This window comes from Enhydra lutris, unplaced genomic scaffold (genome assembly GCF_002288905.1).
Source record: "Enhydra lutris kenyoni isolate GAN:26980312 unplaced genomic scaffold, ASM228890v2 scaffoldscaffold28, whole genome shotgun sequence".
Taxonomy (NCBI): Eukaryota; Metazoa; Chordata; class Mammalia; order Carnivora; family Mustelidae; genus Enhydra; species Enhydra lutris.
This window is the reverse complement of record NW_019154112.1, coordinates 22,472,251-22,616,429: the sequence shown is the minus strand read 5'-3', so window position 1 is coordinate 22,616,429 and position 144,179 is coordinate 22,472,251. Positions and strand designations below refer to the sequence as shown.

Here is a 144,179-nt window from a genome sequence, read left to right as displayed (position 1 = left end):
GTCCTCCATGCTATTGCCTATGTTCCTTTCTAAATCATCTTCTTCTAATTAGATTGTTTGTCTTCTTGTTATTCAGTTGTAAAACTTCCTTATATAATCAAGAAATCAGTCTTTTGTGAAATTTGTATTTAGGGTATCTTTTTCCTATATGTGCCTTGCTTTTTTAATTTTCTTAATGGTAATTTTTATTGAACATAGTTTTTTTTTTAAAAGATTTATTTATTTATTTGAAAGAGAGGAGTAGGGGCAGAGGGAGAGAGAGAATCTCAAGCAGACTCCCCGCTGAGAACAGAGCCCAGTGTGGGGCTTACTCCCAGAACACTGAGATCATGACTTGAGCCAAAATCAAGAGTCCAATGCTTGACTGACTGAGCCACCCAGCACCTCATGAGCAGCAGTTTTTATTTTTTGATCAAGTCTAATTTAACATTATTTTTCACTGATTATAGTTCATTTTGTATTCTCTCTAAAAATATCATAAAGTTATTCTACTCTTTCTTTTGGAATAATAACTTCCACTTTTATCTTTGGGTCTACACTTTATACTGAATTAACTTTGTGGATGGTGTAAGTTAAGGAAATCTACTTGATCCTGTACCATTCATTAAAAGGATTCATTAGCCCTCTGATTTTGGGCCAGTGTTTTGGTTGAAAATCAATTAATTATCTTTTTTTCTCTTTCATGAATCCATATATCCATTTTGCATTTTTCCAACACTACAATGTCTTGATTACTCTAGTTGTATAGTAAGCCTGGAAATTGGGAAATGTGATTCTTCCAACTCTAACCTTCCTTTATTAGAATTGTTTTAGTTTTTTTTAAAATAGATTTCTTTTCTCTGCTGATTGCTCATCCCTTCATTTATTATTTTCTTCTTTTTATGTACCAAAAAATATTTACAATAGCCTTTTTTAAAAGATTTTATTTATTTATTTGACAGAGAGAATGAGAGCGAGTGAGAGCATGAGAGAGGAGAGGGTCAGAGGGAGAAGCAGACTCCCCGAAGAGCAGGGAGCCGGATGCAGTACTCAATCCTGGGACTCCAGGATCATGACCTGAGCTGAAGGCAGTCGCTTAACCAACTGAGCCATCCAGGCACCCTATAATAGCTTTTTGAAAATGCTTGTCTGCTACTTCTTTTTCTTTACTTGTCTGTGACTTCTAACATCTATGTCATCTCTTTTCATGGACACTTAATTTCTCTAATTATGGGTCACCTTTTCCTATTTCTTTGAATATCTAGTAATTTTTATTGCAGACTAAACATTGCAGCTGATTAATCCAAGAGAGTCAGCATTATGTTGTCTTCAGTTTTAAAGTTTGCTCTTACAGGCATTTTAAACACTAAAAGAATGCTTTTGATTCTGTTTTGATTATGCTCTTTGTTAGGGTAAATCTGTTTCAATTCTTCTTAGTTTAGAGTGTAGCCCCTTCTTCAGGGTGTGATTCTTTAAGGCATGATTTTTTTCAGGTTTTTAAGCTAGATGCGCAAGTTGGTCCGTGAGATCTCTTAACTCTAACTGGGTTCAGACTCTGATGTCTTTTCGTTCTATAAGTCTTCTGGTATCCAGGTCAGCTCTCAAATCAACTGCAATCACCCTGTGCTAGGCATGGTAGAATCTTGCTCCGAATATATGCATCTGGCTCTCAGAATTCACAGGGGACTCACATCCACATTTCTAGAGCATTCTCTATGAGGATTGCTCATGTTTGGTTTATATCCCACATAGTATAGCCACTCCCCTAGCCCTGAATGCTAAACTGTGCTTCCTCTTCCAAAGGAAGGACTCTATCTACTGCTTGAGACTGACTCTCTTTGTGCAGTTTGGGAAACTGCCCCCATGGTAGAAAGCTCGGAGGAATGTGGGGTTTATTTCTTTTCTTTCCATTTTCTCAGAAACTAAACTGCCCACATTCAGCGCCTGAAAACTAGTGCTTCATATACTTTGTCCAGCTTTTTGCTTTTTAACACTGTAAGAATAAGTCCTTAATAAGTTACTTCATTCTGGTGAGACATAGACGTTGATAAACATTTTTAGCATTTTAAGTGAATTAGTGCTCTATTTGCAAATGGAGATTCCAGAGGAAAGGACTAGGTTTCCAGGAGCATCCATTACAAGGACATTTATAAAACAGCTTCTTGTCTGTTGGACTTGTCTTACTCATCCCAGCCATAGTTCTTTGGCATCTACTGTTTATCTAGAAACTAAAATTATAAATTAAATTCATCTTATGAATAAAATTCATAATTTATTTTTTTATTTAAAAAAGATTTTATTTATTTATTTGACAGACAGAGATCACAAGTAGGTAGAGATGCAGAGAGAGAGAGAGAGGGAGGAGGAAGCAGGCTCCCGCTGAGCAGAGAGCCCAATGCGGGGCTTGATCCCAGGACCCTGAGATCATGACCTGAGCTGAAGGCAGAGGCTTTAATCCACTGAGCCACCCAGGCGCCCCTAAAATTCATAATTTAAATTCAAGACTTAAAACTGAAAGTTCATCTTCTTCACAAATCTTCTCAATAATGATCACTTTCTTATGTTGTGTTATTTTCATTTTTCCCTTCCCTATAAGCCAAAGAACTGCTTTTATCTCTTTGTTTCATACATGGGTGGTTGCAAAGTTAAACTGTTTATAAAGCCATAAAATAAATTTACTTTGCTTTTTATAGTCTATACTTATCTATCAAGAGGGGCCACCATATAGAGTATTTGTCAAGAGGGTAGTTCTAATTCTCTCATTCCTTTGACCAATGCAATAATTTTGGATGCTTCCTTTGGCTAGAAGCAAGTAGAAGTAATTCCCTGTTTTTAACTAGTGCTGATAATTAGAAAATTCACAAGCGTTTCTCTCTAGATTGTACCTTTCTCTAGAGCTGCAGATGGAGATTTCTAAATATGCTGAATGTTCTACTGGCACATTTAACTTAAAAGTCCAAGACCAAAATTTGCTTCAAAATTGTCTTTCCTCCTGTGATTTCTATTACCTCTCCGTCAAAACTCAAATTAGAAATCATAGAATCTCTTTTTTTAATTTCCTCCCCTCTTGCAGTATGATTTATTCATTGTATTTTGAATTATTTTTTCATCCATTCTCTCTCCATTCTTACTGACATAATCATATTTGAAGCCTTATCACTACTCCCAGCAGGATCATAGCAATAATTTCCTAAATAAATTTGTACCTCCATCTTCCACATGCTGCCAGTTATGCTTCTAAAACAGATTTATAATATCTCTTCACACAAAAATCGTTCCTAGCTCTGTGTTATGGAAAAAAAGGCCAGGTTTCTGAGCGTGTGCATCATGTCCTTTATCATCTTGCATATACCCCATTTTCAGGCTCATCTACCACACAGTGTTCCATTTCCTGTTAGGGATGGAACTTTCTTGGCATACCTGTCATCAGTTTTAGTTTTCACTGCCCAGAGCAGGGGTTATGCATCACAGCACACTTTTCTGTATTCTAGGAATCCACTGTCAATGAGTTAATTTGTCACTACTCCTTTTGTTACAAACCACACCCAGGCACTTCTACCTATCCCTTTGCTCTGGTTAAAGCATTCACTTGAGGGTGCAAATGTTCTGGAAATTTTGCCAATGCATTTCTACTTCTGCTGTCATCTTATTCCAGAAGTGTTATTTCTTCCATGTATTACTCATCTAAAAAACTCCATAGATTTTTACATGTTTATGGCTTGTTTATGGCTTTCTCTATTTTTTTTTTAAACAATAATCACTACATCTATTGAACTGTGTGTGTAGGTAATATACAAAATGTTTCACAAAATTTTATTATTCATTACATTCTCAAAAGAATTGGGACACCTGGGTAGCTCAGTCCGTTAAGCATCTGATTCTTGATTGTAGCTCAGGTCATGATTTCAGGGTCCTGGGACTAAGCCCAACATCAGGCTCGTGCTCAGCAGGGAGTTTGCTTGAGATTCTATTTCCCTCTTCCTCTGCCTTTTTCTCTTCCTTCTTCATTTTTCTCTTCCTTCTCCCCTCCATTCACTCTATCTAAAATAATAAATAAATCTTTAAAAAAAAGAATGCAAGTTACTCTTAATACTTTTTACATCATATTTTTATTAGTTAAGTAAATTTCTTTAATTACTGATTCCTCAAAAACAGGATTAAGGTCAAATTCATTTTTTCCCCTCCTCACCATTGTACCTTGCAACACCCTAAACTGAATTTAATTTTTCTCCCTCTTTTTCTTTGTTTCTTTTTACTTTCTCTCTCTCCCTGCATAATTTTTCCTCTACCCACAATATATTTACCATTTGTAGATGTTGTTAATTTCAATTAAAGTTTCCTGTGGTTTCACAGGATGCTACCTATAGATGCAAACTGAAAATTTTTTTTCAGTTTTATTGAGAAATAATTGGCATGCATCACTGTGTAAGTTAAGGGTCTACAGAACAATCGTCTGGTTTACATATATTGTGAAATTACTTCCCCAAAGGTTCAGACAACATCTGTCTTCTCATAAAGATACAATAAAAAGAAAAGAAAGAAGAAAAACGGAAAAACAAATTCTCCTTGTGATAAAGTCTTAGATTTACTCTCTGAGCAAATTTTCTCTATATCATAGACATTATATTCTTAGTACTTATTTATCTTGTAACTGGAAGTTTGTACCTTTTGACCACCTTCCTCCAGTTTTCCCCTCCCTTAACCCTCCTCTGGTAACCAGAAGTCTGATTGATTTTTCTATGAGGTTTTATTTTTGTTTCTCTTTTTAAGATTCCACATGTAAGTGAGAACATGCAAAATGTGTCTTTCTCTGTCTGACTTATTTTATTTAACATAATTCCCTCAGGGCCCACTCATGTTGTTGCAAATGATAGGATTTCCTCATTTTTGTGGTTGAATAATATTTCATTGTGTATATATGCACAACTTCTCTGTCCACTCATCCATCACTGGACACTTAGGTTGTTTTCATGACTTGGCTGTTGTAAATAATACCATTGTGAACATAACTACAGATACCTTTTCAGATTAATGTTTTTGTTTCTTTTTAATATTGTCTCAGAAGTTGAATTACTGGATCATTTGGTAGTTATATGTTTAATTTTTTGAGAATCTTCCATGCTGTTTTCCATAATGGCTGCACCAATTTCCACTCCCACCAATAGTGCACAAGGGTTCCTTTTTTCTTTTTTTTGCCATATCTAGTCCAGAATTTGTTATCTCTTGTCTTTTTAATAATGGCCATTCTGACAAGCATAAGTTGATATCTCATTAAGGTTTTAATTTGCATTTTTCTAGTAACTCATGATTTTAAACCTCTTGTAACTCTTGGCCTTTTTTGTATCTTCTTTGGAGAGTTGTTTGTTATGGTCCTTTGTCCATTTTTTTAATTGGGTTATTTGTGTTTTTGCTATTGAGTTGTATGAGTTCATTATGTATTTTGGATATTAACCTCTTATAGATGGCTTGCAAATATTTTCCCCATTCCATACAACCTGAGAAATATTAATAAATCATTTTTCACTGGCTCTTACCATGATCTGATTAACATCATTAATTTCTGGGAGTATCAGCAAAGACTCATGTGTTTTTTAATAGTCCTCTCATGTTCTCCTCTATTATTCTCTGTGAAGCTTTTTAGAGACACCTTTCTACTATAAATGTTTCCAGAAAATTTCATTTCCTGACTCTACTCAAGCCACAAATCTTTGTTTTGTCAATATAAGGCTGTATTTCTTAATCCCTCAATGCGGTGAAGCTAAATGAATTCTGATAAGATGAATGGAGAATATGTTCTACTCTACCTGTTAGAACTGACCTTGACACTTGGCACTAAAATAGCACTGTTTTTGCTTCTAAAAAAGTGGCCTATTATGGGACACCTAAGTGGCTCAGTTGGTTAAGTGTCAGATTCTTGATTTTAGCTCAGGTCATGATCTCAGGGTCTTGAGAAACAGTCCCGTGTAAGGCTCTGCACTTTGTGCAGTTGGCTTCATATTCTCTTTCTCCCTCTCCCTCTCCCTCTGCCCCTCCCTCTGCTCACACACACACTCTCTCACTAAAATAAATAAAATCTTAAAAAAATTTAAAAAAACCTGCCCTAAAGTAGAGCAGCTACTCTACTTTCTGCTTATTTTATCTTCTCTTAGACATTTATTACTTGTTTTCCTAGCCTCCTTTCTACCATTTCCTGACTGTAACCCCAGTTTTTAGATGAGGCTTCATGCCTCTGCTCCATGGTTGAGCACCACACTTAAGCCTATGTCAATCTAAACCATGACATTGTCTTAGTCCTGCTATTTATTTCATATATTGAAAAGTTACGGAAGTCCATCTAATCAGAATGAAAATTTAGATTTACATGGTGACTACTAGAAAAGAAACACACTATGTCCAATGTATTTCAGGTAAAAGGATGGAGCTCATGAAGTCTTTTTAGCACCTGGATGGAAGTTTTTATTTATTTGTTTATTTGTTTGTTATGTTATACTAGTCACCATACAGTACATCATTAGTTTTTGATGTAGTGTTCCATGATTCATTATTTGTGTATAATACCCAGTGCTCATTGCAATATATGCCCTCCAAGATTTTCAGATGAAGGAAGCTCCCCCTGCTACCAGAAAAAGGAGTCAAACAAAGAGGTAAAGAGAAAATAAGAACTGATGATAAGATGTTCAACTCTTTGTATAGATGAGCCTAAAGCTTGACAGTTGTTGGATGTCTCACTTGTGTCAGGCAATACAAACCTTTTTTTTTTTGTTTTTGGCCTGAGTCAATTTGGGTTTGGAATTCTCTTACTTGCAAGAAAGGGAGCTAACCGAAATGGGTTTAGGCATGAATACGTGGGGCGATTTCTAATACCAAAGGTATTTTAAATAAGAAGTGCAAATCGAAAAATGCCATATATTTTTTCTAACCTCACATAGTTAGATATTTTTTTTCCTGTGATGAGAAATTCTACAATTTACTCTCTTGGAAACTTTCAAATATACAATATGGTATTATTAACTATAGTCACCATGCCATACATGAGATCCCAGGACTTATTTATTTATAGCTAGAGGTTTGTAACTTCTGACCCTTTTTACCTATTTTGCTCACCCCTTACTTCCCGCTTCTGTTTTCTGTATCTTTGAATTCATTTTTCAAATTCCAGTTATAAGGGACACTGTATGATATTTGTCTTTCTTTTTCTGACTTATTTCATTTACCTTGATGCCCTCCTGGTTCACCCGTATTGTTGCAAAAGGCAGGATTTCCTTCTTTATTTTTTATGGCCAAATAATGATTAATAATCCATTATATAAATTTTTTTCTTTTTCCGTTCATTCATCCTCAGACTTGTTTCCATGTCTTGGTTATTGTAAATAATGCTGCAATGAACATGGGTGTGCATATATCTTTCCAAGTTAGTGTTTTAATTTTCTTTGGACAAATACCCCATAATGGAATTACTGGTTCATATGATAATTTTACTTTTAATTTTTTGAGGAACATCATACTGTTTTTTATAGTGGCTGTACCAATTTTCATTCCTACCATCAGGGCACAAGGATTCCCCTTTCTCCACATCCTCATCAATAGTCATTTATTATCTTTTTGATAACAGTCATTCTAACAGGTATAAGATAATAACTTATTAGAATTTTGATTTGCATTTTCCTGAAGATTAGTGATGTTGAGCACTTTTTCATGTACCTGTCAGCCATCTATATGTCTTCTTTGGAAAAATATCTATTCAAGTCTTTTGCCCATTTTTCAATCAACTTTTTTTTTCTATTGAGTTCTAGTTCTTTACATATTTTGGATATTAACCCTTATCAGATGATGATTTTCACATATTTTCTCCCATCTCATAGGTTGTCTTTTCATTTGGTGGATGGTTTCTCTTGCTGTAAAGAGTCTTTGGTTTCATGTAGTCCAACTTGTTTATTTTGCTTATGTTGTTTCTGCTCTCAGTTTCAAATAAGACAAAAACAAAAACAAAAACAAAAAACATTGCCAAGATTTATGTCAAGGAGCTTACTACCTTTTTTCCTTCTAGGAGTTTTAGGTTTTTACATTCAAGTCTTTAGGCCATTTTGTATTGATTTTTGTGTATGATGATAACAGTGGTCTAATTTCATTCTTTTACATGTGATTGTCTAGTTTTCCCAATATAATTTGTTGAAGAGACTGTCCTTTCCCTATTGTATGCTCTTGACTTCTTTGTTGTAATTAATTGACTGTATGTGTGTGGGTTTATTTCTGGCTGTCGATTTTGTTCTATTGATCTGTGTGTCTGCCTTTATGCCAGCACCATACTGTTCTGATTAGTATAGTTTTGTAATAAAGTTTGAAATTAGGAAGCATGATATTTCCAATTTTGTTCTTCTTTCTCAAGATTATTTTGCTATTTGGGTTCTTTTGTGGTTCCATACAAATTTGGGGGTTATTTATTTCTGTGAAAAATGCATTGAAATTTTTATAGGGATTGCAGAAATACCTTATTCTTGTAAATATCTTCCCCTATTCTTCCACCTTTCACTCCCAGGTACAGACTTTTGTACATGAGTTCAGTGTTTGACAATGAAACGAAACAATGATAAACCCTTTCCAGAATTTTTAAATTAGGGAACTAGAAAATGAAGCAACAGTCTCCTCTGTTCAGTGTTTTCAGCCATATGGCACAAGCCAATCTAATTGAGTAATACCTAGACGTCCACAAGAAACAGCTCTAGAAGCATGTGAAGTTTTCAATAAATTTCTCCTTTTTTCCTAACAGTTTAAGTACAGATTACGATAACAAGGAAGTGATGTTAAATCCAGGTCTGTTGGACACCAGAGCACAATCATATTTCTACTCTTATACGTTAGGATACTTTTTCCTATGTTCACGTAGTGTCTGGTATTGTGCTTTGTACAGTGAATACAATTTTGTCAGTTAGACTCATATGATAAATTCACATTTGGTAAATACTTTTCAATGAGATTTATTTAAAATTGAAGAGGAATTCCTTGATCCAATGCCACTTTATTTGTTGTTTCCTATAACCCACTTCATTCAAGAAGCTGCTTAGCTATAAAAGGGTAACATTTGAGTCTATGCTGAAAGAATGTCCTGTTTGGCCCTTTTGGTTCCCCTGCACTGTAAGCTGTATCCTGTTTTCTGATAAAATTTCATCTATTGAACTGGACCAAGTATAATTATGTTGAGATGCAAATGAATAATAATGAGAAAAAAAGTCCAGAAAGAGAGAGATCCCCATGCTTTTTGCTGTAAGATCATAACTTTTTTTTTTTAAAGATTTTATTTATTTATTTGACAGACAGAGATCACAAGTAGGCAGAGAAGCAGACAGATAGAGAGAGGTGGAAGCAGGCTCCCTGCAGAACACAGAGCCCGATGTGGGGCTCGATCCCAGGACACTAGGACCATGACCTGAGCCGAAGGCAGAGGCTTTAACCCACTGAGCCACCCAGGTGCTCCAAGATCATAACTTTTAATAGAGCACTATTTCCTCACAAATCTTTTGCTCTTCTATAAGTAATTTTAAAAGGTACCTTCAGTCTGGACTTCCACCAGTGGCGGATTCTGAATGAATGTGCATCATTTTTACACCCATGTTTTTGAATTCAGTTATAAGGTACAGCATAATTTCTGGAGGTCGGTTTTCTTTTCTTTTTCTTTTTTCCTTTTTTTTTGCTCTTTTACTCTGTGATGATTTGGTGAAGAGAATTAAAAAAATCCATTTACTCTAAACTTTTAACCTACATACCCTATTGATGCTTTCGGAGAAAGAAAGAAAATCCATAAAAATGACAGTGATTAATGCTTCCGAGAAAGGCATATTGAGAGGTCAGTTCACCAACAGGCATTTTTATAGGGAAGGTCTGCAATACATTTTTAGAACTTCCTGTCTTAATTTTAACAGTCACACAGTGGGTTAAGTAATATATTCAGTGCAAGAGGTGTAGAGCTGGTCTCTCTTCATTTGCTGTGGTAACTTGTAAAGGACTTTGAAGATGAGCAGAACTAAATATAAGTTCTATATTCCCTGCCCTTTCGATCAATAATCCTCATCCATTCCTCCTTAAGAGGAAGGCTGTCTCTAAAGAAAGTCTTTTTCTCTCTAAGAAGATTAGCAATAGGAGTGTATTGTCTGGGCCTAGCAGGTTAAAGTGTGAAAGCTGACAGGGATCCTCAGGATGGGATCTCACTCTTGGTGAGCTTATCAATAGTCAATGTGTTGGGTTGATAATTTGGAGATAGTGTTTGATGGAGGAAAATTTATGAAGAAGGAATATCATCTAATGAGTTTCAAAAGATAAGACTCATATTTTCTAACATATTTTTTTTTCGCCAAATTAACTTTGAGCTGCCATGATGTAAGAGATAGCATAAATAAAAAGAACTACTGACTTTATTTAATAGAAACCAGGATATATGTGTAGTTTAAAAGGAATGTTCCCATTTCTCTTTGCTGACTAATCTATATTAGCTACTACTTATTTAATATCCTCTTTCATTAAGTCTTGAAATATCCCTATTAGTATAACTGAAATGAAATTATAAGGAAGGAAATATTAGAGGAGGCTTTGAATGTGCTACAGAAGCTATTTTCATTGTCAGAGTTTCAAAAGGGAACTGAGAAATAAAGATGAGAAGAGCATTTTTTCCTTGCTGAATTCTTAACATCTGCATTTTAAAGCAATTAATTTTTACCTAATGGCAGTTAATTCTGGTCTAATAAAGATCAGGGGCACCTGGGTGGCTCAGTCATTAAGCATCTGCCTTTGGCTCAGGTCAGGATCCCAGGGTCCTGGGATCGAGTCCTCTGTTGGGCTCTCTGCTTGGCAGGAAGCCTGCTTCTCCATCTCCAGCTCTCTGTGTTTGTGTTCCCTCTTTCACTGTGTCCTTCTCTGTCAAATAAATAAATGAAAACTTAAAAGAAAAGATAATAAAAATAATTACTGGTAACCTTTAAGTTTTCATAGGGCTCCCTTAAAACAATCTATGATGCAGTATACTTCTTCGGTCCTAATTTCTGGTATTATAATTTAAAATTTAAAAAATGCAGACTTGGCAAGAAAGTTAAGATGACATCCCAAAACAGGTATTGAACTTCTCTTTCACAACCCCCACTTCCAACAGCCCCAGTCCACTGACAGGATTAAAGCTGTGTTTCTCTCTGGAGATGGATCATTAATAAGAAGATCTGAAGGCACATACTCAATTCCTTCTGTGTCACAACCCTCTCTAAGAACACTCAGCTGCACTTAATCTCAACATTGCAACACACAAAGGAACTAAGGGCTTCCCAGGAGCCAGAGCAGGGGAGGAGGAAGCACATCTGCCTCCTCACTGTTTACTTCCTCACAGCTTACCTTGACGGGGGTGGGGGGGGTATGATGAACCTCTATTGCCACTAGAAAGTGGGGACATGCGGATCTCACCTCCCCACCTGCTGACAGTCTCTTCCAGAAACCCAGTCTCTTCTAGACATTTTAGGGATTTACAAAGACCTAAAGATGTGCTAAAGGAACTCATCTGTGTTAATGGTAATAATTCATATATATTTGGTCTAGCTAACACTTATATAGCTATTACTATGGGTCAGGCAGTGTTCTAGCACAAAAAAAAAAAAAAGAGATTTTTAAAAAAAGTATCTGGAGTGTAACTACTCTTACAGCATGACTATCATTGATATGGTCAGCATTTGTCCCACTCCTTTTTAGTGCTTTTCTGTATTGCAGAGCCCAGAAAGCTAAGAACTACATTTCCTGTACACCTTACAGCCAAAGTTTTAGATGAGAACTAACTTCACCAACTAGATGCATTCCTATGAGATTGGCAAGATATAAAGGAGGCTGAAGCCCTAGTTCTGTTACTGCTTCTAAAAGCAAACCAGTTGTTCGGATATGGGTATTGATGGCAGTTGTTTCTTTGATATCTGGACTGTTGTTACAATGATATGCCATGGAATTCAGCAATTTCAACGGTACCCTCCTGATCCCTACTCCTCCAGTCTTGTAAATACAAACATTTTATTCTCTGTATTAAATCCCTTTCTTCTAAAAGATTTCATGTGGCTTCTGCTTCTTGAGCTGGAATTTGACTAATACCATATTTGAAACCATGAATGCCTACATACAACAGACCTGCAAGAACAGAAATCTCTGTTATCTTACCTAGTAGGATCTGAAGAAAGCAAAAATCTGTTTATGGTTAAAAAATGAATTATAAGCACACCTCAGAGATATTGCCTGTTTAAGTTTCAGATCACCACAATAAAAAGAATATTGCAATAAAGTGAATCAAATGAAATTTTGGTTTCCTAGTATATATAAAAATTATATTTATACTCTATTATATTAAGTGTGCAGAAGCATTATGTCTAACAACATTAATACAGTATTGACAGTCCACAGATGGCAAAGTCAAAAAGACTTACTTAAATTATCATTACATGGTGATTGCCTCCAACAACATGTCCATGGAAGGCAGGACTTGGTGGTTTGAGTGATGGCAAAAATAGGACACAGTATGAATGAGGATTTACAGACACTGTGGAATGGGCAGATTAATTCTGACAACACTGGGTACATTATAAAGTACTTAAAAGTAAACTCCTTCAAGAGAATAAGAAAACAAACGACAAATTGAAAGAAAATATTTCCAAAAGATATATCTGAATAAAGGAGAGTTATCCAAAATATATAATAAATTTTTACAATAAGAAAATGAACAACCTAATTTAAAAATGATCAAAATTTTGAACAGGTACTCACTAAAGAAGATATACTGATGGCAAGAAAACAGGCATATGAAAACATTCTCAACATTCTTGATCAGTAGGGAATTGCAAATTAAAATAATGAGATACCACTACACATCTATTGAAATGGCCAAAATTCAAAATACTGACAATACCAAATGCTGGTAGATAGGCTCATTTATTGCTGATGAGAATGCAAAATGGTACAGACATCTTGAAAGATAAAGGGTAAAGCTGTGCAGACCATAATAAAATCAGTAGAAGGGAGAGAGGGATGAATAGGTAAAGCCCAGAGCTTTTTTGGGGCTGTGAAACTATGTGATACTATAATAGTGGATTCACATCACTATAGATTTGTAAAAACCCATAAATACCCAACAGTAAGCGTGAACCCTAATGTAAAGTATGGCCTTTGAGTGATATTAATATATCAGTGTAGGTTGATTGGGACAAATGTACCATTCTGTTTCAGGCTGTTCATAATGGGGGATGTTGTGCATGCCTGGGAGTAGGGGGGATATGGGAGTTCTCTTTACTTCCTACTCAATTTGCTGTGAATCTAAAACTGCTGTAAAAATTATGTTAAAAATAAAACAATAAATAAATTCTTATCTACAAGGATAATCAGAGGACTAGGGAGTTTCTGTCACTCGCCTAACAGAGTTTCAGAGCTAATGGTTCTTCAAATGAGATACAGAGTCTGATCTCATGGGTTAATAAAATGTCATTTGAATTAATAATTTCAATAGATCTTTTATTAAAAGTCGTTATATCAATTGGGAAGGATAAAAATGCTGAGTAATGGAATTTGAATGTTTTCATAAATTTAAATAGATTTGAGTACTATGAACTCAAAAACTATATTGAGTCATCCTTGCTAATAAGAGCAAGGGGTTTTTTGTTGTTGTTTGTTTGTTTTCCCTTTATTTTAACATGCTAGTCCTATGTTGCTTGAAGACTCATCCATAACATTAAGGGCTGTGTTTATTTAATGAGACATGAATTTTCCTCATGTCCATTTCTTCTGTTGTGAAGGAAGAATTACCTCTGCCCTTCAAGATCCTTCTAGCTGGACGAAGAATTAAATTGACATGAGACAGATAAACAGGAAAATGTTAAATTAATTTCACACATATGGAAATCCACACAGACATGGAAGTCCCAAAAACAGACTAAATGAAATGTGTGTGTGTGTATATATATATATATATATATATATATATATATATATATAATTAAGGAGAAAGGGGATAAAGGTCTGGGACTTCAAAGGGAAGGAATGTAATTCACAGGAAGTTGAAAAAGAGTAAATGTTTGGTAGGCAAATATTTGCTGGGCCCCTCAGAAACAATAAGGCATAGAGGACTTTGATCAAGTGGGCCTTGCTATGTTTGTCCCTGTCTACCATACTTAGTTCATATCATAAGGTTGTTATCTATGGTGAGCACTCTCTTCCTGGAGCAGGTCCTCTAACTAAATTCTTTTAGGCAGTGGAGGGAGAAAGAACTTTTCCTGAACCTTTAGGTTTTGATTGCTTTTTAACTCAAAATAATCTTCATGCTAAAGTGTCCCATCTTGGGGTGGCCTACTCTTGGCCTGTACACTTACATCTCATAGCTTCAAACAAGCCCCCTACCCACCCCACCCGCAAAGGTCAAATACAAAGTTTGACCCAAAGTTTGACCCATTTTAAGAGTTTGCTAATTTGTATCACTAGAAACTTGGCAACTGTGAGTGAGCATAGATTCTAAGGGTGCTAGACCTAGAAGAAAGGAATGTAATCTTAAATTAAGTTGAGTTGGTTGGTTTTGGAGCATTAGCCAGATTTATCTGGAGTAATTGTGCTATCCCAGGTTGCTGAGAGTGTCTCTGGGTGCTGCTTGGTGATTGAAGCCTGCACTAAGTGATGGTCTACATGTTACAGAGCTCAACTGTGGCAAGTCCCATTAGGAGAATGGAAGGCAGGCCCAAGGATTATGGAAAAAAGCCTTGAGTTCTTTGTAGATAATTATGCTTCTTTTGAGAACTAGCTCATGGCTTGATACTAAACTCCAATAGAAGCCAGTTGCCTGAGCCTGGGACATTAAGTGGCTGTGTGACTGAACAGGCCTGCTGTCTGACCCACAAAATTCATAGAGTTAACTGTCAGCAGTATTCCATCCTCAAGTGGAAATTCAATTAAAAAATGCCCAAATGCAAGATTGAAAAACTACAAAACAATATCAACAGTAACAAATTAGGAGATAGAAAAAAACGTCTATTGCAAAAGCAAACTGTTAAAAAAAAAAAAAAAAACAAATACAAACAAAAAACAACAGTTGATTGCCTAGGAAGGAAGATAATGAGAAATGTGCTCGGATGAAACTTTAAAATTCAAGTTTTCTGAAAAAGCATAAAAGAAGACAGTTGTGGACAGATAAAAATTAAAAAGTGAGGAGACAAAGCATTGTATATGAGATCAAATTTCCTAAAATTAAGCTATAATTTTAATATAACGCCAACGTCAATACAGTAAAAAAAGAGAGTAAGAGAGAACAAAGTCGTAGAAAGATGAAATTAATAATGGGAGTTTTAAGATTGTAAACATGTGGACTCTTTCCAAAATGTAAACCTCTGCAGCGGAGGGAGAGGGAGAAGCAGGCTCCCTTACCGAGCCACCCAGGTGCCCCTAAAATTATATTATTCTGAAAACATTTTGAATAAAGTTGAAAAACCGATGACAGATTGAAGAAAACTTTTGTTCTGAGGATGATAAAGTGTGACTCTCAAAATGTAAAGAGTCTCTGCAAATTTGAAAAAGAATGACAAACAGTCCCAAAGCAAAATATACAAAGAATTTTACCTTTGGCAAGTTTGTCTTTTTTTTTTTCTTTTTTTACAAATGGGTAAAAATAACAAAATTAAATATAAATAGCAAGTAATCATGTGAAGTTCTAATTAGAAAAGTTTAAAAACAATTAAATCTTATTTTAGTCTATAAAATTGGCAAAAATAGACAATATTTTTAAGCCTATGTAATGGTAAATGAGCACTTATACACGGTGGGGTGTAAATTGGCTAAAAAAATTTTAGAGGACAATTTTGCTGAGTATATAAAATTTAAAATGTGACTAATCAATTACAGATCTAGGAATTTCTCTTACAGGAATACTCCCCAAATAAGTCCAGAATGTTCAGGATTATTCATTGTGGTACTGATTATGACAGTAAAAAAACTGAAATACCTATCAAATGAGAATTAAATAATTTTTAATATATCCTTAAGATGGATTAACCTGCAGCAGTGAAAAAAAATAAGGTTCTTGTGTGCCATATGTACATAATTGTGGAGATGTGCACAACAAATAGGGCAAAAAGCGAGGTGCCGAACAGTATATGTGATTACATGTATTTGTAAATCTATATACATATGTCTCATGAACATATTTACGTGTGTAAAACTCTAGAACTATACCTGTTAAATTGGAAATAATATCTATTGGGATTTGAGGGTATGCATTACATATTTATTTTTATAAAAATATGTTTTAAATTTTTAATAGCAAACTAGGAACAATTAAAAATTCCTATTATTGGGGCACGAATCTCATTTCTGACTCATTAATGAAAAACTGTTGAGAATGTTAGTTAATATATACTGATATCTAATTGCCAAATATTCATTGCAAGTGTTTTTTTCCATTCTTTATGATTTTATTTATTTTTATTTTTTTATTTTTTATCTTTCCTAGTTACTATTATTTTTTATTATGTTATCTTAGTCACCATACAGTATGTCATTAGTTTTTGATGTAGTGTTCCAAGATTCATTGTTCATGTATAACACCGAGTGCTCCATGTAATACGTGCCCTCCTTAATACCTATCACTGGGTCAGCCCATCCTCCACCTCCTACCCTCTAAAACCTTTGGTTTGTTCCTTGGAGTCCACAGTCTCTTATGGTTCATCTCGTCCTCCAATTTCCCCCCTTCATTTTTCCCTTCCTTCTCCTAATGTCCTCCATGCTATTCCTTATGTTCCACAAGTAAGTGAAACTATATGATAATTGACTTTCTCTGCTTGACTTATTTCACTCAGCATAATCTCCTCCAGTCCCATCCACGTTGATGCAAAAGTAGGGTGTTCATAATATCTGATGGCTAAGTAGTATTCCATTGTATATGCGGACCACACCTTTACCCATTCATCTGTTGAAGAGCATCACAGTTCTTTCCAGTTTGGCTATTGTGGACACTACTATTGTGAACATTGGGATCACATGGCCCTCTGTTCACTACATCTGTATATTTGGGGTAAATACCCAGTAATGCAATTGCAGGGTCATAGGATAGCTCTATCTTTTAATTTTTTGAGGAACCTCCACACTATTTCACAAAGTGGCTGTACCAGCTTGCATTCCCACCAACAGTGTAAGAGGGTTTCCCTTTCTCCAACTTCTATCCAACATTTGTTGTTTCTTGCCATGTTAATTTTTGCCATTCTAACTGGTGTAAGGTGGTATCTCAATGTGAGTTCAATTTGAATTTCCCTGATGGCAATGATGATGAACATTTTTTCATGTGTCTGTTAGCCATTTGTATGTCTTCATTGGAGAAATGTCTATTAATGTCTTTTGACCATTTTTTGACTTGATTATTTGTTTTTTTTTGGGGTGTTGAGTTTGAGAAATTCTTTATGGATTTAGACATCATTCCTTTGTCTGTAGTGTCATTTGCAAATATCTTGTCTCTTTCCGTGGTGTTTTGCAACCTAATCTCATTCACTCCTCATAGTGATACTGTGAGTAAATTCCCCAGAGTTCAGAAGAGGAAGCTGAGTCAAACAAAAGTTTAAAGCTTGCTTAGCCAGACATCGCTAAAGTTAAGGGAGTCAGGATTCAAAACTAGGTAGTTTGACCCAAAAGTTCTTACTCTTAACATCTCAGAATGATATTAAGAATACTTTGTACTAAGAGTGACTAGAAAAGAAAACCATATTTTTTTATATGAAAAGAAGAAGCATCCTGTCCCCACCCCAGAAAAGAATCTTTTATTTAGATGATTGCAAAGTCTTTGTTGAAAAATTTGCAGGGAACTAGAGCCTACCTACTTAGTCACATGGTAAGACTGATAGCTTTTATTGTCCATAGTGTTAAGCTAGATCCTCCTCCTTCTAATTCCCACCTATTCATCTAAATTCTGGAGTCTGGAACAACAATGAATAGAAAATAAATATACTCCCTCTTTTATATGATAATATTTCAAGCTCTTGATGAGTTTTTAAATGGTCTCTTCTTTCTCTTAACTGCAATTTAAATAAACACAGGCTCTTTAACAATTTCTCCTATAACATAATTTCAGCATATTTTAACATCCTGGTGTCCCTCCTGGATATACCAGTTTGTTAAGTCAGTAATTTGGAGGAGGAGACAATCAGTTTCCTTTCATCAGTCCTTAGGCTGAACAAAGGAAGTGGGATGGTGAGCAGATAGAAAAAAGAAAGAAACACTCTCAGAGTCATATGAAAATGCAGTTGACAGCACCCATAACTTGAAAAATACACAGATGCAAAATTTCCCTCACTCATAATCTTAAATGTAACATATAACAGCCATTGATATATGTCAGGATTTGCAATGGGTGTTTTCTGGAGTCAAGAAAGACAAAGTATTGAAGGAATTCATTCATCTAAAGACAAATAAGAACATGTTTTTTATGTAGTTCAGTGACAATGGAATATGCAAGAAAATCAGAAACAATACAGAGTATAGCTCGCATAACTGTGATACAAATAAGTATTATTTTTAAAATATTTATTTATTTGTGTGTGAGAGAGAGGGAATCTCAAGCAGATTCCCCACTGAGTATGGAGCCTGATGAGGGGCTCTATCCCAGGACCCTGAGATCACAACCTGAGCCAAAATTGAGTTAGATTCTTAACTCACTGAGCCACCCAGACACCCCATAAATATTCTTATTAGAAATAATTCATGTATTCACTAAGCATCCACTGGTTGTCTTTATGTTCCATACAACACACTGATCTTACAAAGGGCTGGTATTTTATTGGGGCAGATAGAGGTCTACAACTAAACCAAAGGGCAAGGAAAGTTTGGAGCCCTAAGCAGGTGACATGTGTATTTTCCTAAGAGGTTGAGTTTTGTTGATAGTGGAATGAGAACCCATAATCAAAGATTGTGATTAGATTGACAAAGAGTTGAAAGGTTGTGAGAAAAGTGATGAAAGTAAAATTGCAACTGGGAAGAGGGCAGCAAACGTTCACTAGAAATTGAACTAGAACTGCGTAAATGGAGAAAAATTTTAGAGTCAAGGATCAGATTTAGAAAAACCTAGATGAAGTATATTTAAACTCATTTAAATAATGTAGAAGTGAAATCTAAACATTTATGCAGATAATCAAAGTACTGACTGTATTAGTAGTCTATTGTTGTTGTAATAAATTACCATAAATTACTACATATCTGGTAGTTTCAAACAACACAATTTTATTGTCTTATAAAATAGATTTGTAGATGAAAAATCTAACATGGATCTTAGTGGGCTAAGGACAAGGTGCCAACAAGCTTGTATTCCTTTCTGGAGGCTCTAGGGGAGAATCCATTTCCTTGCCTTTTTCAACTACTTTCCTGGCTCATGGCTCTTTTTCTCCATCAACAGGAACTGAGTCCTCATACTGTCATCTTTTGATTCTCCCTCTTCTAACTCTTCCACTCTTAAGCCCCTCATAGGTAACTCAGGGTAATCTTGATATCTTAACATCAGCTAATTAACAACTTTAATTTTATCTATAACATTAATTTCTTTTTTTGCCAGCTAACCAACATATTCACAAGAAGACCAAGAATTAGGATATGGATATCATTGGGGACAATTATTTTGCCTTTCATACCAACAAATGAACAGATTTTGATCATTCTGTCCTAGGCTAAATATACAAATGTGGACATTCAAGAAAAAATCTTGGCTTTGTCTTGATAGAACTGAAATAAAGTGATATTTAAAATAATAGACCAACTAATAACTACGAAAGATTAGTGAAAGAATACTTTTGAAAAAATACTTATGCAGAATGTGTTATGTATAAATGAAATCACACAAGGGTTTTAGATTTATGCAAGATATTTAAAGCCCTATCTTTATTAACCACACTAATTTTATTCCAAAATTCTAAGAGTTCCACATTGAAGATTATTTACAAAAAATACAGACATAAAAGTTGGTGGGTCTTGAAAGAAGGGATTTTATAATGTTGAATCTATTTCTCTACCAACACTGACAAATCTCAGTTATTAGTATATTGAATGTGAAGATTAAAGAAAACAAATTTCAACATGGGCATCCAGTAATTGCCAGGATTTGTTTAATGTGTCTTTTGGGTAATTCATCCTGTAAAAATGTCATATATAATTATATTTACATAAAAAGGCAATCAGATGAGTTGAGTTCATATAATGCATAGTGGAGTTATTTCACCAAGCCTCTTATCAAATGGTATTATAATATCAAAACTTTGTATTAGTATATATTGGTAAATAAAAAATAATTATGTAGCTTTTATAATTTGAAGTTCTATCCAAAAGAGCTCAAAGGGTCAAATGGAATGGGGTTGAAGGAATATTTAAGGAATTTAAGTTTCCAGAGATTTTATTCTAAGGTAAAGTAAGCCATATGATCTGATTAGCATAAAAGCATGAATTTAGGATTCTTGAGGGATGTTGGGAAACCTAGAATGGAAAACTGTAGGTAGGATTAATATGTAATAATTTATGGATTTAAAAGAATGTAAGCTAGAATCAGATATGATAATTAGCATTTGAAAACTGTGGTTTAGGGGAAAAAAGAAATACAGTGTGTCTAGGAGAGGGAAGAATTTAGTTCAGAGAATTGCTAAGTACAGAAGCTAGTCTGAGTTTTAATATATAGAGGGGAATAGTTTGAGACCAAGAGATGAACCCAAATCTCAATATAAAAGAGCTAACAGAGACAGTTCTCCCTATAAGAACAAGAGTTAGAAAATGACACATTCTCTCTCTCTCTTTCTCTCTCTCTCTCTCCATATGAACAATACTTTCAACCTATGCTCAGTAAACTGAGCAATAGGTGACTGTTTTTGTAAATTATCTAATCTGTATTCTATAAATTATTTTGCAATCTAGTAATAATAGAATAAGTATGCCCTCTGCTCTGCTGTGGAGAAGTGGGAGGAGAGGTAATCTCAAGAAACCATACATTATGAACAATTATTATTTGTAACATTACCTATGTTTGCATAGATTTTCATAGCTTTAAAGTGCTTTTGCAGTCAGGCTCTTGGGAAAGCAAAGCAGCCCTAACACTCCAAAACTGTGTTAGTATAAAGTTCCCTAGAGAACACATGATGGGAAATTTGCTGGAAAATCCAGAAGGAGACTTTTAGGGACCCATGCAGTGAAGTGACACTGGAGATCAGTCTCTCAAAGGAACCCCTTGTTTGTTCAACAGTGACTTCAGTGATGTGCTGTAATCCAACATTTGGAAGTTGTAGCCTCCTTTTCCCCTATTTCCATCCTCCCCCTGCCTTCCATCCCTGATTATTCATTTTCCCCTTCCTTTTCTTTTACACATAAAGGTCATGGTATGTGTTAATGTAGGTTCAAGATAAACATACTTAGTGGAAGTATAACCTAATACATTTTTCCTGAAGAACAATTTGTCTGTAGGTGTTAAAAATGTTTAAATTGTTCTTACGCATCGATCCAGAAATTACTGTTCTGGAAACTTATCACCAAAATAATCAGGACTTTAGGCAAAGTTTAGCTACCATAATGTTTATCACCAAACTATTCACAAAGCCAAAAATTTGGAGCAAACTAAATATCTAATAGAGGCCAAATTAGAAAGTAAAGAAGACACTGGTATATCTGTACAATTGATACCATTATGTTGTGATAGGATATTCAGTAGAATTATGTTGTGATAGGATATTCAGTAGAATGAAAAGATTTTGAATATGTTATAGTGAAAAAATAAGCTTACTGTTAGGTCCCCCAATAATGGGTCCATGATTAAAGGAGCAAGACTGATATAACTCGAAGGTCAAGCAAAGCTTTATTCCACGCCAAACATCAAGAATCAGACCAAACGTTCGGGGCCACACCTCTTACAAAAGAGGGGGACCTTTCTCTGTTTCACAGACTAGCTTTTAAGGGCAAAGGCCATGCGGTTGGGCCTGGCCACGCACAGGTGGCCAATGAGATTTGTAACACACAGAGGAAACTCCACAGTCATGTTAGGTCACACATAAGTGACCAATTGAATTACAGTTTACCCTATAGTAGACATTTGACCTAGCCTATCACCTTGATTAGAATTGGCGCCCAAAAGGCTCCCAAAGGACCGGGCCCATACTTCTTGGTAGCTAGGGAGACAGTATGCAACCCCCGCACTGATCAGATGTCTCCACCTGGCCTGACCCACCCTTATCTGGGCTTTGTTACCTGGGGCTGGTTTCCGGGACTTCTTTTTAAGTAAGTCCCCTGGGGGGAGGGAAGCAGGGACAGTTTAAGGGTTAAACAACAAGGTTTTTGTTTAACGGATGGATGGAAGCACTCTGGCTAAATAGGTCCTTACACTTACCAATATAATATGGGTATACTATTAAAAAAAAAAAAGCCTACATATATGTAGTCCACAGACATAGAAATAAATGTACTTGAAGGAAGTATGACAAAATGAATACAGAGTTCTCTCGTTCTCTCAAGGTCATTTTTTTTCTTTTGACATGTTCTATTTTTTGATAATCAGCATTTTCTAAATTTCTTATGAATAACAAAACTATTTTCTAAGAGAGCATATAAAAAGTAAATATTGAAAAAATGATGAAAAACCAATTTAGAAAAGAAAGCTTATTGATATCAACTAATGTGTCAATTAACAAGTTCCTTGAGACCTATCTGTTTTAGGTTTATAGAAAATGTTTCCCCAAGGAAGGATTGTGGCAGTTATTCGTCAGTTCACTGGAGCAGGGTGCCAGTATTCTTCCAGATAGAATCAAGGTAGCAAAGCCATTACCAGGTATCAATGCTGACTCTCCATCACCAGAGGTGATGGTGGAGACATTGAGTGGGCCTGGTGTGGATTAAATAGAAAATGGCATTTTTTTAGTAAACAATGCACGGAATTTCAATAACAGCTACCTGTAATTAATAAAGTAAAAATGTGTCAGTACCACATTCATTTTAACTGACCTAAAATTCAGTTAAATAAAAAGTGATTTTTGATTATTATTTCCATTAGAAGGAACTGCAACACAAATCCTAGGGTACATGAAGGCCAAATTAGCATTGTATCCATCAGGAAAAAGTGACCATTCTCTTTACCAAGCATCTCAACTTTGATTCATATGTATTCAAATGAAATGAAAAATGAGTTTGATTATATTGCTATTTTCCAGTCTTTATTGAAAACATAGTTGACATTTGAAGTTGTTAGTAATGAGAACGGCCTTAGTTAAGGAGATTTATCCTCCAGGATATCCCTAAGATAATATTGTTAAAGTAAATATTGACAGATCTTATGAGGTAGAACTACTAAAAGGTTGAAATAAAATAGAAATATAAGCATAGAAATAATGTAGTATTAGGAGGCAGCTTGATAAAAAATGACTTTCTAAACATTAAAACCCTCAATTAAATTTTCTAAGTGTTAAGAAATTATTGTGGTCATGAAAATACGATTACACCACTCTCTCTTACTTCATTGTGTAACTTAAGTGAACCTTGGTAACCAAGATACTGTATGTATGATGTATTACTGCAAACCAGTCTGTGAGCTCAGAATAATCAGGAATAAATAATTCATTAGTGATGCTGCAGATGTCAAGGACATCCTCTACTGTACCCATCCTCTAACAAAAACAAACTCAAAAACTGCTTGACTTGCTTCCAGTTCCTCTTCCAAAGAAGAGACCAGCTAAGAACTATGATTGATTTTATTATTTTATTTTATTTTATTTTATTTTATTTTATTTTATTTTTAGAGCTAATTGTGAAGACAGACCAATGCCAGGAAGAATAAAAACTGATCTAAACTTGAAGAGTGCAGAAAGTTGTTAGTTCTGAAATTAATAGACCTTACAACTGTTACTAACACCCATAGGCATTTTTCTTACTAATGTGATATTAATGTATAAAGCCAACTTAGTAATAGTAACGGAAATACTTTCTTTGCCAGCCGAAGCTGAATGTTAAGTTTCTACATACTGTCTTCTGAAGTTCTGATAGTATCTTTATTCCAACTGGTTTGTTCTCTTCTGTAGCTGCTGGTGATTTACTTTTGGGCTCAATATTAAATAGATTTTTGGCTTGCCTTTTATGTCAGGCAGGGCCGCATGCAACACTAGCATAGGATACTTATGGATTAGCCCATTATGGAGACTTTTAGATTTAGAAGGCTTAAGTCATACATCAGCCCAAGTTCACAATGCTGTTAAATGATGGATTAATATTTACCTGACTTTAAAGCCTTTTTTTAATATAATTCTTTTTATTTTATTTGTGGAATAAATGGTTTAAGTTTACTTAGTGTTTGCTGTGTGTGTATGTGTGTCTGTTTTGTGGGTCTTAACTTGCCCTACATGTCAGCCAATAGGATGGGTGTTGGTTGACTTAGTTGGGAACAGCAAAACTTTGATAATTACATAGCTGGCCAGCTTCTCCCAGATTCCAGTATTTATCATGATGCCAGTATTTCTCTAGCATTTTCTCAGCCCTGCATCTAGATGGAGCTCCATGTCTACCTCATGCCCACTTAATCTAAGTAGAAGAAATACTGGAACTGCAGGCCAAGAGGATTAAAAAAGAATGTTTGCTTTCTCCACACTTGTTTTTGGACCATTTTTTTCTGGCTTGTCACAGGTATAGTGAACTTATAACCTGCGTGGAAAGCATAGCAGAGTCACCAAAGTCAAGGAAAGCTGGTCCTGAAAAACTATTTGGAGGGGAGCTAGGCCCAAGTTGGGTTTTCCATTAGTAAGAATTCTGTCCTTTTAAGCCATTATAGATCCCGGTATTGATTTGTTATGGCAGCTGTCACCATAGTAGCTGTCACTACTTTGGTGAGTGGTCATCGCTGAGCTCATTCTGTCCCCTCATTTTTCACAGTATTGACATAGGACCCTTTGCTGCACCTATTACTTACTTAAAAGTGATAGCTATGTGGAGTAGTTTTGGGGTCTTCTTTTTTACCTAGCTAAATAGAGACAGTTTCTTTTAATTCAAATGAACAGTTTGGGCTTTGTGATGAGGTTGACAGGAGCTCCACCTGATAGTGGACAAAAGAAGACTTGATCCCTCTGTTCTTCATGCATGCTTTGCTCCACAAATAGCAATCTAGTACCTGTCGTATGACAAATATTGTGCTATATTCTAGACTCAAAAAGTAAATATGACAATTTCCTCCCTCCAAGAGCCTATGACCTAATATTTGAAGTGAAAAATTATAATGGAGCATTCTGGGGAGCCTGCACTGTGAGCTCTTTTTTGAGAATGACTAAGGTTTAATTTTGGCTTTTTGACATATTCAGAGTGATCTGAGAAAAGTTATGTAGCTTCTTTGTGCCTTTGTTTCCTAATATGTGAAGGGAAAATAATAATAATAATAACAGGAATATTAGTAGGCAAGGGACACCTGAATGGTGAGGTCAGCAGAGCATGTGTCTCTTGGTCTCGGGTTGTGAGTTCAAGCCCTATGTTGGGTGAAAGAGTACTTAAAAAATAAAATCTTTTAGGGCCGTCTCAGTGACTTAGTTTGTTAAGTGTCCAACTCCTGGTTTTGATTCTAGTCATGATCTCAGAGTCGTGAGATTCAGCCCCACATCGGGTTCTGTCAACATGAAGCTTGCTTGGGAGTCTCTCTCCCTCTTCTTCTGCCCCTCCCACCATCTCCTCTGCTCATGCTTTCTCTCTCTTAAAAAAAAAAAAGTTATAAGGCTATTGTGAGTATTAAGATTTTTGTAGAGTTCTTGGTGTAATTTTTAGTAACTTGCTGGAGATCAATAAATGCTAGATCATTATTAAATGTTGAGACCAAGGTATACACAGGACCAAAGCATGCAGCATGTACCCCAAACATTAGGGTTTATATAAATCACTCTGGGACTCATTAAAATTCAGAGTTTGATTCAGAGATCTGCAGTGGGACCTGAGATCTTGTACTTCCACCAAGCCCAGATAATACTGGAGGTTTTCAGTCTAAGGGCCACATTTGCAGAGCCAAGTCCAAAAAAGTGCTGTCCAAAAGAACTTTCCATAATAATGAAATGTTTTATCTATATCTGCTATTTCTAATATGGTAGCTACTAAGCATATGTGGCCATTGAATTGTGAACTGAGGAACTGACTTTTAAATTTTTATTTGTTGTTAGAAAATGCAAATTCAATTAGACATATAAATCTAGAGTCTACTGTGTCCAACAACAGAGGTCTAGACAAACTATTCTTAAAATGGGCCACATGCTCAGACAAGGATCAGTAGCTAAGAATAAATGTGGAAGATCAGGTTATCTGATCATTAGCGTAATGAAAATATCTCCAAAAGTTTGAAATTAGCTTGAAGACTGCTAGGATAACTGTTACTCTTTAGAGATTCCATTTACACTGTTTTACTCAAATAGTAGACCAGTTTAGGTCTAATTTTTTTGTCAAACTATCAATTAGGAAAGCCTTCAGCTGTGAGCAATTGAAAACCCAATGACTGTGACTTAAACAAATATGTTTCCTTCCACTCCTCAAATAACAAGCAGGTCAGAGGCAGGCAGAGCTGATGTTTGGTCCCTGATTAACAACGACCTCAGATGCACAGATGTTAGGTTTCTTCTCCAACACTCTTAACCTGTTAGCTTTTGTCTGCAAGCTTATAGCATCATGGTCCACAATCTTTAAATCAGCATCCAGGGTCCACATTCAAGAGAAGGATGGGAGTGCCAGTCAATCTGCATATATACCCTTTTATCATAGTGCTTATATATTATTGGTTGGATGAATTCATATTTAGCTCAGTGTAATGCTGCTCAAAAAAACCCCTGAAATTTTGGGAGCAAGTAAGAAGGGGGAATTGATAATGGTTAGGCAACCAACAGTATCTGTCACACACACCAAATTATTATTCATACGTGGACATGAATAAATACATTTTTCCAAATAAGCAAGACCTCAGTAAGATATACCAATCATCCATATGCAATATGAATTAAAAAGAGAAACTCATGAATGATAAAACTATGGCGTGAAAGGATTGGTGGTAAACATTGAATCTATTTGAATAATAAATATAAATAAATGAAATGACTATAGTTACTACATTGAATAAAAATGTTAAAACTTTTTATAAAAGGCCTCATAGTGTCAAATAATAATCACGTTTAATAGAATGGGGAATCAGTTACAGACCCAACCAACAAATATGAGTAGATGAGTAAAATGGTAGGGAGGAAAAATGTAACTCATCATTCTGTTCAAGTGAAAAACACGTTTAATGATTATTTTAAGAGAAGATAAGTAAAAGCAAATATGATTTAAAAATAGGCTATGTACCTTCTAAATTACTGCAGGGTTTGAGGAGTTTCTATCAGGGTTCAGAAATGGATCAAATTTTTGAAAAATAGAAAAAAAAAACAAAACAAGGAAGACATAAGCCAAAAGCTTGACCTTAAATTACAATACAAAAAGCCCAACTGCTATAACAACAAATGTAATAGGAAAGTAGCCCATAAAATTACTCAGCTTGACTCAAGAAAAAAAAGAAAACTTATGTTATATGTAATAACCAAACTACAGAGATTTAAATATGTAGATGCAAAAGAATAACCAAAATATATATATAATATGTAATGATATTTAATGTATGCTATATAAAATAAAATGTCAACTAGGATAAAGCATTTTTTCAGAATAAATTATTTTAGAATGATTCTGAGATAACTTTGCAGAAATTATTATTATCCTGATGTTTTGAGTACTGCCTGACATAACATGGAAATGAAGATTACAAACTACTAAAAATACAAGAAGAATTTAGTAAAAACAATATTAATGGAAAATTTTTTTATCATTCTCTTCTTAATTTTTAATGAACCAAGTAGATAAAAGATCATAAGTAGAAGGGAGTTTTGAATATTTTAATTGATGACCTCATTGATATGTATCCTGGCAAAAAAGACACATGATGGGATACATACAGTGTGAATTTATGTTAGTCATACTTAAAAATGTATAAAACAATATCTCAAGCTAGAAGAAAATTATTTTCACCACAACTTTGTTAAGTCAAAATAACAAAAGTTAAGAGAAAAATCTCCAAACCACTGGAAATTTAAATTATATTCTTGAGAAAACTAGACTGAGAGACAGAAATAAAATTGCAATGTGGAAGATATAGAAAAACTAAATATTAAGAGCATATATATTAAGTTTATGAGATAAAATGCAGAATTACTGAGAGAAAAAATGAGTAGTCATATTTTTATTACATATTAACAAAAAAAAGTGCATTTAGGACTTGACTAGGAAGGTAGAAAATAGGTAAGGAAATATATTTTTAATTGATAAGATAAAAAAAATAGCGTGGAAAAAAGCTAATAAATTAGAACACAAAAATTATAAATTCGATATGCCATGAAGACCCCAAATGACAAAACGATTTCCTTCTTTCCTGTTATGGCAGAAGATATATCAAAGTACTCAGTTTGATGAAATTTTACTCCTTGTTTGTAAAGGTTGGAGAGGTTTTATAGAATTGTGAACTTATGTAAGATTTTATAAAGACATTCTCTATTACCCTATGTTTCAAAACAAAGCAATGTACTCATTTCAAACTTAAGGAAATACCAAACCATTCTTTCAGGGAAGATTTATTACTGCTTCTCACTTTACCTATCATTGTGCCTTGGGATGCACAGCAGAGAAATCTGCAACCCAGCCCCCTGCAGACCATAATTGTTTCATGTACTCCCACATGGGACATTGACAATAAGAAATAATTCTGTTCTGAACAACACCTGCTATCTTCTGACAATAAGCATGCCGAAGTGAGATTTTCCTTCACCAATCTGGCTTTATACATTTCCATTTTTAACTTGATAAAGAGCCCTCTTCACTGATTTTGAACAAAATGTTTTTATTTATTCAATACCTTGGAATCTCTTGATATCGTGCAAATGAATCACAGCAAACAACACGAATGTCTAATTGGTAATGTTGAGAAAGTACTTTATGTGATCAAGGTGATTTATGTGAATGAAATAGGAATCTTGCATGCTTTTGTTTTTGTTAAACCTATGCCAGATTAGATATCTGATATATGTCAACTAAAGTGATTAGAAACTCTCAGCAAAGTAAAGACACAAGGTACATCAAGCCATTATGTTTTTGACAGTGTGTGCCATGGAACTTCTAAATGTACAACACTCTATAAACCACTTGCCATTTGAAACACTGTATAGCCTCCTTATGCTCTGTATCCAGAGGAAAACACATGATAAAGAAAAGAAACCTGGTCTCCAATCCCAAGCTTCCATTTGTAGCCTGGCAAGGTGTCTTTACTTAGAAGACACAGCTTAACTTCTTCCCAAACTATGGCTCTATCATGGGCTCTGTTGATTTAATATTTTGGGGAAGGAACGCCACATTCCCCATCTGTGTGATAATGTCTCTGTTAGTAATTGGGGTTAATAATTAATGACTGCATGTACATTGATAAGATAATTCACTCTTGCTATGTGTTGGCAAGTTCAGCTTTTTGGGACAAGCATGCTGCAAAAACTGTTTTATGGACAATCACTTTGAGTAATACACATATTTGCAGTAGTCTGACATGAGGAATTAAGACTCTACATTATATTTATGTTCTTAAACTTGAATTTTGTAAATGATATGGGGTTTATCATTTACAATATCATTAGGAGAAAAAATAGTAAGTCTACGGTCAGAAGTCTAAAGTCAGCCTCAATTTTACCAGTTAGTTCTGTGAATGTCTATGAACTAGTAAGTTCTTTATATACCGTATTGAGGTAACACTATCAACCTTCCCATTTTTTTTATATTAGATTTTCCAAACTCTAATAAGCTGCTTGATATTTTAGGTATTATTATTACCATTTCTGCTTTCATTAGTAATACTGGTAGGAATGGTTGACAGTAGAACAATGGTACTAAATATTTTGTCATTAAAACAAACAAACAAAAAAACCCAGCGTGGACAAAATTTGGAGGTTAATTTGATTTTAATACCACTGCCTTAAGGTTTCTTTAGTTCATAGATAGAGAATGAAAGAGTCTAACCAGCATGAAATGTTTTCTTTTCTTTTTTTTTTTTAAGATTTTATTTATTTATTTGACAGAGAGAGAGAGACAATGATAAAGGGAATACAAGCAGGGGAAGTGGGAGAGGGAGAAGTAGGGAGCCTGATGTGAGGCTCCATCCCAGGACGCAGGGATCATGACCTGAACTGAAGGCAGATGTTTAACAACTGAGCAACCCAGGTGCCCTGAAATAATGTTTTCCAGCCCAAGAGACATAATTACTACTAAAGCCAAGGTCTTTTATCAGGGTCATTTCACTCCCTTATTTGCTGGGTCTTTTCTCACCTGGGCTGGGGGTGTGCTGGCAGTGGTGTGGAGTAGGTAGGGGAAGTCAAATGACAGAGTAGAGTTAGTGTCCTTGGCAATGCTCTGAGAAGAATGTTCATTGAAGACGTACAAAATGCCAGGTTGCTGGTTCTCTGGAGAGCAAACTCTGAGTTGGAGCTTAACTGAAAATGTTTATTGAGTTGTCACTAGGACCACTATTTCTGGAAAGGGAGAGAAAGACAGCAGCAATGGGCAGTGGGAGAAGAGGAACTGGAAATCAGACTTCAGATAGATTCAGAGACCCCTAGAGAAGCTCTGAAGCTATTTGACCTTTCAGAGATATTAGGATTTTCATGGACACAGGCAGACCTCTTTATCCAAGGACTGGCCCATCAGTGTTTGTGGATCATCCTGGGAATGCTTGACTTTACTGAAATCAGCTAGCACTAGCTGAGGTAGTCCCTATAGAGGCCAGGTGCTGTAGGCTCCCTGCCAACAGTCCCCCTAGCAGCTGGGACAAAAAGTCCCTGCTTGAGAAGGAATCTGGGCACATCACAGGGTCCACAAGTCCCCACTAGTGACAGAAAGGTAAAGGAGTGGGGGGAAAAGACAATTAATGATTATTGAATATTTATATTCCCGGCACTGGATTAGACATTCTCTCAATTATCTCTTTTAACTATTATAACTCTATATGTTTAAGTGGTTACATTATTCTACACATGAGAAAACTAAAGTTCAGAGGAGCTGAGTAGTTTGTCCTAAATCACACAGCCAGCAGGTGGCGAAGAAGGGTTGCTTGAGTGCAAGGTTCACATCGTTAACGAGTACCCCCAAAAGGAGAGAGTGAAACAAAGAAGTCAGAGTCCAAAACTAAATAGGATAAGCTCACAAACATCCCTTCCCATTTATTACAAAGTAACTAAACACCCTGATATTTTAAATTTGAAGGTCATCATTAAATAGTGAACAAATGTTTAATGGCCATTCAGCTGAACACACATTCCAGAGTAGCTTTAACATGGCTTTTATAGTACAGAGAGTTTCTAAAATTGCTAAAATTGTAATAAAAAAAATGTTACACAGTGTTACAAATCAGGATAAATACCTTGGTTTTTTGGAGTAGTTCAAGCAAAGTTTAATGGAAAAATAATGAGGAAGAAGCTGATTCAAATACTCATAGTCCAAAAGCCAATTAACATTGCTGTCCTGGTTTTTGCTGTTTAATACAGCAAAGCAGTTTTGTATTTCTGAGGGAAGTTATGTTTTATGAAATGAAAAAGATTCTTATCAGTTAAATCAAATGAGTTCCAAATTGCAAGCTTCCAATATATTATGGCTTTCAGAATATGTCTTCAATATCACAAGGAAATGGAAGAGGAAATCTTTCCATGTGAAAATTACAGTAAACTTCAGCAACTCAAAATAATTATCTCTCTCAAGAGCTGGTTCAATGCCAGATAATAAATTATTTCAAAACTACTCTTATTTCTTTCCATGTATTTTATTTAAATGAATCATTTGTCATGCTAATAAAGCATTTCCTCTGTGTCTATTCTTTGAAATACCCAAATAAGAATTATTAGCATAAAGCTTCCAAATGATACATTTAGAGGCATATCTTTAAAACAAACAAAAATACGTAAAAATAGAAATACCTCTTCAAGGTGTTAATAAGGTAAAAGAAAATTGTTCTTACCTTCCTAATACTTCTCTTCCTATAGCAGTTCTACAAACTCAAGAATAGGGATGATACCTGTACATTAGCTATCCTCATGTTAATAAAATGCAGCATCTTTTCTATTCTTTGTAGTAGTGACACATTATAAAGTAGTGACTTTGAAGTAGTGACACAACTTGCCATATAAAACACTTGTGTTTCAGGGTAAATCAACTCTGATCAATGGAAACCCGAAGACATCAGTTTTAGACCTGGCTATGCCGCTTACTAGTTGTATGATGTAACCTGACATGGCATCTGCTTGAGCTTCAGTTTTGTTTTTAAAATGGATGCATAAAATAACGAACCCTCACAAATATTGGGAAGATAAGTTTAGTTAGTTAATATGTGTGAAATAAATTTGTAAACACTAAATCCTAATGCCTATGATAATGTAAATTGTGTTCCAATGGGAAAATACCAATTAATAGGGCCTGTAACAGTATATGAGATGCTCTTGCCAATATGCATATAACCAGAATTTATCTATTTGCCTCTCTGAAGAAAAATGACTTATTTGGCTTTAATTTACATTTCATCAGTTTTGAGTGAGGCCAAGCAACTTTACACAGGTTTAAAAATGTCTTCTTGCTATGAACTTCTCGACCTTTGTTGGATTCTTGTCTTTTACACATTGCTTTACAAGAGCTCTTTAAAGATTAAGGACTTCAACATATTTGCCAAAGCAAATATTTTTGGGCAATTTGTTTTTCTCTCTTCACTTTGTGTATATTATTTGTGTCATGTAGATATTTTAAGTTTTATAAAGTCAAGTTATCTTTTCTTTATGTCATCAAATTTTCATATCACTTAGAAATGGTTTCTCCTGTTCTTACAAAATATATTCTGCTACGTTTTCCTCTCACACTTTTGTGGTTTCCTTCTTTAAACTTGCATCATTTACCAGCAACTTATGTTGACAGCCAAAATGAAGTGATCTCACTACAGTTTATTTCCCACACTGATTGTTACTAAAATCTATGGAGAAGACAAAAAAGCATAGCACTGGTATACAGACAAATACATAAACCAAAGAAAATGAATAGAGAGCACAGAAACAAATCCATGCATATACAGTCAACTGATCTTTGGCAAAAGTGCCAACACCACATAACAGGGGAATGATAGTCTCTTCAGCAAATGGATGAGAAATCTGGATGTCCATATATTAAAAAAATGAAATTGGATCATGTCTTCATATGTAACTCAAATGGATTGAAGATTTAAATGTTAAGACCTGAGACTATAAACTTTTAGAAAAAAACATAAGGGAAAAACTTCATGACATTGGTCTTTACGATGATTTCCTGCATATAACACTAAAGGCACAGGCAAACCAGAGCAAAACAGAACAAGTAGCACTACATCAAACCGAAAAGCTTCTGTACAGCAAAGGAAATCATCAACAGAATGAGAAGGCAAACTATGGAATGAGAGAAAATAGATGCAAACTGTAAATCTGGGATTAATCTTCAAAGTAGGTAAGGAACTCCTTACAACTCAATAACGAAAAATGTAATAACCTGATTTAAAAATAGGTAAAGGGTTTGAACAGAGATTTCTCCAGAGATTTCTCCGAAGACATACATATGCCCGGTAGGTATATGAAAAACTGCTTGACATTACTAATTATCAGGAAATTAAAATCAAAACCATAGTGAGATATCATCTCACAGCTGTCATGGTGACTACTATCAAAAAAAAAAAAAACAAAAGAATGGAGAAATTGCAACCTTTATGCACTCATGGTGGGAATTATAATGGTGCAACTGCTATAGAAAACATTAGGAAGGTTTCTCAAAGAATTAAAACTAAAACTACCTTATGATCTAGCAATCCCACTTCTGAGTATTTATTAAAAAAAAAAAAAAGTTGAAATCAGGATCTCAAAGAGGTAAGAGCACTCCCCTGTTCATTTCAGCCTTATAATAGTCAAGATCTGGAAGCAACTTAAGTTTCTATCCACAGATAAATGGATAAAGAAAATGTGTATACAAAGAGTGGAATACTATTTAGCCTTTAAAAAGAATATTATGTTATATGTGGCAACATGGATGAACTTTCACATCATTTTAAATGTAATAAGCTGGTCACAAAAAGACAAATACTACATGATTCCACTTATATGAGGTATCTAAAATCGTCAAATTGATCAAATCAGAGTAGACTAATGTTGCTAAGAGCTAAGGAGAAGAGGAACTGGGGAGTCACTAATCAAGAGGCATGAAGTTTCAATTAAGCAAGATGAATAAGCAAGAAACTAGAAATAGGAAAGAGCTTACTGACCCTAGAGTTGCTGACCTAGAGATGGCAGCAGGCTTAACCAACATATTTAAGCATGATCCATATCATGGTGATGTCTGGAATCCCAACAAACAATAAAATGGGAAACTCATGTGATTCTATCTTAAATATTGGGAACTAGCTGTGGAACTGAAAAAAAATATAAGAGAGTAGAAAAAGCTGTATTAGAAAAGTAAGAGTAGAGCAAAATAAAATTTTCAAGTTTTTATTTAAAATTCCAGTTAGTCAACATACCATGTTAACTTTAGTGTAATATTAGTTTTAGGTGTAAAATTTAGTGATTTGTCACAAATATAACACCTAGTACTCATCACAAGTGGACTCCTTAATCCCCCTCACCTATTTCACCCATCACCCTGCCCACCTCCCCTCTGATAACCATCAGTTTGTTCCCTATAGTTAAGAGTTCGTTTTGGGGCGCCTGGGTGGCTCAGTGGGTTAAAGCCTCTGCCTTCGGCTCAGGTCATGATCTCAGGGTCCTGGGATCGAGCCCCACATCGGGCTCTCTGCTCAGCCAGGAGCCTGCTTCCCTCTCTCTCTCTGCCTTCCTCTCTGCCTACTTGTGATCTCTCTCTCTCTCTCTCTCTGTCAAATAAATAAAATCTTAAAAAAAAAAAAAAGAGTTCGTTTTATGGTTTGCCTCTCTCCTCCCCTATGTTCATCTGTTTTGCTTCTTAAATTCCACATATAAGTGAAATTGTATGAAACTCTTTTTATTGACAGAAAAGAAAGCCTGCAAACAACACAATGTTCTTCAGTTCTGGAAGTGATAAGCAGACTAAGCTATAATCATACAGTGGAATAGTACTGAGCCATAAAAAGAGTGAATTGTTTGTAAATGCAATGACTCTACTTAGAATCCATCCTCACAAGACAACATAATATATGACTCTATTTATATGGCATTCTGGAAAAAGTACAATGATGAACAGAATACTGGTTTCTCTGGGTTAGAAGCTGGTCACGTGACTACAAAGGGCAACTCAAGGGCATCTTTGAAGGGGACAGGATTCTTGATTGTGGTGGTGGATTTATCTGGGATTACATGACTGCATTTATTGAGTTCCACTAAAGTGTTTCCTACAAAGTAATGTTTCCTTTATGTAAGTTAGAGGAAAGAAGGTCACAGAAAGACACAAATACACAGGGAGAGTGTGATGTATGGAGGGAGGAGACAGAGATCGGAGTACTGCACTTACAAACCTAGAATTGCCAAAGATTGCCAGGAACACCAGAAGCTAAGAGAAAGGCATAGAACATATTTTCCCGTAGAGACATCAGAGCAGAGCCCTACCAATACCTTGATTTCGAATTTCTAGTCTCCAGAACTGTGAGAGAATAAATTTCTAATGTTCTGTGCTACTTAAGTTGTGCTACTTTGTTATGCTCTAGGAAAATAATACATGTGCTAAGATAAATACACACATATATAATATAATTTTAGTACATATACTTGTGTACTATCTATAAATTATAGTTTTATATACATAAATATAAATACATTTACATATATAGTAAAATTTTTCTCTTATAATTTGTACATTTATAAATTTATAACCTATATACAAATATACATGTTATATCTTTGTTATCTTTTGCGACAATATGTTTGCACATTTTACAGACACTGTACTACCTGCTTTCATGTTTACTGGCTTACTTTATTTTGGTCACTCTATCCTATTTGAAGTGTTTCCTTTTTTTTTTTTTTTTAAATAAAGAATTTATCAAAGAGAGAGAGTGCATGGGCACAAGCAGGGGGAGCAGCAGGCAGAGGGAGTAACAGGCTCCCTGCTGAGCAAGGAACCAGATGCTGGACTAAATCCCAGGATCCTGGGATCATGACCTGAGCTCAGGGCAAACACTTAACTGAATGAGCCACCCAGGTGTTCCACTGAAGGTTTCCTATTGAAATGTTCATATTTTATTCATTGGGGAATATAAGTTTTATTTTAACTGATGATTATGAAGTCTTTGTCACACATTCACTATGATTTTGTTCTGATGGACTTTGTAGTCTTTTGTCATGTAATACATAAGACTATGTCACACAAGCTCATTTTAACTTTTAGTGGCTGAATCTACTCAAGTATCTTTTAGTCATGGAGTCAATGTAATTTCTAAGTTCCATTTTAATTAAAACCCATCTGATTCTTTATATTGGATTTATAATCAGTGATCATTTGTCAATTGGCTTTATGATACCTGAGCACTCCAATACTTATTTCTAATCAATAATTACTCCCAAATGACTACTGGCCATTTTTTAAATGCTGCTCTACTTTCTAAATTTGCATAATTATATTATTATAAATGATGTAGGTCTGGCTGCCCAGCCAGTTAGAAATGTTTATCAGGTGTGAGAAAAGGCAGGCATCCGAGCTCAATATAATAAGCCCAACAAGTGGAATGCAGCCAAGTCAAGTTATACTAAGAACTGTAGATGGCAGTACTTGGAATTAGAAAGGATCTTGGTTAGGTGTGCCTGGGTGGCTTAGTCTGCTAAGTGTTCCACTCTTGATTTCGGCTCAGGTCTTGATCTCAGGGTGGTGAGATCAAGCCCCTTGTAGAAACCCCACAACACGCTCTCCACTGGGCATGGAACCTACTTAAGATTCTCTCTCCCCCTATGCCTCCACCTGCCCCCACCAACTCCCTGCCCTGCCAGCTTACAGACGCATGAGCTCTCTGTCTTTAAACACACACACAGACACACACAGACACACACACAAAGACACAACAAGAATCTTGCCTAGAAAGGCTTGGTAGGACATGGGAAAATTTAAAAAGAAATTCTAACTTAAGTGTAGGGCATTATTACTTCTCAGTCATGTGAGGCTATCCAAACAGAGAGAAGTGGCTCATTTCAATGTTTTAAATACTCCCTGGCATATTACCACATTATAAAAATATGAAAATTGATGTCCTGTTTGGTAACAATTTGCTCTTATCATCCTAAGTGGATATTTTAAATTTTCTGATTTATAAAACAACCTTAAAACTGATTTTTAAACAAACGTTTGCAGGAAAATAAAGCCCAGTCTTGCATTGTTGGAGAAAAGTCCTGAGAGTCATTGTTGGAGAAAAGTCCTGAGAGTCATTGAAAGTCATTACTTAACATATTGTTCCATTTGGCTCAAACAGGCTCTCAGAAAGGTACATTTTTTGTTCAGGATGAAAACAAAATGTCACATCATTTATATGAGTCCTCTTCTTGTTTAAAAAGCATGTTGGGGGACGCCTGGGTGGCTCAGTGGGTTAAACAGCATGTTGACATGTATTCATTCTTTGGGTGGGGTTTAATATTTAGAATTCCAAGATCTAATGATAATCATGTCATATTATATGTAGATAGCATGACTAAATTTATAAAATGCAAAGCTAACGATTAGTTTTTCAACACTAAATCCCATATAAAATATTTTCCGTGCTGAACCCTCAAGGAATGAATTGTTGGATAATAAAATTGTCAGTTCCTTTCTTTCTATCCAGACTTTTTCTCCCCGCTTAATTTGTTATTTCTAATTTGCTCTGAACTGGGAAATTAGGAACTGAAGCTTGATGAAATTTTTGGTAAAATAAGAGTATGTAGGTTCTGATGCTGATTTTAGGAACTACCCTATGATGGGGATATGAAGTATATAGGAAATGAATATCCTAGGAACTATGAAATGCACATGTGTTGAAGACATCTATTGTCTGCTCAGAAGAATTTCAGAGCTATTATCAGTTTTCCCATACAGGTTTTTCTGCTGTTCCACTCTGCTAGAGGACAGACTCAATTTGCACTTGGAATATTTGATTGGACCTGTTTGTCGTGTTTTCTTTCTCTTAAAGCCATTTTTTTTTAAAGGGATATAAGAAAACCAGCATGGAGATTTTAGCTGTACTTCATTTTCTTCCTTGTTCTATCCTGTTAGGCTACAATTTAAAAAGGAACTTCTATCCATAATCCTGTTCTAATACTTTCAGTGATTCCACAAAATGAGAATATTTTCATCCTTTTGTAAATAAGAAAACTGAGCTTCCATGATATGAAGTCATTTTCCCAGCAGGATACAACTAGGAAGTGGCAACATTGGGATTCTGTCCAAACCAAAGCTCACATTGTCCTCTGCATTCAGCCTCACCCTGCCGAACCAGCTTCTTTCGATTTAGAGGGTATGCTATAGACAGTGATAAGTCTCTACTAACAGGACAATATCTCTAGGGAAATCTTTAGACAGACATTTAGAAAGATGAATCTCTAAATTTTTCCTTTGAGGAGAAAAAAAAAAAAATGTCTCAGATGTTGGCCAAGTGCTGCATTCTGTAGTGCCAGCCCCGACGTGTACACTTCTACTGGGAACAACCCCAGAAACTTGGAATAAGAGATGCAGACAAGTTGGCTGCATAACAAGGATCAAATACTGGAGATGCAAAGTACAAATAAAAAGTGATGGGACAAAAAGCAGGAATCCCTTTGGTGACTCCAGGTTAAGAAGGTGAAACCAATAAACAGGTTGGATGAGGGTAGAGCTGGTCAAAAATGAATAGGAGTAGGTTCCATGGCTCTTAATCAGAAAAGTCATGTGCATCTGCTCTTGAAGGAAGATCCTTGAGAAGAAGCTCACATCTCATTGTTTCATTACTTCTACAGCAACCAGAACTGCCTCTTGGGTGTTAATTGCTGTACTGAAGGGCTGCCATGGGATTGCTCTGGACGGCAAGCAAGCAGTCAGAGCCTGTTGGGTATAGAGCATCCGTGCCAGAGTGGAGCAGACAGACAGCATGCTAGATGAGAACAGGGATGTCTGGGCAGGTGTGGGTTGGGGTGAGAGCAGGCTGCTTCTAACTTCTTTTTTATTCTGTCATGTTCAGACATGGCAGGGTGACATTGATACATATCAACTTTTGGTAGCATCAGTTGGATATCAGAAATCTTCCTCATTCCATCATAGCAAGTTTATCAATGAAGACTGATTTCCTTTCACTTGTTTTTACTTTCCTTTGTTACTTCTTAATAGAAAAACAGCATTTTGATGACTAGTGACCCTGCAGAGCCTTGCCTGTGCTTGCAGGAGAAAGAGCAAGTGGTCAGCTTTTCCCTCATGTCAGTGCTTGTGCCCTGAGCTAAAATTTGTATTTCTACTAAGACTGTCAGAGCCATTTTTCTTGTCTCAGCTTAGCCCTTAACCCACAGGCCCTTTATGACATGTATACGTTGATGGGGTGGTAAGAAACAAATGCTTCTGCAAGGGGAGTGGTTCTAGTACATGACTTTCCCTGGAGTAATCGACTGAAATTTAAAATTGTTAAATTTTTGAGAGCTAACACATGATCAAGTGGTGTAAGATGTGATTTTATTGCTTCATCTGGTCAGATATGATCTGTCTGGGCAGAGTCTGGCTTTTACCTGAAATGAAATTGCATTTCACTATAAACCAATTCCTCAGATCCCTCTGATGAGGGGAAACAGGTAAGGATAGGTCTCAGGGCAGTGCACTTCAGGGTATTAAGACCTTATTCTTGAGAGCACATGTTGATGGCTCATAATGGTCAAAAATAATTTCCTATGTCAAAGTACAACTATTGTAATTTACATCCACATTTTCCTGTCAACTGTGAGTTTGAAAACAAAATTATACCACTTTGCGAGTTTTAAGGCTCTCTACGTTGCATTTTAAAATAACAAGGAAGAAACTGGGTGCTTCTTTATTGTACTGAGTGAGTCACTGGGGTGTGCGCTAAACACCCATCATATTCCCTACAATGAAGTGATGACATAAACCAACATCATTATAATTTTATCTTAATTAGTGTTTTATAGGCTTTAAATTTTTCCTTCTTTTTATTATGTTTTTCTTTGAAAATATGATTATTGTTTCTACATAGCATTTGTTCTGTATTTTGAAATGCCAAGAATACCCTGTAAATAGTGCAGAATAAGCGTTCTTTGAGCTATGGTGCTATTTTGAAGAATTGGTCTAAATTTACAATGGGGAATGCAGTTTTTCCCTCCCCCAAATCAACCCTATTCTCCAAATGAAAAAGAGAAGCTGGAAAGATATTGTTTCATGATTTTATTTTTAGTACCAACGAATAGTTGTGAGGGAGTCCTTCAAAAAGAAGGAATTAAGATGTGAGATTCAGGAAGGCAAAGGAACAAGCAAGCAATGGGTGCTGACGCTTTAGGTCAGATTGGGTCTCTGTTAGGTCTCTAATGCTGTGTAACAAATTGCCACACACTTAGCAGCTTATAATACGAATGTATTATAATTACTGTTTCTATGCATCTGGAGTCTAGTATTTTAGCTGGTCCTCTGCTTAGTGTCTCCTGAGACTAAGTCAGAGTGTCAGATGGCTTCCTCCTCATTTGGAGATTTGACTAGGGAAAGATCCTCTTCTACGCTTTCTCGGGTTTGGGCAGAATTCATTTCCTGTGGTTTTACAACTAAGGTCCTGCTGTCTCACTGGCTGGCTGTCAGGGATTATACTCAACATCCAGAAACTGATCAGGTTCCTGCCACATGAATGCCTCCACAGCATGGCGGTTTGCTCCTTCCAGACAAGCAGGGCAGTGTGTCTCATGCTTTGAACTGCATCTCTCAGGAAGAGGTCACACCCTTTTAAGGGGTCACATGATTAGGTCAAGCTCACTCAAAATAATATCCCTTTTAACGAACTGAAAGTCAACTGATTTAGAACCTTAATTACATCTGCAAAATCTCCTCACCTTTGTCATATAGTATGACCTAGTCATGAGAGTAAAGTCTATCATATTCATAATCTTGTCCGCACTTGGGGAGCAGGGGTGTTAAAGAGCATTGGCACTAATCTCAGAATTCTTCCTACCCCATAGTTTCTTTAACTCTTTGTTCTGAAAAGAGCAGCCAATGCTGCCAACTGATGTGCTTGAACTAACAGAAAGTTCTCCTAGATGAGAGTAGCTATTTGAAAGCTGAAGTAAATGTGATAAAGGGCAAATAACAGTAGCTCTGAGAAAAATGTTCATCATTCTGTTGCTGGTTATATGGCTACTCTGACTAATCTCCTAATGCCCCCCAAAGTTAAAAAGAAATCTAAAAATAATGGATATAATATTTTAAAATATCTCCAGTGCATCAATAAGCTGGGAACTTAGCAAGAAAGGCTAAAAGGCCTAATACTAAAAATAGACACCCACGATGGGAGGCTGAGCGCTGATCTTGGTGTTTGCATGAAGACAGCATTGACCCCAGGTGCTTGAGGGACAGGAAACAATGCCAGGGCCCCCAAAATGGTTGGTCTAATAAGAAACTTCACACAAAGATGGGATTCCTCTGTGGAACAGGGCTATTCCCTCTGAGTTAGAGTAAACTGAACTTAAACCACCAGCTCTGGAAAACTGTAAGAAAAACTGTCTGTTTCAAACTCTGAGTAGAAAGAGTATGAAAACTTAGAATGTTCATTACATGATTCTCAAGCAGATTTTTAGTCCAAATTTACCTTACCTTGGTGTATTGAATATATTTCAAATTAATATTATATGTATGTATGTATGTTTATATATATACATATATATATATATATATATTTGAGTATATTTCAAAATTAAACATTTAAAATAAACCATGCTGCCTGGTAGAAAAAAAAAAAAAGCCTCCTCCACAAAGTAACTTTCCTTCACATAGGCTTCAAAGTGTTTTGCATAATAATGTAAAAAATATTATTTCATCATCACAAATCACATACATACATACATACATACACATACACAGACCACACACCAGGAAACAAGATATCATGAAAGAGAATAAGCAAAAAAAAAAAAAATACAAAATGAAATCAGAGGTCTGACCACTACTATAAAAGCAGTAATTGAAACAAAACAGATACAGCTTGGAATAGAAGAATCATAACACTCATTATTTTGGATGATATGATTTTTACATAAAATACTCTAAAGAATCTATAGATAATTTTTAGTGTCTATGGGAAAGTACAGTTTTTTTAATATATTATCATTCTATGTGAATCACCTGAATTTCTCTACCTCAAAAACAGGTAGAAAATGTGCTCATTAAAATATGTCATTTACATTACCATAAAAATATAAAATGGGAACAAATCTAAAAATGTTTTGAAGAACTTCATGGAAAAAAAAAGCTTTGCTACAAGGCATTCAAAAATGCCTAATAAAAGAGATATAACAAGACCATACATTGAAAAATAAATGGTGAAAAGTCTGTTCTCCGTACAGAATCAATACAATTGCAAATAAAATCCTAAAATTCTTAGAATTCTATTAATACTCTAGCAGTGAACACTGTAGAGTATGTGTAAAGAGATATCAACATTTATAAATGGATTAAGGAGTTTCAGAACAGTGCTCTAAATATATAGAAATTTGACTATGAAAGAATTATGCTGTTGATCAGTAATGAAAATATTTTTATTACTTGCCAAAATAAACTGAGCCCCATCTAATTACTCAAAATAAATCTATGATGTATTGAAGCCTAAGTGGGAACAGCAAAACCATAAAATTTTAAAAGGCATACAGAAGAAGAATCTGAAGATGAGAAAAATACCTTAAGCAAGACATAAAAATATAAAACATGAGGGAAATGATTAATAAAATTAAAGTTTTTAAATATTACTCATTAAGATATCAAAAAGGGAACTAGAAGTCAACTAATATACTGGGGAAAGATGGTTATAGTGCAAATAATTTACAGATGATTATTACCTAAGATAAACAACTATAAATCAGTAAGAAAAAGATAAGCAATAAAAGTGGGTAAAATATTTGGATGGATGCTTAACAGAGCAAGTGTGGTTAATACAAGATAATTAAACTTATTGATAACAAGGGAGATGCAAATTAAAAAGCACACTTTCAAGATTGCCAAAATTAAAAACCATGAAAATGTCAAGTGTTGGCAAGGATTTGGAAGAAGAACACTTGTACTTTGTTATTTGGAGTGTAAATTGGAATACAATTAGGCACTGCCCAATAAAGATTATGCTCATACCATGTTATTTCCTAAATATATATATATATATTTTTTTTTTCAGAGCAGTGCTTTCCAGAATTTTCAAAGTATGAAAGATGTAAACAATGAAAATATACATATGGTATATACTAGATTTTAGGCATTACAACATGTGTAATGAGGCTAAATTAGATTTTTAAAAGTTCATTAGATTGCTTTTTTATAATGTATTTTAAAAGTAAAATAAAAGTATTTTGGAACAAATTTAATATTAAATTTACCTAAAACTTCCAAATAAAACTTCTAAATAATATGTTTTCAAAATATTTATGAGGATGTTGAATTTGTTTCCTTGAATAATGGAATTATTCCATGAATAATTTGTTTCCATGAATCTTTATCTGTCCTATACTTGCACTTTCCATGTTCTTTTTTTTTTTTTGTCGTTGAAGCTATGATAATAGTTTATTTTATTTTATTGATTTTTTAAATTAATTATTTTTATTAACATATAACGCATTATTTGCCTCAGGGGTACAGGTCTGTGAATTGTCAGGCTTACACATTTCACAGCAATCACCATATCACATACCCTCCCCAATGTCCATAACCCAACCACCCTCTCCTTACTTCCCCATCCCCCAGCAACCCTCAGTTTGTTTTGTGAGATTGAGTCTCCTATGGTTTGTCTCCCTTCCAACCCCATCTTGTTTCATTTTTTCCTTCCCTATCCCCCAAACCCCCTGCTCTGCCTCTCAAATTCCTCATATCAGAGAGAGCATATGATAATTGTCTTTCTCTGATTGACTTATTTTGTTCAACATAATACCCTCTAGTTCTATCCACGTTGCAAATGGCAAGATTTCATTTCTTTTGATGGCTGCATAGTATTTCATTGTGTATATATACCACATCTTCTCTATCCATTCATCTGTTGATGGACATCTAGGTTCTTTCTGTAGTTTGGCTATTGTAGACATTGCTGCTATAAACATTTGGGTGCATGTGCCTCTTCAGATCACTACATTTGTATCTTTAGGGGAAATACCCAGTAGTGTGATCACTGGGTCATAGGGTAGCTCTGTTTTCAACTTTTTGAGGAAGCTCCATGCTGTTTTCCAGAGTGGTTACACCAGCTTGCATTCCCACCAACAGTGTAGGAGGGGTCCCCTTTCTCCGCATCCTCGCCAGCATCTGTCATTTCCTGACTTGTTAATTTTAGCCATTCTGACTGGTGTGAGGTGGTATCTCATTGTGGTTTTGATTTGTATTTCCCTGATGCCGAGTGATGTGGAGCACTTTTTCATGTGTCTATTGGCAATCTGGATGTCTTCTTTGCAGAAATGTCTCTTCATGTCTTCTGCCCATTTCTTGATTGGATTATTTGTTCTTTGGGTGTTAAGTTTGCTAAGTTCTTTATATATATATATATATATATATAAAGTATATATATATACTTTGGATACAAGCCCTTTATCTGATATGTCATTTGCAAATATCTTCTCCCATTCTGTCAGTTGTCTTTTGGTTTTGTTGACTTATTTCCTTTGCTGAGCAAAAGCTTTTGATCTTGATGAAGTCCCAATAGTTCATTTTTGCCCTTGCATCTCTTGCCTTTGGTGATGTTTCTAAGAAGCTGTTGTGGCTGAGGTCGGAGAGGTCACTGTCTGTGTTCTCCTCAATGATTTTGATGGATTTCTGTCTCACATTGAGGTCTTTCATCCATTTTGAGTCTATTTTTGTGTGTGGTGTAAGGAAATGGTCCAGTTTCATTCTTCTGCATGTGGCTGTCCAATTTTCCCATCACCATTTGTTGAAGAGACTATCTTTTTTTCCACTAGACATTGTATTCTGCTTTGTCAAAAATTAGTTGACCATAGAGTTGAGGGTCTATTTCTGGGCTCTCTATTCTATTCCATTGATCTTTGTGTCATTTTTGTGCCAATACCTACTGTCTTGATGATGACAGCTTTGTAATAGAGCTTGAAGTCTGGAATTGTGATGCCACCAACTTTGGTTTTCTTTTTCAACATTCTTCTGGCTATTTGGGGTCTTTTCTGGTTCCATATAAATTTTAGGATTATTTGTTCCATTTCTTTGCAAAAAATTGATGGTATTTTGATAGGGATTGCATTAAATGTGTAGATTGCTCTAGGTAGCATAGACATTTTCACAATATTTGTTCTTCCAATCCATGATCACGGAACATATTTCCATTTCTTTGTGTCTTCCTCAATGTCTTTCATGAGTACTTTATAGTTTTCTGAGTATAGATTCTTTGCCTCTTTGGTTAGGTTTATTCCTAGGTATCTTATGGTTTGGGGTGCAATTGTAAATGGAATTGATTCCTTAATTTCTCTTTCTTCTGTCTTGCTATTGGTGTATAGAAATGCAACTGATTTCTGTGCATTGATTTTATGTCCTGACACTTTACTGAATTCCTGTATGAGTTCTAGCAGTTTTGGAGTGGAGTCTTTTGACTTTTCCACATAAAGTATCATATCATCTGCAAAGAGTGATAATTTGACTTCTTCTTTACTGATTGAGATACATTTACTTCTTTTCGTTGTCTGACTGCTGAGGCTAGGACTTCTACTACTATGTTGAATAGCAGTGGTGATAGTGGACATTCCTGCCGTGTTCCTGACATTAGGAACACTCCCCCATGTTCCTGACATTCCCCCATTGAGAATGATATTTGCTGTGGCTTTTTCATAGTTGGTTTTGATGGTATTGATGTATGTACCCTCTATCCATATACTGTGAAGAGTTTTGCTGAAGAAATGATGTTGTACTTTGTCAAATGCTTTTTCAGCATCATTGAGAGTATCATAGGGTTCTTGTTCTTTCATTAATGTATTATATCACATTGATTGATTTGTGAATGTTGAACCAACCTTAAAGCCCAAGAATAAATCCGACTTGGTTTGGTGAATAATCCTTTTGATGTACCGTTGGTAGTATTTTGGTGAGAATTTTTGCATCCATGTTCATTAAGGATATTGGTCTATAATTCTCCTCTTTGCTGGGCCCTTTGTCTGGTTTTGGGATCAAGGTAATGCTGGCCTCATAAAATGAGTTTGGAAGTTTTCCTTCCATTTCTAGTTTTTGGAAAAGTTTCAGGAGTATAGGTATTAATTCTTCTTTAAATGTATGGTAGAATTCCTCTGGGAAACCATCTGGCCTTGGGCTCTTGTTTGTTGGGAGATTTTTGATGACTGCTTCAATCTCCTTACTGGTTATGGGTCTGTTCAGGTTTTCTATTTCTTCCTGGCTCAGGCTTGGTAGTTTATACATCTCTAGAAATGCATCCATTTCTTCCAGATTGTCAAATTTGCTGGCATATAGTTGCTCATAATATGTTTGTATAATTGTTTGTATGTCTTTGGTGTTGGTTGTGATCTCTTTTCTTTCATTCATGATTTTATTTGGGTTCTTTCTCTTTTCTTTTTGATAAGTCTGGCCTGGGGTTTATCAATCTTATTAATTCTTTCAAAGAACTAGTTCTTAGTTTCGTTGATTTATTCTACTGTTTTTTTTTTGGGTTCTATTTCATTGATTTCTGTTCTGATCTTCATTATTTCTCGTCTCCTGATGGGTTTAGGCTTTCTTTGCTCTTCCTTCTCCAGCTCCTTTAGATGTAGGGTTACATTGTGTATTTGAGACCTTTCTTGTTTCTTTTCTTTTTTTTTAATGAGCTGTCTTTTTTTTTTTTTTTTTAAGATTTTATTTACCTGTTTGACAGATAGAGATCACAAATAGGCAAAGAGGCAGGCAGAGAGAGTGTGGGGCGGGGGGGAGAAGGCTCCTGGCTGAGCAGAGAGCCTGATGTGGGGCTCAATCTCAGGACCCTGATATCACAACCTGAGCAGAAAGCAGTGGCCTAACCCACTGAGCCATCCAGGTGCCCGAGACCTTTCCTGTTTCTTGATAAAGGCTTGTATTACTATAAATTTTTCTCTCAGGACTGCCTTTGCTGTGTCCCATAGATTGTGAACAGTTGTGTTTCCATTATAATTTTTTCTGTTTCCATGAATTTTTTCAATTCTTCTTTAATCTCCTGACTGACCCATTAATTCTCTAGTAGGGTGTTCTTAAGCCTCCATCCATGTATTTGGGTTCTTTACAACTTTCCTCTTGTGATTGAGTTCTAGCTTCAGAGCATTGTGGTCTGAAAATATACAGGGAATGATCCCAATCTTTTGGTACCATTTGAGACCTGATTTGTGATTGAGGATGTGATCTATTCTGGAGAATGTTCCATGTGCACTAGAGAAGAATGTGTATTCTGTTGCTTTGGGATGGAATGTTCTGAATATATCTGTGATGTCCATCTGGTCCAGGGTGTCTTTTAAGGCCTTTATTTCCTTGTTGATCTTTTGCTTGGATGATCTGTCCATTTCAGTGAGGGGAGTGTTAAAGTCCCCTACTATTATTGTATTATTGTTGATGTGTTTCTTTGATTCCATTATCAATTGGTTTATATAGTTGGCTGCTCCCATATTGGGGGCATAGATATTTAAAATTGTTGGATAAACCCTTTGAGTATGATGTAGTGTCCTTCCTCATCTCTTATTATAGTCTTTGGCTTAAAATCTAATTTGTTAGACAGAAAGATTGCCACCCCAGGTTTCTTTTGATGTCCATTAGCATGATAGATTGTTTTCCACCCCTTTACTTTAAATCTGGAGGTGTCTTTGGGTCTAAAATGAGTTTCTTGCAGACAGCATATTGATAGGTCTTGTTTTTTGTTTTGTTGTTTTGTTTTGTTTTATCCATTCTGATACCCTGTGTCTTTTGATTGGGGAATTGAGCCAATTTACATTCAGAGTAACTATTGAAAGATATGAATTTAGTGTCATTGTATTGCCTGGAAGGTGACGGTGATGGTTACTGTGTATTGTCTCTGTTCCTTTCTGGTATGTTACTTTTAGGCTCTCTCTTTGCTTAGAGGACTGCTTTCAACATTTCCTAGAGGGCTGGTGTTTGCAAATTCTTTTAGTTTTTGTTTGTCCAGGAAACTTTTTATCTCTCCTTATGTTTTCAATGACAGCCTACCTGGATAGAGTATTCTTTGCTGCATATTTTTCTCTTTTAGTGCTCTGAATATATCCTGCCAGTTCTTTCTGGCCTGCTAGGTCTCTGTGGATAGGTCTGCTGTCAGTCTAATATTTCTACCATTGTATGTTACAGACTTGTTATCCCAAGTTACTTTCAGGATTTTCTCTTTAGATGCTGGGGTGTGGACCTATTTTTATTGATTGTGAGTGGAGTTCTCTGTGCCTCCTGGATTTTGATGCTTATTCCCTTTGACATATTAGGAAAATTCTCTGCTATAATTCACTCCCATATGCCTTCTGCCCCCCTCTCTCTTTCTTCTTTTGGGATCCCAATTATTCTAATATTGTTTCATCTTATGGTATCACTTATCGCTCACATTCTCCTCTTGTGGTCCAGTAGTTGTTTATCTCTCTTTAGCTCAGCTTCTTTATTCTTCATTGTTCAGTCTTCTATATCACAAATTCTCTCTTCTGCCTCATTTATCCTAGCAATAAGAGCCTCCTTTTTTTATTGTACCTCATTAATAGCTTTTTTTAATTTCAACTTGGTTAGACTTTAGTTCTTATATTTCTCCAGAAGGGGATTCTCTAATATCTTCCATTTTTTGTTTTTTGGGTTTTTGTTTTGTTTTGTTTTGTTTTGTTTTTAAGCCTAGCTGGCATCTTAATAATTGTTATCCTGAACTCTAGTTCTGACATCCTACTAATGTCCATATTGATTAGGTCCCTAGCTTTTGGTACTGCCTCTTGTTCTTTTTTTGAGGTGAGTTTTTCCACCTTGTCATTTTATTTAGATAAGAGGAGATGAATGAGAGATCAAAATACTAAAATGGTAACAACGATCCCAGAAAAATATTCACTAATCAAATCAGAAAAGAACTGAAACTGTGGGTAGATGAAAGTAGAAAAATTTAAAAAAGAAATATATGTGTGTGTGTGTGTGTGTGTGTGTGTGTGTGTGTGTGTGTCTGTGTCTGTGTATGTCTCTGTGTGTGTGTTTATATATATTAGACTGGTGAATAGAACAGAGCCACACACTTGATTCTTGATTTTGCGTGTATTTTGGTCTGTCAGAAGAAACAGCTTCCCAAAATTTTAAAAAAAGAAAAACTTTTATAAATATATATACAAAAATATGTGTAAACATGATGAAGGGATGATATAGGGCTATAAATGTGAAAATTAAAAAAGATTCTAAAAAAGGAATTGATAGGAAGTTGGTTAGAAAAAGAAAAAAAAAGAGGAAAGAAAGTATCAGGCTGTAAACTACAATAAAACCATGTGCTAGATTTAGGGTATATTTTGATCTGTTAGAAGAAACTGTATTCCAAAATTTTAAGGAAGAAAAAGCTATATGTGTACAAAAAAATAATGTTAAATCCATGAAGGATAGAATATGACTATAACAGTGAAAATTAAAACAATTTTTTAAAAAGGTATTGATAAGATAAAATAGTTTAAAGGGTTAAAATAAGAGGATAAATAAAAAATGGAAAAAGAAAAAAAGATTTAAAATTTTAACTTTGGAAGACTGAAGAATCATGGGGAAAGAAACATGAATTCTGTGTATTGCATTCTCCTAGTTCTGGAGTTCCACTGTTCTCGTTGATTAGTGAAGTTGGTCTTGGGGGATGTTCTTGCTGATCTTCTGGGGGAGGGGCCTGTTGCAATGATTCTCAAATGTCTCTGCTCAAGGCAGAATTGCACCGCCCTTGCTAGGGACCAGGCTAAGTATTCTGCTCATGTTCGCTCTTGGTAGCTTTTGTTCACTGAACGCTTTCTGTAGAGCTTTGGAGGAAGAGAAGGAAAATGGCAGCCTCCCAATCTCTAGCCTGGAGGAGCAGAGAGCTCAAGCCCCATTCCTCAGTGGGCCCTCAGAGAAAAGCAGTCAGTCCTTTCTCCCCCTTCCACTCCCCCCCCCCCCAGTTTCCCTGGTCTCCAGTTGTCCTCTGTGCTCACCCAGCCTGTGACTGAATGTTTCTACCTCTGATGCATGGCCCTGTTTAGAATCTCCAGACCCAGCAGATTCTTGCAGCATGCTCCCATGCCAGTACTTCCAGAGGAGGAAGGAGGGTGTCTCTCTGTCTCCCTGGATCTGCCACTAGTGGGATCCCTGCCTGTAGAGCAGGGGTCCGACTGTGCCTTGGATCATGGTTTAAGGTAACCCTGAGCTGAGAGCTCACTCCTCAGCTCCTCTCTATAGCCAGTTTCCCCACTCCAATACCTAGGAGCTCTACCACACTCAGACACCCCTGGGTCTTTCTGTGATCCTGTGGGTCCTGAGACCACACCGTCACCAAGAAGGCTTTACCTCTTGCTTAGCCTTTGGAGTGATGTCCCTCAGTGGAGCAGACTTCTAAAAGTTTTGATTTTGTGCTCTGCTGCTCTAATGCTTGCTGGGAGCTTGCCTCTCCCTCCCACAGTCTAGTTTCCCATATATCGCCTTGGATTCACTTCTCCACACCTCCTACCTTCCAGAAGTGGTCGCTTTTCTGTTCCTAGAATTGCTGCTCTTCTTCTCTTTGATTTCCTATTAAGTTTGTAGGTGTTCAGAATGGTTTGATAACCAACCAGCTGAACTCCTGGGACCCCATGATATCTAGGTCTCTTACTCCTCCGCCCTCCTGCTCCTCTCCCCTCTTTCCCATTTTTTTTTTACATTTATTTATTTATTTGACAGACAGAGATCACAAGTAGGCAGAGAGGCAGGTAGAGAGAGAGGAAGGGAAGCAGGCTTCCTGCTGAACAGAGAGCCCGATGCGGCGCTCAATCCTAGGACCCTGGGATCATGACCTGAGCCAAAGGCAGAGGCTTTAACCCACTGAGCCCCCATTTATTTTTATTTGTAGATATCTTTATATAAGAAATTAGAGTGTTTTCTTTCTCTTGAAATGAATTATTTTATCTTTATGGGGTTCTTTTATTCCAAGAAAAGTTTCTCAAGGTGTGGCTGTCTTTATGTATTTTGTTGATAATTTGTTTCCTATTTCCTTTTTATAAATATACTCATTTTTAGATTATAAAATATGTAACAGTTTAAAGAGACAAGTGAAAATTTTCCTTGATACACAACAAGAAATAACATTATTTACACTTTAATTCTTATCATTTCCTATTTTATATGGTGTCAACATACATATTCATATACTTTTACAAAGACATTTTCAACATCAACAAATATACAATTGCAGCATTATTTTAAATATATGTATATTTCATTGTATTGTATATGGATATAGTTTGCTTCTAAATTTGTATTATTATAAAAATGTTGTAATAAAGGCTCTTATATACATGTTAATTTCTAGAGAATTTACAAGGTTATTTGATAAATAAAATGTTTAACATCTAAGATAAGTGCATAATACAAGAAGATGAATTTGTGGGCTAAATGAGAGACTCGATGGTTAGTAGTGTCAGTGCATATTGCAATTGGGTCTTTTCAGCCATATTTTTAGTCTGGTATCATATATCCATACCAGTGTATTTCATAGATTCCCTAATAGGATCCGATTCCCTAATAGGATCCTTTTCTTTTTTTTTCCTGGTAACTATAAAACATGATTTTGTAAGTCACAGTCTTATTGTATTTGCCTTTGAGAACTTCAGCAGAGGATGATAAACACATCATTTATTCTTACCATATGCCTGCAAGAAAAACAGGATGTAGGAATCCAATTCTCCAATTTTCTGTCTTGCTTTGACAACTGACTTGTGCAGATTTGACTTGAGGTTCATCATTCTTGAGCCCTGCATTTACAAGACTGAAATTATGTTTAAGACATAGAACCAATTTACACGAAGTTTCTAAGAAACCTGACATTGGCTCCTCCTCTTATTTCCATCTTGTTTGCAATCAGATGTTTGCTACAAAAGAAGTCTGGGAAAGCTTGTAGGAAGACGGAGCTCTGGGACACCTGGATGTCTCAGTCATTTAAGCATATACTTTTGGCTCAGGTCAAGATCCCAGGTTCCTGGGATCAAGCGCCTTGTGGAGCTCCATACTCAGTGGGGAGTTTGCTTCTCCCTCTCCCCCAGCTTGTGCTCTCTCCCGTTCTCTCTCTCTCTCTCTCTCTCTCAAATAAATAAAATCTTTTAAAGAATTAAAAAAAAAAAAAAAAGGAGGACAGAGTTCTGTCATTCTGCTCTCTGGGCCTGCTACTCACTCAGCGCCATGACTGGAGCCCTCACACACTTGCCTCAGAGGACCAGGCCTTCTTCAGCCACTCTGAAGCTGCATGGAGGTGAATGAACCCATGATAATGTCCTCAGTGAAAATTCCTAGGGGCTGTAACTTATTTCCAAGGAAAAGTAGGTTTGATCATTTTCTGAAAAAAGTGTTACTTTGACAACTCAGAGAACAGACTAAGGAAGTAGAGGCTTTTCATCACCCAAGCAGGAGGAAAGGTCTTTTTTTTTTTAAAGATTTTATTTATTTATTTGAGAGAGAGTGAGAAAGAGAGAGCATAAGCAGGATGAAGGGCAGAGAGAGAAGCAGACTCTCTGCTATCAGGGAGCCTGATGCAGGACCTTATCCCAGGACCCAAGGATCATGACCTGAGCTGAAGGCAGATGCCTGACTGATTGAGCCACCCAGGTGCCCAGGAGAAACTTTTCTTTGGTTCATAGTGGCTCCAAAGGAGATAGATTCAGTCTGCATAAATCATGGCATATAGAAACCATCTCCTCCACCTTAGGTTTCTTGACGACATGTATACCCCACTGCTTCTGACACAAAATTTTGGCTGAGTTGTATTTGATCATTGTTTTGCCTCTATTAGAAGGACATCAGTTCTGTGGATTCCTTGAAGTATTATTTTTTTAAAAGGCTTATTTATTTATTTATTTATTTGACAGAGAGTGAGCATGAACAGGGGGAGCAGCAGGCAGAGGGAGAAGCAAGCTCCCCACTGAGCAAGGATTTCCCCCCACCCCCCCAAGCATAACTTGACTTTGGGATCATGACCTGAGCCAAAGGCAGATGCTTAACTGACAGAGACACCCAGGTGCCCCTCCTTGAAGTATGATTATAAACCACAAAGCTCTGGTAAATTTGTAGGCTTTTCCTTCAGTTCCATTTGTCTGATGATTAACATAATCATAACTCATAGTACACTGTGCTGGACACTGAAAGTTTTATGTCATTATTTACGTTCCATACCCCTCTTTTTTTTTTTTAATACGAGAACCCTGATTGTATGTGTCCAGACTTAAAAAAAATGATATTTCTAAACAATCCTTGAAGTTAATGGTGGATATGTTACATAATTCTAGCCTGTAATGTGTAAGTGGCCATCTATTGAGAATTTCTGGGAAGTTTTGCTTTCTTGAGATAGGTATCACCCCTTTATCACTGCCTTCTTCTTCCTGAAGATGATGTGGTATTTTGGAATCATAAACATGAATACTACATGCTAAGAGTAGGAGTAGGAACCTGGGTCTCTGATAACACTTTGACACCAGCCCTGATTTGTATACCATTCAGATTTCTTGTTGCTTAGAAAACACACACACACACACACACACACACACACACACAGTCAACCCTTGGAGTTGTTTTTCTGCTCTGTGAAGTCAAATGCAATTCTTTTCCTAGACACTTAGTCAATGCAAGTGAAATGTATGATTCCCCAGACTCTGCACACTCAGGCAATGCAAAGTAAAATTTAATTTTTGCTTAATCAATGAAATTGAGGTGGTAACTCTCTTTTCAAAATAAGCACGTGAATTCCAAAGTACAAGAGAAGTTAATTTTTCATATTCTCTGTTCCAATCTTCTGTAGTAGAATAGATAACATTTAGCTGACTATGAACACTTTTAAAATTTCAAATATATAATGTGTACAACATTTTAAAATTGAGGTTATATTTAATACTACACTAAGAAGCATTAAATCATGGGTCAATCAAGACTTGAAGTTCTGTGTGATTCTCTTAGAATATTTGATTAAAAATAGATGCAGGTATAATCAATAATGCATATGCATTCAATCAGGAATCTTGATATTTTTGTTCAGTTATTTAATTGAAATCCCATAAATAAACACACTTCTAAAATTCTGTTACACTAAGGAGCTGGTTATTCCTCCACAGAGACTTATTTTTAATGTCCCTGGCAATGTTCTTTTAAGAAGAAATGGGGAAAAGTTGATGCTTACGAGCTCTCTCTTTCTCTGTGTGATAGCAATGGAATAATAGTAAAACTGGAAATTCTATTAGTTATGCTATTAGTCATGCTATTCAGGTGGCTAAAAAAATGTAAATAAAATGTTTTCCTATTTAAAAAGAGGAAAATCCTCAGGCTACAGAAAACTCAAGCATGTATAATGTTGGTAGAAATGGCTAATACTTTTTGGACCACCAAATACTTGATATTTACACATAATATTTATGTGCAAGTTGATGGCTGGAGGATACCAATTCTTTCTCATGTTAGGAGTGCAGTCTATTTGGAGGAACTATTTGTTTCATATTCTGTCCATGGAATTGCAAAGCCATCACAACCCTTGCTTGTTAGTCTGTGGCTTGTGTACATATTAAAATGGGATCACTTGGAGTTCTCCACTTGTTTTTAACTTTTCTTTAAAAATTTTTTTATTGTGCTATGTTAGTCACCGTACAGTACATCATTAGTTTTTGATGTAGTGTTCCATGATTTAATGTTTGCATATAACACCCAGTGCTCCATGCAATCCATAACCTCCTTAATACCCATCACCAGGCTCACCCATCTCCTCATGCCCCTCTTTTGTTGAGGTCTCCATTTGTTTTGGAGTGGGAGATGGACCATAAAGAGACTATACACTTGTTTTTTTCTAACTAAAGCTCAAGAGAACCAGCTTCATTTTCTTTCTGACATGAGGTTATGATTGTAGTGATGATTGGAGTAAGATTCTAAGCCCCTAGGGATAGCCATCTTGAGAAAAATTACCACACAGGACAGCAGAGAAGAGAAGGAATAAAATCCCTTCCTTTTTCATCATTTCATTATGCTAGTCAATATTTCCCTATTTCATTAAATTAATTTGTTTTTCTGTCCTCATAACCAAAAATTGTCCCAACAGTGGAATAGTGTGGTTCATAATTCATTTAACAAGACATTTATTTAATATTTGTTACAGTGATAAAAGATGAAATATAGTGCTAGAATTTCTTATTTATCCAAGGAGGTAAACATATTAAAGTAACACTAGTGCAAAATACGGTATCTTAAATGCTGTGAGATGCCAGAAGAAGGGGCAATTTTCAGCAAAGACTTAAGAGAAACTATGATATTGGTGCTCAATTCTAAAGAAGTTAGAAGATGGGAAGACTGTTGGCTGGTTGAGCTGGTAGAGTGTGCAACTCTTGGGGCCATGAGTTCAAGCTCCACATTAGGTGTAGAGATTACTTCTAAAAAAGTTGTAAGGTGGGTAAAATAAGGTAGAAGAACATAATGAGTAAGTGAATGCAGACACATGGGCATGATGGTGTGAAAATACATTGTATATTTGGGAGAACAGTGAATAACATGACAAAGCTAGAGCAGGAAGTGTTAGAGTAGTAACTGAAGATGAGGCTTTAAATACAAACAGGGATTGATTTCTGGGATGAAGTGCTCTATTTTATGGAAATGTAACCATTGAAGAGTTTATTTTTAACAATGAGAATGCCATTCTGTATTTGCAGGAAATTCTGGGAATATGACAATTAGGAGAAAAGGGAAAAAGCAGGTTGGTTAATGGATTATAAAACAGAAAAGCTAGAGATACCTGCTAGAAACATCTTATAATAGTGCCTATTAAAGATAAAGGGAGTCTATAACAGATGGTGGTCATAAAAAAATGGGGAAGTTAGTCATTCAGAATATTCTAAGTGTGAAATTGACACTGGAATATTCACTTAATATCAAAGTTAGAAAGAGAGGAACTAAGAATTATTTTTATCTTCTAGTTTGGCCAAAAGCTAGAAAAACATTGTTATGGTTTGATGAATTCTTATGGAATACAGAAAAAAGAGAACTATATGGGAAAGGATCTTCAACATACTGAATTGCTGTGTCAATGGAACCTCCATGAGAAGAGGCCCAAAGGCAGTTGTAAATGTGTGACTGGAGCAAAATTAGAGATTGGAGCAAGATTAGAGCCAGAGAAATAGGTGGGGGATTCCTTAGACTATAGGTTGTTATGGAATGGTTGTCCAGAGATAATGTATAAGATGAGAAGACTGCAGACCTTAGAGAATATGAAATTTTATGGGGCTAGAAAAAAATCAGTGAACACAATTTAAAAAGAATGGGTGGCTTTTCAGGAAGGGTGATGACTTGAATTCACATTCCTGACTGTTGGGTCAGCGGCTCCGCTCCAGGAGTGCAGGAGGAACAATAGAAATGACCGCTGGGGCCGCCATCTTCCAGCCTCCTCCCCCACCCTTCCCTAACCTTTGACTCTCCCGCCAAAAGAATGTATGCCCAGGTCATGTCTCCATAGGTAACCTGATACCTATGCAGGGAACAGAAGTATCAGGACCCCCCACCCCATACCCTCTGATCACCAAATACCCTACCATATATGGATGTGAGCCCATGCCCTGCCTTGGCCCGATAAAAGACCCCTGCCGACTCCCTCCCACTGGGACTTCCCCCACTCCTCTTTCCGGAGTCCAGGAACCTCACCCAAGGGTACCTACCTCCTCCCAGCGCCTCCCTACCTCCTCCCAGCCAGTCTTTCCTGGCTCCCCTTCTCCTGAGCCCCAAAACTTCACCGGAGAGTGCCTTTAATAAATCTTGCCTTGCACCCACTTCGCCTGGTGTTGTGTTTATCTCGCCTATAAAACCTTACACTGACCACTTTTCTTTGCCAGCTCTTTGCTGGCCATCTCAACAAATAAAAGAGCCCTGTTAAATGAATCTGGCAGAAATCAATTTGCTACCAGGACTTGAGCTTCTCAGAAGTGAAAGAAAAGCTTTCAATATTTGTGGAAAGAACAGAGCCTGGAGAGAAGACCATGAAATTACAGCACCTCTCTGACATCAGTTGGGAGAGGAGGAAAATGCAACTTCTCACCTCTCCTGTCAGGTCCTAAACAAGGCTGCACAACCTTCTTGGTGTCACTGGTTCAGGAAAGGGTCTCTTCTAGTGGGCTATACAACATTTCAAGTGCTGGGAAAAATATATACCTCCTCAAGAATATTTGAAGAAGGGGCACCTGGGTGGTTAAGCTCAGTGGTTAATCATATGCCTTTGGCTGAGGTCCTGAGATTGAGCCTCACATCAGGCTCCCTGCTCAATGGGAAGACTGCTTCTCCCTCTCCCACTCCCCCCTGCTTGTATTCTCTCTCTTGCTGTCTCTCTCTCTCTCTCTCCCTCTCTGTCAAATAAATAAATAAAATCTAAAAAATATATATTTGAAGAAGCCTAAAACACTAAGCAGTCTTCATATGATTTAGGAATGCCAGCTGACTTTATATACTGCCTTTCAGGGAAAGGGCTGTGGTGTCTCCCAGGCTTTGTAGTTTTGCCAATTTGTAAGAGATCCCTCCATCCTGCCACATGAGGATGTGGAGGTAACCTAAACTCATAAGAGGGCAATAAAGTCCATTTTTAAAAGACCCTATAAAAACAGAGAAAGAGGCTAAGTTGAATAATATGAACAAGTGGTTCCATTTGAAGCAAAATAAATGAAAAAGAAAAAAAAACTTAAGTAAAAAAAAAGAAAGAAAGAAAAAAGAAAAAAAAATCACCCTCAAGAGGTTAGTTAGAACATAGGAAGGGTTTTCTAGGCCACATAAACATGTACTAAATTATAAAATTTAGTACAGGAAAAAAGAAAGAACGGTTGCTTTAGTGATTAGAAAGAAAGATTAAAGAACCATATAACAAGACAACAAAGATGCAAAGAAAAAAAAGTGGAAATCACAAGAGAAAAGATAAAGAGGAGGGAAGAAGACTCAAATGCCTATGGGATCTTGGCATATAATATAACCATGTAAATTAGGCTGATAATAAGACAAAAGAGAGTCATAAACACTGTGGTTGAAATGGAGAGTCCACCTCCTGCTTTGGAGATATTCAAAAGAAAATTTTAGACACTCAATAGGACAAAACATTCAACAGGAATATGTAGGGTATATCGCACCTCCTTTAAAAATAATATTTTATTCATTTATTTGTCAGACAGAGAGAGAGAGAGAGAGAGAGAGAGAGAGCACAAGCAAGGTAATCAGCAGGCAGAGGGAGAAGGAGGCTTCCTGCTGAGCAAGGAGCCAGATGTAGGACTCCATCCTGTACCCTGGAATCATGACCTAAGCAGAAGGAAGATGTTTAACAGACTGAGTCACTAAGGCATCCCAGTATATCACTCTTTTAAGAAACCGAAAAAAGGATTTGAATAACTATATTTCACATACATGCACACACACAAGGTACTTTTTCCCCCCAAAGAATATACATTTGTTTATCATTGATAAAAAGTTTTTATATACTTGCGCATGATTTTTAAAGCCTCAGTTATATCTAAAATCATACCTTTTGTCAGTCATATTTTCTTTTTTTTTTCCCCTAGGCAAAGAACTTTATTAATCTTGTTTCAAACTTTATTCCCAGGCTTCTTCAGCTTAATTAGCTGCAAAGAATGAATTGTGTATAAGCAAAAACTGAAAAGAGCTGCAGTGTCCAAGGGGCTTGGCCTTAAAAATATTAGAGATCTAGATTTTATCAGATGCATGAACAAAATTTTAAAAAGCAGTCATAATATAAAATAGCAGCTCCCAGTAACTTCTTCAAGTTTTATCTTCTCCAGAAGTTGACTCAATTCAGTTTGCTTCATTCTTGGAAGCTTCATCAAAATTCTCCACAAGATCTGGAACTTCATCATCATCATCCTCTCCAGTAGCAAGGTGGTGCTTTTCCATCCACAGATTGTTTGGGCAGAGCTTCAGCCAGTCTTCTTCAACCAGTCAGACTCTCTGCACCGAGTTGGTTTAAGATACTGGGTAGCATTTCTGTCAGCTGCTTTGTCTCAGCATGGCCTGTAATGGTGAAAGCGTTCGCTGCCAGTGATGCCTGAACTTTGGGGTTGTTAAAGTGGATCACTATTCCTTGGTTTGTGAACATATTCATTTCTTCAATACCAGAGATATTGTTTACCCCTAACTTCTTTAAGGAGAACTGAAGTTTTTTTATCATCTGCTGTAGCTGTTCTATGAACCACCTTCTTCTTTCGGTGAGCTGTTCCTTTCCCACCAATGTGCACTTGTGCTTGCAGTTTGGCAAGTTTCTCCTGGTTCATGATAGTTTCTTTCATCTTGTTGGAGTGGAAATGGGACCGCGCGGGGGACTAGGGTTGGCGCTCAGGGGGTCTCGGGCAGACCAGCTGAGATTAGGTGCACACACGTGGGGACGCAAGATGGCAGCTGTCAGTCATATTTTCTAACCAAATCCAATAAACTGGAAATTAGCAAACAAAATATTTTTAAAAATAGGACAGCCTGGAAACATCCCACCTAAGTTGAATTTTATGAAATTCAATTTTAATCCATGTGAGTCAACATAACAAATTCTTCCCTAAAAAAGACAATGAATGGGCACCTGGGTGGCTCAATGGGGTAAGCCTCGGCCTTCAGCTCAGGTCATGATCTCAGGGTCCTGGAATTGAGCCCCACATCAGGAATCTCTGCTCAGTGGGGAGCCTGCTTCCTCTCTCTCTCTCTGCCTGCCTCTCTGCCTGCTTGTGATCTCTCTCTCTCTGTCAAATAAATACATAAAATCTTTTTTTAAAAAAAAGGACAATGAAAACATAAATTGTAAATCCTATAGGAATTATAAAAATGGAAGCATTTCACATGAAAACTAATACTCCAATGAGAATAAAATGTTATATTTTATGAAAAGAAGAAAATAAGTGTGCCTTTAAGAGACCAAGAAAAAAAAAATGAAAAAAAAAAGTCACAGGGCTTTTTTCCTAATGTCTTATTAAATAGTTGTATTAAAATCATTGACCTCTTAGTCTCCCAGGAAGATATTAACATTTAGAAAGTAAACTAATAGGTTATAAAACTCACAAAAAGATAGTAGGATGGGAAACTAGCAGTAAGCAGTAAGTAAGAATTTTCAAAACTGTCCTTGGAGAAAGAAAGTAGGTGGAAGAATAGTGTCGGAGGGGGAAGACCAGAGGGGTCCTCAGTCTGAAATGTGAGTAGAGGAGTCTACCTAGCCTGCTGAACCAAGCAGAGACCCCAGAATCTGAGACTACTGGCACTATGGAGACAGGGTGAGAAATAAGGCTGAAGGGTTATTTAAAGATGACACATACCAACTGGCTTATAGTAAGGCACTTTCCCCTTTTTAATTGTTGGGAGTTTCCAAATCAAAGGAAATCAAGCCAGGGAGAAACAGGGAAGCCAAGCATGCCAGTAAGACTTTTAATCTCATTTTAAAACATAAACAACTGAAGATCAACATATAAGTTAGTGAAAGTCTACAACATTAATCAGAAATGTCTACTCAAATATTCAGAAAAAAAATAATGAAAATAAACCTGATAGCACAATAGACAGGTAACTCACAGAAAATAATATCAGAATTATTACATCATATACGAAAGTGCCCAGCCACACAAGTAATCAGAGAAATTAAAATTATAACAATGAGATGCCATTTTTTATCCATCATATTAGAAAATGTTTTAAAAGATTCTTAAGTCCTTGGGACACCTGGGTGGCTCAGTAAGTTAAGCATCTGCCTTTGGCTGAGGTCGTGATCCTGAGACTCTGGGTTCTGTGATGGGTCCCATGTTAGCTCCCTGATGAGTGGGGAGTCTGCTCCTCCCTCCACCCCTCCCCCTGTTCAGGCACTTTCACTCACTCTCTCTCAAATAAATAAATAAAATCTTAAAAAAAATATTTCATAGGTCCTGGAGGAGGTGTGAGGAATGGAAGGAACTCACATATAACTGGTAGAGGAGAGAATTGCTACATCTCTTTGCTAAACTACCTGACAAGATCTAGTACAATTTCGATATTACAAATACTTATTCCAACAATCCCACTTTGGGAATGAATTATCCACACAAATATACATATATATATATATATATATATATATATATATATATATACATAGATATGTATATATATATATATGAATATTTTTACAGCAATGTTTGTTGGGCGCAGGAGGGATTATCAACATACTCATCAAAATCTGTATGTATTGATCAGAGGGAAGCTTGAGACAAGTCATGTTATGATCCCAATATTAGAAAGCAAAAGAGGAACATGTGTCCGTCTCTATGCTTTTTTTTTCTTTTTCCCCCCTTTTTAAAGTTTTTATTTGTTTATTTGAGAGAGAGAGTGTGTGTGCATGCATGAGCAGGGGTAGGGCAGAGGGAGAGGAAAAAACAGGCTCCCCACTGAGCGGGGAGCCTGACATTGGGCTGGATCCCCGGATCATGGGATCATGACCTGAGCTGAAGGCAGTGGCTTAACCAACTGAGCCACCCAGGTGCACCTGCTTTTTTTTTCTTTTTATCTTTGCATGGAGAATGATGTCAAAGCCTGCATACCACATGACTAATAGTGAGTATTTTGAGAAATGGTAGGATTTATTTAGAGGAAGGAGAGAGAGTCTTTTGGGATTCTGTGGTTACACCTCTCAGTTGCTTATTGGTTGCTGTAAGAATATTTGCTTTAGTAATTTGAATACAAAATACAATATAATATTAAAAAAAAGAAAAGGAAAAGGAAGAGGAAGAGACCAAGGAATAGAAAAAAAAAATGCTAGTGCTATCAAGCAATCAGTGGGCAAGAGCAGAGAATGGAAGCACAAATCAGACTTCAGGGTATTTGGAAGTCAGTGGAAGAGTGGGCATTGGAAATGATCTAAGAATGGATGTGTATGAGAGAGAAAGGCATGCAGAACACAAGGCAAGACCATGGACGTCAGAATTGACCAGATTTTGTTGCAGTTTGGGATCATACTGCCAACTTACTTGCATCTGGCATTTTACCTATTCCCGAGCCTCATTTTTTAATGTTTTATTGAATTTTTACTTCTCAAATACTGAAAATTGTACAAATTATTTGTGTTTACAGGTTGAACATAACCATATAAACATCACCCAGTACCCTTAAACTTACTCAGCGTTATATGTCAATTATATCTCAATAACAAATACTGTGCATCACTCAGACCAAGAGATCGGTCATCACCTACAGTTCCAAATCCTCCTGGAGGTGGTCTCTTCCTGGTCATTGCCTTCCTCCTGTCTTTCACCAGTAAATCTTAGGTTTGCCTTAGTTTGAAGTTTATATAAACTCAATCATACTGTATGTATTATTTTTTTTCTAAGGTTTTTCTTGTTTAACATCCTGTTTATAAGATTCATAAGTGTTTTTTGTATACAGCAGCAATGGGTTTATTCTCAGTGTTGGCGATACGCTACTGGATAATTATACCACAGTTTACTCATCCATTTCACTTTGATGGACATTTAAGTATTCACAGTTTGGAGCTATTATGAGTATTGCTGATAGGAACATTCTTTACATACTTTTCATATGGATGGTTATGAATTCTGTTTGATATATACCCAAGTAGAATTACTGTGTTAGAGACGAGGCCTATATTCAGTGTTAAGTGATACTGTCAGTTTTTCCAAATGGTTATACTAATTTACACCCTGCAGTAAATAAGAGTTTCAAGTTGCCCCACATCCTTAGCAACACTTGCCATTTATCAGTGTTTTTATTAGCCTTCCTTTTGCGTGTGTAGTGTTAACTTATTATGGATTATGATTTGCATTTCCCTGATTAATTATTTTAAACCCCTTTTGATATTATTATTAGATATTTAAATGTCTTTTTTTGAAGTACCTCTTTGAACCAGGCTATTGTCCATTTTTTCCATTGTTTTATATTCCCTTTTTGTATTAATTTTGAATTCTCAATAAGAGTCCTTTGTCAAATATATACATTGCAAATATCTTTTCCCACTCTGTTGATTGCCTTTTTACTCTCTTACTAATCTTTTTCCATGAGTTGAAGATCTTAATTTTATTTTAATCAATAAATCTGTGAGCATAAAAATTCATGAGCACATTAGAGGAGTGACATCAACAAGATGGGGGAGTAGGAGTTTTCTACCATCTTCCTTGCAAAGAACATGGATTTTGACAATCAACTACAAAGGACAGTATATTTGTATAAGTATGGGAGTCCAGGAGAGAAGTTTAAGCACATTGTTGGAAAAACAACAAAAAATCTGACATTTGATGCATTGACAAAGTTAAGAGGAACAGTTCTGTTTCACCCACATCCACCCTTCCCCCAAAGCAGCACAATTCAGTACCAAGAGAGACCATCTTGGCCCACAATTTCTCCCACTGGGGAAAATGAGAACATGTGATTTACTACCCGGCTTCTCCAGCTGTGTGGAACTTTGCCAAAGAGGCCTACATCTTTCTTGCACCATTGAGAATATGGAGATGTGCTACATGACTGGGATGTAGGAGAGGTGAGAGGAAGTGGTTGGGAAAATGGCCGTAGAATTCCTGGGGGGCATCAGAAGGAAGAAGGTCCTACTGTTGTGGGATCATTGACTGTGACAGTCAAGAAAGAGTTCTTGAGACATTTTACAGTGCTACAGTGCAACTTAGTAAATTTATTTAAGTAGCATGGGGACAGGACCCATGGGCGGAAAGAACTACATTTTTGCTGTATGAAGCTAGTGGTTATATGCTTAGTGCAAAAGGAGGATAGGATGTGCAGGTAGTCTTAGAACATAAATATTTTCTTTGAATTTCTACTCATAAAGCTACTTTTATAAGGTTTCTCTGGTGCTTATCATTCAGCTCAATATTAACTATCCCTGAGATGCACAGGCAGTCATGAGACACTTTAAGAATGTAGCAATCAGCACATATTCAATCCTTATCAAAACTATGCAGGCTATAAGTCAGCCTTCTGGGCTAAAACTGAACATTTTTCTGCTTCTATTCCTCATGCTTTCTAGGCTCTATGAGTAAACCTGCCCATAAGCTGCTGGGGATGTCTTGCCTATGAATCCCCCCAACTGACTCTTAGGTATCCTCAACATTCTGTGTACAACACACACACACACACACACACACACACACACACACTTTCACCATATGACTGGCTCTCTGTGCATACTTCTGAGGGTGGTGACTGTGAAGCTACTAAGGGCACAGAGAAAGCTACCCTGACTCTGGGATTTGGAGAAAGCACATAATTTGAGCATTTAGCAAACAGGAGACATAATTTGAGCATTTAGCAAACTGGGATTTGGGGAAAGCACATAATTTGAGCATTTAGCAAACAGAATTGTTTAGCCAGTCTTTGCAGGATTGAAGTAAAGTACAGCAGCTTAAGAATTCCCTCACAAGAGAGAACAAATGTGGAGCAGGAGTATTCAGAGAAAAGACCTGAGAAAGCCTTAGAATTGTTAGCAGGGCTGACAGATGGCATTTCTTTCCTAAAACCAGCCAGTAAAGACTAGAGAAGGTGACTGGTTCTTCATATGAGAAAACAGCAATACAAGACCTCAAGGAACATGAAAAATCAAGGAACCGTGACACCACCAATGGAACACAATTGTTTTCTAGTAATTGACCCCAAAGAAATGGAGACCTGCAATTGGCCTAAAAAACACTTCAAAATAGTTGTTTTTAAGTTAACTCAGTGAACCACAAGAAAGCATAGAAAGACAATTAAATGAAATCAAGAAAACTAGGCATGAACAAAACAAGAAGTTTACCAGAGAGGTAGAAATTATAATAAAAGAAATAACAGAAATTCTGCAGCTGAGGAATAATGTAAATGAAATAAAAAATAAGATATTTTAAACAGTAGACTTGAAAAAGAAGAAGAAAGAATCTGTGAACCTGAAGATAGTTCATTTGAAATTATCCCATAAGAGGAAAACAGAGCAAAAAATGAAAATGTGAAGAAAGATTATGTGAACTGTGGGATATTATTAAGAGGAACAGTTTGTGCAGTAATGGAGTTCCAGAAGAAGAGAGGAATAAAGGATCAGAAAGAGTCCTTTGACTCTGCTCTTAAAACATATACAGAATCCAGTAATCTCTCCCCATTTCCACCACTATTTTCCCATTTTTTTCTAGATTTGAAGACTGTAAAATCTTCCTAAATAAACTTTTTTTTTTCCTACTCATGCATCCCCAAACATTTATAGCTTATTTTCTGCATTGTAGCCATAGTAACCCTTTTACAATGTAAATCAGATCAATTCAGTTACCCAGTTCAAAACTTTCCAACAGTTTCCCATACTTATAATAAAATGCAAACTCATTGTTGAGGAAGAGTTGTTGGGGAAGAAGGAAACTGAAAATATAGCCCTTGATTTGTAACAATCAACCAATTCTCTTCTATGCAATAAACAAGAAACAAACAAACAAAAAACATAATCTAGCTCCTCTCTACCTTACACTTCTCCTATTGCTTACTCAGCTTTAAGTATATTGACTTCCTTGTCTTCTGGTAACACACCATGGGACATCTATCATCTACACACTTTTCATGTATATCTTCATGTGGTGTGTTCCTTCTATTCTCTGGTCAAATGACTCTTCCTTAGGCATGTCTTTCCATACCAAAGTATTTGAAGTAGGACCCCTTCTTCCATTTCTTTTCTACTTCTTTTATTTTGTTTTGTTCATTTGAACTATTATCTTAAGCTTTATTACCATTTTTTTTTAATTTTACTTTCTTATTGTCTATATATGCCTGAGCAGCATGGGGGTTTTATCAAAGCAGAAACATTTTCTACCTTCTTCTTAACTGTATATTGAAGTGCCCAGAATGGTGCCTAGTCCAATGTAAGTGCCCAATATACATTGGTTCAATAAATGAATGGGTAAGAATGAATATTGCTAATTTTATTTTATGTTCTCTCCTTTGATATGTTAGGGAAGAGGCTTTTATCTGTAGAGCAATAGAGTAATATATAGTGATTGAAATTTTATGCTCTGGAGCCCAACTGCCCAAACTAAAATCCAATCTCCTGCAAATGTGATCTCATGTAATCTTGAATAATTACTTGTTTTTGCCTTAGTTTTCTTCCATTGTAAAAAAAAAAAAAAAAAGGGCTTAATAGTGGTACCCATATACAGAGTTGTAAGAATTAAATGGGGGAATAATCCATAACACATAGACACTTAAAGAAGTGTCTGGTACTAAGTAAGCATTCGATAAATATTAGTTACCATTTCCTCTTCATTTGTATTATTCTAATTCTCCTATCTCATACTAATGGTTATAGACATGCAATATTAAATTCCTAGTTGAAAGAGAGAAGACAAAGTTTTTTGTTTTGTTTTGTTTTGTTTTCCTCTCTTGCTCTTTCTTTCTCTCCTTTTCCTAGACTTTCTCTCTGGCTGGGCTACTGGGCATTTATAATTGAAGTTATAATAACTCCTACTCTTCTTATCAAGAGTTTCAGCAGATCCTTATGTTCAATACTGTCCCTTTTACTTACTTGATTATGATATAGGTACTTTAGAAGAGTCTGGTTTCCTCTTTGCTAAACCCAATTCTTCAGTTCGTCTTATTGTTTGGCCTTCATGAAAGCAGTTTAATTTGTTAAACAGTTGACAGGGTCAATACTCATTCTTTTATCACATCTAACAGATTCAGATAATTGAATTCATTAAAGCAGGCTTTATCCTTAGAGGCAACATTAATGCAATCCCCATAGTAGAAACTTTGTGATAGCAAAAAGTTGCTAGTTAGGTTAATAATTAATAAGGTTTCTAGAAACATGATACTTTTTTAGCATGTCAGTCTACTCAAATTTAAAAATTACTAGTTATCATAGAAGGACAATGTGAATAATTCATTAAATGCAGTGAAGAACACAAAGATAAAGAAGGAATACAGAATCTTTCCTCAAAAACCATAACCCCTAGAAGGAAAAATATATAACCACATTTAAAGTGTAGGAGAAATAGGTAGCTAAAGGGAAGTTTCTACAAAGTACTATGTGAGATTCACTGAAGCAACAAATATTTCTGAAGAGTTGCACTGTGGAAAGAAGCGTTGAAGTGTGGTATGTGTGAGGCGGAAATCATAAGGAAATAAGGACCTATAATAAGCATATTTTAATGTAAATAATAAACATAATAATGGAAACTAATTTTGAACATGATAACATGAACTGGGAAGAAGAAGAGCATTCTAGTACAGAAGAGCATCATAAGTAAAGCTATCAAAGCTAAAAACTGGAATATATGTATATATATATATATATATATATATATATATATATATATATTTGGAACAGCAAGAAGTAATTTGGATTTTAGCCTTTAGGTAGAAGTATCCCTAAATTATTTGGAGAAGTATGTTGGTATATAGTATATCATAGTAGGAGCAAGTTTGACTTCATAGTCAAAGGAGAAATACTGCAATTGAAGAAAATTTGTCTATAGTGGGTATGTAAGTTGCCTTGTGTGAGGGAAAGACTGATGGCAGGGTGGCCAAATAGCAGAGTGTCCTAATCTGAGAGACAAAAGAGTCTGGACTACAGTTTTAGGAGCAACAAAGATGAAAGATAGAGAAAATAGAGGTAATATCAATGAGTCTTAGAAACTGATATCACATAGAGGATGAACCAAAGGGGAGGGTTCAAAGGTACCTGAGAGTTCAAGACTTGGAAATAGAGTGTTAGCAAGAATACTCAAGGAGAGGCCACTTGGAGATGAGGATAATGAGTTGTTTTTTTGGCATGCTGGGTTTTTGGGGCATCAGACATCCATCTAGAGATAGTGGGTAAGTTTTCAAGTGCTGGAACATAAAGCAAATAAAATAAATTAAATTAAATTAAAATAAATTAAAATTTGGGGCGCCTGGGTGGCTCAGTAGGTTAAGCCTCTGCCTTCCGCTCAGGTCATGATCTCAGGGTCCTGGGATCGAGCCCTGCATCAGGCTCTCTGCTTGGCAGTGAGCCTGCTTCTCCCTCTCTCTGCCTACCTCTCTGCCTACTGTGATTTCTCTCTGTCAAATAAATAAATAAAATCTTTAAAAATAAGTACGTTAATTAATTAATTAAAATTGAAGTTACTAGTCTTAAGTCTTCTGTAGACAGTGAGAGCCTTCTGTAGGCAGTGAATCATTAAGGATGAAAGTAATTTCCAAGGAAGAATTGTGACCAAAGGAGCCTACAGGCAATCTATGAAAAGCAAAAGCTAAAGTAGGTCAAGTAAAGCAGAAGAAGACAAGGACAGACTTGTACTTGTCTTCAAGTACACTTGTCTTCAAGTACACTTGTCACTATTACCAGGCAGGATTTCAGGACTAAGTAGCTGATCAACAATGTAAAGTTCTCAAAAGAGTTGTTGAGGAAGAGGGAAACTAAGATTACAACCATTAATTTGTACATATTGATCACCTGATTTTCTTCTATGGGATAGCAAGAAGCCTGGACCACTGGGAAGTACATGGAGCCAGAATAAGCGATTCAAAAACAATTTCTTGGCAGTCCGATCTATTGAGTTTTCCCTCCAATCTGATGATGTGATGGGAGAATTCAGAGAGCAGGCCGAAGTGACACAGTGACGCCAGATGAATATGAGAGGGCTCAAACAGAGCCAAAAGAGCAACCTGAAAGCAGAGATCAGTTTTAAAGGGAGTGGGTTCTCATGAGCTTGTACGAGGAGAGAGTCCTAAAGGACATATTTCTGATCTGGGTGGAGGTGTATAATTTTGTTGTGGATAAGAAATACCACCGATTTTACCACGTTTTCGGTTTGTCATCTCAGCATCAGCCCAAGATTCCTCCACGGCTAAATGCATGGCCAGGGAATTAGGAGAAGTGACAAATTGATCCAACAGAAGGCTATTTGAATGAAAGTTTTAAATAGTTCTGGAAAACATCAAAACTGTGTCAGCTGCAGGAGTTTAGGTATAATCAAGTGTGCTTGTAGGACTACTGGGCTGACAGAAAGTTCTGTGTGAGATGGCGGAGCCTTCTAGAAGAGAATACATCCCAAGTGGAGAAGCTATTATCATGAATAGACACTATAAAATGTTAGTGGTTAAGGGAAGTCATGATTCAGGGCATTAAATTATAAGCCACATCACTAAAACCACTTAAAATGTTTAAGCTCAATAAGTACTTTAAGAGAGTGTTTCCAAAGTGAAGGAAGGCCTTTCCTTTCACCTGCTAGATATATAATGTGGGCAGTGGTCACTCTGATACTTCATACTTGGTCCTGTGGAGGTGTTACCAGGCAGTAGCATGGACCGTGGATCCTCATGGAGCAGTAGCAGTAACCACAGATTCCTCTATAGATAGCAGCAAGGGCTTAGTGGAAGTGAGCTTATTTGTAAATGCATATGAAATAACTATTAAAAGCTGCCTTTCTTCTCCCCCAAAATCTAATGCGTGTGTGTACACATGCACACACATGCATACACACACACACACATACTCACATGTGTTTATGTGAATGTCCCACAAATAGGTCCTGCTTTATGTAGTACAATGGGTACATCAGTAAAATTTCAGTTATTTTTATTAATGTAGTCCTGGTTTGCCACAGGCTAGTAAAGCCCAAAGAAATTTGGGTTTTATGTATAATTAAATAAATGTTCCCAGATTTCCTAGCAATTAATGCTACAGGGTAGAACTAGGTTATTCATGATGGTAGCTGCTTTTTCAAATCAATGGGCTGTAGCTCCAGCTGTTGTAAGGATTCATTGGAAGCCCTTGTGTCAACATTAATTGGGTATTCCTAAAAATGAATTTAATAGTCAAATATGTTTGAGAAATTCTGGATTAGAAAAGGAAACCATGGGGTGCCTGGGTGGCTCAGTGGGTTAGGGCCTCTGCCTTCGGCTAGGTTGTGATCCCAGGGTCCTGGGATCGAGCCCAGCATCGGGCTCTCTGCTCATCGGGAAGCCTGCTTCTCCCTCTCTCTCTCTCTGCCTGCCTCTCTGCCTACTTGTGATCTCTGTCTGCCAAATGGATGGATAAAGTCTTAAAAAAAAAAAAAAAGGAAACTATACCTATTTATCAAAGGTATTGTTAGAGGCTTTCAGGTGCTAATTGTTGATTGATTCTAGAAGATACGTTATGGAAAGTTACATAATTTTAGCAGTGAATCCTTTTTTCACAGACTTTTCCTTGGAACTAGTTTTCCAATAATAGATTGAGAAATGCTCTCCTACTTAGATGTGAATTACCTTGTAGAGGAGACTATCTGCTGCTATTTCCACCCCCCTCAAAAAAATCTTTCATCATAGTAGGAGAAATAAAAAATGTCAGGAAGATGGAAATTTCACAAATGTTGTAATCTAACTGAAAAGGAACATTAAAATTTAAGAATTCTCAGGGATAAAGAAATTTGCCATAAATGAGTGCCATGCACACAGTACATATGCAAAAGATTTGTTGACTAAATATATGAAATTTTTATGGTAACATTTAAATGGCAGTAATAGAGATTTTACTGGCTATAATGTGTCGATATTCCTTTGATTATGTAACCTTAGGGAGGGAGAATTAAATACATGACGCACAGATTATAAAACCAAGAATGATGAAAAGTTGCATAGATCTTGAATTAAAATGATTTTGATTTGAGCACAGTATAGCAACAACATGCTATAAAAGATAGAAAGTAATACACATTTTGAACCAGTAAGTCTATGTTCAGGAATTTATCCTAGAAGGTGAAAGAAATAAAGAACTATTTGAAAAGTCATTTACAAAAGAAATTTAAAGTAATAAAATTAGAAACAATTTAAGCCTAAACTGACATTACTTTAGATTCCAACTCTGTCAGTTTCTACCTGTGTGATCTTGGAAGAGTTATATAACTTTTCAGAGCCTCTATTTTGTAATCCATAAAATGGATATAATAATAATACTGATCTCATAAGGCTTTTGTGGGGATTAGAGGTAATACATATAAAGCAGCTCAGAGTTTCACACAAAATAATTAGTAAAAGTTAAATGAATAAGGGAATGGATTTATTAAATATGACATGAAATAATAGAATATTTTCTAGTCACTATGAAGGCTACATAGGAACATGTAAAAATTTGGGGTTTAGTGCTAAGTGAAACTTATAAACTCTGTATAAGTCCAGGATAAATCATATGTAAAACTGGTTTATGCAATTACATGTACTTATCATTATTCTTTTATACATAATTTTCAGGCATACCTTGGAGATATTGTAGACCACCACACCAGATAAAGTGAATATCACAAGAAAGTGGGTCAAAAATTTTTTTTGGTTTCTCAGTTGTATACAAAATTTCTGTTTATAATTTATTGCAGTCTTAAGTGTGCTATAGCATGATGTCTAAAAATCAACATGCATACATTAGTTAAGAAAGACTTTATTGCAAAAAATGCTAACCATCATCTGAGTTTTCAGTGAGTGATAATCTTTGCTGGTAGAGGGTCTTGCCTCAAGATTGATGGCTGCTGACTGATCAGGGTGGTAGCTGCTGAAGGTTGGGGGGCTATGGCAGTTTCTTAAAATAGATGAAGTTTGCTACATCAGTTGACTTTCTTTCATGAATGTTTCTTTATAGCATGTGATGTTATTCTTAATGTTTTATTTATTATAGAACTTCTTCCAAAATTTGAGTCAGTCCTCTAAAACTCTGCTACAGTTTTATCAACTCAGTTTATGTAACATTCTAAATCCTTTGTTGTCATTTCAACAGTCTTCACAGCATCTTCACCAGAAGTAGCGTCCATCTCAAGAAATCACTTTTTTTGCTCATCCATAAGAAGCGACTCCACTTCTGTTCCAGTTGTATCGTGAAATTATAACAATTCAATCACATCTTCAGGCTCCACTTCTAATCCTAGTTCTCTTTCTATTTCCAACCCATCTGCAATTATTCTTCACTGAATTCTAGTACTCCTCACAGTTCTCCATGAAGATTGGAATCAACTTCCAAACTCTGTTAATGTTGATTTTTGATCTCCTTTCATGAATCATAAATGTTCTTGTTGTCCTCTAGAATGGTGAATCTTTTCCAGAATGTTTTCAGTTTGCTTTCCCAGATCCATCAGAGGAATTATTGTCTGTGGCAGCTATAGCCTTATGAAATGTATTTCTTACCTAATAGGACTTGAAGGTTGAAATTACTTCTTGATCCATCAGCTGCAGAATGGATGTTGTATTAGCAGGCATGAAAAAAACATTCATCTTAATGTCCACCTCCATCAGAGATCTTGGGTGACCAGGAGAATTGTCACTGAGCAGTAACATTTTGAAAGAAACCTTTTTCCTGAGCAGTAGGTTTCAACAGTGGTTTTTAAATATGCAGTAAACCATATTATAAACAAATATGCTGTCATCCAGGCTTTGTTGTTCCATTTATAAAGCACAGGAAGAGTAGATTTAGCATAATTCCTAAGGGCCCTGTTTTCAGAATAGTAAATGAGCTTTGTCTTCAGCTTAAAGTTAACACCTGCATCAATCCCTAACAAGAGAGCTTGTCTTTGAAGCTTTGAAGTCAGGCATTTGTTGACTTCTCCTCTCTAGCTATGAAAGCCCAAAATGGCATCCTCTTCCAGTGTAAGGCTGTTTGAGCTACACTGAAAATTTGTTAACTGTTGTTTAGTGTAGCTACCTTCATTAATTGTCTTGGCTAGATCTTCTGGATAGCTTGCTGCAACTTCTCCATCAGCACCTGCTGGTTCATTTTGCACTCCAGTGTTATAGAGATAGCTTCTTTCCTTAAACGTCAGGAACCAACCTCTGATAGCTTCAGACATTTCTTCTATAATTTCTCATCTCTCTCAGCTTTCATCGAATTGAAGAGACTTAGAGTCTTGCTCTAAATTAGGTTTTTAATTAAGGGAATGTTTTGACTAGCTTGATCTTCTACATAGACGATGAACATGTTCTCCATATCAGCAATAAGGCTTTCTTTTTATTTATTTTTTTAAAGATTTTATTGATTTATTTGCCAGAGAGAGTACACATGAGAAAGAGAGAGAGTACCAGCAGGGGGAACGACAGGCAGAGGGAGAAGCAGGCTCCCTGCTAACCAAGGAACCCAGTGCTGGACTCGATCCCAGGAGTCTAGGATCATGACCTAAGCTGAAGGCAGACACTTAAATGACTGAGCCCCCCAGATGTCCTTGTTTTGATTTCTTATCATTCATGTGTTCACTGGAGTAGCACTTTTACTTATTTATTTTTAAAGTGATCTCTATACCCAATGTGGGGCTTGAACCCACAATCCTGAGATCAAGAGTCACATGCTCTACTGACTGAGATAGCCAGGCACCCCTAGAGTAGCAATTTTACTTTACTTTAAGAACTTTTCCTTTGTACTCACAACTTGGCCAACTGGCACAAGAAGACTGACTCTTGGCCTATCTCAGTTTTCAATATGCTTTCCTCACAAAGTTTAGTCATTTCTAGAATTTGATTTAAAGTAAGACATGAAACTCTTCCTTTTACTCAAGCACTTAGAAGCCACTGTTGGATTATTAATTAGCCTAATTTCAATATTGTTGTGCCTCAGGGAATAAGGACGTCTGAGGAGAGGAAGAGAGAGGGGGAATGGCTTGGCCAGTGGACTGTCAGAAAATTTACAGCATTTATGGATTAAGTTTACTGACTTACATATGGGTATAGTTTGTGACACCCCAAACAAATTATAATAGTAACATCAAAGATTACTGACCACAGATCACCATAACAAATACAATAATGATGAAAAGTTTAAGATAGTGTGAAAATTACCAATATTTGACATAGACATGAAGTGCGCAAATGCTATTGGAAACATGGCATCCATACTTTCTCAATGCAAGGTTGCCACCCCCTTTCAACTTGTAAAAACCATTAAGTATTGTGAAGTGCAAGTTAGTGAAGCACAATAATACAAAGTATGTCTGTATGGTCTTCAGTGTTCTAATTGAACTTACACACATTTTCTTTTAAAAGCTATGGAGGGCTATGGTCTTATGTGAGGGTTACTTGTGCCAGTCATGAAAATGATCAGTAATTAGTGTGCCGGTAAGAGAGCAAGCAACAATTATCAAGTAGTATGTTACTAGTTGTCTTTCTTACAAAAGACTGAAAATATTTCTGAAATTGTTTGCGTACTCTTCCTTTTATCTGGGGTCATGATATGTTCCATGCCATATAAAACACATCTGAATTGGCTTTCACTTTTTATATGTAGAAGACTCATTCCCATATCTGGCTAGCCCACTGTTTCTTAAAATTTGATATATAGAAAAACAATCTCCCAAAATGCTAGGAGAACACAGAGACCTAGTCAAAGAATATTGTGCAGTGTTATAACGTGAGCAAAACCATCTGAAAATCTCCGAGAAGGCTAAGTTAAAATTTCCTGCTCTGTTTTGTCTAGTCTTGTGATTCTCAAAAATATTTTTCTTTTTTTTTTCCAAAAAAAAACCCTATTAATATTTAATGGGATGATGATTCTTCATATTTTACATGCAAAATTGCTGGTTTAGACTAGCCTTTTCAAATGTTCACCCAAAAGTTACCCAGTAACTTGAGCAAAAAAGTGACATAGCTGCTGATTTTTTTTTTTCCAGTGATTAGAATACCACAGAAAGGAAAGTTACCCAACTTGGTTGGAGACAGTATCTTTAGAGACCAGAGGGACTCCTCCACACTGTGTTAGTGTTCAGAGCTTTCAGCTTCCCCATAGTGTGCCCCACCTTTATTTACTACAGCTGCCCCACCACTGGTTGCCTTTGAAATGAAGCCAACCCTGAGTCCCCCAACATTGCCATATTTTCCTACTCCTTCAAAGATGCAATCTTCTCTCCTTCACTCTGGGTCATGTTTTTCTAATCTTAGACCCTCCCCCTAAGTTAGGATTGAATGGACCCATTGTAGATAACTCTTAGAGGGGAGGGAGGAAAAGAGAGAGAGAGGAAGAAAGAATTTTTTAAAAAGAGTTTTCTGTTTCTGATAGTTTTCCTTCCTAGGGTTCCCCACTCTGATATTGGTTATTCACATTCTCCTTGGATTGAGAGATAGCTCAATTACTTTGCAATAAATGACTTGAGGCAAATTTGAAGTATGTTTTCATTACCTGCAACTACAGTATCCTTAATTAAGATAGAGCTGTAATGGATAAACATGTCAGTTCCTTTCCTTATTAGTAAAGGTCCCTGAATGACACAGTGCCTCATCTCAGAAGACTAACTATAGTAGTTGGTGCTCCAGGGATGGTGACAGACTGACAGGAAGACCTGTTCAGGCCTTTCCAATTTCACTGTGTAGTCCCCTGCCTTTCCATCTCCACATAAACCGGACTTGCATTATACAGAATCAGAAAAAAGCTGGTCCACTAGCTGCCAAGGTATGGATGATGAATGCTTCCAAATAAGCTCTCCCACTCAGATTACATGTGTGAGCTGACGTGGCTTCTATGATGTTTTCCGTTTCTTCTCATCCTCCTCTGCATAGTCTGGAGAGGCCCTGAAAGTGTGACCTCATTCTGAAAGGCTCACAGAGTCTCCTTTGCAGTTCTTGTGCTGGCTGTATTTGCAGTCTTTAAAGGCTTATGACTAATTGTGGAGGCAATAGTTAGGAGATGCCACAGGGACTGCTGGAGACTCAGGCTCCTGGGGACCAAAGGAAAACCCAGACTTGAACAGGAGCTGTAGAATGATCTGAGTGCATAAATAAACTATTTATACTTTGGGACCTCCAATTATTTTTGTACTGGGTGTTTAATAAGGATGGGGGTCATTAGCCTGGCACCTCTTGGGTCCAAAGTCCTAGGTATGCAGGACCCATCACAGTCTTTACTTCTTTTCTGCACCTGTGAACTTAAGGCCCCAATCACATACATATATAGTGCCTCTTGAAGTCTCTGTATTATGCTATGCATGGATATTTATCTTCCTGCATATAAACTTATTCTCCCAGAATCAAATTATAGGGTATGGGGAAGAAAATGTATGTATCAATGTGAGTTTCTACTTAGACATAATTGATGTGTGAAAAAAAGGCTGAAGAAAAATGATTAAATTTCCTTACTACCTACAGCCCATTGACAAGTCCTTGAAACAGGCAGAGTGATGTTCCTCTAGGGACTCCACTTCCTTGATGTTAAGACTTTGCTAAGGGCAAAAGCAATCCTAGACTGACCAAACCTGTAAGTCTACTTTAATGTATTAAAATTCCTTTGGAAACTTCCTTTATCTCTAAACCCCCCAAGATACATGTTGGCAATCATCCCCCAAGCATATGGCCCACTGATATACATCTGAAGGGTCTCATGACTAAGGTTTTATTAGACAGTAATAAATGACCTTTTCCCAACAATAGCTAGCCAGTTCAAGGTCCTGGAAACATTGTTTCCAAAACTCCTTAGTGACTTACACCATCTACCTAACCCCCTCCCAAGTTGAAAGTATATAATGGGTCACTCCACATGACCCCAGTGCAGCACTTTTTTTTTTTAAAGATTTTATTTATTTATTTGACACACAGAGAGAGATCACAAGTAGGCAGAGAGGCCAGCAGAGGCGGGGGGGTGGGGAGTGGAAGCAGGCTCCCCACTGAGCAGAGAGCCCAATGTGGTGCTCGATCCCAGGACCCTGAGACCATGACCTGAGCTGAAGGCAGAGGCACCCAGGTGTCCCCGCCAGTGCAGCACTTTCTGTCCACAGGTCCTGTCCCAGTTCTTTAATAAAATCACCTTTTTGCACCAAAGACATCTTGAGAATTCTTTCTTGGCCTTTGGCTTCAAACCCTAACATCGTTTCTCCTACATCAATAATCAGGCCAGGGCTTTACCTGGTCACTGGTCATAATATTATTAAAAAATATAATACATGTATAACTTATGAAAATTTAAATATCCTCCTATCCTGGAAATCATTGCACTGCTCTTTCTTTCTTTCTTTTCTCACTACACACACACACACACACACACACACACACACACACACACACACACACACAGTTTCCTCTGCCTGAGCCAGTATGGAAAGCAAATGCCAAAGGCCATTTGGTAGAGAAAAAGGGAGAATTGATTACATAGGGGTGGCTATGCCACCTCTATTCCTCCCCTCAGATATGGATTTGAGAAGCATTTTGAGAACCCTTAATTTTATCTTTGTTTCTATTTGCTGATAAATACAGTGTTAGGTACTTAACTGACGTTAATCATGGCCTCTGCTTTAGATTTCTTGTTGGCTCTTCTAAAAACCAAGCATTAAGTCAAGTCATAAATATGTGAATGAAATACTGAACCCATAGGTATTAAGTACAAAATTTTATTTCTGTTGACAGGCAAACAAGGATGGGGAATGGAGGAGAGTCAAAGTAATTTTATATATTTACACAAATGGTATCGTTTCTTTCAGAATCATCAAACCTCTGCCATTTTCTCTCCCTTTGCCATGGAATTGTTTTGCACTTTCTACAGAGAAAACATAATTCAGTATGCATTGCAAAGGGAAAGGATTTGCACTACTTAGCTTGATAGCCAGTTGCATGTAAACAGGTCAAAAAGCTTGAGCAACCAAACACCCAAACACACCAAAGTGCTGGAAAGAATGCATACTACAGAGGAAGTTTCAGAAAGGGAGTGTGGCCTGGTGACTTAATTCAGTACTGCCTTTTCCCCAGCAGTTCACATCTGAAACAAGTGTAAAGCAGAACTGGGCATATCAGAGAGAGAAATAGTAGTAATAAAGTATAAGAAAAGGAACATTCTTTGCATTCTAGGGCCCTTGAAGGCCCTCATAACTGAATTTTCTTTCCCAAAGTATCAAAAATCTGGAGAAGAAAAACCCAACTTTCAATGAGTTCTGAAATAGCAACTTTTTTCTCCAGCAGAACACTGAATATTGAAGAGAAAAGCACCAGACAGGAATGCTTTAACTGACTGGTGAATTTGCAGCCTATATGATAGGATGCTTTATTGTTTTTTAAGATATTTTTGAATAGAGGGCTACTTATGCTTTTTATGGTCCAGCAAGTCCATTGCATAAAGTGGAGAAAGGTGATTTAATAATTCTAGATTCAATTATTTTTCCCTTTGAATTTGCTTTGACCCATTTTGGAATTCTTTGGATATTTTCATCAAACTCCTAGCTATTTTATGTTGCAATAAAAAGAACCTCTAAGCATTTAATCCCACTGGATAGAAAAAAAATAATGAACAAAGAAGGAAAGACAGTGATGCTTTCAACAGGGAAACAATGAAGGAGGAATAAGCAGGTAGGAAATTGCTTCAGAGGATGATAACTTTATGTAACATTCAGGCATTGCTGGTGGAGTTTGAGAAAAGTGTTGAAGAATGCAACATGGGGAACTACTCAAGGCTGGTTACCCGCCCCTGGCAGTAGGGAGTTATAGAACCTTGACACTGGAAGCCCTGCTAAAGATAGTTAGGTCAGAGGCTGCAATCTGGCTGTCTGCAGATGTGCTGAATTTGATCTTCAGAGGACTTTGAAGTTCTTCTGAATGTGAATGCCTCTCGACAGAATGAGTCTGCTCCGGTCCTCCCAGCCGCCCCTGCTCTAACTACAGTGACACATCCAGCTGGCTGCTTCCCTCCCTTTTGTAACCTGTCCCCCAAAGATATTTGAGTTTGCAATTCCTGATCTAAGCCAACTCTTCTATTTTTCAATTGTAGTAACTGAGACCTAGAGAGAACAAGTGTCTTTCAAGATTATCCAAATGGAGTGAAATGAGAGGTAGAATGCCAGTGAACTAACTCACTGCTCAGTTGGAGCATTTAATATGTGCAGGTCCACAATATTTTTTCAGCAACTCTGAAAACTGAGTTTTTCATGATTCATTTAAATGCAAGACCTCTTGTGAACTGATGCAGCCTATTAGTGAAGTTTTATGTTTCATTGAAAAAAAAATGTGTACTTTAATACTGTATTTGATTATAGGTATGTTTATAATATGTAACATAAATTGTATTTTTAATTTTTCCAAAACTTAAAAAAAATGTGAAATTTTGAACTAGATCTAGAACCGAAGTTTTAAGAAAAGGACTTAGCACAACACACACACATAGATTGAGAGAAAGTCCTCAATAAAATATGTTTGTATATACATTATATACACACATACGTGCGTACATATACATATATGCATTTATGTATATGTACGTATGTGCATATATATACATATACGTGTGTGTGTGTGTGTGTGTGTGTGTGTGTGTGTGTGTGTGTGTGTATTTAACTCCCAGAGCATTAGTGATTAGTGGAAATTAGTTTCGTCTTAGTTTTGGCAATTCGACCCATACAAATTCCATCTTGACAGTGGAGATCCATCACTCTTCTTGGGTAAATTCCTTTTAAGATGGTCCTAGGGGGCACCTGGGTGGCTCAGTGAGTTAAAGCCTCTGTCTTTGGCTCAGGTCATGATCCCAGGGTCCTGGGATCAAACCCCGAATAGGGTTCTCTGCTCAGCAGGGAGCCTGCTTCCCGACCCCCCCGCCGCCGCCTGCCTCTCTACCTACTTGTGATCTCTGTCTGTCAAATAAATAAAATCTTAAAAAAAAAAAAAAAAGATGGCTGGCTCAGAGTAGCTCATATTTGGTCCATTGGAATCCCATCAGTGTTCTTTATCTGGACAAACACTGGAAGTACACCCTGGTCCTAATATATTCACCTCATCTAGCCACCAGTAGAGATCTCTAGCTCTCATTGTTTTTCCCAGGCATATGCCTGATATTTGTACACTGTGCTCCCAAATCCATATGTCAAATCCTCTAAGTTCTCTTGAATCTCTTCCCTCTCCCATTGTACTTGAATTTAGGAAGAAGTTGTCCTGCCCTTTCCCCACAGGAAAGGATACAAAATGCCCAAGATACTGATGAACTCTCTCTAAAATATTCCTCTACTTTCCCGCAACTCCAGGCTTTTACACCCTCAAGACAGATAAGTTGCCAAGGGTTGAAAAGAATGATTTTAATAAAATTCTCAGAATATCTTGCATAGGTGGTCAGCATTTTGTTTTGCATATGGAACTGTTGGCACCTATTGTAACGAAACTCAACCATATATGAGACAGAAGAGTTTCTTTTGGGCATCCAGTTACATGGAATTGTTTCTCTCTCCCACTCTCTGCTTATGCACACACATGCACACAGACATAATATTATTTAGAAAAAATCTTGGTCCTTCATTTACTTCAAGTTAAAAGCAATATCTTTATTTTACTGATGAAAAACATTCACTGTACCTGCAATGAGGGTAAGTAGGAACTAAAGGGTTTGGTATTTAGAGAATATTAGTTTATTTTAGGTCGATATATTTTTTTATCCTGCTGGACAATCACTTGTTGTCCCCAAAAGTAGTCGTGTCTGCCTGTGAAAGGGGTTTAGGGGATATGAAAACTAAGAAGACACAGTCCCCATTCTCACTTAGGTCATACTGTTGTTATACAAATGCTTGTAATTGTATTAACAAGTGATCCATTCTATAATAGCAACCTGAATAAAGCAATAGGGAAGTATAAAGAAAGGAAAAAAGGGGGACCTAGAAGAGCAAAAGAAATTAGGAGAGAACCTACCATAGAAGTGCTGTTTGAATGTGGCTATTCCAGACAGGGAACTTTGAGCCTGAGGTACGGTGGCAAGAGAATGTGGTCTATGCAAAGGACATTGGTGCAGGGCTACACATTTGCTGAATGCTGCTCTGAGCAAACCCCAAACTCCCACATGTGTTACCTTCCTTTATCCTCATTGTACAGGTCAGAATATTGAGAGTCAAAGAGATTAGCTCAATTATTTTTTTAACTTGAAGCATAAATTCAGCACCGACTACCTATCATACCTTCTGCTAGACTCCAGACTTGAGTGAAGGATGCACTTATAGTTAACTTTTTTTTTCACTCGTAGTTAACTTCTTTAGCCTAAGAAATTACAGAAGTCCCTGATTTGAAGTAAAGGAGTTTAGTTGTGTAAAATACAATTTTGAATTTCAATTTTTCCTCATTGCCATTACATTAGTTCTCAGAAAAAGGAAAAACTGGAAAAGTCACTGAGTACAATATGACATTAGATGGTATATACAAGAGTAGTTATTAGCTACCAAGATCCCCCGTAGACATGAGGTAGAAAGTCATACAAAAAGTAGAAGTCAGAAACCATAAAAAAAAAAAAAAGAAACCATAACAAAGTATTTAGGTGTCACATAATTATTACACTTCCATTTCTTCTGTGAAATATATTCGAAGGAAGAAGAAAGTACAAACAAAACTCAAATTCTGGAGGAGATGTGGCCATAAGGAGGGCTTTCATATTTCTAGTAGCACCTTGAAGGACTGAACCAAAGACACAGCTGGTGGAGGGAGGACTCTTAAGGCAGCTTGAAAAAGCAGATACGATGTACCACGGATAAATGACCTCTGAGGCTGGGGATAAGAGAGCCTGAGAGGAGACTGTTATAGCACGGTGACGCAGAGAATGGTTCCTAGAAGAATCTATCCCTCTCTGTCCTTAGGCACATGGAAGCAGTCCTTTAATTTGTGCAGCTCCTGAGATTTCAGAAAAAAACAGAACAGCAACAACAACAACACTATCAGGGTAACAAAAAAGGGTATGATTGGCTTCATCATTAATGGGCCTGAGTGAAGGTTTAGTTCCAGGGATTGGCAGCTTTTCATACATGGCTGAGATCTTCAGAGTCTTCTGATAGATGCACTGAAAACAGGAAAGGAAGCAGAGTTGATAATTCAGTGTGTGTGTGTGTGTGTGTGTGTGTGTGTGTGTGTTACCTACTATGCGCCAGGCCATCATGGAGCATTCATTGCCATCCTGATCCCAGTCAGGTGTAGATTTCAATTTCAGACGAGAGATATTTGGATGAGGTGAGAGAGATTGTGGCAGTGAACATCAAGTTATTAATCTTCTTTTATAGCGATTAATTATGCATGGCATATGCATTTCCCAGAAGCCAGAAGTGCTATGTCATTTGCTAGAAAATATTTTTAAATTAAAAACTCAATATAGCTGTAACCCATATTATGAAAACTGTAGTATTAGAATTGGTTATTGAGGTTCTTATGAAGGGACAATGGGTAGTTTTCTTTAACTAAGCAAATGAGATAATTTTCCTTTCTAATGAATTCCTCAAGAAGTAGAACTTTTAAGGCATTCATAAAAGTCTTTAAAGACATACTTTATAAATTAAAAAGAAAAGAAAAAACGATGCCATTAAGATGCTGATTATTCTATCAGCAATGCTATAAATTTTGCCCCCCTGAGGAGGATTAAAATATTCATTCCAGATTGCTCTCTTAGGAAATCATAGCATATGCTCCCCATGGAGATGGGGAAAGATGGAAAATCCCATGAAAATACCCAGTATTACAAAAATACATACACACATTTTTTTCCCCTAGGGGCATGCTGTGTTTAAAATGTCGTAACATTTTTAGTGGAGTAGCAGATGTATTTTTTCTTTTCTTCCTTGTTTTGTTGTTGTTGTTGTTGTTGTTGCTAGATAACAATGAGTCTTAAAGGAAAGAAAATTAAAGTATGATCCATCATTCACAGAGACAACACTGACATTTTAAAACATATTCTCTTTAAAAAGGAACTTAATGCAGGCTCTTGAAAATATTTTGAAGAGAAGTAATAAGAGCACCACTTTTTCCCAGTTCTGGCTGTCAGGACATGCAGGAAGTGAGGGAGACTCATTTCCCTTTATGTATTTTTGTCCTCTCTAGGGTTGTAGCAGTCATTTCCCATCAGAAGGACCAGTGACATTTTATATCTAATAATTATAAAACGTAAGGCTGGCTAGAATTAATGTGATTCCACTGGGAGAAACCAGTGTCAAATTATTGATATAAGTAACAGTTAAATCTCCCAGAGCTGCTAGTTAGAAGGATGTGATTGGAAAGAACTCTAACCCAGGCATTTAATACTCATGGAGAATTTCCTTCTACTCCATTCCTACCACAGAGTGGTGCAGAACTGATTGATTCAAAGGAGTAGTGGACACTTTTTTTTGGTGGGCGTGGCAGGTGGGGGAGGGGGTGCTGATGAGTGCCAGAAAATTCTTCCTTATTTTGAACTGAAATGTTCCCTCTAACATGTTGCCTTTGTTTCTGTTTCTGGAAGAAAGTAGAACAAGCCACTCTTTCTGAGAATACTTGAAAAGAGCTATCAAGTAACCCACAAATCTTTCTTTCCTTAGGCTAACCTTTCTCAAGACTGTTTCATCTTTCCTTATAACATGTGGATCTCAGATCCTCCTCACCTTCCTGGGTTTCATCTTCTATTTCATTTAGTTCTATTCTTTAATTTATCAGTGTGTTGTCTAAATCATTTAGTTTCCCTTAAAGTTCAGAATACTGCGAGCTTTGGCATAGGATCCTTCTGTATGTACATGGGTGTATACACGTGTATGCATATTTTTCTAGTGACTTTAAATAGATGTATATGACTAAATAGATACATAGGTACATAAATAGATATAAACACATATTCTATTAGTATGATATATATTTTCAGAAAAGGATTTGAATCCCCAAACGGATCAAGGTTTGCATGTAACATTAATACACTGTAACACACACACTGAGGAGTAATTTAAAATGCATTTTAGAATAGCATTTTAAAAGTAAAAATGCTTATTCTTAATGGTTGTGCCTAACTTTGAAATGTTACTATACAGGGGCACCTGGATGGTTCAGTCGTTAAGCATCTGCCTTCGCCTCAGGTGATGAACCCAGGACCCTGGGATCCAGCCCCGCATAGGACTCCCTGCTTGGCGGGGAGCCTGCTTTGCCCTCTGTCTCTGCCTGCTGCTCCGCTTGCTTGTGCTCTCTTTGTGTGCATCAAATAAATAAATAAAACCTTAAAAAAAAGGAAATTTTATTATACAAAATAAGTGCTTTTTAGGACTCCATTCCCATACTGATCATGAACAAGGAGACTACCTGCATTTGAAATCTTAGCTTTTCTAAGAAATCGTTTCAATGTTCTTTATTAAACCCAATAAAAGAGTTGCAAGTATACATGGTCATCTTCCATCACCTGTCTCATGCTGTGTTTCATGGCAGCCATACGCCCAGTGGTTGGCATTAGTTGATATAAGACAGTACATCTTAACTGAAGAGTCTAATGCTGACATTTGTAAAGCCCTCCTTGTTATCCTAAAATGAGAATCACCTACTCACTTATTTAGAAAATACATAATATATAATACTTTATCACACAAAGGATAAACTAATATAATATTAATACTACAAGGGTTTCAGTATGTAAATGCTCAGTCACAACTACACTAGAAACATACTCAAACTAAATTCTTAAATTTCACTGTAATGAATGAGTTCAAATTTAAGAGAAATCAAAAGTACAGGTGTAATGGGAAGTAGTTGTTCATTGGAATTTAAAGCAAAAATATTGTTTTAGGATTAGTGATAATGGACTAGTCTCAATTTCAATGGCATTTGATTTTCTACATGAATGTCTACTAGGATATCACTATGTCTTGTAGAACACAAAGAAAGTCATCTTTATGAGGGACTATCTCCTGCAGGATTTCTAGCATCTTTTACCTCCTCTACCCTCACCCACTAAATATTTTTAATTCTCTAATTATTAGAACATTTTATTATTTATTTATTTATAATTTTAATTTTTTTACTGTTTTATATTCTGCTTTATTTAATATATTATAGATATTTTTCTATGAATATTGTATATCTATATAAACCTTTCCCATTTGATAAATGTTTCCATTGTTTCTACTTTTTTTTTTTTAATAAACATATAATATACTTTTATCCCCAGGGGTACAGGTCTGTGAATCGCCAGGTTTACACACTTCACAGCACTCACCATAGCACATACCCTCCCCAATGTCCATAACCCCACCCCTCCTCCCAACCCCCCTCCCCCCATCAACCCTCAGTTTGTTTTGTGAGATTAAGAGTCACTTATGGTTTGTCTCCCTCCCAATCCCATCTTGTTTCATTTACTCTACTCCTACCCTCTTAACCCCCCATGTTGCATCTCCTCTCCCTCATATCAGGGAGATATATGATAGTTGTCTTTCTCCGATTGACTTATTTCGCTAAGCATGATACCCTCTAGTTCCATCCACGTCATCGCAAATGGCAAGATTTCATTTCTTTTGATAGCTGCATAGTATTCCACTGTGTATATATACCACATCTTCTTTATCCATTCATCTGTTGATAGACATATTTCCATAGTTTGGCTATTGTAGACATTGCTGCTATAAACATTCGGGTGCACATGCCCCTTCGGATCACTACGTTTGTATCTTTAGGGTAAATACCCAGTAGTGCAATTGCTGGGTCATAGAGTAGTTCTATTTTCAACATTTTGAGGAACCTCCCTGCTGTTTTCCAGAGTGGTTGCACAGCTTGCATTCCCACCAACAGTGTAGGAGGGTTCCCTTTCTCCGCATCCTCGCCAGCATCTGTCATTTCCTGACTTGTTAATTTTAGCCATTCTGACTGGTGTGAGGTGATATCTCATTGTGGTTTTGATTTGTATTTCCCTGATGCCGAGCGATATGGAGCACTTTTTCATGTGTCTGTTGGCCATCTGGATGTCTTCTTTGCAGAAATGTCTATTCATGTCTTCTGCCCATTTCTTGATTGGATTATTTGTTCTTTGGGTGTTGAGTTTGCTAAGTTCTTTATAGATTTTGGACACTAGCCCTTTATCCAATATGTCGTTTGCAAATATCTTCTCCCATTCTGTCAGTTGTCTTTTGGTTTGGTTAACTGTTTCCTTTGCTGTGCAAAAGCTTTTGAACTTGATGAAATCCCAATAGTTCATTTTTGCCCTTGCTTCCCTTGCCTTTGGCGATGTTCCTAGGAAGATGTTGCTGCGGCTGAGGTTGAAGAGGTTGCTGCCTGTGTTTCTCCTCAAGGATTTTGATGGATTCCTTTCTCACATTGAGGTCCTTCATCCATTTTGAGTCTATTTTCATGTGTGGTGTAAGGAAATGATCCAATTTCATTTTTCTGCATGTGGCTGTCCAATTTTCCCAACACCATTTATTGAAGAGGCCGTCTTTTTTCCATTGGACATTCTTTCCTGCTTTGTCGAAGATTAGTTGACCATAGAGTTGAGGATCTATTTCTGGGCTCTCTATTCTGTTCCATTGATCTATGTGTCTGTTTTTGTGCCAGTACCATGCTGTCTTGATGATGACAGCTTTGTAATAGAGCTTGAAGTCCGGAATTCTGATGCCACCAACTTTGGCTTTCTTTTTCAATATTGCTTTGGGTATTCGAGGTCTTTTCTGGTTCCATATAAATTTTAGGATTATTTGTTCCATTTCTTTGAAAAAAATGGATGGTACTTTGATAGGAATTGCATTAAATGTGTAGATTGCTTTAGGTAGCATAGACATTTTCACAATATTTATTCTTCCAATCCAGGAGCATGGAACATTTTTCCATTTCTTTGTGTCTTCCTCAATTTCTTTCATGAGTACTTTATAGTTTTCTGAGTATAGATTCTTAGCCTCTTTGGTTAGGTTTATTCCTAGGTATCTTATAGTTTTGGGTGCAGTTGTAAATGGGATGGACTCCTTAATTTCTCTTTCTTCTGTCTTGTTGTTGGTGTAGAGAAATGCAACTGATTTCTGGGCATTGATTTTATATCCTGACACTTTACTGAATTCCTGTACAACTTCTAGCAGTTTTGGAGTGGAGTCTTTTGGGTTTTCCACATACAGTATCATATCATCTGTGAAGAGTGATAGTTTGACTTCTTCTTTGCCAATTTGGATGCCTTTAATTTCCTTTTGTTGTCTGATTGCTGAGGCTAGGACTTCTAGTACTATGTTGAATAGCAGTGGTGATAATGGACATCCCTGCCATGTTCTTGACCTTAGCGGAAAAGCTTTCAGTTTTTCTCCATTGAGAATGATATTTGCGGTGGGTTTTTGATAGATGGCTTTGATAATATTGAGGTATGTGCCCTCTATCCCTACACTTTGAAGAGTTTTGATCAGGAAGGGATGCTGTACTTTGTCAAATGCTTTTTCAGCATCTATGGAGAGTATCATATGGTTCTTGTTCTTTCTTTTTTAATGTGTTGTATCACATTGATTGATTTGCGGATGTTGAACCAACCTTGCAGCCCTGGAATAAATCCCACGTGGTCATGGTGAATAATCCTTTCAATGTACTGTTGAATCCTGTTGGCTAGTATTTTGGTGAGAATTTTTGCATCTGTGTTCATCAAGGATATTGGTCTGTAGTTCTCTTTTTTGATGGGATCCTTGTCTGGTTTTGGGATCAAGGTGATGCTGGCCTCATAAAATGAGTTTGGAAGTTTTCCTTCCATTTCTATTTTTTGGAACAGTTTCAGGAGAATAGGAATTAGTTCTTTTTTAAATGTTTGGTAGAATTCCCCCGGGAAGCTATCTGGCCCTCGGCTTTGGTTTGTTTGGAGATTTTTGATGACTGTTTCAATCTCCTTACTGGTTATGGGTCTGTTCAGGCTTTCTATTTCTTCCTGGTTCAGTTGTGGTAGTTTATATGTCTCTAGGAATGCATCCATTTCTTCCAGATTGTCAAATTTGTTGGTGTAGAGCTGCTCATAGTATGTTCTTATAATTGTCTGTATTTCTTTGGTGTTCATTGTGATCTCTCTTCTTTTATTCATGATTTTATTTATTTGGGTCCTTTCTCTTTTCTTTTTGATAAGTCTGGCCAGGGGTTTATCAATCTTATTAATGCTTTCAAAGAACTAGCTCCTAGTTTTGTTGATTTGTTCTATTGTTTTTTTTTGGTTTCTATTTCATTGATTTCTGCTCTGATTTTTATGATTTCTCTTCTCCTGCTGGGTTTAGGCTTTCTTTCTCGTTCTTTCTCCAGCTCCTTTAGGTATAGGGTTAGGTTGTGTACCTGAGACCTTTCTTGTGTCTTGAGAAAGGCGTGTACTGCTATATATTTTCCTCTCAGGACTGCCTTTGTTGTGTCCCACAGATTTTGAACTGTTGTGTTTTCATTATCATTTATTTCCATGAATTTTTTCAATTCTTCTTTAATTTCCTGGTTGACCCATTCATTCTTTAGAAGGATGCTGTTTAGTCTCCATGATTTGGGTTCTTTCCAAATTTCCTCTTGTGATTGAGTTCTAGCTTCAGAGCATTGTGGTCTGAAAATATGCAGGGAATGATCCCAATCTTTTGATACTGGTTGAGACCTGATTTAGGACCCAGGATGTGATGTATTCTGGAGAATGTTCCATGTGCACTAGAGAAGAATGTGTATTCTGTTGCTTTGGAATGAAATGTTCTGAATATATCTGTGATGTTCATCTGGTCCAGGGTGTCATTTAAGGCCTTTATTTCCTTGTTGATCTTTTGCTTGGTTGATCTGTCCATTTCAGTGAGGGGAGTGTTAAAGTCCCCTACTATTATTATATTATTGTTGATGTGTTTCTTTGATTTTGTTATTAATTGGTTTATATAGTTGGCTGCTCCCACGTTAGGGGCATAGATATTTAAAATTATGAGATCTTCTTGTTGGACAGATCCTTTGAGTATAATATAGTGTCCTTCCTCATCTCTTATTATAGTCTTTGGCTTAAAATCTAATTGATCTGATATAAGGATTGCCACTCCTACTTTCTTCTGATGTCCTTTACCATGGTAAATTCTTTTCCACCCCCTCACTTTAAATCTGGAGGTGTCTTTGGGTTTAAAATGAGTTTCTTGTAGGCAACATATAGATGGGTTTTGTTTTTTTATCCATTCTGATACCCTGTGTCTTTTGATTGGGGCATTTAGCCTATTAACATTCAGGGTAACTATTGAGAGATATGAATTTAGTGCCATTGTATTGCCTGTAAGGTGATTGTTATTGTATATTGTCTCTGTTCCTTTCTGATCTACTACTTTTAGGGTCTCTCTTTGCTTAGAGGACCCCTTTCAATATTTCCTGTAGAGCTGGTTTGGTATTTGCAAATTCTTTCAGTTTTTGTTTGTCCTGGAAGCTTTTAATCTCTCCTTCTATTTTCAATGATAGCCTAGCTGGATATAGTTTTCTTGGCTGCATGTTTTTCTCCTTTAGTGCTCTGAATATATCATGCCAGCTCTTTCTGGCCTGCCAGGTCTCTGTGGATAAGTCTGCTGCCAATCTAATATTTTTACCATTGTATGTTACAGACTTCTTTTCCCGGGCTGCTTTCAGGATTTTCTCTTTGTCACTAAGACTTGTAAATTTTACTATTAGGTGATGGGGTGTGGACCTATTCTTGTTGATTTTGAGGGGGTTTCTCTGCACCTCCTGGATTTTCATGCTTGTTCCCTTTGCCATATTGGGGAAATTCTCTCCAATAATTTTCTCCAATATACCTTCTGCTCCCCTCTCTCTTTCTTCTTCTTCTGGAATCCCAATTATTCTAATGTTGTTTCGTCTTTTGGTGTCACTTATCTCTCGAATTCTCCCCTCGTGGTCCAGTAGCTGTTTGTCCCTCTTTTGCTCAGCTTCTTTATTCTCTGTCATTTGGTCTTCTATATCGCTAATTCTTTCTTCTGCCTCATTTATCCTAGCAGTGAGAGCCTCCATTTTTGATTGCACCTCATTAATAGCTTTTTTGATTTCAACTTGGTTAGATTTTAGTTCTTTTATTTCTCCAGAAAGGGCTTTTATATCTCCCAAGAGGGTTTCTCTAATATCTTCCATGCCTTTTTCGAGCCCGGCCTGAACCTTGAGAATCATCATTCTGAACTCTAGATCTGACATATTACCAATGTCTGTATTGATTAGGTCCCTAGCCTTTGGTACTGCCTCTTGTTCTTTTTTTTATGGTGAATTTTTCTGCCTTGTCATTTTGTCCAGATAAGAGTATATGAAGGAGCAAGTAACATACTAAAAGGGTGGCAACAACCCCAGAAAAATATGCTTTAACCAAATCAGAAGAGATCCCAAATCGTGAGGGGGGAAAAAGGGTATAAAAAGAGGTTCAGAAAGAAAGAAAAAAAGAAACAATTAAAAAAAAGAAAATGAATAAAGAAAAAATATAAAAAAGAAAAAGATATATATGTATTAGATAAACTAGTTAAAAACCGTTAAAAAGGAAAAGGGTAAAAGTTAAAAAAAATTGGCAGAAGAAAAGAAAAAAAATTGAAAAAGTAAAAAAATTAAATTAACTGCAAGGCTAAAGAATCATGGGGAGAAAGCCATGAGTTCCATGCTTTGCTTTCTCCTCCTCTGGAATTCCGCTGCTCTCCTTGGTATTGAAACTGCAGTCCTTGGTAAGTGAACTTGGTCCTGGCTGGATTTCTTGTTGATCTTCTGGGGGAGGGGCCTGTTGTAGTGATTCTCAAATGTCTTTGCCCCAGGCGGAATCGCACCACCCTTACCCGGGGCCGGGCTGAGTAATCCGCTTGGGTTTGCTTCGGGAGCTTTTGTTCCCTGAGCACTTTCCATAGAGTTCCGGAGGACGGGAATGAAGATGGCGGCCTCCCAGTCTCTGGCCCGGAGGAGCCGAGAGCCCGGGGCCCCACTCCTCAGTGCGCCCTCAGAGAACAGCGCCGATTTACTCCCGTCACCCTGGCCTCTGGCCGCGCTCCGAGCTGACTGAGCCTGTGACCGGTTCAAGGTAACCCCGAGCTGAGAGCTCACTCCTCGGCTCTGTCTCTGTAGCCGGCTTCCCCATTCTAATGCCCGTAAGCTCTGTGACACTCAGACACCCCTGATCCTTCTGTGACCCTGCGGGACCTGAGGCCACACTGACCCCGCGTGGGCTTCACCCCGGTTAAGCCTCTGGAGCGATGTCCCTCAGCGGAACAGACTTCTAAAAGTCCCGATTTTGTGCTCCATTGCTCTGCCGCTTGCCGGGAGCCGGCACCTCCCCCCGCGGTCTATCTTCCCGTCGCTTTGGATTCACTTCTTCGCCAGTCCTACCTTTCAGAAAGTGGTTGATTTTCTGTTTCTAGAATTGCTGTTCTTCTTCTCTTCGATCTCCCATTGGATTTGTAGGTGTTTGTAATCTTTAGATAAACTATGTAGCTGATCTCCTGCTACCTGAAGTAGTCTCAGCCTGCTACTTCTCTGCCATCTTGACTCCTCTCTCCTATTTATTATTTTAAGTTTTTATGTAAATTCCAGTTAGTAACATGAGTGTAACATCAGTTTGAGGTATAGAATTCTGGGATTGGTCACTTACATATAACAGCCAGTGAGCATCACAAGTGCCCTCCTTAATGCCCATCATTCATTCAACCCACCCACCCTCCTGTAACCCTCAGTTTGTTCTTATTAGAACATTTTTTAAAGCCACCTCAGATTATAAAATGCATCCTCAGGGTTGTTCTCTTTTTTGCGAAAATTGACTGATCTAGTTAGTCAAGGCTAACCTTTTCCCCTTATGGAAGAATATTGAGTCAAGTATCCTAAACTAGATCCATTGGCATATGGAATTCCTCTGGCTGCATGGGTCTCAGGTAATCCATTAAAGTGATTCTATCACATTACTTCTGCTTTCCATTTGAGAGAAAGAGCTTACCTGGAGATGGGAGTAAAGCAAAAGGCCTGTTGAGTTAGTTCTTATGATGAGATAATTCTCTTTCTTAAAACAATAATTCCCCTACTAATAAGACAATATTAGTACTTCATATTCTACTTCTCCAACACACAAAATACCTTCTAACAGAAATAGAAATTAGACATGCCTAATTTTTGGCAAAAAAACTGAATAAGCAAAAAGACAAGTATATGAGTAGAAGCAGGAAATTTAGGTCTTAGTTTTGATTCTTTCACCAACTCATGGTAGCATCATGGCCAACTTATCCAATGTTGTCATGATTAAGTCTCCCTAAGTGTACACTGGAATGGTTGGATGACATATTCTTATATTAATGTCATAGGTCTCCTGGGAGGACTAATGTTTCTGAGAGGTGTCATGTTGGTAATGTATTGAGACCAACCTATAATACAATAATTAAAAGTGAAGTGGGAATAAAGAATTCCCAGTTTGAAGAACTATAAAGGTGTTTGTCATCATAATTCTTTTTTTTTTAAGATTTTATTCATTTATTTGACAGAGAGGGAAAGAGAGAGAGAGTGCACACACAAGCAGGAGGAACAGCAGGCAGAAGGAGAAGAAGCAGCAGGCTCCCTGCTGAGCAGGGAGCTGGACATTGTGGAATCCCAGGGTCCTGGGATCATGACCTGAGCCAAAGGCAGCTGCTTAACTGACTGAGTCACCCAGGTGCCCCATCATTATAATTCTTTTTAAAATTCCAACTTTTATGGATATACATATTTAACCATTTAGTGATTCAAGTCTAAATTTTTATTATGTGATTTTGTTTACAGGAATTAGAATGCATCCTTTAAGCATCCACACAGAGCTTTCCTAACAGAATGATATTAGTACTCAGAATATCTGACCACAGGGGCTACCTGGGTGGCTCAGTTGGTTAAGCACCTGACTCTTGATCTCAGCTCAGTTCTTGGTCTCAGGGTCATGAGTTCAAGCCCAGTGCTGGGTTCCACTCTGGGTATGGAGAAAAGAAAAGAAAAAGAAATCCAACTACAGGAGATCACAGAACATTTAAAAACACAAGATGAGGGATAAAAATACAAGATTAGGGTGGTGCAGTTGGTTGAGCATCCAACTCTTGTTTTTGGCTCAGGCCCTGATCTCAGCATCATGAGATCACGCCCCAAGTTGGGCTCTGTACTCAGTGCAGTCTGCTTGGATTTCTCTCTCCCACTGCCCCACCCCCACTAACTCTCCTCTCTCTCTCTCTCTCTCTTTAAAATAAATAAGTAAATCTTTAAACACACACAGACACACAGACACACAGACACACACACATACACGATGAGTTCATTTGGTAAGAAAACTAATGTCCAATAAATAACTTTAATTAAAATGTAACATCATTAAATATAATTAAAATGTAACACCACTAAATTTAAATATTTAAATATAACACCACTAAATAACACTATTGATATTAAAAAAAGACAACTTAATGGTAAAATCAATAGACTAAGATAGAATCGTGGTTGGTTAAATACATGACTTAGTATCTCACAAGCTACAGAAAAAAAACTGCTAAATTAGAAATAGATAATCGTTCCAAAATGCCTCTATAATTCATATTGCCCAAATCATCCATGACTCTAACATTGTTATTCTAGGATCATGAATTAATAGGTAGTGTCAAAACCTGTGAAATTGAAATTGGGTGGGAATGCCAAATTAGTAGAGCAATTTGGATAGCAAATATATTTGTATCATCAGTCAATGCTGTTGGTTGTGGAAAGAAAAAGGTTGACACTGTATTCAAGATAATTGCTTCAATTGTTAATATCAACCTAATTAGAAATAAACAAGATCCAAATAAGGCAATCAAGAGATACAGAATGACTGGGGTTGCTGAAGTGAAGAAGAATGGTAAAGAACCATGAGTACAAATCAATGCATAGTCTATCTAAAACTCTGATTAGCTAAAATATGCAAATGACAGGAAAACCACAGAAAGCAATGAATTATAGAAACAATTTGGATAGCTGGATCAAGAAAATATGAATGATCCCTTCTGAGTGTGTACTCACTTACCTTAGGAAGCAGCAGCTTGCTAAGAGAATGAGCGTGGAATTTATAGTCACTGGTTATGAACATTGACATTTCCACATACTATCTGTATAACCTTGGAAGAATGATCTCACCTCCAGAGGGCATGACTTCCTTAATTTTATATTGGACGTAGTGATGCCAGCTGGGCATAGGGTGGCTCAAATGAGATCACATATGCCAAAGTTTAAAATCTGTAAGATGACACTCAAATGCTGGTTTATTACTTTTTCTTTGCAAGTGTTTCACATGATTTTTTCAGACATTACCTTTGCCCTAACCAGGGGAAGTGTTAGTTAAGGGTTTAGTCAGGTAACCAATCCTGCAGGATTATAATCCCTACTCAGTTTTTAAGCCACTATGCAATATACATACCAACTATTCTGCCTTCCTTAGATGCAGGGATGGGGTGTGGGGGATCTCTGAAAATTATAAATCACTCTTTTATAATTTGATCACTACTAGACTTCTACTTTGATATAATAAAAAAATGAAGTAGCTATTTCTCCCACAATGTGGAGACATAATCTCTAGGTCAGTTCATTCAATGCATGTAATTATTATACCTTGTACACAGAAACTAATATAGCAGGGAAGGGATTCATAGTTTTTGGAGTGTTTTTTGTTTATGCCTCACCACTAATTCTTATGGTTTGAGATTAATGCATTTAGATCCCAAGAGTAAATAAGAGATGGGGGGCTTAAAGAGCATTTTTTATGTTTTTTTTTTTTTTCTAAGCATGAATTGTTAAATGGCCAGATAAATCCTGAAGTGTTCTACCATCAGCTTACTTAGTATTTCTCCTTTTTCTTTATAAAGAATGATGTTTTACTTATTATTATGCTAAATTGCAAAGCCATTCTATAGAAATATTTTTTTGGTATTCCAGTGTATAGAATTTTTTTCATTAAGTGACTCCTGTTACTACTCTAAGAATTATAATAGCAGTTCACTCATGCAAATTACTATTGCAAATTATTTCATATAATGTATTTCTATATTGAATTCCACTAAAGGTAATTTAGCCAATTAAATTGCTAGAATTAAATAATGAAGTCCTACCAATAAAATGATCCAAGAGAAAATTGTTAGGGGAATAGATAGCATATAAAATTTATATTCATTTATGTTAATCAATCACAGGATTTTTTTTTTTGGTATTTATTGTTTAGAGACAATAGAAAATTTCATTTAAAAACCGAATGGTACTTTTACCGTCTGACTGGAAAATATTCTCAAAAATAAAGTTTCTCTTCACTTTTCCTAATTCTTACCTTTTCTTGCAATCAACAAATATTTATAAGTGCTTGTGGTGTGGCAATAAACTGGACATTTTAGGGGGCACATTTTTGTTTTCTGGTTACTAATACTACAGCTGAAGAAGCATAATATAGATGGATGAAGATATCTACAAAAATTAAGTGTATTCATAATAACAGAATACCTTTGCACAGTGCTTGGTAATTCTCAAAACACTTTTGTGAATATAATTATTTTATTTGACCATTGTAAGCAGTAATTATCAATGGATAAATGTTTAATAACAATAAAGAAATGCCATGATTCAAAAGAGAATTTCTTGGGTGCCTGGGTGGCTCAGTCAGTTAACCGTCTGCCTTCATCTCAGGTCATGATCCCAGGGTCCTGGAATTAAGTCCAGCATGGGGCTCCCTGCTCAGTGGGGAGTCTGCTTCTCCCTCTGCCTCTCCCCCTGCCTCATGCTCACTCTCTCTCTCTTTCTCTTTCTCTCAAAAACAAATAAAATCTTAATTTAAAAAAAAAGGGGAATTTCTTGTAGTGCCTGGGTGGCTCAGTGGGTTAAGCTTCTGCCTTCAGCTCAGGTCATGATCTCAGGGTCCTGGGATCAAGCCCTGCATTGGGCTCTCTGCTCAGCAGGGAGCCTGCTTCTCCCTCTCTCTCTGCCTGCCTCTCTGCCTACTTGTGATCTCTCTCTCTGTGTCAAATAAAATAAATAAAATCTTTAAAAAAAAAAAGGGAATTTCTTGACAAGTGAGTGATATTGGCAAATGCATCACTGAGCTGAAAGAAGAGATGAAAAATGATGGTACCTATCACAAAAATGGAAAAATAAATTGGGTCAACTGATTTGCAGGAAGACGAATTCATGTTTAGACCCAGTTGAGGTCCAGTTGACAATGGTGGCCTTAGAACATACATTAGAAAACATCCAGCAAGTAATACACATTCATAAGCTAGAAAAATGTACAAAGAATATGAATAGGCAACTCTCAAAGAAGAAACTCACATGTGTTCCCTCCCCAAGGAAGAAAATAAAATGTGTAGGAGACTGATGCAAATATAGATATAAGTCAGAAAACAAGCTAAAGTTAGACATGCAGATTTTTTTGAAGTCATCCTCATAGTAAGGGCATTTGTATAAATTACTACAAATAGGTCTGTAATGGTGACAATTGAAGTAATAAGTTACAGGAACATTGCAACAGTAGCTACTCTACTGACAGAATATAAAGGCCATTATAAACAGTCAAATAATAATCTAGCTGTGGAAATTTTGCCAGTAAATCAGGACATTAAATAACTGGACGAAAGCTGGGAGAATAGAGTCAGTTACAAGAGGATGAATGTAGAAATGTGATAATTTATTAAAGATAATTGCAGCTAAAGAGAAATCCAGAAAATTAAAGGATAATGCCATTCTGCCAAAAAAAAAATTTTTTTTTAAAGCAAAACCATGACCATTTTGGATGAGAGTTATCCTATTGAGACTTATGTTCTGGAGAGACCTAAAGGTAAATATTGCCCAAAAGAAGTAGAAAGTTAAAAGTTTGGAGGACAGTCCATGGACAAAGACCATTAAAGCAGCTTCCCTTTTGTCTGTGGCCAGAGATGGCTGCTGTGAATAAGTAATTCTCTTAAGCCCCACTTTAGCAGGAAGATGTATGGGCAGTTAGAAAAATATCTATAAGCAAATCTTGTTGACTGATATTTGAATTCCATATCTGTTGTGAAATCAGTCCTTACTCCAAATCTTAAAATTACCTTTTATTTTAAAAAGTAGGTAGAGCTATGAAATTGCATGGATTCTCCAAGGAAAGGAGGGGAGATGAAGAAAAGTCAAAGTTTAACTTTGTAGAGAAATGGGGAAAAGAAATGGCCATAAAAGAACCAAATGAAATGAAATCACTTAGCAGGAAAAGAAGAATAGGGTAGCAAACAACAACAAAAACAAAAACAAGAAAACCCAAGAGGTGCAAAAGGCATTTGCAAGGAGCAAACACATAAACAGTACAGAGTGGGCAGACAGAAAGAGAAATGTGTGACCAAGCACACCAGTAGATTGCCTCAAATAGATACAGTTGATTGAGCTGGGTCAGTAGTTGTTACTTTTCCCACATTAATATGTTTCCATTTCTGAACGTGTTCAAATATGTGAAATCTTTTAAATGTTTAAGCTACTGTTAGGATTTCTTAGTGTTCTGAATTTGCTTTGTCTCACAAAATTGCATGAAACAAGTTTCTAACAATTTAAAATAGCAATAAGAATACAGAATGCATTGCTATTCCATGGCTAGAGCATTGTTTTTTCATAAGCAAATTGATGAAGCTCATTCCCAGAACTCTATGTGCTTTTATTTGGATTTGCTTCATATTATTTTACCCCTGATAATGATTGTTCAAAACAAGTTCACTGGCATAATAGTTTGATCTGATTATCGGTCTGAAAGCTGAATTCAGAGCAGGGAAGGGGAGTCTACTGTTAAAAGCTCTAATTACTTCAAACCACTACACATTGACAAAAGTGCACCTATTATTGCATTTAGAATTCATGCAGTGCTCAAATCTTTACGAAAATATTTTATTCAGTGAAACATTAATGTTGTTGAAATTCTAGTACTTCCTCAAACATTGTTATATTTGTTCCCAAACATTTGAAAATGTGCTAATTGAATGCAGTTGTATCAAGTGTATATAAAACCTACATATAAACTTTATATGATAGACTTGCATAATTTTTCTACTAAGAAATCCACACATAATTTCTGACTGTAGTAGTGTGTTTATCTGTCTGTTTCCAAACCTACTTTAAAAATGGAAAAAAGAGCTTGCATTTCAGTTGTAGTAGTAGCCACAATCTTAGTTATATCTTTATTATAATTTCTAATCATGATTTTAAAGGGAAACATGATATATGTAAGGTTTTAGTGTTGTTAGTAGACATCATTTGGTATTTGGAGAAAACATACAGATTACTCTCAACAAGCTCTGTTTCTAGGTAGGGAATAGCTCACTATAGTGAAATCAGAAGTTCTTCAACCTCCATTCTCCTAGACTCTTTAAGATTTGTCATATGGAAACTTAATGTAATGAGCAGAACGTGCACTTTAAACAAATGAGTAACTTTTTTTTTTCAGTGTTCCAAAATTCATTGTTTATGCACCATACCCAATGCTCCATGTGATACATGCCCTCCATAATACCCACCACCTTGCTCCCCCCACCCCCACCTACCCCTCCAAAACCCTCAGTGTGTTTCTCAGAGTCCACAGTCTCTCATGGTTTGCTATTAAAAACATCCACAAAATTTGTTAGAAAGTAGTGGTTAGTTTGTGGAGAAAAGGACATATTTTTAAAACTTTTTAAAAAATTTAAACTCAATTAGCCAACATGTAGTACATCATTAGTTTTATATGGAGTATTCAGTAATTCATCAGTTGCATACAACAACCCTCATCACATTATGTGCACTCTCTAATACTCATCACCCATTTACCCCATACCCCTACCCATACCCTCTTCAGCAGCCTCAGTTTGTTTCCTAGAGTTAAGTGTCTCATGGTTTTTCTGCTTCCCTGATGATTTCCCAGTAATTCCCCCTCTTCTTCCCTTATGATCCTCTGTGCTGTTTCTTACATTCCACAAATGAGTGAAACCATATGATAATTGTCTTTCTCAGATTGACTTATTTTGCTTAGCATAAACTTCTATAGTTCTATCCATGTCATTGCAAATGGTAAGTATTCATCCTTTCTGATGGCTGCATAATATTCCATTATGTGTCTATACCTCATCTTCTTTATCCATCCATAAATGGATAACTGGGCTCTTTCCATAGTTTGGCTATTGTCGACATTGCTGCTATAAACATTGGGGTGCAGGTGCCCCTTCAGATCATTACATTTGCATCTTTGGGGTAAATACCTAGTAGTATCGCTGGTTCATAAGGTAACTCTATTTTTAATTTCTTGAGGAACCTCCATGCTGTTTTCCAGAGTAGCTGCACCAGCTTGCATTCCCACTAGAAGTGGGAGGGCAAGAGGGTTCCCCTTTCTCCGCATCCTTGCCAACATTTTGTTGTTCCCTAACTTATATTGTTTGTGAAAGCTGAATATTGTCAGAAGACGAATGGAGTAGTCAAAATTGCAGCTCCCTATCTTCTCAGTATTATTGAATTAAAAAGTGACAGGACTACAGATCTCTAAGGTCCTTTGAAAATCTAATCATTTGGTATAATTCCCTTTAGGGAACACACACACACACACACATATATATATATATATATATATATATATATATATATTTTAATTTTGGAATTCCTTTTTCCATTTCTTTTGGTTTAGTTCTTTCAAACTGAAAAAGTCTCTGTACATAACTGTTTTGTTGATAATTAAGTGAATTGCAATTCATAAAGCTCTCTGGAATATGCCTAGCAAATGCAAACACTGCATTGGTGTTTACTGTTGGTAAACACTTACTTAAGGGAAGGGACTTTATTTTACATATCCCTTGTTCCGAATCTAGAACAGTCTTTCACACTGAAGTGCTTGAATTGAACTCAAAGAAGCTCATACCTTTCTTACATTGCTTCATTCATGAACTATAATTCAGTGTAAAAACTCAAAATGGCAATCTTTTAACTAGGAAAATGAATGAGAACTCTTTCACTTTTGAATTGTCCAGGAAATTATGCAAGTCACTTAATGGGCCCAAGACTCAGTTGACTTGAGTGTAAAATGGGTTGATGGGATTAGATAATCTGTAATATCTCTCTGAACTCTAAATATGCTTTGTGATGTCAATTGCATTTTTAGAGAGATATTTTAGTGAGGGCTGGTGACCTACTAGAAAGTTCTCGTATTAAGGGATTCAGACTACAAAGACCTATACTGTGTCTTCATGCCAATCCTTTTTTTTTTTTAATATTTATTTTTTGGAAGATTTTATTTATTTTCAAAAGAGAAAAAGCACAAGAAGGGTAAGGGCCGAGGGGGAGGAAGAGAGAGAATCCCAAACAGACTCCTGGCTAATCGAGGAGCCAGATGTGGGTCTTGATCTCACAACACTGAGACCATTTCTGGAGCTGAAAGTAAGAGTTGGATATTTAACTGACTCAGCCACCCAGGAGCACCTCCCCTCATTTTTTTTTTTTTTTTAATGAGCTTAATATTTCTTTTAGAGTATTAGTTCACCTTTAGGCCTTGACTAAAAATGACCTCATCCTTTGATGTCAGTAGAGTCCAGGCAACTGCCACAAAGTATGACTAAGTTTGGGTGGCAAGAGCTAACACTTACCTCTGTGTTTCTAGGTCTCTATGGCCTTTTGACTCATCTGCAGTGACTAAAATTCCTGTGAGCATTAATAGCCTTTAGGGAGACATTGGTGTCTTATCCAAGGTGGTCATAAGGATGACAACAAGCTGAGAGGTTCCCAGAAGTACAGTCACTCCCTAAATTCTTGGCACACTTGTCATTTCAGTTAAAGAAGATTCTATTTTCCATTATGATCCAGTCTATTTTGTTTGTCTGAGACCTTCACTGAGATAGTTGAAAAACGCAACTGGGAATTATGCGGAGATAAAAAGGAAAATCAAGGTGTTAGATTCCTTTAAACAAATTTTTAACAATCAATTTAAAAAACTCAAGACAAAGAAAAAAACCTATGTATAAATTAAAGCCTGCATATCTACATTATATACATGAATGCTTTTCTAAACCAAATCTGTATCTAGCAATAAATAGGGCAGAGAAAGACAGCTTGTTATCTAGGAGCAGGGGTCAGCAAATGATAGACTGTGGGTCAAATACAGCCTGTCACATGTTTTGGTAAATGAAGTTTCATGGAAACACAACCATGTATTGTCTATGACTCTTTTTTCCCCTAACAGCAGCCTTGGGTGGTTGCCATAGAGACTGTATGGCCCATAAAACCTAAAATATTTACTCTATGGCCCTTTGTAGGAGTTTGCTAATCCTTGGGTCAGAACCTTGCTGTTGTCTTATGATATGAGTCCGGGCTCAGTGTTATATCCGGAGATAGATACCAAATCCCAGGGAAACCTATCTCTTCCAAGACTGTTAAAATTATTGATAAAGGTTAAGCATCTGCCTTCAGCTCAGGTCATGATCCCAGGGTGCTGGGACTGAGTCCCACATCGGGCTCCTTGCTTAACAGAGAGCCTGCTTCTCCCTCTGCCTGCTCTGCCTGTTCTGCCTGCAGCTCTCCGTGCTTCTGCTCTCTCTCTGGCAAAGAAATAAATAAAATCTTTTAAAAAATTATCTTTAACTAAAATTATCTTTAACCAATTATTTAGTGAAGAAAACACTAACTTTTTTATTTTTAATTCCAATTTGTAAATAAAATGTACCAAATCATTTTCCTAACAAAGAGTATATTAGTTAAGATATAAATGGTTTTAAAAAAAGATATGAGCTTAGTCAAAATCCCACCCTGAAATGCAGGTATCACGGTCTATTAAAGTATTGATTGCTATCATTTCTTTTCACTGCATGACCTGTCCCTCCACTAGTCTACCTGGGCATTCTAATCACAAGCATTCTCTTTATTCTCTGATCTTCCAAACTCACTTGGAAGCTCACTTCAATCCTCCTGTGATTTCTCTCATAAAGGTAATCTCAGCTTCAATCTTGCTCTCTCTCCTTTAACCTCACCTTCTCAGACTTCATAGTAGAATTTCCTCTTAATTCTGTTTCTTGGTTTCCCTTCAAGCCATTGTCTCAACCTTTTCACTGCCTTTGCTCTGGTCAGATTTATGGAATTATTTCAATATCTTCAACAGTGACTCTATTCCAGGCCAGGCCCGTGCTAAATTCTCTTCTCCTGAGCTGCCAAAATTTTCTTTCTAAAGATTAGCTCTAATCATTTTATTATCTATTTAGAAATGTCAGTGGCTCCTCCTTGGTTAGAAAATAAAATCCACGCTTTTTAGTGTGATGTTCAAGGACTTAAATAATCAGATCTCTGTCCAAAATATTCTTTCCTTCCCCTCCAGCTTACTAACTCCTTTTTATTCTTAGAAGACATATGTCAGGCATCAGTGTTCCCAGAGAATCTTTCCTGGCCACCTGCCCTCCTCCAAACCTAGGTCAGCCTTCCTTATTCCCTGTTTGCCCAACACACCACAACATTCTGCTTATGCTGCCCATTGCTGTGGGAGCATTCAGCTTCTGGGCTGGGGAACAGCAGGAAACAAATCACTCTCAGGAGCAGAAAACTTGTCATGTCCTGCAGAGTCCTCATGGGACAACATGAGCATCTCACAGTCACAGCCAGTTTATGAATAGCATGGGACATGTCCTCTGGTCTCCACAACTATTTAGAGAGAAAGGTGGGAGCGATGGTCCTCAAAGGAAGCACCAGAGACCCACATTTGCCTGTTGAGCTAATATAGTGATTTGTATCTGAGAGTTGGAGGAACCAAAAATCACTGAGATTCCATTTTTATCCCACACCTCTTACCTCCTCAGATAATTGCTGAAATAAGGTTAAGTTAGCATTCTGCCCCAAACTACTTTTCAACCTCACTTTTCAGCAATCCTTTGATTTCCTCCTCTTCCCCTGGCATTCACCAAAGGGGAAAAAATTATATATATATATATATATATATATATATATATATATATATATAAAATTTACACATAATATATAATATATAAATATATTAACTAAATACATATTACTTATTTATATATATATATTTATATATATATATTTCCCTTTGGTGAATGCCAGGAGAAAAGGGGGAAATCAAAGGATTGCTGAAAAGTGAGGTTGAAAAGTAGTTTGGGGCAGACTGCTATATAGATATAGATATAGATATAGATATATAGATATATATAACTTTCCTAATGAACACACTTTCAATGCTCTGTGATTTTGATCCTATTTTCCTGTTCCAGGAATACTTGATCTCATTTTTTTTTAACCTCTCAAAATCATAGTCACTCTGAGGCTTAACTAGCTCAAAGGACATCTGTTCTCTTATTTCTCAAAGAAAATGGCTTCCTCTTATGTGCTCATTGGTTCCTTAATCCTTCCCCCTAGCATATAAATTATTGGGTGTTTTTTTTTTAAGATTTTCTTTATTTATTTGAGAGAGAGAGAGAGAGAGCATGAGAAGGGGGAGAGTCAGAAGGAGAAGCAGACTCCCTGCCAAGCAAGAAGCCTAATGCGGGACCCAATCCTGGGACTCCAGGATCATGACTTGAGCCAAAAGCAGTTGCTTAACCAACTGAGCCACCCATGTGCCCCTACATGGTATTTTATATCTTTGTATCTCTATTCCTGCTCTATGATGATGTTTCACTTGCCTTGTATTACCTCAGTGCCTTGCATGGTGCTTGATATATAAGAGAAGCTCAATAAATTGTGTGTGTGTGTGTGTGTGTGTGTGTGTGTGTGTGTGTATGCTTTACATTATTGAACTGAACTTTGGCATGAAGTGTGAGTTTTAAATAGGTCTCAAAATACTTCTATGGGTGATGCCATTTTGCTCAACCACTTTAAATCATTGGTTGTTGTTGTTGTTTTAACTGGGAGATTATAAATTCACTCTAGTTTTCCAAAATGTACTTCTCAATTACCTTTCACAGTTTTTCTGTGCATTATCATTCAGATGAGTCTCTTTAGAGCAGCCCTGACAGGTGGTCTTGAGAGGCTCGGATTAAATGGGTGTTTTCATGGGCTCAAGGGAAGGTCTTAGCTTTTGCTTATTACTGACACTAAATCCATTCAAGGCCCCTGAAAAATTTACTCTTCAGTTTCATATCTTAGTAAATTATCTTCCTTTTGGAAGTTCCAAAAAAAGTGTATGCTGTATATGGCTTATTTTTATATCTTTTTATAAGCTATTTATATATTTCTATAAGCTATTCACTTATGCCAGAAAATAATGTTTCTGATATTTAATTTTAAGACCAAATACAAAGAATAGCCTCACAAGTCCAGTGAGAAATAAGTTGGATATGATCTCAACAAATGTCCCTTTCTCTGGGGACTGATGGCATAGAATTTTACCAGCTGTCTAAACTCACCTTGCTCTTCTTATGATTTATTGCCTGTGTGGTATGTCTCCACTTATAGAATGAGATGAGCTTCTCTACCAAGCAGCTGCAGTGATTATTAAATGAAATGCAATGCAGACTGACAAGATCACTTCTGAATTCTCTAGCTTTCTTGTATCTCCAAGACTGATCTTTGACATTTATTCAATTGCCTCTTCAATCCTGGGTCTTTATTTGTACATTTTCAATTCCCAATGAATAAATTCACACAAATCCGTCAGAAATTGGCCTCTTTGAAGCTTCTGTTAACAGCTGCTAGAAGCAGCTGGACCCATAAACAGTTGAGAATATGACAAGTCATCCTACTACTTTGCCATTGAAGGTTGGGTTGGCTTTAAAACTTTCAACTGCCATGATCAAAGTTAAAATCAACATGTATTGAATTAAGATTTTTAAATGTGGAGTTTTATGCATTGCCATTCCTTTTACCCTATATTTATTTAGTGCATCTATAATATAGGATGGAATCAAATGCCAAATATAAATATTATGGTATTATGATAAAGAAGAAATGACTTCAGTTTGGATGGCTGACAAAGGGAAGACTTCATTAGGAAGCTGAGTCTTTAAAAATTGACCAATTTTCATTCATTCAGAAGGGAAGTAATTAAACATTTATTTTGTAGAATGTACTTCATCAATTAGGAAATAATGACACATGAGTAATGCATGCCCCTTGCCTTTTATATATATAAATATATATAACATATATATTTGTTTATTTTATATAATATATATTTATTATATTTATATGAAACATATATAAATATATATATATTGTTTTTATGTGTTTTAAGCTACAATACTCATTATCTGTTAATTAAGCTGTGTCAGTATTCAAGACATTATTGTTCCTCTATCAAAACTGAAGTGTGTTTTATACTGTTAATGCATTGTAGAAAGAATAAATGCTGTCTTTATAGGGGTTTCCAAAGAATTGTTGAAGAAGTTAAATATTTTAGATTAAATTCCTTACGTGTCCAGGAAGAGAATTTGTCTCTAATATTGAACAAGTCTAAGTGACCATTTGCAGAGTTAATGAAGAGTATTCTGTCTTGATGTAAATGCTGAGATTGATAATCATTTTAAGTAGGCATATCAGGATTATAAATGATTTACTGGAAAGTTAATGGAGGCAATTCCACAAAAACAAGCATTCAATTTTGTGAACCCAGCTATCTATAAGGTGTATTATTTATGAATATTGAGCTTGGGAGAGAACTTATTAGTTTGTCATGGAAACAAAGCACACTGAAATGCAAAATACTTATTTTTCTGGACTCATTCTAGAGGTTATACTATAAATTAAGATAAATTTTATAGAAAACTTTGTGGAGCTCAGAGGAGTCAGAGACAATGAAAATCATGTCTCAGGCATCATACTGTATAGAACATGATTAGAAGATAAAAATCACAAAGGATTAATTAGAATAAATCAGAACAAATGCTCTAATGGTAGTGCGGGATAGACAGAAGGTATATATAGAGAAATGAAGAGGAAAGAAAATTAGGAAACTGGAAGCATGTGGAAAAAAACCCAAAGTTCACAAGTGAGCATGGTGTATTTAAAGATCAGCAAGGGGGACTTGGGCACAAATTGAGGAATTCTGTTGACATGAAATATACAGAAAATCAAGAGAGCATGGTAGTGTAGTGTCAAAAGGACAATTTTTTCTGTTTGTTTTATAAAACAGTGGTAAATTTTTAACAAGAATGGCTAGAAGATTGTGAAGATCAGTTAGGGGAGCAGAAGTATAGAGAATAAAATGAAATGAGAAGGAAACATAAAACAACAAGTTAGTACACCATTGTAGAATGTAGGTACAAGGTAAGGCTGTGGCTGTTGAAATGAAAAAGTTAGAAGAAAGAAGAACAAATGGGAGGGAACAATTGACAACTTTGTGGGAGACCGAAGAAGAGCAATTTCAAAAATTACTCTGAAGCTTCAAGTTTGGGTCTTGGGAAAGAAGTAAATTTATTGGCAGAAATGAAAAAATCAATTTGGATAAGAGATATTAAACTTTATTTTTGAATGTGTTTCATTTGAGTTGATGGTGAAGTATCCAAGTAATGGTACCACAGAGAAAGCATGCATAAGGACAAACACAAATTAAAAATGTGAAACTTGATTCTCTGTTAAAAATAAGGGAGGAGAGGAGAGAGAGGAAAGATGGCAGAAGAGTAGAGGACCTACAATTCATCTGATCCCTTAAATTCAGCTATATATCTATCAAATCATTCTGAGAGTTCAACCTGAGATCTAAGAAAAGAATTGCCACAGTTCTACAAATAGAAACATAAACACTTTTTGCAACAGGAGTGAAAAGCCTTCAGGGAGCAAAAGCATCATAGGGCAACCCAAAACAGCTTACACTAATCCTGGCTCCTGGCAAGGGATAGTGCAATTTTGCTCCAAAGACACCTGAGAATCAAGGCAACAGGCCTCTCCCCAAGAAGATCAGCAAAAACATCAGTCTAATACCAAGTTTATGGATCACTCAGAACTGAAAAATTACTGTGCTGGGGAAAATTATATAGTATTTGAGTCTTTAGTCTTTCAGTTTAAATTTTTCGTTTTCTCTTTCCTTTTTTTTTTTCCTTTTTCAACTAGTTTCTCATTTTATCAACTCATTGTTAAGTCTTTTTATAATTTTAACTCTTAAATTTATATTTTATAGATATATTCTTCATTTTTGCATTCATATATATTCATATTTTTTTTCTTATTTTCTTTATAATTTTGGGAATTAGTGTCTTCTAATAAGCAGACCAAAATACACCTGGGACCAAGTGTATCACCCTGTTTTGTCCACCTGTGAGATTACATTCTCCCCCCTCTCTTTTTTTTCTTTTATTTTTCGGTTTCTGATCTCTTCAGATTTGTCTTGTGTGTATTCCACTGGGGTTGTGGTTGCCATTTATTTTGTTCTCTTATTTTGTTCATCTTTTCATCTCTGAACAAAATGACTAGAAGGAGAAATTCACAGCAAAAGAACGAGAGGTAATACTCTCTGCCACAGATATAATTGATATGGATATAAGTAATGTCAGAGCTGGAACTGAGGGTAATTATTACAAAGTTAGTAGCTGGGCTTGAGGGAAAAAAAAGCATAAAAGACACTAGAGAATCTCTTAGTGCAGAAATAAAATCTAATCAAGCCAAAATTAAAAGCATTTTAACTGAGATATAATCTAAAATGGATGCTCTAACAGCTAGTGTAAATGAGGCAGAAGAGAAAGCCAGCGACATAGAAGACAAAATGATGGAAAGTAAGGTAGCTGAGGAAAAGAGAAAAGTCACTAATGGACCATGAGGGGAGGCTCTGAGAAATCAGAGATACCATAACGTGAAATAATATTAGAATTATTGGGTCCCAGAGGATAAGAAAGAAAGAGGGAGATAGAAGGTATATTTAAACAAATCATAGCTGAGAACATCCCTAATCTGGGGAACAAAACAGGCATTTAATCCAGGAGGTACAGAGAATGCCCCTCAAAATCAATAAAAATAGATCAATACCCCAACATATAATAGTGAAGTTTGCAAATTTCAGAGATATAGAGAAAATCCTGAAAGCATTTCCAGACAAGAGTTCCTTAATGTACAAGGTTAGAAACATTAGATGGGCAGAAGACCTATCCACAGAGACCTGGCAGGCCAGAAAGGGTTAACGTGTTCAGGGTACTAAATGCAAAAAACATGTAGCCAATAATACTTTATCCAGCAAGGCTGGATAAAGAAACTAAAAGAATCTGTGATCACTAAACCAGCCCTGCAAAAAATGTTAAAGGGGAAACTGTAAATGAAGAGAGAGCCCAAAAGTAACATGGATCAGAAATAAACAGAGACAATATAGAAAAACAGGTACTTTACAGGTAATACAATAGCACAAAATTCATATCTTTCAATAGTTATCCTGAATGTAAATGGGCTAAATTTAAATGCTCCAATCAAAAGACACAGAGTATCAGGTTGGATTAAAAAAAAGCAAGATCCATCCATATGCTGTCTATAAGAAACTCATTTTAGAACAAAAGACACCTCCAGACTGAAAGTGAGGAGGTGGAGAACAATTTGTCATGCTAATGGATATCAAAAGAAAGCTAGAGTAACATTTCTTATATTAGATATATTAGATTTTAAACCAAAGACTGTAGGAAGAGATGAAGAGGGGCACTGTATCATGCTTAAAGCATCTATCCAACAAGAACATGTAACAATTATAAATATGTACGCTCTTAACTTGGAAGCAGCCAATTACATAAACCAATTAATAATAAAATTAAAGAAATGTTGATAATAATACAATAATAGTAGGAAATTTAACATCCCATTCACAGCAATGGACAGATCATCAAAGCAGAAGATCAATGAGGAAACTAGGTCTTTGAATGTCACACGGAACAGATGAACTTCACAGATATACACAGAGCATTCCATCCTAAAGCAACAGAATAGACATTCTTCTCGAGTGCACATGGAACATTCTCCAGAATAGATCACATACTGGGTCACAAGTCAGGTCCCAACTGGTATGAAAAGATTGGGATTATTCCCTTCAGATTTTCATACTACAGGGCTTTAAAACATGAGCTCAATCACAAGAGGAAATCTGGAAGGAATTCAAATACGTGGAGGTTAAAGAGCATCCTACTGGAATGCCTGGGTGTCTCAGTTGGTTAAGCAGATGACTTTAGCTCAGGTCGTGATTCCAGGGTCCTGGGATCAAGTCCCACATCAGGCTCTTTGTTCAGTGGAAACCCTGCTTCTTCCTCTGCTTGCTTCTCCCCCTGCTTGTACTCTCACTTGCTCTGTCCTATGTGCACTCTCTCTCTAGCAAATAAATAAAAATCTTTAAAGAAATAAAGAACATTCTACTAAAGAGAGAATGAGTCAACCAGGAAATTAAAGAAGAATTTAAAAAATTCATGGAAACAAATGAAAATACAACTGTACAAACCTTTTGGGATGCAGCAAAGATAGCATTAAGAGGGAAGTAGGTAGCAATACAAGCCTTTCTCAAAAAATTAGAAAAGTATCAAATACACAAGCTAACCTTACATCTAAAGTAGCTGGAGAAAAAAACAGCAAATAAAGCCTAACCAAGCAGGAGAAGAGAAATAACAAAGATTAGAGCAGAAATCAATGAAATAGAAATCAGTGAAAAGAATAATAGAACAGATCAATGAAACTACAAGCTGGTTCTTTGAAAGAATTAATAAGATTGATTAACCCCTAGCCAGACTTATCAAAAAGAAAATAGAAAGGACCTAAATTAATAAAATTATGAACAAAAGGGGAGAGATCACAACCAACACCAAGAAAATACAGAGAATTTTAAGAAAATATTATTAGGCAGTCTGGAAGAAATGGATAAATTCCTAGAATCTTACAAACTACCAAAACTGACACAGGAAGAAATAGAAAACCTGGACAGACCCATAACCAGTAAGGAAATTGAAGTCGTAATCAAAAACCTCCCAACAAGAGTCCAGGGCCTAATGACTTCCCAGAGGAATTCTACCAAACATTAAAAGAAGAACTTATAACTTATACCTATTCTTCTGAAGCTGTTTCAAAAAATAGAAATGGAAGGAAACCCAAACTCACTCTATGAGGCTAGAGTTACCTTCATCAGAAAACCAGACAAAGACTCCACCAAAAAGGAGAATTACAGACCAATATCCCTAATGAAACTGAATGCCAAAATTTTCTTGAAGATAATAGCCAAAAGATTCCAACAGTACATTAAAAGAATTATTCATCATGATGAAGTGGGATTTATCCTGGGCTGCAAGGATACTTCAACATTTGCAAATCAATCAATGTGATACATCACATTAATAAAAGAAAGAAAAAGAACCTCTCAGTCGATGCAGCAAAAGCATTTGACAAAAATACAGCATCCTTTCTTGATTTAAACTCTCCACAGGAATAGAAGGAACATACCTCAATATCATAAAAGCTGTCTACAAAAAGCCCACAGCAAATATCCGTCTCAATGGGGAAAGACAGAGAGCTTTTCCCCTAAGGTCAAGAATATGACAGGGATGCCCACTCTCACCACTGTTGTTTAACATAGTACTAGAAATCCTAGCCTCAAACATCAGAGAACAAAAGAAATAAAGGCATTCAAATTGTCAAAGAAGAAGTCAAACTCTCACTCTTTCCAGATGACATGATACTGTATGTGGAAAACCCAGAAGACTCCACCCCAAAATTGCTAGAACTCATACAAGAATTCAGCATCATGACAGTATATAAAATCAATGCACAGAAATCAGTTGCATTTCTATACACTAATAATGAGACAGAAGAAAGAGAAATTAAGGAAACTATCCCATTTACAACTGCACCAAAAACCATAAGGTACCTAAGAATAAACCTACCCAAAGGATCTGTACTCAAAAAACTATAGAACACTTATGAAAGAAATTGAGAAAGACACAAAGAAATGGAAAAACTTCTCATGTTCATGGATTGGAAGAATAAATACTGTTAAAATGTCTATGCTACCCAAAGCAATCTACATGTTCAATGCAATCCCTATCAATAGACCACCAACATTTTTCACAGAGCTGGAAAAAATGATCATAAAATTTGTATGGAGCAAGAAAAGACCCTGAATAGCCAGAGGAATGTTGAAAATGAAAACCAAAGCTGGTGGCAGCACAATGCTGGACTTCAAGCTATATTACAAAACTGTAATTATCAAAAGGGCATGGTACTGGCACAAAAACAGACACACAGATCAATGGAACAGAATGGAGAACCCAGAAATGGACCCTCAACTCTATTGTCAACTAATCTTTGACAAAGCAGGAAAGAATATCCAATGGAAAAAGGACAGTCTCTTCAACAAATGGTGCTGGGAAAATTGGATAGCCACATGTAGAAGAATGAAAATGGACCATTTTATTATACCATACACAAAGATAAACTAAAAATGCGTGAAAGACCTAAATGTGAGATAGGAATCCTTCTAAATCCTAGAGGAGAATACAGGCAGCAATCTCTTTGACCTCACCCACAGCAACTTCTTGCTAGACATGTCTCCAAAGACAAGGGAAACAAAAACAAAAATGAACTAATGGGATGTCATCAAGATAAAAAGCTTCTGGACCACAAAGGAAACAGTCAACAAAACTAAAAGGCAACATGCATAATGGGAAAGGATTTTTTCAAATGACATATCAGATAAAGGACTAGTATCCAAAATCCATAAAGAACTTATCAAACTCAACACCCAGAAAACAAAATAATCCAGTCAAGAAATAGGCAGAAGATATGGACAGATGAAATGTCTGTAATTTCTCTTAAGAAATATTACAAATGGCCAATAGACATATGAAAAAATCTCCACACCACTTGCCATCAGGGAAATACAAATCAAAACCACAATGAGATACCACCTCACACCAGTCAGAATGGCTAAAATTAACAAGTCAGGAAATAACAAATGTCGGTGAGGATACTGAGAAAGAAAAACCCTTTTACGCTGTTGGTGGGAATGCAAGCTGGTACAGCCACTCTGGAAAGCAGTATGGAGGTTCCTCAAGAAGTTAAAAATAGAGTTCCTGTATGACCCAGCAATTGCACAACTAGGGATTTTTTTTTTAAAGATTTTATTATTTATTTATTTGACAGAGATCACAAGTAGGCAGAGAGGCAGGCAGAGAGAAGCAGGGGTGGGGTGGGGGGGAAGCAGGTTCTCTGTCGAGCAGAGAGCCCGATGCGGGGCTCGATCCCAGGACCCTGAGATCATGACCTGAGCTGAAGGCAGAGGCTTAACCCACTGAGCCACCCAGGCGCCCCCACAACTGGGTATTAATTGCAAAGATATGGTTGTGTTGATCCAAAAGGACATCTGTGCCACAATGTTTATAGTAGCAATGTCCACAGTAGCCAAGCTGTGGAAAGAGCAAAGATGTCCATCAACAAATGAATGGGTAAAGAAGATGTGGTATACACACACACACACACACACACACACACACACAATGGAATATTACTTGGCCATCAGAATGGATGAATAATTACCATTTATTGACATGGATGGATGGAACTGGAGGGTGTTATGCTAAATAAAATAAGTTAATCAGAAAATTATCAAATGCTTTCACTCACATGTGACCACAGCGGGTCATAGTGAAAGAGAGGGAAAACTGAATGCAAAGTCATCAGAGAGGGAGAAAATCCATGAGAGACTTGTAACTAAAGGAAAGAAAATGAGGGTTGCTAGAGGGGATATGAATGAGGGGATGAGGTAACTGGATTTTGGCCATTAAGGAGGGCATGTGATGTGAGGAGCACTGGGTGTTGTATGCAACAGTTGAGTTATTGTTACATCTGAAACTAATGATGTACTATATATTGGCTAATTGAATTTAAACTTAAAAAACCTAAAATAAGGGAGGAGATATCCCTATCCTCCTCGTTCTCAGAGCATTTACCTTAAAAAATTTGCAATTGTAGGTATTTTTCATCTTCTCGGGTGTATATAAACCCTTTGAACCCTAGATATAACTTTTGCCAGCTCTTTGACCAAAGAATGTCCTTCTCCTGAACCTATAAGTTTTTGAAATGTGAATATCAAGGGCAATAATATCCCTGTCCCCCAGTTTCTCTTGAGAGAGTAGAAGCCTCAGTGGAGCTCCAAGTTGCCAAACTCCTTCCAGTCATAAAGAGATGATGCTTTTCCTCTAGATAAAGCTAAATGGTGAGCACAGATAGTCCCCACAATCACCAGGTAACATTAGGATGACAAATGGCATTTCAAGTCTTCTTATTTGAGGACAAGTTACTATTTATGGTTTATTGGTTACTGGTTTACTTGCAATGGGATATATCTGCTTGGTTCTATAAAAGGGTGAAATTTATCTTTGTCTTTGCAATCTCTTAATCAAATGCCTGTAAAGTACTTCATTCTGGTTTAGCACTCATTCAATAAGAGAATGGTTTCTTTCCCTCTTACCTTGATGGAAAGATTTTCTGGGGTAGGGGAAAATTTGGTTTTTAATTATGTTTCCACAGTACATGATACTGTAAACAGGGTTGAAAATGAACATTTAAAAATTATCATCATAGAAACAACTGAAAATGACAAGAGTAGGAACAGTTAACTGAGAAAGATGGTGTGCGAACAGTTGGGGACCAGGAACTTAATTTTATATACCATCAGAGCTGTAGGACTGGAAGAAGAAGGGGAGTGAGCAGTGGGAATGGAAACCTTGTTTAGTGAAATAATAATAGAACCAATCTGAAGAATAACATTGGAGATGAGGAAGAAAAGGAAAGGTTTTATGGAAGGAACGTTCTGTCTAAAGTCCCTCATGACATGACCTCATATCTATATCTCTGCCACTCTTTTCCTCTCAACATTAACCTCCCATGGAAACTATACATTTAGAGTCTATTTTTATCTCCATAAGGATCCCTTGCCTGGAATCCTTAAATCCCTAAATCAATGTTCAATCCCTAAATTATGTTCAATATGTAAGCTACTAGCCACATGTGACTAGTCCAAATTGAGAAGTACTGTAAGTATAAAACACATGCTAAATTAATGAGTCCAAAAACTTAAATATCCCATTAATAATTTTATATTGATCACATGTTAACAATATAGCATAAAATGATATTTTCAGTATATTGGGTTAAATATTATATAGTATTAATTCCCATTTTTCACTTTTTAAATGTGTTTACTAGAAAATGTAAATTATATATGTGGCTCACATAATATTTCAGTTGAACACTAGTGTAAATGAAACTATTTCTAACAATATATCCAAAAATGAAATCACTAAAATCAGTATGCTTAAGCTCTGGAGAAAACTATGAAGTTTTCTGATATATCTTATTCTATAGATGATGGTTCCTGGGTTAAAACTCAAGATTTCATCAGATTTTTAGGAAGATAGACCTGGAAAAACAAATTGCTTCCTGGCAAAGTTACATAGAAACCATTCAATAGAAGAGAAGCCTAAACGTTTTCCTTTTAAGAGATGAATTCCCAGCATACTCAGTAAATGGGTCTTAAATATCTTAGCCCCAGCATCCCCATTGATTACCTTATAGGTGCCATGAAAATATTTAAAACAGACTTAAGTTTATTCATTTATATTCACTATCATCCATTCATTCAGGACCCATTCACTGAATGTTTTCTATGTCACAGGCACTGTGACACACACAGAGGATACCACACTGAAAAACAAACAAACCAACAACAACAACCAGATTTCTATGCTTACACATCTTATTGTCTAAAAAGCAGAATATAAGCAAGAATCACATAAATAAATGAGTAAATAAGATTATTTCATGTTTCTTTGAGAATTGCTTTTGGCCACAATAACAGAATACCCAAACAATGGTGGTTTAAACTGTAAGGCGGACGAATATTTCCAGAACCAAAACATCTGGAGAAAAGCATCATCAGATATGGTCAGCCAATCAATGACTTCAGAGTACAGGTTTGCTCTTCCTCCCACATCACAGTCCTCAGTGTGATGGCTTTTAATTTTTATGATTGTTACCTTCAAGTGCTTAAGAGGGATGATACAGTTTCAGGCTGAGATTGAGAGAGCTCTTTTCTGTGCCTTTTCCTTTCGACAGGAAGTCAAATATCTTTCCCAGGACCCCTCAGCTATCCAATAAGGGGAAGGTCTGAATTGGGTCACATGGACATGTCCAGCTGCAGGGGAATCTGGGAAAGCAAGTATTTACTTCCCAGGTTCTGTAGTGGGGTCAGCAAAACATAATAGCTAGTTTTGTTTTTCTTTTTCTTTTAATTGCACTTAGATCAGTCTAATAAAATAAAGCAGGGTAACAGGACAGGGAACAACTTGTATGTAGAGGGAATATCTGAAGATTATCTGAAAGGGCATTTAGAAGAGATGTAACTGATAAGAAGGAGACACTGAGCAAAGATGTGGGGGAAAAGGTTCCTGTCTTACTTATAGAGAAAAAGTCAGACCAATAGCAAATTCAGAACTTGTTGACAAAGGGAAGACTGTATAATTTTATGATCAGCCTCTACATCAGTCAGGGTTTTCCAAAGAAACCAAGCAAATAGGATTTAAAATTATTAATGTAAAATGATTTCTTGTAATGCTCACTCACATAAATTTTTGTCAGTATACTATACTCTTCTTTTTCTCTAAAATGAACATTTCAAGCTTTACCGATATTTTATAGTGAATAAATCTAAAGAATCACTTGTTTCAACAACACTCCAGCTAATGAAAAAAGACAAATGCAGTGAATATTCCTGAATAAGATATTAAATTGGCATAAATCTAAAGCAGAGTGAAGTACCTGACACTTTACTTTCAAGTCATGTTGATAATAAAAGAGAGGAAATATAGGTGCAATGTTGTAAGTCACTAGACGGTGGTTTCCCATCATCATAATGACAACACTAAAAAGAGACATATTTGGTAAGCTGAATACCAAAAATATATAAGGGAAATGGAAAAAATTGGGACTGTTTTAAAAGACGATCGGACTTGCCAATTTCTGGTTACAGAATTTCTTATTCCTTTCCCTACTTCCTTTCCCCCCTTCTAGAACAGCTCACTCATTTCTATTTCTCTCCATAAAGAGATTCCAAACATCTGCCTATAGCAAAAACATTCAGAAACACACTCCCACCAAAGGCAGTTGAGAAGACACAGATATTACAGTTCTTACACCATGGACAGCAAGTGCCAGATTTGCCGTGTGATGGCTGTAGGCTCAAAGAGTGGGTGGATCAAAAAGACAAAAGCAGCTGTGGTGAGAATACGAAAAAAGAACTCAAATACAAAATTAACAGAAAAATAAATGTATATACTAAAAACTTACTGAAATATTACAATAGTAACAAGTTGAAAGAAGGGCCAGTAGTAGACTCCAGCATTAGATAATTTACACATTGCTTCTGTTTAAGTGAAAATATTGTCTACATCTGAATAGTCAAAAAATAATAATTAAGACTGGGATTAGAACTCAAATGCTTATCATCCAATATTCAAGTTTACTTTCAAAATGATACATATGTATTTTATGTATAGATATTAATATATAAATAAAAATATATAAAATATATAATATATTCTCTATAAATATACATAATAAATATATAATATATGACATATATAAGTATATATAATACATATACATAAAATATATGTGTATGTACGTGTGTGTGTGTGTGTGTGTGTGTGTGTGTGTAGATTTTTAGTGTTCTAGACCTTGATGGGGTTACAAGTCCAGTGCTGGACTTAATACTGGTTGCAGTCAAGAAGATCATAGTCTAATTGGGAGCTGAAGGTAGGACCATGATGATGGATACTTAAACAGAAACTACAATGGAATGTGACACATGCTCTAACAGAGTTAGCCCAAATGCTACCTCTGTGCACATAAAGAAGTGGTTATATCTCATACAGCAGATGTCCTTCCCATTGTAGTTTTAAGGATGAAGTTATTAAATGTATCATAAATTGATTCACTCATTACGCATTCCCACATCTTTTTTTATGCCACTTTCCCAGAATCTCTTTTAAATTAGTGTGAATAGTAACACAATTACAACCAATGGGACATAAGGGGAAGTTTATTGGGAATCTATGGGAAATAAATTTTTGTTCTCGTGATTAAGGTTATGTCCTCTTTTCCGCTTTTGTTTTCTTTATTCATCTTCTGGTCTGGACTGTAGGAGGAGTGGTCAAGATGCACCAGCCATATGGTCCAACATTAGTAAAGTTAGGGAAGTTTTCCTTGCTATCAAATTTCTATACAACATCAGAACTAACAATCTGACTTACTCTTATTGCATATAAAGAAGTAAAACCCTATTTAATTAAATCCCCATAGATTTTTTTTCTCTTGCATGTGAATAGTTCTAACTAATCTATAGGAGGAAATGAGATCACTTCTAAAGGATATGTTGCAAATAGAAAAAAAAAAAGGTGGAGTAGGCAACAGTATCTGGGAATTCCGCAGATTCGAAGAAGTTGGTGGCAATAGTTTTGTGAACAACAAGAGATGGTTTCTCATAGAATAAATATTTGAATATATCAATGCTCTAAAATGTGGGTGAAAGTGAAAAGAGGCTGTTAGATTTGACCATTAGGGGGCATCATCACTTGGATAGAGTAGATAGATGGTAAGTCAGTCAAGTGTTGATGTAAACCACATTGCCATAGACTACATAGCAAATGGGAAATATGAAAACAATGAGGGTGGAACAATAAAAGTGCATTATTTAAAAGGGCAGAAAGAGTAGAATGATGTTTTTTGGGTTTTGTTTTTGTTTTTGTTTTTTTAGAGAGAGGAAGAGTATGCATGCCCACATGGGTCGGCGGGGGTGGCTGTGTGGAGGGATAGAGGGAGAGGCAGAGAGAGAATCTTAAGCAGGTTCCATACAACCCTGAGATCACAATCTGAGCTAAAATCAAGAATGAGCCGCTTAACTGACTGGGCCACCCAGGTGCCCCAAGAGCAGAGGTTTTTAGAGAAAAGCACTGTTAAGGAAATCTCTAGTTTTGGGGTACGCGGAACATCACAGGAAATGTCAGTAGAGAGAGCAGAAGTAAGGATATGAGATCCGGGAGGGATGAAAGATAAACTATGGCCAAGGGTTGCATGGAGGGACCAGAAGCCTAGCTCCCCAAAAGGAGAGGTATCCACATCCTCTGTAGAAGAAAAGATGAATGTAAATATGGGAAGGAAACATTCAGAGAGAAAACATGATTAACATTATTTCCTTTGTTAAAAGATTTATTTGGCTTGTTAGGGTAAGCAGCTAAAGGTAAGGTATAGGGTTTTAGGGATTGGTAACAGTTTGGAACAACCAACTGAAGAAAAGAGAATGGACACAGAATTCCAGAGGGCCAAGTAAAGGGTTGTCAATGTGAGCTGAGTAGCCAGCTAAGGCTGTCAGCTTCGGTTCTCCAGTGATACCTAGACTCCAGACACTGATTCCTGCCTATTCCTATGCAGATGTGGACTTAGGGCAAATGCCCACATGTGGCTTCTCATCCTCTGTCCTCAACTCACATCTGTATAAAGGAAAACAGTTAACAATTGTTGTCAAGTGGAATTTTGGGAAAGGTGAAGAAATTATAGCACCTGAGTGGGTTGAAGGGGGGGGTGTGTGGGAGAATAGTGTGAGTATGTGGGGGTAGAGGTAGGCATTCTTTTCTGTTATGCTACCAAGGGGCTTGCTTGGGGAAGGATGGTATGGGCTGCCCTGTCATGGCCCTATCTCTTGCTGTTCTTAGGTTCCTCCCACCCCCAGAGTCACACAATTCAGCAAAACCTGCAGTAACAACAGTATTCCATAGTGTAGTTTCATATTTTTCTCTTAGGCATTTGTAAAGGTTTAAAAAATGGTATAGGTTTTGAATAAATAGTACACAATTCCATCAGCTTTTAATATATGTGACACACATATCTATACATGGGTTGTATTTTTCCTAACAAAATTTTTTATGTCACTGCAGAAAGAAGTAAGTCTAAAGTGATATTAGCATTGAATAAGAGTGTTTAAACTTTCAAGGGAAATGATTTGGATATTTAATTATATTAAAATATGATTAGTATATTTTTGAAGTATTATCAAAGCATAGAATTTAAAAATATATTTCAGGCTCTGAAAGGCATTCAGAGTCTATGGCAAGTAAGGGAATTCTCTTTTTTTCTTTTTAAATATGTTCTCAAAATGCTTGGTCATCAGCTTGTGAATCCCTGATAGGTTTCCCCAGGACAGATGATTATTCTAGGGATACAGAGCATCAGCATTTCTGCTGTGGTTTTTCCCTTGGTGAATAACAGGGGAATTTTTTCAAAGACAAAGCAGCTCTTCAGAACTGTATTCCTAAATCTATGATCCCATCAGATGTGGGTAGGGCAGGAATTTCCTTTCCTCAACTCGGAATTAGTGAGACAGCTGTCAGACCTGCTATACTTGCCTACATTCTCATGCTTAGGGCGTTCTCCTTACCTCATCATTCTGCCCTCTTTAAAAAATCATCTGAGAAAGCAAGAGTGTGACTAAGGCCATATTCAGTACCACTAGAGATTTTGCTGGAAACCCAGGAAGAAATTATTATAAACAAAGTTCCTAGTATATCTGCCCAACAAACTGATAATTCAGAAATACTGGCCAAATAAAGTCTCATCTTGCCTCATCTTCCCATCATGTGGAAAGAGTCACTTGGAGGAGTGACTTTGAAATGGCCGAAGGGTGAACAAAACAGGACAATTCAGGATCAGAACAATAAAGAGCTTTCTTCTTTAGACCCAGAGCTTTCAAGCAATGGAAGGATAAACTCTAGATGTCTTTGGGAGTAGTAGCTGATGAACCCTCTGCGAAGGATTACTGTAGGATTGAACTAAAGGACTTCTAAATTTATGTCCAGTTTGGAGTCAATAAGTAGATATGTTGTCCAACATTTTTCCAGTTTTGTTCTCTGTGAGAAGTTAATAGGCTTAAAAAAGTTCTCTAGTTAATTTATCTTTGGGAAACACTGCAAACCATATTTCTTTTTCAGACATATGGTGCACATTAGAATGTTAAATCTTTCGAGGAGGCTTGTATTTTAACCAAATGTTTCTAACCACAGGGCTGGCTTTTTTGGGGGGGGGAGGAGGGAGGAGGGAGGACAGTATTTTCAAAGATTTTAGGAGAGAGTTTTTGTTTTGTTTTGCTTTGTTTTTTTGCAAAGTTATTGTCCTTAACTTGGCGAGGGCACCAGACATATAAAGTTTTTAGAATGATATATTGCCCTAATAATACAAATTTTCTATGCTAAATTCCAGTGGTCAGACAATACAAGACCAGTTCTTACAATGTATGTGTTTATATATCAAGTTATCATGACTTCTAGAATGAGATTCCATATATTATTTATGTTCTAAACTATGGTACTTAATTCAAAAATCCTTTACTGTAAAGCCCATAACTTCCTAAGAGCTGGCATGGGGCTCCACTAAATGCTTTGCTCAGAGGAAGGGTGATGTTTTTTTGCCTACCCAGAATCATTGTACCTGGGAGAAGGGAGGGGCCATTATTTCAAGGTAGCCACACACCCTATTATTGTAAATGCTACTCATGAGTGATGGTGGCATTCATTTCTGTCATAAAGCAGAAATACTGGTGAACTTCATTTTAAGGATCTTATGCTGATGTAGATCATGAGTCATCTGCTTCCTTAAAAATGATTCTTTAAAAACAGTATGGCATCCTGAATTGGATCCTAAAACAGATCAAAGAAAAAAAGGTAAAATCAAAATTAAGGTCTATAGTTTAGTTAATAGCATTAAAATAGTATCATTTTCTTTGTTTTGATAAAAAACCCATGGTCAGGTAAGGTGTTAGCATCAGAGGAGGACAAAAGGTATACATGAATTCTAATATCTTTGTAAATTTTCTGTCAATTTAAATTATCCCAGAATTAAAAAAAAATAAATCTAATCTGAGAAAAGAAGGGTTGGGTTTGTTTGCTTGCTTGTTTCAGTGATGCTGGGAATCATGTGTTTACTTTTCATTTGATTAAATATAAGTAAATAGTATATAAAGAAATCTGAAAACAAAACAAAACCAAACCAAAAATCCTGATGAATTGTTAGTTCTTAAACATTAAGAGATGGAGGGAGGGAGGTAATTTTATTTCTGGCACCAAAATTCCTCTTAGAGAAATCTCACTCTCTCTCTCTCTCTCTCTTTAAGTTTTAAAGTTTTTTATTAATAGAGCTTAATGAGCCTCATAAGATAGAACCTAAGAATATGGTCAAGGCAAACAAACAAAACCGTTAAGGGAGTCTGCATGACATTAAATGAGTTTGGGGTTTTTAGAGGATGGGGAGAAACAAAGAGATACTAAGCAGAGAAGGGAAAGAGAGAGGGTAATACTCAGTGATACCACTTGGGCAGTATATCTCCCTAGGATGAAGCCATCAACGAAAAATTCTCAGCAACAAATGGCCAAATTCTTAAGAACCAAGTGTGTCAAATATTTCACATACTTGCAACATCTTTATTTACCCCATAAATCTCTCATTTATCTCAATTTTCAATAAAATCAGTAATTTGTCTGTTTGGGTATTTGAATGTTTATGGTTGAGGGAAATAGGTTGGGGGGTCTGGATGGGAAAAAATGAAAAGACGGATTCTTTGGTTGACATGGTATAGAACAGAGCCAACAATTCAGTTAATTGTGAGCAGTACAATTAAACATTTAATGTTCATAAGCTCAGAAAAAACTTTACAAACAAGGTTGACTATGACTGATTACATTTTAAGGATAACCTCAGTATTACAAAACCCACTGACAAGGAAAAAAAAAATTACTCTTATCAAACATTTAAGGAACTAGGAATTCCAAATAGCCATTTAGACTTCTTCCTGTTCACAATAAAGTACACTATGCTAAATTAACATGGGCTTGACTGCTAATCTCAGTTATCTCTATTTTTATAAACAATTAGGCTTTATAAATCAGAGTAAAGCATTTTGTACATATTATTCATAGAGGAGACAAAATAGCTGATCCGTTGTGACCAAGGAACACAATGTTTGTTTTTTTGTGTGTCTTAAAATATTTTGGTTTCTGAAGTTGATGAGTAATATTTTTTACCCCCAAAACATTAATATCTGACTTCCTTTAAATAATCAAATTAAGCAACATCGAGCCCACAATTCCAAATGTTAAAATAGATGAAGACTGCACAGAGGATTCTCTCATAAGACCAAGCATGTGCTTTCTGGTTCTCAACCATCCCCACCACTCCTTGTGGCCTTGCACTGAGGCCCACTTCACTCATTGCCCTGCCTCTCCATGGGCATTTAAATTGGCAACCCACAGCCCTATTATAGTAAATCCTCTGTTGAAACAAACAAACTTTAATGTTAGCAATTTGCACATAGTACCCTATCCAGGATATACCATATTATTTAGAAACTATATTAAGCGGGGAAAAAAAAAAGCTTTGTCTTTTAATTTAGACCAATCTTTGCTTTTTTCAAGCTTTGAGATACAATTGACATATAATATTGTCTAAGTTTAAGGTATACAGTGTGTTGATTTGGTGCAGTTATAAGTCATAGAATAAGAACATTGTAGCATGAGTTAATACCTTTGTCATGTCATATAATGACCAACTTTTCTCAAAAAAAAAAAAATTTAGCAAGTAATCTCTATGTCCAAAGTGCAGCTCAAACTCACAACCCTAAGATCAAAAGTCACATCCTCTATGGACTGAGCCAGCCTGGCACCCCCATAATGACCATCTTGATGATTAAAATTTCCACTTAGAAATAGCTTCCATTTTCAGGACTTCTTTTACAATCTTCGTGCTATGCATTTAAATTATAAAAATACTGAATACAGCTTTGCATTTTATTATTTTACTTGCTATAAACTTGCATGAACCTCAGTTTCCTTATCTGTAAATGAGGATAATAAGCCCACTTAGCAGGGATTTATGAAGATTAAATGTGATCCTGTATATGAAGTCATTATTACACAGTAGGTACTCAGTAGATAGCTTCCTACTCCTAGTATTCATTACTACCCCCAATGACATATACGCTAAAATTTTGGTTAGTGGGTTTATAAAATAAACTGACATGGAGGGATAAGGTTCAATGTAACAGAATTTTTTAATGTAAGATTTAAAATTTAGGTTTAAATTATTTTTTCTTCTTGTTTTTAATTTAAATTTAATTAGCCAAGTTATAGTACAGCATTAGTTTTTGATATAAAGTTCAATGATTCATTAGTTGAGTATAATACTGAGTGCTCATTCTTCTGATAGGTGATTCAGGCAACTTTAGTTGTTGTGGCATTGGAATCTAATGCAAATGACCTAATTTCATGATAGAATTATATGTTTTAAATCTGGTCCAGTTCCAAGTTCTGCAGCCTAGAGCAGGTTGAAGTAGGAAGGAAGTTAGTAGGAAAGAAGAGCTGCAAACAAATTAAAGGAGTCGATGCTAACTTCATCTTTTCTCTTTGTGCATCATTTCTTCACATTAGCCTGTATTCTTCAATATGTGGGGGAGGGGACACTTTTGGTTAACTGGTGGGGTGTTTTGCTCTTTGTTTTATCCCTTAAAGACTTTCACTGGCTCACAGAAAATGAAAATATCAATAAAGGCAAAACTTTCCCAATTGCTTTTCTTAGAGTATACCAGAAGAGATATTTCAATTAGAAATTACACAAGAAATTACAATTAATTAAGAAATTACAATTAATTCAGTGAATAGTTCTTGATGTGTTCAAGTGTTAAAGGTAAACAGTTTCATACGTTAAATGAAAGACATGTAAGTTGTAAGTTGCTGTGGACAACGTAACATTGAATGAGTCATGTTCCCTGTCCTCAAGGAGATTGTATTCCAGCAAAGAGGTAAAACAGATAACAGTATGTATGAAATGCATAATAGATTATACATGAGGTGCAGAAATATGGAAGAGAGGATTTCCAGCCTAGGGATTAGAAATGTTACAGAAGAGACAGTATTCAAGACAGATCGTGTTTTTCTGATTCTGATTATAAAAAGAATGAGTGTTTATTAGGTAGATTTTGGAAATGCATACAAATATTTTCTAAAGTAATTAAAAATAGTTCTTACTATTCAGGGATAACTATTGTTGCGCTTTCTACAACCTATATTTTTTCCTATATTCATGTATATCTCCAGTAATAAGACATACCCACATCCTGTACCTCCAAATGCGTATCCTTTAGCTAATTATGAGTAAACATCAGACAAAACAAAATTAAGGAACAGCCTGCATTATAACTGGCCAATATTTTTTTAAAAAGTCAAATTCATGAAAGACAAAGAAAGATCAATGTACTGGCCTCCATTGGAGGAGACTGAGGAGTCATGGCAACTTACTACAATTTGGGATTCCAGAAAAGATCCTGGGCCAGAAAAAGGACATTAGCAGGACAATTGATGAAACTTAAACATGGTCTGTATATTTTTTAAATATTGTCATACAGTGGTGAATCTACTCATTTGGATAATAGTACTATAATTATATAAGATGTTAACATTAGCGAAGTTGAGTGAGAAATATACAGAAATTCCACATGATATTCTTGCAACATTTTTGTTAGTCTCAAATTGTTTTGAAGCAGAAAGTAAAAGTGAGAAATGGACATGTGGGGGTGCCTGGGTGGCCCAGTCAGTTAAATGTCTGATTTCAGCTCAGATTATGATCTCAGGGTCATAATATTGAGCCCAGTGTCAGCCTCCCCCCATTTCCTCCCTACTTGCCCAGCTCCTTCTGCCCCTCCCCCGGCTCATGTTCTCTCTCTCTCAAAAAAAAAAAAAAAAAAAAAAATTAAAACAAAAAGAGACAAGTGAACAGTACAAATCTAAACAGAAAATATGATTTTATGACAGCATAATATTCATCATATGGAAATATCTTAACTAATTATCATTATTGACATTTTTGTCTTCCCTTTTTGCTAAGTAATGATGTAATGATTAATGATTTCTTGACACATTTTTCTGAAATGAAATGAAGATATTCCAATAATATAAATGTGATTTAGAAGAATAGGTGATTTCATGCATGAAAAAAAAAATGGCCTGAGAAAATGTGTGAAGCAGATACCCAAGCAGGAGCAAAATGCTACATAAAGTCAGGTTTCATGGAAGAACACAGTCTCCAGGAGAGAAGTTCTAGATCAGGCAAAAGTGGTAAAATGGGGTCGTGCTGTCCTGGGCTTTGAGGCCAGTCTGTTCTTCAGGTGCTAGTTAATAGGTTGAAAGTTGACCTTCAGATATTCACTTTTTTTTTTTCCACCTGACTCCCTCTAATATATAGAATAAAACTTGTGTTTTTTTTCAAATGGTTACCAGGAGGGTTTAAGAATACAAAAATGTTTGTGAGCCAATAACATTATATAAGGAATTTGAATTTTGAAAACAAGATCATTTGCTTGAAAAATAATGATCTTACTATGCAAAAAATAGTAATTACTCACTTCAGTTTAGAATGGGAAATATTTGGAAATTTGCCTTTAACAAGTTGAGGACCAGCTGAGAGTAAGGGCCAGAAATAGACCGATCTACAATCATTGGACTTTGACAGCGTGTCCTGAAAATTATTCTTTTTAAATAATTTACTATAGATAGCTGAAATGATAACAGACAATGCCGTTTACATATATGAGATACATTTAATAATCTTACTTATCTTTGATGAACACTTTGCATACTATAAATCATAAATTTGAAATGTAACCCAAACTTTGAAAGACATGAATTTTATGATACTATTTTGAAGCCTAGTACTCTAAAAGATCAATCTTTAATTAAAATTCTATGAGCCTAGGGGCACCTGGGTGGCTCAGTGGGTTAAGCCTCTGCTTTCAGCTCAGGTCGTGATCTCGGGGTTCTGGGATTGAGCCCCACATCGGGCTCTCTGCTCAGTGGGGAGCCTGCTTCCCTCTTTCTCTCTGCCTGCCTCTCTGCCTACTTGTGATCTCTGTCTGTCAAATAAATAAATAGAATCTTAAAAAAAAATTCTATGAGCTAGTGTCAAGTCATTTAAGTCGATTATCTATTATATAAATATTATATAAATACATTATCTCTCCCATTAGATTACCCTTCATTGAATTTCTTAACTTATAACTGGGTTTCCTATTCAATATTAACTTCTGAAAAATAATACAGGAAATTAGCTTATTAGTATTTAATCTACAGTTAACACTTCAACGATAGGAGATATAAAATATCTATATTAATCAATAGTCCCATAGTGCACACACTTACTTTTATTGAGCTACTTTCTTTCTATTTACAGGCTGTTTGAAAGTCTGATTGAAACAGTAACAGGTGAGGTTACTGGGTGGCTCAGTCAGTTCGGTGTCTGACTCTTGATCTCATCTCAGGTCTAGATCTTAGCATCACGTGTCCCAGTCCCCACACTGGGCTCCCCACTGAGCTCTAAAGCCCACTTAGAAACAGAAATAGGTGAACATCTCATATATCTTTCCTTACATTTTCTCCATCTTTTTCTTCAGAGGGAAAATATTTAAACATATAATTATCTTTATATAAATAGATTAGGGGAATGCCTACCTAGTTGGCTTTGAACACCTCTGAACAAAACTGCTGCTGCCTAAAATATTCAACAAAGGACGACTTTTAAAGGTCAGTCAGTATCCATAAACTGTTGATTTCTGAAGTAGCATTCCCCAGATCATGGTGCATGGTGGTGTTAAAGCCCCAGCCAAACACCACTACAGTGTGTCCTCCCTTAGTGCAAGATGATGAACTCACCTTTATTGACTTCACAGGGATGGGGATTGCTGTGGTCTCTGGCTGATGGGCATTGACTTCCGCTAGTTATTTATCAGAGATTAGTTCCCTAGCAGTTTAGACCTAGAGAGATAGATGGAGAGAGAGAGAAGGCAGGAGTTAAACTCAAGTTAAATTTCAATGTATCTTGACCTATAGCTCTTCATGTACAAAAAGGATAAGTTAAGGAGAGAAGAAACTCTCACTTTTGACCTGGGTAATGACAGAGGAGATGATGTGCTAAATTAAGTGACAGCAAAATTTGAGAGAGGCTTGGAACAACCAGACAACTACATCGTTGTTCTCTAGACATCCAAATGATCAGTACAGCATTGTGGAGTGTATATGAAAATGAGTGTCATGGTCAGTGTGCCAGTGTCAAAGAGCACAGCTGATTGAAAAAGACACTAGTCTTGGATTCAGAAGAGAGTGATTTTATTCCATGCTTTCACATAAACTACTTAAGTGAACTTGGGCTAGTAAATTTCTCCCCTCTGCCTCTCAACAGTTCTATTGGTAACCCAGAAAAGGAACAGGGGCTTGCCTAATCTTAATAGTGACAGAGTGGTTTATTTTTGTTTGTTTGTTTTGTTTTGTTTTGTTTTGTTTGCCCCTAAATATTAGCTGCTGGTGACAATGCATGGGATGTGGCTTAAATACCAAGGCTGGTAAGTGGAAAATAGGTAGTTTGCTAATATTCTTGCTTTCAAACCTGAGGCATAACAGTGTTTTAAGTAGAAGATTCCCTTCCCATGCTACTGCAAGTATGGCCATCAGCATTCCCTGGAAGCTTTGTAGAAATATGCAACCTCAGGGCCCTCCCAGATTTTCAGAATCAGAACCTGCATTCTCAAAGAGCCCCGGGTGACCCGAGTGCAGAATAATGTTTGAGAAGCACTGCCCTATATCCTCTAGCTCTTATGTCAAGCTCCCAGATCTCTCAGCAGTTACCCACAGGCTTGCCTGCAGTGCTGGGCACCTTGCAGGGAGGACTGCATCATTTGATGCTCAGGAGAATGGGTGTCCCCCATTCCTGATCTTTTTTTCCACATGGAGATGTGACTCTTCTGGCTTCTCTTTGCTCCTTCGTGCCCTCTTCCCCAGGAGTGGAAGAATGTCATTGGTTAGTTTTGACAGAAAAACTGGGAGTGCTTAGTTTTGTTTCTGCCTTCTTTCTTTTGGTAGCTAGCTGACCACAGGGAGCATGCATTCTCTGCCATCCTCCAGGGGCCCACCCTTTCCTCCTGGGGAAGAGGTGCTCTTGGGTCCGACACTGTATGCACCTCTGACTGGCTGCTTGAGCCTGCCTCATTCTGGCTGAAGTTATGAGGCCTATCTAGTGCTCTAGGTATGCTACCTTCAGCAATCTAGCTGTTATTGGTAAAAAGGTGATTACTCGTTTTTCTCGTTTTACTCTGTGTTCAGCAATTGGGTATGGAGAAGGTGATGCTTTATTAAATGCCCTCATTAATCCCAATACTTACAACAGACCTGAATCTTGGTGCAGGTGTTCACTAATAATTAAACCTCTTCATCTGCAGGAACTGCATTTCCTTCTCTGTAAAGGAGACATGTGGTTGGATGAAATCAGTGGCCTCCAAACCTGAGTAAGCTATAGAACTCCATGGAGTTGAGAGGATAGTCTGAAACAAAATCTCCAGCAGTGGGACCCACAAATGAGTCCTGTGAGGAGGTGACTCAGGTGAGGCAAATCTGGACATGGGGTTTTCGAATCTCCTGGTTCTTTTACTCCCAAGTGTGGTCTATGAATTTCCAGCTGCGTAGACACTCCATGGAATCTTGCTAAAAATGTAGACTACTTGGCCCTGCTCCAGAAGTGCTGAATCAGGAGCTGCATTTTACCAAGATTGCCAGGTTTTCTTGTATGCACATGAGATTGAGAAGCCCTGCCTTGACCTGTATTATCTCAGCAGCCCTCCCCACACTGAAACTGCTATGATTCTATTTCTTTTTCATTGCTCGGTCTCTGGTTCCTGGCATATAGCAAGGTACTCAATAAATATTTATTGAACAAATTAATCCATTCTCTGTTCTATTCAGTGGAATGTGGCAACAGCTTAAACCTCTGGTCATGATCCCATGCATTTATCCCTTAATAGACACAGCAAACAGAGGCACCAATCTATCTCTCTGGCCACTGATAGCTAGAATTACCAGGGATTCAAAATCTTGCTCATGATATGCTCCCTACCCTTCTGAATTCCAGTAATAATTTGGTGAGAAAAATCTTCTAGGAAGTTATATTGTTCACCTTCTAATTCTTTCCCTTCCCATTCTTTCATGAAATTCAAAGCCCATTCAGATTTATATGCCTTGATCTCATTCTGGTGTTTAACAGAATTTATTGCTGTCTTCTGGAATTTTCCTTCACTTGGATTTCACAATACTAAATTTCATGGTTCTGTTGTTTTTGATCACTACTTCTTTAGCTTTTTAAAATAGTCCTCTCAGGTTGCTTGGGTGGCTGAGTGGGTTAAGCCTCTGCCTTCATCTCAGGTCATGATCTCAGAGTCCTGGGATTGAGCCTCACATTGGGCTCTCTGCTCAGTGGGGAGCCTGCTTCCCCCTCTCTCTCTCTGCCTGCCTCTCCGCCTACTTGTGATCTGTCAAATTAAAATAAATAAATAAAAAAAATAAAATCTTTAAAAAAATAAAATAGTCTTCTCTTCTTCTTAATCTACTCCATATATATACACACACACACATATATGTGTGTATATATATATATTCTTATACATATCTTATAGCATATAAGATATATATATCTTAAAATATATATTATATATCATATATATATACATATATATATGTATATATATATATCTTAGAGCATAGCTTGGTTATTACTTTCAGAATGAAGTTTGGAAGTCTCCATCAAGTTTAAGTAAATTAAGAACAAATCATTATTTAATCTTCATATATTTATTTTATATATGTTAGAAAAGATCAAAATGAAAGCATCTTACATTGAACAATGGAATTTTATAGTCTTGCGCAATTTTACAGACACAGTAAATGATTAGTAAATACAATTTTACATAATTGGGACCAACTTTGTTATATGGGAGGAGGAATTGGTGACTAGGGGTGGTCTAGGGCAGGGAATTATCCTACTAGAACCACTAAACGAACTCCAAATTCCTGAGACTTGCTCTTCCTCCTGATGTTAATTCAGGTGGTATGAGAAGAGAACCTAGAATTTGTATTTAAAAATAAAATACTGTCAAGGTGAGTCCAAAGCATAGCTAAGGTTAGTATCTACTGATCTCTCCAGTTCTGTAGATAAGAATGTCCTTTTAGAACAGATTCAAAAATATAAGGACCATTATAAAGAGGCTCTTCTATTTTATGCTGTTAGCCAAACATTGAGCAACCCAACATAATATCTGATGTTTTTTTTAATAAGGAGAAATTAGAAAAAGGTACAAAGCTGACAAAAATTATAGTGGCACAGTCCAACTATTGTTTATTACCACAAGGATGGGCCTTTGCTTTAACTCTGAGAATGAAAATTTGATTATAAAGTTTGTCTGGTCTAAAATAAGTGAGTTAAACATGTTTCTACCATTTCAAAGATAATTATTGCCCTGTCATAGTATCTAAAGTTAGCATTAATAAAAAAATAAAATTTCATATAAAAGACTAGAAGAAAAATATTTTTTAAAATAATCTGTTCTTCATTTGGGTTATTATGCATTATTCCTGAAATAATTTCAAGCCATACCATCATTCACAATTAGGCTCAGATCATCATAAAAAATGTTACTTACATGAGGTAACTGGGACTGAATCCTGCTATCTCCACTTGTCTGTGGTGTCCAGACAAGACAGGTGTTCTATTAACTTCAACAGGTGTTCTCAAACTTTGTTTTGCAAATTTGTTATCAAATAGGATTTCCCTATCTTGTCAATTTGTATACCATAACAGACACTATTGTTCCTCATGTCTAAAGAAGAAGCAATGAGTACAATTGCTTGTCATGTGTGGGAATACATGTTTTGTGACATTTGCTGCTGGACAGGTTGTACCTGTTTACTCAAAGACCAGTGGAACATTCAGGCACTCAATCCATGCTCATTGACTGTCTTCCTAGCTGTTTGTTCAGGAGATCACCATTGAGCTCCATTATTTAAAAAAAAAAAAAAAAATGTGCCTCACTGTCTTTCTGTTCATGCCAACCTGTATTTGCTCCACTTCTGTCCTGAATTCAATATTCTGTTGGCCAACTCTATGTCATGTCAATACATCTGGGAGAAAAAACCTTGGGCTTGTGTTCTATCTATGATAAGCCTTTAATTCACCTAACTATAGTATGATGGTAAATAAATAAGTAAATAAATAATGAAGGATTGACCCTTCCCCAATCAATTAACATTGCATAGAGCAGGGGCTCTCAAAGTGTGCTCTTGGACCAACAACATCAGCGTCACTTGGGAACTTGGTGGAAATGGAAATCCTGAGGCTCACACCAAATATACTGAATCAGAAACACTGAGGGTAGGGTTTAGAGCTCAACTGTCTGTGGTTTAACAAGTCCTTCAGGTGATTGTGATGAATGGTCAAATGTGAGAACCCCCTGAAAGAGAAATATTTATTAACTAATTCTTTTGATAATTTCTTGATAAACACTTATTATTTCCCACTGTAAACCAGAAACTGCCAAGATATCAAGGTGCTGGAGGCAGAAAGAAAGTAAAACAGGATCCCCTAATGGAGTTGTTCTAGAGCTCAAAGCTACAATATTGTTTCTAACACTGCTCTTTGGATCAGAGCTGGTGACCCATAAGAATGAGGGCAGTTGATTAGTTTGATTGGCTCAACCCAAAATTACAATAAAACTATATCACTACACCAAAAAACATTCTTTTCCATGAAGGAAGACAAAACACTTTTTTGACTTACAGTAGGAGGTAGTAATGTCCAAGCACCAAATGTAGGATTGCACATAGTTCCATCAATGAGGATATGGAAGTAAATATTTTCCAGAAGACCATCTTCCATTTTATAAAGTCTAACATGTTATAAGTCTTATTACATATGTATGAATTTATGTGCATGCATACCTACACACATACACACATACACATTCTACTTTTAAATAGTAGGCACTGTAAGGATCAGAGACATGCTGCTTTGGGCCACACATTAAGTTAGTGACAAATCAGGGTCTAGAACAGAGGTACTGCAACTCAACAATGATTCCTAGATTAGTGCTTTTGAGATAATATGCCTCTCTGTCCTAGCCCCCAACCCATGGACATTCGCAGATGAGAAAATACATCATGCTTCTGAAATAAATTTATCAATTGCTCAAAGAACTCTTGTCAGTTTTAGGAATTAAGATTCTAAAACAATATCTTATTTGATAACATTTTTTTTTCTGCTCAAAATTTCAAATACGGCACTACTATATTGCCTTGATTAGGGGGGATTGTTCCGTGCACTTGACTGAAATTAATTTTGGTTTAGAGCTTTTAAAAAAATAGTGAACAAAGTACATTCACACGTGTGAGCCCATTCATAAAGCTGGTTACTTAAGATGGGACTAGAAGAGGGTGGCTATTGTTGTGCCACTTCTTTTCAGTACCTATGTCCCCTTGGCATTCTGGTTTTTTAAATATTTATTTATTTATTTATTCATTTAAGAGAAAGAGAGAGAGAGAGCACAAGCAGGGAGAACAGCAGGCAGAGGGAGAAGCAGGCTCCCTCTGGAGCTAGGAGCCCGATGTGGGGCTCAATCTCAGGATGCTGGGATCATGACCTAAGCCGAAGGCAGACACTTCACAACTGAGCCACCCAGGCATCACCTTCCCTCAGCATTCTAAAAGCACTGAGATCTTCTGGGAGCCTGGCTCCTCCGCTGCCATTCTCCCATGCATAGAGGAGTATGTAGCATGGCTAAAGGTGGCAGAGGAGGAGAAGACTCCTGACTACACTGTAATGGAGATCAGAGTCAACCACTCTACTTTCTGTCTTTAGATGCTAGGTTGCAGAAAACAGGTGATCTGCAAAAATTAGAGTCTTTCTTCCTTCCTTCCTTTCTTTCTTTCTTCCTTTCTTCCTTTCTCCCTTCCTTTCTTTCTTTTTCCTTCCTTCTTTCCTCTCTCCCTTTCTTCCTTCCTTTCTTTCTTTTTTTTTTTTTACTCATCCCAAGCACTGAGAATGGGTAAACATGCTTTACCCACCAAAAAAATGTAAACTGACTTTTCAGAAGAAATTATGCTGAGGCTGTTTCAAGTGCTATTCACACAGCTTTCAAAACAAGTTACAATTACTATTAAAAATATATTGTTATGTTTTGCTTTAAGTGCTAAGCTTTTGAATTTGTAAGTGGCTACTTTGGCCCTTAGTAAATCACAAACTTCAGAAGGCTCCTTATAACTTTTCCACTTTCCCCAAGTCCGCTTGAAACTTTTACCCAGATTTCCATTTACTTAGCTTTCAGTTCCTAACAAACACATTTCTGTTGGAGATTCTGTTTGTGTGGCAAGGTTGAGTGTGCTGTGTCAGGAATAATAGCATCTCAGTTTAGTGAACAGGAGACAGGCATACACTCTCCATAAGCAATCTCACATAACTGTCATAACATAACTATTGTTTAATCCATTTTGGTGATGTCCCAACCAAAAGACTCCCAAGTAACTGTCCCAAGGTGAAATATTTAATAAGTGACCATGCTCTCTGAAACCAAATCTGTGTGGTACAAATTCTATGTACTTAACAATTGTTGTAATATCCATTCCAAATATTGTTGAGTGATAGACTAAGAAGATCAATAATCGAGGGAATAATAAGGACAAGTGACAGTTTTTCCATAATTCTTTTTTACAGTGTAATCAGCATGTGTCAGACATGTATTACGTGACAAATAAATGGGAAATTAAAGAATGAACAAGAGCTCATCCTCCACAATGCTTTTAATCTAGGGCTGTGCAGTCTGACATAATGGCTAGTCACCTGGGACTATTGAAATTTAACTTTAAAATAATTAAAATTAAATGAAATATAACATTTCATTTCTCACTCATACTAGCCACATTTAGAGTTGAATAGTGACATGTGGCTAAGAGCTCCCACATTGGACGGTGCAGAAATAGAACATTTCCATCATAACAAAATTCTGTTAGCACTGATGAGTTGGAACTTTGTGTAATCAACTATATGAATAAAACTATGGCAAACTAAGACAAGTTCTTTTTTGCGTTGACATAGTTGAGGAGAGATAGTCGTTCTTTGCAGTACTGAAATTGTGACCAAGTTTATTAATTACTTCAAAGTAAACACTGTGGTAAAGAACAACATGACTAAATTTATTCCATTTAAAAGAAGCTGTAGAGGCACACTAGAATTCAGGGCAGGCAATTATTATTATAGTACAAGTCTTTCCAGTAAAATTATGGTGAAGCACATGGAAAACAATCCCTGCTGTATATTGCAATGGGTTTGTGTGAGTATGTGAGTGTGTGTGTGTGTGTGTGTGTGTGTGTATGTCATTTTCTTTGTAAAAGTTCATCAAAAACAAGATCATAAAGTATTCTAAGTTAAGGACATTGCTCTAAACTGATCTTGGACAGCCATACAGGGCTAAAAACAGCCAGGAGATATCAACTGCCACAATTCCTTGCTTGGCAAACTGACAGGCATAAAATCAAATCCAAATACATGATCTCTGCTGTTGCAGTTTCTAGTGCTATACTTTCGGGAACTTTCTTCTCTAAATTTGAATTTCTCTTGCTCTTTGGTGCATGATGGCCGCTCAATTTGATCAGAAGTTGATTTTTAAGGCATATTTTGAAACTTAGGTTTTATTTAGATCTTTATTTTCCCCAATCAGTATATGAAATGGGTGGGGGGAAATGTGCTGCAAGGGTGCCTGGGTGGCTCAGTCATTAAGTGTCTGCCTTCAGCTCAGGTCATGGTCCCAGGGTCTTGAGATCGAGCCCCACATCAGTCTCTCTGCTCTGCAGGGAGCCTGCTTCTCCTTCTCCCACTCCCCTGCTTGTGTTCCCTCTCTCCCTGTCTCTCTCTCTCTATATATATATCAAATAAATAAATAAAATCTTTTAGAACAATTGTGCTACACAGAGCAGAGGGATCTATTATAATGAGAGGTCATTTAGTTTTTATGGTTATATTTTGCTACTAATAAACTATGAAGTAGTAGCTAGATGAAATGAGAATGAAAAGGTTAGAGGCAAGGAATGCTTAGTGGAATTAGAAGTGCCATGTTCATCTTTACTTAGCTTCTTGTTAATAGGCTCCTACGAGAAGGCTTGAGAGAGAAGTCTGCATTTGGATATATACATATAAGCAAAATAAGTTCACCTAAACATGTATGTGATCTCAGCTTATGTTTGGATGGGCCTGCTGGGAACGGACAGTACTCTACCGATGTTTCTTCCTGTTTAGGTTGCACTTCGATAGCCAAGCAGGCTCCTGTTCCAGTTTGTCTGGCCAGCGCCATGGGTTTTTGTTGTTGCTGTTTTATTTGTAGAAATCTCCTTTCTCAAATTCATATTAGTACGTTTAGCAGGGAACAGACTCTTCATTTAGACATACATCCCTCCTTTCCCACCCTTTTCATCCTAGCCACTTCCTGCATTTGTATAGCTTACCTATCTCCCTGAGGCATTTGCATTTGCAATCCTTGAAGTCTGACACAGAGATCTATGAGCCAATTACATCTTTGCTTGAAAATAAATATTTTTTAAGTATACATACAAACAACTGCGGTAAAATTTTTAATTGAAATATCCTGTATAAATGTGTCTATAATCATCAGGACGTGTTAAATATCAAAAGTTATAGCAAACTAAAGACATACCAAATTCATGCGAACTAGATTTAAGCCAGAAATCCTTGAGCAAGCCGAGTCTCCGTATGGGGATGATTAGGTGTCTACTCCTTCAGTCACTTACTCTCATTCCCTGCTATATCATCCTATCAAAGGATACCTCAGGAGACATTAGGCTCTGCCCTATGACTCAGCATCAAATAACGATCATGTCTATGAAGGCTTTGCTATCTGCTCTGCGTATCAGTGTAACTCTCCTTCTCTGAGTCCTTTCCTGAGTTCTTTTCTTGGAGGCACATTTCTCCCGTCCCTTCTGACTTTCCCTTCTCTGGCTGACTGCTCGTCTTGCTTCTGCAATCAAGTGGCTTTCTATTCTCAGCCTGCTCACACTTCTGTCTTCACACAGGTTTCTGCTGTGCCTGTCACTTCCTGTCCCTGAGTTCACTCTCCACAGCGGTCCTCTAGCTACCTGGACTGGTGCTAAAGTTCTCATCTTTGCTCATTACACCACGGAGAGGCTGTTTATCCATCTTTCCAGATGGACAGCCATTACTTCCTGCTCTCTCTTCTTTGTGGCTCCAGGAATACCCAAAAAAGGGATGTTTTTCAGTTCTAGAAGCAGTCTTGTGACTGAGAAGAATAGGAGAGCAAATACAATGCATAGGGGTGATGGGGTGAATAGCAACATATGGCCTCTATCTGTAAGGAACAACATGTATTAGCCCAACCCCTTCACCAGTAGAAAATTTGGAAAATTTCCAGTTCTGTGGATTTAATAAACTTAGCTCCTATTTTACAGGAAAAGGTAATGTGACTAAGTGGAGGGCTATATGTATCTTGATTCTTTTATATAAACTATCTGTATTTCCTGGTTCCTTAGTTCTATGATGCTCCTATTTTGCAATAGGTAATACACTGCTCCTAAACCGTTAATAAGAGATGCTTACTCATTAGCCGAAATATTTTTATGCCTTTGTTCCCTGTTTTTATTAGTTTCTTCTACACTGAGCTCAAATTGCTTCATGCTTACAGTCAGAGTCTCCACATTTTTCTTTTCAGTAGACTATAGCCCCAAACTACATTAGTGTTAACAGAATTTCAGATTATGTTTCTAATTCTAAGTAAAGAATATGCATTGGCTAATATCTATGAATCTCAGATTCATGAATTAGAACATGTTTATGTCTTAATCTAATTTTTATAGTTTTATTTATCTAATGGGTAGCTAGCTATTGTCTCAACCCAGTCATTCGCAGCTTTAACTTAGTAACTAGGAAAGAAGTAAAGAAATGACAATGCAAATTCCAGGCAGCATCATTTATCCTTAATAATTTCTCCCCCCCAAAGCACATTCTATTGTGTGTAACCTTGTATTTGTTACCTTACTACTATTGTTCCCCTGGGTTATCTCAGGGGCTCAATGCAGGTAGGGTGTGCGGAAAAACCTGTACACATACCACCCACAGATGCAGTTTGAAAATTCTAACACCAGGTGGCACTATTGGTAATTTATAGCAGATCATCTTGAGTCACACAGGTACCTTCAAGAAATTTTGAAACATCCTGTTACCCTCTTGTCCCTTTTTCCAAATCACAAAACATCACATTTTGAATTGCTTTACAGTATCTATTAAGTACCAACCAGAAACTACCTAGTCATTTAGAACACCATGTTCTACAACAACCGTGTCTAATAGTTTCTCCCAATTTACCGTTTTAACCAATATTGTCCCCATGAATTCCTTTATACCTTATATCATCTACTGCCATCTCCTATATTTCCCTTTATTTGGATATCTGCATCTCTCTGTATCTCTCTGTTGTGCTTTCCAGCATTATTCCATCTGAACATATAGGAATACCACTGGGACTATTTTTAAGTTAACAGAATTGAGCTATCTCCCCACAATTCTTGAGGTAGTGCATTTTGTCTAAATTCTTTCTTTTTTGCAACTCTACTTTCTCCCCCACCTTAATTACACATCCAATATTTAATTAAACCAAGCCAAACTGATTATAAAATAATCATTCCTTTCCCCTTTTCTACACATAAATGGTCCAATCAGTAGAAGCCTTTGAGGGAGATTCCCAGTGGAGTAGGACAAGCCTGGGCAGTTTAATGGCCTTATTGAGAACACAATGGGGTAATTGTTTAGTAAGTCTACCACTGGGCAATCAAAAGCTGTCAATCAGCTTGGCTTTCATAGACAGTATTGAAATTTACTCTCTAAACATTAACCGATATAAATTACCTATTTTAAAATAATGCTCTCACCAAGAGGCCAAGCTGTGAGAGTAGTATCAGACTTTGCCAAGCTTCACACATCAGGGAAACATAATAATGAACACGGTGGGGGTGGGGGGTTTGCCAGAATATCTTTTCCCTTCATACGATTACTGTGTACTTAAAGCTTAGTTGCACTGATGGTGGTTCATAGTACTTTGAATAAAAGGTCAAGTTATAGCAAACAAACATGGACAGTGGAGCTAAAGACATGCATTTACTTGTCCCATCACATGAAGACTGACTGGTTCTTTCCACACAGGTTGAATGGAGAAGAAAGATGCACAGAGATAAACAATAGATGAAGTAAAATCAGTTTTTAAAAGTTGCTGATTTATCTCTTTCTTTTATTACCTCTCTATTCCATGGTTGTCAGAAGAAGAAGAACCTCAAATATTCAATTTATAGGATAGTGTGTTCTTCAATCTCAGGGGGAAATCAGTGTTTGTTTCACTTGATGCTCAATAGTTGATAAGCCTTAAACAATTTGGTAAAAGCATGAACAGAGATTTTATTTCCTTGACATTTTCTCTGAGGCCTCATAAGACCCAGTCTTCTGACAATTTTTAGAAAAATTGACAACCGTTTTAGAGTCCAGTACTTGGGCATTAAATATCTCTTTTTTTTCTTATTTGCATTGATCTGAGCTTAAAAATTGTATCTGATTTATGTCACTGTATATGATAATAATAATGGCTGATACGTATTGATGGCTTCCTATATGCTAAACATTTATTCTCAGTATTTTCTCGTAAGCTATCTCATTTAATCTTTTCAAAAAACCTGTCTTGATGATCTCTACTTTCACAGTTCACAAAATTGAGACTGAGATAAGTAAATAATAGATTAAATATAGTATGTGTCAACATTTTCTAATAAATTAAATGAAGTACATTCAGGATGGGAATTTTAAGCTCTGATTTATTTGCAGAGACCAAGGAGAACACAAGCTTAATCTGGGAAAGAAAATAGAGTAAACTGATTCTCTGGAAAGATAACTTTCACATAACTAGACACTGAACTCACAATATGCAGAAGAACATTTTAATCCTCTGTAGCTTTTTTTATAACCATGGATGCTAACTAAAAATTAAAATACTTTCCATCATGCCCAAATATTCACACAAATACACACATGTTCATGAAAATGTTCTCATTACATAATACATACTCTCACTGTATGTGATAAAATTTGATATTTTTTTATCCATTCTATATTTTAAGAGCTGATAGAGGCACTTAAATTTATTTCATAACTACCAATACATTATAATCTACATTTGAGGAATAAGCTTGTTTTATACCAAACAGCGGCATTAGAACATTAGAACTAAGGCAAATAACATTAAGAACTAAATAGGTATAAAGAGTCATATTACCATTCACTACACTCTGATGTCCTCCCCTACACGTGAGTAATTCATGATAGAAATGAGGAAAATTCTTTGTCATGATATTTCTTGACTACCCATCTGACTGAACTGGTTGTGAGTTTCCCTGTGGAAATATGGAAATGTCATCATGTGATCCTTCTGGTAATGGGCAGCACTAAACTGCAAATGCCTATCTGCTATTGGCTGAAGGAGAGATTCAAGGGACAGAGGGAATCTAAACACTAGAATGGCAAGAGAAAGAGGAGAATTGAAAAGAGGAAAAGAAGAGTGGATTGGGGAAAAGAGCATCAAGAGTTTCAAACTTGGGCCTACAGAGGCTTTGATAATGCTGATGAGTAGGCAGAAAGGGCTGGCCCAGGAGAGACAGTGGGTGGACAGGTTAACAATAGATTACTCAGAGGTGTGGCTAATTTGGGATTGATTCTAGACACAGATTCTAGAGTATCTAGAAATGGAATCCAATGGATCACTGTTGATGGATCCCAGAAGAGGGAGACTCCAAATAGTAGTGATGCTCAACGTTAGACAAACAATGACATTGTGGATCTGAAGCAGTGGTTTCGAGGTATTGGGTACATAAGAATTACCTGGGTGAGTTTGTTGAAATTCAGATTCCTAAGTGGCATCCCCATGAATTCCAATTATATAGAGGATTCCTTGCATTTCAATAAGGACCTAGCCTATCAATGCCTTGAGAAATGCTTCTTTAGCACTCAGAAGAAGATCCAAATGGAAAAAGAAATGATGACAGTAGACACAGGATAAGAACTTGGCAGATTCTGTAAGTTTTTGAAAAGCCTAAATTTCAGTAGAATCTCTTTTTCTCAAGGCTTACCAGGCAGATAGGATGCCAGGTCTTGAGTTGCAAACCTGATCCTACAGAATGATGCTTCTAAGCCCAAGAATAACCTGCCAGCTATGTAGGTAGAGCTGGCTCAGAAACTTAGACTAGTCTCCTGGGTGATAGACATTGTGATGATATGGGACTGGATTCTGCAGAAACATAAATCTTATGAAAACCAAAAAGAATGGCTTCTTGGGGCACAGGATAAAATTTAGGGAAAACTCTAGATTATCCCAAAGCTAGAGTTTGGACAAAAGTAGGGCTCACTGGGGCTGGACTAGGAGAACAAGTGTTTTCTAAGGTAGTGGAAGAGCCATGATAGACTTTTACTCACTTTGTCATTTCTTACCTCTATATGACTTGCCTCTTTTAATCCTCATTTCAAAATTATCAATAATCATGATCAACAAATGCACACTAAATGCTTTGTTTTATTCTATTACTTGATGAGGCTAGGTAGTTTAAAATTCAGCAAGTATCTTGGGTTACTCACAACCATAAAGCCCTTATAGGATTACCAGTAGATAGCGTATGATTTGGAATTTGATTGAGTTTGAATTCCCATTCATCTATTTTTAGTTATTTGACCATGGGCAAATTGCTTGACCTGGACAAGTCCTAATTTTTATGAATGCAACATTGGAATAATCTTATGAACTATTCAGGAGATATGGTAAGAATTAAATGAGACAAAGCATGTATTTTGCACATTGCCTTTCTTCTTTTTTTTTTTTTTAATCTGAGAGAGAGAGAGAGTGAGTGCACACATGAGTGGGGGGTGGGGAGGGGCAAAGGGAAAGAGAGAAACTTAAGCAGGCTCCACGCTCAGCACAGAGCCTGACAGGGCTTGATCTCACAACCCTGAGATCATGAACTGAGTTGAAATCAAGAATCCAACACTTAACCATCTGAGCCACCCAAGAACTCCACACATTGTTCTTATATGAAGAGCTCAGTAAAGATTAGCTATGATCATTACAAATAATCTGTGAGTGTATTTTTAGGAGCAATCTGAGACTTAAGTAGTAATTATTTATATCTGTTCTGGGTCTGGCACCATATTTGGCACTCAACACATATAATATCTAATTCTCACAGTAACATGGCAAGGGAAGTGTATTAATTCCATCTTTCAGATGAAGAAATTGAAGCTTAAGATGTTAGTGACTGAAAAAACACAGCGCTAGAAGTCAGTTGCTCTGAAATGCTTTGCCATTAATATCTACCCCTAAATTTGGCATTTTCTTACTAAGTTATGTTTGTGCCTTCATGCCTTCCAATATGATACCTTCTCCTTATCTTCATCCTTATCCAGGTATGTATATGCTCTAAGACACCAGTAGACAAAAATGTGCTATCATTCCCATCTGTAGGGTGAGATAAGGTGTGAAGGGAGAAAAACTTCTCTTTTTGTAGCTTCCCTGAAGGTAAATCCAGAATACAGTTTACCCATTTTATAAGGATGAGAAACGTTCAACAAAACCTGCTAGATGGTTAAAGGTTTGAAGTTATTTCCATAAGTTCAATACTGCATTACTTAAACATGAAAGTGTGGAGAGCAGTGACATACTTAGATGGACGCATTTCTGAGAGGAGTTACAATCTAAATTGCCACACCTACTCTACCTGGCTTTTCTTGGCATTACTGCCAAAACACAGACAAAAACAACACCTTATCTGTTTCCTTGTGGGAAGGAGGGGAGTTGGAACTTCAAGTCCAGTCTTAGGAATGTTTGCCCCACCTGATCTGGGATACATGGCATTCATACCGTCATAACCTACTTAAGTGAGATTTGGAAATCCACTTTCCTGGTCATTTGAGCACAATATGGGAGCCAACATTTTCTTTTCTCTTTTCAAGTTCTTCTCTACCTGACTGAACAAGTGATCTGGGTGAGGTTTTGATGATTATTTCTGGAGTTTGGAGCCAAGAGAGAGGTGTAACATTGCAGCCTGGCTTTCTTGCCAGCTTCTAAAGGAATGAGGGAGACATGCCAATTTCATTGAATTTTAGTCCAAGGATTCTTGCAAAACAACACATTACAAATGTCTGCCTCTTTTTAAAAGAGCATCGTTTACAGAACATGTCTTCATGTTAATGTCAGTAGTTTCATAAATTTAGGAAAACTAAACTTATTTTCTCTGATGTGTTATGGAAATTTAGGATTGGAAATTTTTAAAGGACAACATTTTTAGGTCATGCAGAGTTATCCATTCTAAACGTTTTTCAAGGAAAAAGACTTTCCATTGTTGAATGTTCTTATCTTCCATGTATCTTTGCCTTGGATTGAAATCTGTCAGACATTTTCATCATAGAACTCTCTGCCAGTCTAATTCTAGGAAAGGGTAAATTTTATATGTGGGTAACAGTGAGAATTATTACTTCTTTTATGAGTAAGTGAAACTAGAGCAGGTTATCATTTCACAATACAATTTTGCTTTCTCCCCTTGCCTCTCAGTTCAAAACTGAACTTTACACACTAATAGAAAGCAGCTACTACATTGAACTCCTTCAAAAGCTTTTTCACATCTCTTGAATCAAAACTCTGCTTTTCACAAGCTGAGTAGGGTGATTGTGGCCGGCATGAAATCGATGTATTAAAGGCTGAAGTTCTTTTTCCATAACACAAACCCAGCATGTAGAGCTGTGGCTAAGCCTCCATTACTCTCCCCTACTGAGGTGTCTCAAGCCAAATGCATAGGGGACCTCCTTCAGCACTTTCTGAGTTTCCACATTCATATGATTTTTAGACTTTCATCCCTGATTGTCAGAAAAATATTTTTATCAGCTGTGGACACTTGCCCTTCAAACACACAAGCAAAATGGGCTGCAGCATTTTGCATAGGCAGCTGCGGGCAGAACATCTGCTGAAAGGTAGCGCTTCTGATTCCCGCTGACTCAAGTCAGAACTTACACTGACGACCTACCTCCACCTTAAGAGTTGCAAGCTGTCTTAATACCAGTGCATTCACAATCCCAACATACCACTTATAATGAACAGTGACCTCAGGAGAGAATTACATGACACTGAACAAATAATGCCTATTTGTAAAATTGTTTAAACAAGTATTTACACGAGTGATTCTTGACCCAGAGGGATTTTTTACTATGTGGACTCATTCCTTGGAGGGTAAGTAATTACTTTCCAAAATGACTGTTATTAGAGAAGATCTGCAAAGACATGTTTAGAGTTTTATCTTAAATTCATCAAGACCAGTCCTTCCCTAGCTACATCAAGTTATTCCTCTCTACTGGAACGCTTTCTCCAGTTCTGAGGGAGCTTAGTTGCTCTGTCCAGTCTCTCCTAGGCCATTGCATATGTACTTAAAAATATGCTCCAAGGACAACATGTGAGAAAAATGAAAAATCCTTGGTTCAGTACGTAAGTGTGTTCAGTAAATACACCATAACTTGTGAGCCTTTTTATGAGCTAATGTTTCTAAAGAGGATAGAAAGTATCATATTTTATGTAATTGCACTGATGGAAAACTGCAAAGCTGAATAGATTTTGAATTTTTTAGAGTTAGAACTATGTGTTAGAAATCTCTGATCTGGCCTTGGGTCTCCATTTATTAATTGTATGACCTTGGGTAGTCACATAACCTCTCTAAGTCTAATTTTTCTTTTCTTTCAAGTGCAATTTATAATAAATTTCATTTACCTCATAGAATTATTGTGGATAACCCATGATATAATGTTTCTAAAACATTGAGAAACAGCAAAGTTCCATAATTATTGGTAGGGTCAATCTTCTCATTTTACACATGACAAAAATGAAGCTCAGGAAAGTTGGTGGCAGGGCTGAGACTAATATCTGAGACTCTTAATGAAATTGATGTAACAGATGAATATATATTCCCTAATCTGGACTTTGAGGTGAGTATGAGGTCTTATATTTTTTTATTCAATAAATAATTCATTGAATATATTATTTTATATTATCAACAGAAAAGAGAACGCTGTACGATGGTTGTCCCCTGAAGGAATGTTCAAGTGTGAATGACAGGTCTGCAGAACTGGGGTATGGGTTATACGAATATATAGCTGTTCATTGAATGATATTACCAGAGAGTGATATTATTCATTAATCTGAGATGGCTACCCAGCCAGTTCTTTGGGATGGGAGAGTCTACAGATCCCTGGAAGTTTCCTCTCACATAGTACTTATCGGGTAGCCAGCCAGATGAAGGGAATCATTCAGTGTTGTACCTGAGGAGACAGGG

The 144,179-nt window shown here is 36.6% G+C and overlaps 2 pseudogenes; both read right to left on the bottom strand.

Annotated features, from left to right (window-relative positions):
• Positions 1-59,090: 59,090 nt before the first annotated feature.
• On the bottom strand, positions 59,091-59,651 carry LOC111152388 (annotated as a pseudogene).
• Positions 59,652-71,764: 12,113 nt separating this feature from the next.
• LOC111152486 lies at positions 71,765-135,103 on the bottom strand (annotated as a pseudogene).
• Between the last annotated feature and the right edge of the window lie 9,076 nt (positions 135,104-144,179).